This window comes from Nicotiana tabacum, chromosome 5 (genome assembly GCF_000715075.1).
Source record: "Nicotiana tabacum cultivar K326 chromosome 5, ASM71507v2, whole genome shotgun sequence".
NCBI lineage: Eukaryota > Viridiplantae > Streptophyta > Magnoliopsida > Solanales > Solanaceae > Nicotiana > Nicotiana tabacum.
The window spans coordinates 43936012-44080190 of record NC_134084.1 but is presented as its reverse complement, the minus strand read 5'-3'; the positions used below and the strand labels follow the sequence as shown (position 1 = coordinate 44080190).

At 39.7% G+C, this 144179-nt stretch overlaps 1 protein-coding gene and 1 non-coding gene across 3 annotated transcripts; one reads left to right on the top strand and one right to left on the bottom strand.

Moving 5' to 3' along the window:
* Window positions 1-64416: 64416 nt before the first annotated feature.
* LOC107806354 (NAD-dependent malic enzyme, mitochondrial) lies at window positions 64417-102555 on the bottom strand. Of its 2 annotated transcripts, XM_075253505.1 has the most exons (19): window positions 102123-102555; window positions 99296-99392; window positions 98673-98791; window positions 94316-94483; window positions 93303-93431; window positions 92684-92744; window positions 91274-91377; window positions 91106-91189; window positions 83209-83315; window positions 81560-81671; window positions 75286-75399; window positions 74475-74540; window positions 72384-72456; window positions 72224-72310; window positions 67140-67194; window positions 66962-67033; window positions 66797-66859; window positions 66185-66299; window positions 64417-64828 (listed from the first exon to the last, which is right to left on the bottom strand). In XM_075253505.1, exons 1-19 carry the CDS (start codon window positions 102297-102299, stop codon window positions 64754-64756), a joined length of 1878 nt encoding a protein of 625 aa, XP_075109606.1. In that variant the 5' UTR covers window positions 102300-102555; the 3' UTR covers window positions 64417-64753. The 2 variants fall into 2 exon arrangements, 1 of the variants encoding a protein (XP_075109606.1); XR_012709484.1 differs by lacking the exon at window positions 66797-66859 and having other exon boundaries at window positions 66185-66345; window positions 66938-67033.
* On the top strand, window positions 77218-77300 carry TRNAY-GUA (transfer RNA tyrosine (anticodon GUA)). The gene has a single exon. It is a non-coding gene; the product is annotated as a tRNA-Tyr (tRNA).
* Window positions 102556-144179: the final 41624 nt, after the last annotated feature.

The following is a 144179-nucleotide window of genomic DNA, read 5'->3' as shown; positions in this document are numbered from 1 at the left end:
CAGTCCGAGCTACTCTATCACTCTCGACCCGATAATTTTGGTCGAGTCACCAGAATTCATGAGCACATGTTTTATTTGGAATGAATCAAATGAGGAAGAAGGTTACTAGTGCGTTGTTACGAGGTTGGGCGAGGTTTTAGAGCCTTCCTCGCCGAATGCGAGGGTATCTTTGGATACATATCCCTGGGTCCGTTTTCCTCTGGTGACAGACATTTTTATCCTCCTCTTTACAAGTTCCTAGAAAGTGTCGACGTTCCTCCATCATCATGGTAATATGTCGCGGCCCATTTGCTTCATTCTTCTTGGCTGCCTTTCTTATTCGGAACTGAACTCGAGCCTGATCGCTCAAAAGTCCTCGGCGGTGATTTTTATTGAGTAGCTTGGCTATTTTCTTTCGGAGCTAATGGCAATCTTTGGTCCTATGGCCGTGCGTATTATGTAGTTCACATACCAAGTTGTGATTCCTCTTGGAAGGATCCGACTGAATAGGCCTGGGACATTTGGTGTTCCTGGTTTTGCTGATGGTGAACACAATGTCCGATACAACAACATTGAAGTTGTATTCTGATAGACGAAGCCCCCCCCACTAGCCTCATGCCTCCATCGAATCTAGCTCTATTGGCGATTCCTTGAGGATATTGTCCTCTATCCCTTCTCCGACAATCGCGAGGTAGGTTGCGCCTCGGGGCATTCCTCTTATCTTCGGCGTACGGTCGGTATCTTTCTTTGTTTGGTTTCGGTTCCTTTGCCAGGAGCCTTCTTGGGTCTACTGAGCCCGAGGGGGCTCCCGGCTGGTCATCCTCAACCTTGATTTACGACTAGTACCAGTTGTGGGCGTCCGACCATGTCTTAGCTGGATACTTGATCAACATCTGTTTCAACTATCCTAAAGCCATCGAGATTCATTCATTCAGGCCTTGAGTGAAGGCCTGCAGCACCCGGTCATCAAAGACCGGGGGTAGTTCCATTCGTTCCGTCTGGAAACCAGATACAAATCCTTGCAGCATTTCATTATCCCTTTGCTTAGTCTCGGATGCATCGGACTTTCCTGTTGCTACTTTGATGGCACCGGTGTGTGCCTTTACGAAGGAATCTACCAGTATGGTAAGTGAGTCTGCGGGGTTGGGAAATAGGTTATGATTCCACCTCATGGCCCCCTTCAAGAGCGTTTCCCCGAACTTCTTCAGCAATACGGACTCGATCTCGTCATTCTTTATACTGTTGCATTTTACCACACAGGTGTAAGCAGTAACGTGTTCATTAGGGTATGTGGTCCCGTTGTACTCTGGGAGTTCTGGCATTCTGAACTTCCTTGGAATGGGTTTCGGATCCGCTTCCTCTAGGAACGGCTGTTGTACGAACTTCTTCGAATCTACACCCTTCAGGGCTAGGGGTGAGCCCGAGATTTGGTCGACTCTGAAGTTATAGGTTTCGACCTTCTTATCGTTGGATGTTATCATTTTCTCTCCTGACTCGACCCTTCTGGTGAGGTCCTCGAGCAATTTTACGATGACAGGGTCGGTTACCGATCCGTTATTGCTTGATCTCTGAGGTACCTGCTCAGTTGCGGGGGCTATCCCCGGTGCTACCTTATTGGGATTCTTCAGGTGGCTTAGTAGCTGGGCAATAGCCAATTGTTGTTCCTACAACATTTCAAAAATAACATGAAGACTAACTTCTTATTCTTCCCGATCTAGGGTTTCTTGGGCTTCCTGTTGGGTGCCTTGTCGTATGTTCCTATCGGTGTATGAGGTTTCATCAACCTGTCGCGCTCTTGTGAATTCGCGTCCACTGGAATCAGTCCAGGTGCGTTATCGAAGTTCTGCGATGTTGTGCCAACAACTGGAACAGACACACTATTTTCTCCGTAGTTTTCAAGGTTGTTGTTCTCAACTCTGTTTACCGAGCTAGACATTTTGACCTGAAATCGAAGATCTTGGACAAGAAAAAGTGTGAAAGATAACTTGCGTTGTGGAGGAAACAAGTAAGAAAATAATCACTATTATTTCTAGCCTCACGGTAGGCGCCAAACTGTTTACCATGAAAATGGTAATAACAATTAAATTTGTTGATGGGACTCTAAAAATACGTGATCTATTTTTATGCTACTTGCTTAGAACAATTGATGCTAGGTGTACATAGATAATAGATGAAATGCGAGCTAAAGTAGAGCTATGATCGAACCGAGAGGTCAGTTATTCTGGCCTCAAACTGGTCAGTAGGAGGCCTCGAGATCAATGCCTGGGTTTGAGGTTGATGATGGGGGTAACCGGGAAAGGAATAACAGTTAGAATATAATTAAAGGAGGCTCTTTATGTCCAATATCAAGCAATAAATGAGGAACAAGCATGAAAGCAATAAATGAAAGAGGCAGCCTCGAGCGAGCAAGTTAGAGAAAGGAGAAAGAGAGTTGTTAATGATCTTATGTAGAATGGTTAGAGCAACAGCAACTGCTTACAAAGTGATGAGGATCCAGTTTATATAGAAGGGGAATCTCGTTATAGTACCATGTACATTAATTGAAAAAGCATGGAGATGGGACGGCCGGACGAAACGTCTTATTACAGGCTCTGGGTAGGCCGGCTTTGTCAGATTTAGTCGTGTGCCTTGAGAATCCCCCATTTCGCTCTAGCCTCGATCTACATCCTATTTAAGTTGGGCCTCGACGAGCTTCGACGGAAGGAACTCGATTGCAGCTTTGCATCCTCGGGGTCTCGAGGTGTTCTTCTGAAGTTACTTGATAGCAAGAAATTAGAACCTCTGATTTTGCCGCATACAACAATAGATTGAGCCAGACCTTATTGAACCCCAATCTTCTAAGCATATGACATAGGGAAGTCCAAGAGACTCTATCATATGCTTTAGATATGTCAAGCTTTAAGATCATATTCTTCTCATTTAATCTCTAGTCATATTATAGGAAATTTCTTAGGTGAGCATGACGTTTTCTATTATAGCTCTTCCTTTAGTGATACACAAATATAGTTTTTCAAAAATCTGTTATAGTTAGTTCATAAGAATGCCATGTTAGCAGAGCAGTTAAATGTTTGTCGGAGTTAGTTACTACAGTTAGTCAATTTGTTAAATGAAGAGATGAGGGAATCGAGACTGAATTTTGTGTACTTGTATTCTCTATAAATCAATGTCTTTTACATATTACAATCATCAATAAACAGATATTACAATTTCTCTCTCAATCCTCTCATTTTTCTCAAATTCATCTTCTTCTTCCATCGCCATTGCTGATCCTCTCGAGCTTCTTAGTAAAGCTCCTGATTCAACTGCTTAGTCCTCGAATTCTCCATTGAATTTCTACAATTAAGCTAACATTGGTATCAGAGCCATACGTCTTCGACAATCAAGGCAGAAGGCACTCAATCAATTGAAAACTCGACTGAAGAACCAGGAGATCTTCGTGAATTGATGCAAAAATTAATTGCAGATGTTGGAGCTCTATCAGGAGAAGTCTCAAATCTGAATTGCTTAGATCAAATTGTACTTGAACTAAAGGAACGATTGGATAACTCTGGTGAAAATCGAAGGGACAAAAATCCAATGTTGAATGTAGGTGAACCATCTGATGAAAGGTCACTAAGGAAAAGAAATCCTGCTAGCTATAATCATCCCAATTCTAATTTTTCAAGGTGGTCAAGGATAGAATTTTTGAGGTTCAATGGAGAAGACCTAAAATCTTGGTTGTTCAAAATTGAGAAATTCTACTCTATGGAGAAGGTTCATGCTGCATAAAAGATAGAAGTAGCTGCGATGTAGTTGGATGGGGAGGCTATCCAGTAGCATTTGTCATTTATAAGATATAGGCAGTATTTGCAACCAGCTACATGGACTGGATATGTGATATCAATGGTTGAAAGATTTGGATTGGACTTTGTTTATCCGATGGAGGAGATCAAAAAGATCAAACAAACAAGTAGGGTAAGGGAATACCAAGTTGTGTTTGAGAGAAACCTTACCAGGGTTAATTTGTCATAAGAGAGCAATTAGTTGTTTTCTTGATGGCTTGAAACATGAACTGAATATTGCAGTGAAGTTGACAAATCCCACCTCTTTGTCTCAGGTCTATAGAATTGCTAGAATGCAAGAAGCCTACTTAGCTGCTATCAGGCTGCCTACACCATCAGGTAGTACCCAAACAAGTATGGCAAGAAGATTTATAGACCAAAAGAGTAATAGCAGACCATTGTTACTAACTCCCAATCTAGTAATGTTGTGGCTTCCAAGGGATTCAATAGAAGGACCTTAAGTTTGGATGAGATGAATGAGAAGAGATCTAAAGGGTTATGCTACTTTTGCAATGAGAAGTATGTAGCAGGTCACAAGTATAAGAATATGAAGCAACTATATTTTCTTGAATTAAACAGGATGAAAAGCAGTACCATGAAGAAAAGATACATGATGATATGGATCGGCAAGGATTGGAGTTAACTCAACCTTTGGAACAAATTGAAATCTCCATTCATGCCTTGAATGGATCATTGGGTTACAGAACATTAAGAGTAACTGGCTACCATTCAAAAAAAATCGCTGCATATCTTGGTAGACATTGGGAGTTATCACAACTTTATTGATCCAGAGTTGGTGGAGAAGCTATAATGTCTTATCATGTCGACTACCCCTCAGTTGGTGGTTGCGGCTAATGGGAACATGATGAAAGTTGACAAGGTGTGTAGAATTTCTTGGTTGCTACAAGGAGTTGTATTTTCTGTTGTTACATTTGGGGTCTTGTGGAGTAGTATTGGGATTCCAGTGGTTGCTAACTTTGGGTGACATCAAGATGAATTTCAGAACCTTGACAATGGAGTTCTATTATCAGGGGAGAAAGCATGTCCTCAGAGAATGTGGAAGGAAAATATTATCTTCTAGTGCTGGGAAGTTAGCTAGAATTTTAGGTAAATAGTCTCAACTATAATGATTCAAGTAGTGCCTACCATGTGTAATGAGTTGCAATGGTATTCATAAAGGAAAACTTAATCAAGATATTAGACTCCTAGACTTATTGAATGAGTTTAAGGAATTATTTGCTGAACCTACATAACTACCACTCTCTAGAGGGTTATTTGATCATAGAATAGTACTGCATAATGGAACTGAACCAATAAACAAGAGGCCGTATAGATATCCTTCAGTAAAAAAGGATGTGATAGAGTCTTTGGTCAAACAAATGTTAGATCAGGGTATAATACAACCAAGTTGTAGCCCTTTTGCTACCCCTATGGTTTTAGTTGGAAAGAAGGATGGCACATGGAAGTTATGTGTAGATTACAGATACTTAAACAAAAACACTGTGAAGAACAAATTTCCCATACCAGTGGTAGAAGATTTGTTTGATGAATTGGGAGGATCTAAAAGTTTTCTCAGAGATAGACTTAAGATCTGGTTATCACCAACTAAGAATGGAAATAAAAGATGTACCAAAAACTGCTTTTAGGACTCACTCATGTCACTATGAATACCTAGTGATGCTCTTTGGGTTGTCAAATGCCCCAGCTACTTTCCAAGGCTTGATGAACTCAGTTTTTCATACCTTCCTTAGGAAATATGTATTGGTATTCTTTGATGATATTCTAATCTATAACAAAAGCATGGAAGATCATTTGTATCACCTCATATCAGTGTTCCTTAAAAAGGAAGAGCACCAGTTCTTTGTTAAGAAGAGCAAATGTTTCTTTGGAGTACAAAGAATAGAGTATTTCGGCCATTTTATTACTGAGGAAGGAGTATCAACTGATCCTCAAAAGGTGGAAGCTGAAAGGAACTAGCCTACTCCTACTACTATTAAGCAATAAAGGGGATTCCTTAGTCTAGCTAGTTATAATAGGAGATTCATACAAGGATTTGGAATCATATGCAAGCCGTTAATAGACCTTCTGAAGAAAGATGGATTCAAGTGGTCACCTACAGCCTCTGTTGCTTTTGATCAACTAAAGGAAGCTTTAACCAAAGCTCATGTACTAGCCTTGCTAGATATCAACAAAATATTCATTATGGAGGTAGATGCTAGTAGATATAGGATAGGGGTTGTTCTTATGTAACAAGGACATCCCATAGCTTTCATCAGTAAAGTACTCTCACCTAGGCATGAATCTCTCTTAGTATATGACAGGGAGTTATTGGCCATAGTTCATTTAGTAACCAAATGATCATAGTACCTGCTTGGTCAGAAATTTGTCATCAGAAATGTTTACCTAGAAAATGGTAATAATAATAAGATTTGATTTTGTGGTTCTAAAAATATGTGATTTATTTTTATGCTAGTTTTTAGGTAGTAGATGTTAAGTGTGAGACTAGAAAATAAGATAAGATCTTTAAAATAGAATGTTATGCAAACCGAGTAGTCTAGGGTCGGGGCCTCGAGCTGGCCTATACTGGGCCTCGATGTTAAGCTAATGAGCTCGACTGGAGATTGTTGATGAAGGACTAACAGTTCTAAGAGCTTTTATGAGGGCTATCTATGATCAATGATAAGTAATAAATGAAGAACAATCAATGAAACATAATAAATGTAAGCAATAAATCAAAGGAAAGGCAATGGAAAATGTTTTAAGTTAGAGAATAGAGAATGTTCTTGTTCTTGTATTGAATATCATCCCCTTTTACAAAATGACAAGGTTACCCTTTATATAGGAGGAGAAATCCCAAAATAGTACATATGCATTTATTACAAAGGTATGTGGCTGGTACAGCAATTTAATGCTATGATACGGGCTTGTGCTAGCCCAATAGACTTGGTCAGCTTTAATCACATGTCTTAGGAATCTCCCACTCATTCATCATAGCCGAAGATTTGCTCTACCCCGAGATCGAGCATAGGGAAACCTCGAAGTCGAGCCTCGAACTGGGCCTCAGGCCTTCTGAATATGGGCTATAGGATGTAAGAATGATCATAAAATCAGGCTCTCCGATTTTAGCCATATACAGATAGTCCCCGCATTTCTTAGAGTAAAATGATAAGAAATAGTCTTGAATTCTTGCTTCTTCGATACTCCCATTATAATGTCAGTTCATCAGAGCATTAAATGCCATGACCCAAAGGTTGTGCAGAGGTTGCAATCAACACGATTATCAAGAAGCCCACAAACCGTCATTGGTTCGACATTTCCGCTCCTCAAACATCGCCCAAATGGCTTCTATAAATACTTCAATTTGTTTTGCCATTCACACTTTTACAACATCAATTTTTTAGGGCTAAGATCACAGCTTCCTGCATCCATCTTCTTCATGCGCTTACTTCTTCATCCTCTTCCTTAGAAACCTTTTTTACAATTATGGATAGAACCTCTAGAACGGTACCTGAGAAAGAGGGTGTCGCTTCCTCATCACGCCCATCCAAGGTCAAACCAAAAATACCTCGACCGTTGAGCAATGTACCCCCGACCACTTCGATACAGTTTCTGACTTTGCCATCAAAAATACCCCTTCTACCCCGGGCCGATGCAAGCCCGTGTCTCGGTACATCAACGTGGTGACCGATACCTAGAGAGTAAAGAAAGACTATCGATGGGGGAGGCAGTGCAAGTAGAGATCCCCAAACTTGAGGAAAGCATAGTAGACCACAAAGCTGGCTTTCTCAGCGTATATACATATCCATTCACTCTAGGTCCTGTAGATCCTTCTTCCCCGAAGATAGATCCGGTGATTCTTGATTTTTGCCGTAAGTACCAAGTGACACTCGGTAAAATCTATCCTTCTTTTGGAGGATCGTTTACATGCTCCAATATTTCTCCAATTAGGTCGACAGAAAGACCTTCACCCTCGATCACTTGGTCAGGTTGTACAGCCCTCGTCTCTACCGAGGTTTGACCAAGCTTCATCATCGATCTACGAAGACGTTCTTTTTGAGTATCGATGAGGACAAAGATCGGGGGTGGATGAGCCAGTTTGTTAGAGTGAGGACATCAAACATTATCCCAACTAATAGGATGCCATTCCTAGAGGAATGGAATATGCAGCGTAAGTGTCCTTACTTCGAGTTCATTTTATTGCCCTTTCTTTCCCCTTCTGAAATGATATTCTTTTGACTATGCAGCCACCGTTTGGTACCCCGCCGCGGTTTAGAACCTTTCGGGGTGGATCAGATAGCTAGACTATGCCTTTCTTTATAGTGGGCGTGCTTGGCGTGATTTGTCCAAGATGCGGTGGCAGGATAAGAACCATGGTAAGCACTTCTTACTATCGTTGCCAAATTTCTTATGAGTATTCTTTGTGGCGGTGAGTTTGATAGGGCATGCTTGTGTAGGCCTCTTGGAAGGTGTGTCGATGAGGCTGGATCCTCCTAGTGAAGAAGGGACCTCGAAATCCGGCAAGGGTAAGAAAAGGAAGAAGGAGGCGCCGGCCGAGTCTTCTAAACCAGAAGAACCCAAAGCTCGCAGACCACGAACTGACGCCACATTATCGACTTCGGCTGTTGTGGCAAGTCGTCATTTTGAAGATGAAGGTGATGATAATGATGATTGCCTTTTGGTATAAAGGGTAAGATGCAGTGTTGATGCTCCACAAGTTGTTGAGCGCAAGGCCACCAGCCGGGGATGGTCGATGTGGACCTAACCCGTGCTGAGGAGACCCTCAAGGAGGGTTCAGATGCAATCCCCAAGCATCAAGTTGGACATGGCATAGTCCATATTGATGAAACCTTGTCTAGCAATTCTGGATGGCCTGAACCTGAAGTTTCTCGGGGTCGAGAAGATATCCTTACAGAAATTGATGCCTCGGTGGCTTTAAATTGGGCCCTTCATTTTCACCGGGGGAAATTAGGGACGCCCAGGATACGGGTACCGCAGGCATGGGGGCCTCTCATGGAGAGGAAGATATGCTCGAGGACTACTTCGTCGGCATCGACGTGGACGCAGACCTTGATTCCCCTCTCACTCTTGAGGAGGCTGAGAATCTTCAACAGCAGGTAATATTCTTGACATGCCATTTGCGCGTCAAATCTTTCCCTTGTCTTCTCAACTTTTCTGCCTTTGTTGTAGGTCAAGAAATTGTATGACCATGACTTCTCTAAGCTCCAAGACGAGCTCTCATGCCGTGAGAAGGAACTCGAGAAGCTCACCTCGAAGCTAAATAAGTCAGAGGCTTCCTCCGCCCGACAAGAAGAGGAGTTGGATGAGCTTCGGGCAAGCCTGGAAGGGGTGCACAAAGAAAGGACCAGCTTTGCCGAGTAGGTAACACGACATTCACGTGCTCATCCTCTTATTCTTATCACTTTATGCTTATGATATTGTTTTGCCTTTGCAGATTGGAAAAAGGATGCCCTAGTGGGGTAATTTCGAGAAGAGGTTGCGGCCAAGGATGCGGAGATCCTCGAGCTGAAGAGGCAGAATGGGGTCATGACCTCGGAAAAGGACCTTTTGCGGGGAGAGTTGGCCTCGACCCAGGAACTTCTTCGAAATGCTCAGAAGGAGGTTATTGCACTATCTGTAGCCAAGGCTGAGGCTGTTGAAGATGCATCCTCATACAAGAAGGATGTCGCTACTGCAAATGCTCGAGCTAGGGAGATATCTGAAAAGGCCGAGCAGAAGTTGGCTCGGGACATTGCTTATGCTCGTCTGCAAGCTCGGAGGTAGGCCCTCGAGGAAGCAAACGCCGAAGGTGCCTATCTCTCTGTTGAGATTGAGAAAGCCAGAATCTTGGAGGAGATATCAACGCCTTCAACTACTTCAGATGAGGACTCTGTAAGTGATTCAAAAGGTAGTGAAGGTGAGGAATAGTCTCACACCGTACTTTATGCTTCTTCTTTTCTTCCTTTTGTGTAGGGGCTCCTGGGGGAGTTTTGTAAAGACATATTCTGTAAATGAATTTTTGAGAATGCAAAGAGATCCTTTTATTCTATGTCTTCAAATTTATTTTTCAGTACTTAAGTAAAGCTAGTCTGTTGAATCTTGATGTCGGCTCTTTTAGAACCCATACTCTGAATAATTGAGATCCCCGTGATTAGGCGCCATCTTGAGGCTAGACCGTTAGCTCTTCCGGGGACTATCTTGTAGTGGCAGAGATCCTCGAGATCAGGCACCATCTCGAGGCTAGAATGATATCGATAGCCTCTTAGAGCTTATTTTCATTTTGATAGAGTTCCTCGAGATCGGGCACCATCTCGAGGCTTAGATTGATATTAATGGCTCCTTAGAGCCTATAGTTATAACGATAAAGATCCTCGAGATCGGGCACCATCTCGAGGATGGATTGATACGGGAATCTTGACCCCTCGAACGTCGTATGACAGTGTCATTTGTACGGAATGATTGCGAAGTGACCGGGGTGGTCCCACTGGTACACTTCCCCAAAAGTGGCACTGACATGGTCAGGATTAATTGGCCTTCAGAATAGGCGAACAGTCATCGCTTGCTCTATATATGTATTTGTTTTCTTCTTATCTGAGGATTCTACTACCTTTAAGTAACTATCCCTTTTATAGAGCCCTTCTTCCTTGCGCCAATTCTTTTACAATTTCAGCTCAAAGCTTTTGCCCAAGTCTTTATCTTTCTTTTCTTATTTTACCATAGCCATGGCTACTATATCCAAATTTGTTCACCAAGGAGAGGAGAGTTCCGCCTCTACTTCGCACTCGATCGATGGTACACCGCCGATATTTGGTGAGCGAACTTCACGGTGCTTTGTCTCGAGGAGGGATTTTATATTAGAGAGATCTCCCAACGTTCAGGCCCATTGGGAGCATGCATCGAGGTTTGTCTCATCAATATGGGAGGAACACCACGAGGCAGTTAGGAAAGACTGCGGATGGGGAGAAAAGGTGGCACTGCAGGTGCCTTCCCCAGAGTTAGACATATTGACCTGAAATCAAAGATTCTTGGCAAGAAAAAGTGTGAAAGTTAACTTGCGTTATGTAGTAAACCAGCAAGAAAACAATCACTATTATTTTTAGCCCCACGGTGGGCGCCAAAATGTTTACCTCGAAAATGGTAATAACAATTAGATTTGATTTTGTAGTTCTAAAAATATGTGATTTATTTTTATGCTAGTTGTTAGGCAGTAGATAGAAGTGTGAGACTAGAAAATAAGATAAGAGCTTTAAAATAGAACGCTATGCAAACCGAGTAGTCGAGATCGGGGCCTCGAGCTAGCCTATACTAGGCCTCGGGGTTAAGCTAATGAGCTCAACTGGAGATGGCCGATGAAGGACTAACAATTCTAAGAGCTTTAATGAGGAATCTTTATGATCAATGATGAGTAATAAATGAAGAACAATCAATGAAACACAATAAATGTAAGCAATAAATCAAAGGAAAGGCAATGGAGAATGTTTTAAGTTAGAGAGCAGAGAATGTTCTTGTTCTTGTATTGAATGTCATCCCCCTTTACAAAATGACAAGGGTCCCCTTTATATAGGAGGGGGAATCCCAACATAGTACATATGCATTTATTACAAAGGTATGCGACTGGTACAGCCATTTTATGCCACGGTACAGGCTTGTGCTAGCCCAATAGACTTGGTCAGCTTTAATCACGTGTCTTAGAAATCTCCCACTCGTTGATCATAGCTACCGATTAGCTCTGCCCCGAGATCGAGCATAGGGAACCCTCGGGGTCGATCCCCGAACTGGGCCTCGGGCCTTCTAAAGACGGGCTATGGGATGTAACAATGATCATAAAATCGGGCTCTCCGATTTTATCTGTATAAAAGAATGACCAAAAAGCTTTAAATTTCTTGATGGAACAGAAACTTCACAAAACTCTCAACTAATGTGGCCGACAAAGTTGAAGCCATTTGATTATGTCATAGAATACAAGAAGGGGAGTACTAACAAGGTAGTAGATGCTCTTTCCAGAGTATCTGGGGCTGAGCTATTTGCTCTGGTGCTTTCTACGACAAGCTCAGACTTGATGCAAGCTATAACTCACAGTTGGGATGTTGATCCTAACCTGAAGACCATCATTGAACAGTTACAGGCCAATCCTACAACTCATCCTCACTACACTTGCTATAACCAGCTGAGAGGGAAGGGAAAGTTAGTAGTAGGTAAATATCAACAAGTGAGGAAGGATATAATTACTCTGTGGCATTCGACACCACAAGGAGGTATTCTGGAATTGAAACAACATTTAAAAGGGTAAAGACATTATTCAATTGGAACTAAATAAGGAGTGATGTGAAAACCTTTGTGCAATGTGATGCTTGCCAAAGAAGTAATGCTGACTTAGCATCTTATCATGGTCTCTTACAACCATTTCCAATCCCTGGTGTGGTTTGGTCTCAAATTAGGATGAACTTCATTGATGGGCTTCCAAAATCTCATGTCTATAAAGTAATATTGATGATAGTGAACATACAAAGCAAATATGGCCACTTTATTCCTTTAAAACATCCTTATACAACTCAATCTTTAGCTAAGGTGTTCATGGATGATGTGTGGCTATAATTCATGGTTTAGCACATTATTTACCTTGCATTTTTATACACTTTCATGATAAAGTACACCTTATTCGCATGTAATAGCATCCATTTTATGTGTAGGTGAATTGGAGATGAAAGTAGAAGAAAAAGGAGACCTACAAGTCGAAAGTGTGTGCGAGAGTAGTGAATGAGAAACCCTGGTGATGCCAGGTTTGAAGTTGGCGTTAGGCTAGTGATGAAAGGAAAAGGCCAGGCTTGTAGCTGGCGTTAGGCTGGAGATGAAAGGTAGAGGCCAAGACGAACCAGGCATTAGACCTGGCGACACCAGGCCTAGGGCCAGGTCCACCAGGCATTAGGCTGGTGACGCCAGGCTTGGGGCGAGATCCAGTCCGAGTTTTGAAGACTTAGTTCGTTTCCTGGCTTGACTAGGATTTGACCTACACATTTAGGTCTTGTTCTAAACATACAAATAGACCTAAAAATGCCACTTTGAAGGACTTTTGCAATCGGAGGCAGGGATAGCTCGTGGAACACCTGTTGGGAGTTAGAATCATCGATTTCTACATCCCTTTATCCTTACTTTGTAATTTAACTATGTAAATTACTTTGGATATTGTTACTATGAGTATGAGTAACTAAATTCCTAATTTAGGGTTTTGATGGTACTTGTTGGAGGATGATTTTCTTGTTACGTTAATATAGATTTGCCATAGTATTCTCTCTATTTGTTTAACTATATGCTTATTGTTGTTGATTGAAGGGCCTTCAATTAACTGTTCCTATTTAGTATGTATTACTCGGGAGAGAGTGAATATTTAGGTAGTTATTGAACAACATCACTCCTATCATATATGAGGGATCAATACGAAGGGTTTAAAAGTGGGATTAGGGATAACGAAATCTTGGTGCGATCTGAGTGAGCTGTACTTAAGGCCAACTAGTGTAATTTGGAAGAATATGTCTAGTATATTGTGGTAATTACTTGGGAAAGAGTTACAACAGTCAGAATGCTCATGATCGATAGAGAAGACTTAGGAAAATTAATAGAAAACGTAGCAAAAAGGATTTCGACAATAGGGGAAATCAGAACCTTAGGTCATTCCAATTCTTGTCTACAACTCGTTCGTAGTTAGTTATTATTTATTGCATTTTTAGTACGTAATAGTTAGTTAGTAAACATCCAACTTGTTACTCAAATATTTCTAAAGATTGATTGCGTGAAATTGTGCAAGTCTAATAGTTGTGCTTAATAGGTTAATTCTTTATGGGATTCGACTCCGGACTTATTAACCGAAATATATTTGCAACGACCACTAAGTCTTTTTTATAAGGCATAGTTGGGCGTGATCAATCGATACTATATTCACACTACATGGTATTCTAGAATCAATTGTCAGTGATAGAGGTGCAGTTTTTCTGAATTCTTTCTGGCAAGAACTCTTTTCCATAAAGGGTGTACAGCTGCATACTTCTTCAGATTACCACCCTCAATCTGATGGTCAAACTGAGGTCCTGAATAGGTGTTTATAAACCTATTTGATATACTTTCGCAATGAGGAAACTACTGCCTAGTTTTCCTATCTAGCTGTGGCAGGATATTGGTACAATACATCTTATCATTCTGCTATTAAAACTACTCCATATGAGGCACTCTATGGAAGGCCCCCTTCTCTACATTTTCCTTACTTACTAGGTGAATCTGCATCAGTTGATGTTGATCACACATTGTGGAACAGAGAATTCAAATTGCAGCTACTGAAACATCACCTAACGAGAGCCCAGCTTAGAATGAAGCAGCAAGCTGACTCTCATAGGAGTGACAGTACAAACAGTTAACCCTATCAACTCAACCATTTCACAAACTAATTGATAAGTATTATGGCCTTTTTCATATCATAAGAAAGGTGGGATCAGTGGCCTACACCCTTTTTTTTCCTTTTTCAGTAAAGATGCATCCTACTGTACATGTGTCCCTATTGAAGAAGTGCTATGAGGTGCCTGCTCAGATTTCATACCCTCTTGTCACTGATATTGCTAGCCCCCATTGCCCCAACCCTGAATCGATTCTACAAAAAGGATGTGAAGAAGGGTAATAAAGCAGCCGCACATGTTCTAGTCAAATGGTCAAGCCTATCAGTAGATCATGCTACTTGGGAATACTTTGCTGTACTCAAGACTAGATTTCCATCCTTTGATCCTTGTGGTCAAGGATCTTCTACAGGGAGGAGTATTGATACACAAATCTAGTCTTTCAAAATTCAGTTATAGTTAGTTCATAAGAATGCCATGTCAGCAGAGTTAGTTAAATGTTAGTTGGAGTTGGTTACAACAGTTAGTCAATTTGTTAGTTGAAGAGAGTAGGGCATCAAGACTGAATTATGTGAATTGTATTCTCTATAAATCAATGTATTTTACATATTATAATCATCAAGATACATATATTACAATTTCTCCCTCAATCCTCTCATTTATCTCAAATTCATCTTTTTCTTCCATCACCATTGTTGATCCTCTCGAGGTTCTTAGTAAAGCTCCTAATTCAGCTGCATAGTCCTCGAATTCTCTATTAAATTCCTGCAATTAAGCTAACATTTAGTAAAACTAGATTGATTAGGAGATATGGCTTTCGGAAGAAGTTTGGCAAGTCTATGTTCATGAGTTTGGAAATAATTTTAGAAGTAACATTAGCTAGACCGATTGGCCTCAAATACTAAGGTTGGTCTACTTTAGGGATAAGAATTAGGCAAGTATGGATGATATATTTTGGAAGAGCATGTCCTGCAAAAAAAATAACCCACAAGGTTAGTTAAATCTATAGCGATAGTGTCATAAGCCTCTTGAAATAGGCTGCTGAAAATCCATCCGGTCTTGGGGCTAAATCAGATTTTCAAAATGGAAATGTCTTTTATCTCTTTCTCTTTAGGCATCTCATTCAGTTGTTTATTATCATGGTCAGTGATCATATTGCTGATGCAATCTAAGCTGCTCATGTCTGTGTATTATTGAGGTTAGGTGAAAAGATGTTTGAAGTAATTGATTGCTTCATTAGCTATGTGGTCGTCATCCTCTATCCAGCAATCATCATAAACATTTTCCTCTAAATATTTAGCTTCCATCTGCATGGAAGAAGCTAGTGTTAAGATCTCCTTCCTTGGCCCATTGAAGATTTTTCGTTTGCTTCTAATAAGCACCATGTACTTTGTAGTGCCTTGTTGTCTCTACCTTCTTTTTATTTCATATATGTTTACCCTGAAAATGGTAATAACAATTAAATTTGATTATGGGATTCTAAAAATACGTGATCTATTTTTATTCTAGTTTGTTAAGCGGCTGATGCTATGTGTGAGGTTTAGAAACGAGATAAGAGTAAGGATTAAGGTGATATTCAAACTGATAGGTTAACAATGGGGGCCTCGAGCTTGTCGATTCAGAGGCTTCGAGGTCGATTCTGGGGCTCGGCTGTAGGCTATCGAAGGTGATCGAAGTGTGGCAAACAGTTATAATAAAATCAATGAAGGCTCTTTATAGCCAATGATAAGCAATAAATGATGAACAATAATGAATATAATAAATAGAAGCAATAATATCAAGAGAATGTGTTAGAGAGGAAAGCAAATGTTCTTGTATATTTCGTGTGGAGCAACTGAAGCAACAGGAGTTTACAAAATGACAAGGATCCCCTTTATATAGGAGGAAAATCCCAACATAGTACAAAATGCATTAAAGACAAAGATAGGGGGATGGGACAGCTAGATGACACCCTAATTTGGGTTTGGAGCAATCCACTAGGCTCTCTCAGTCCTAGTCGTGTGCCTTGGGAACTCCCCATCTCTACCATTACCGTGATCTTTACAGCCCCCAGGTCGAGTGTCGATGACCCTCGAATGAGGATACTCGGCCGTAAACTAGGGCCTTCGAGGTGATCTTCTGAAGTGCCTTAATGGCAAGAAATTGGACCCTCCGATTTCACCGTATACAGATAGTCCTCGCATTTCTTAGAGAGGAGCAATAAGAAACGATTTTGACATCCGACTCTTCGGACTTCCCGCGATGATGTCATACCGATGATGTAAGCATGCGCGATAACCGAAACATCCCGTTGTTTCACTTCTCTAGGATTATTCAAAGCATTACGATTTTTCATTCTTCAGAGCTATAATGTTGCTGCTGGTTTAGCCCCCAAGGACGCATTAAATGTGCCTGTTGTTACGTCTTACAAGGGAAATAATGGCACCGTCGGTTATGCTGCCTCCCTTTCTATAAATGGGAGCCTCCTGGGATCAACCTTTCACCCAAGTGTCTTCCTATAACTATCCATCCTTCTCTTCTCGCCGTCCTTACCCATTGTCGTTCACTATGTTTAAGGCCCATAGATTCAAGATCATACGGCGGCATTTCTATCAGCTATGCCACGGCCTGTCTCCTGGACTTTCTTTTGTCGAACGAGACTATACCATTTTGTTATTGTTGTTGTTATTGTCATTGTTGGCTTGGGAAGACAAAGCAGGGGGCCAATTTCTCTTGACTCAGGAGAATATTTGGACTCTACACCGCTACTCACGAGGGAGCTCAGACTATACACCGCTACTCACCATCCCCGATTACCCAGTGTGGCTCCTCAATTCCTTTGCTTTCCGTGGAGTGAGGTGGTACTATCTACTAACAGTTGCATCCCGCACCGGGGCAACATCTCAAGAAGTGGCTTTACAATAGTAGCACTGGCAAAATCCATACTAGCCAGATTTTTCACCCAGCCACTTCTTCGTTTCTTTCTGCCTCTTCTGCGTCACTTTTCTCTTCTCCATCGCTTTCATCTTCTTCATCTTCCCTTTTGAAAATGCCATTCTGGAGAATCGGGATAAGGCTCCCAAGGAGGTGGTGTTTGAAGACGTTGTTGACAAGGATGAACCTTTGAGAATAGATTAGGCTCTTGACTTTTGCTACATGTATACTTTTTCTCTTCTTTGTTTCTGCGTAAGGACCCCTTGTGGGCTTTTGTAATCATATGTAAGGACCCCTCATGGGCTTTTGTAATCGAATTTTTATGAATGTGAAGATATTCCCTCAATTTTGTTTTTGATGTTTGCCACATTTCCCCTCGTTGGCACTTGTAGAGACTCTGAATGCATGACTCTATTAGCTACTGCCAATATCGAACCCAGATGCGAGTGTTTTTTTGACCTTTGATTGACTAATACGACCTCTCGTGGAACCCTCCGCCATTCCTTGGATCGAACCTGGATTGATCCGATAAACTTAGGTCGTTTGGACCCTTACTTCAGGTTGAATGAAAGTAACACTCCGACCCTTGATACCGTAATTTATCACCTAAGCCCCGCGGTAGTCCTTGAGGGGAAATTTGCTCGAAGGCTAGAGGATGGGGACTGCCTTTGAGCTTTTGAGAACAGACCCCGAGTGGAGGTTTGTTCAAACTCGGGCCACTTCGAAACTTGCTTTGAACTTAGCGTAGATAGCTTGAAGGCGCTGTAGGTAGATCCCGGCAGAGGGTCTGCCGAACTCTGACGGTACCCCGGGGCCAAGCCCATACGGGTGGAGTTTAAGTGCTTATTTCCTTCTTGAGTTTTGCCATGATGCCAATAGCTTCTTGGAGCTTGACCCTTCTTTGGTAGAGGCCCTCGAGGTCGGGTACCACCTCAGGACTTGCAACAATGATGTTGTCTTTTTAGAGCCTAAATTTTCTTTGATGGAGACCCTCAAGGCCAGGTACCACCTCGGGACTAGAGATGACGTCGTTGGACTCTTAGAGCCTAACTTCTTCTTTTTTATGGAGGTCCTCGAGGTTGGGTACCACCTCGGGACTGGCGATGACATTGTTGGCCTCTTAGAGCCTAACTTATTTTTTGATGGAGGTCCTCGAGGTCGAGTACAACCTCAGAACTAGTGATGACGTTGTTGGCCTCTTAGAGCCTAACTTCTTTTTTGATGGAGGTCCTCGAGGTCGGGTACAACCTCAGGACTGGCGATGACATTGTTGGCCTATTAGAGCCTAACTTTTTATTTATGGAGGTCCTCGAGGTCGGGTACCACCTCGGGACTGTCGATGATGTCGTTGGATCCTTAGAGCCTAACTTTTCTTTTTTGATGGAGGTCCTCGAGGTTGGGTACCACCTCGGGACTAGCGATAATGTTGTTGGCCTCTTAGAGCCTAACTTCTTTTTGATGGAGATCCTCGAGGTCGGGTACCACCTCGGTATTGGTGATGATGTCGTTGGCTCCTTAGAGCCTAACTTTTCTTTGATAGAGGTCCTCGAGGTCAGGTACCACCTCGGGATTGGCGATGATGCCGTTGACCTTTTAGGCAGGCAGCCCATTGCCGCTTTTTCCATATATAAGGTCATTTCTGCTCCTTTGGAGATCCCACAATTTTAGGTAGTTACCCTTCTATTTTTGCGTTAAGTCTTTCATTACTTCAGTACTAATGTACTTGCACAGATTCCTACTTTAGTTCTCTAATTTTTTCCATTGCCATGACTACTACGTCAAGGTCTGTCCGGTAGAGAGGGGAGAGTTCCACCTCCGGCATTCAGGACCAACGAGAGTATACCTTGAAGATCACTTCTTTGATAGGAGAAGAGCACCTTGAGTAAGTGAGAAAATACTTCGGATGGGGGAGAAAGTAGTGTTACAGACATTTTCCCCAGATGAGGGCATCACGGATCGCGCCGATGGATTTTTGAATGTGTACACGTATCCTTTCACACTGGGCCCCATGGATAGGGTTATGCTCGACTTCTATTTAAAGTATCGGGTTACCTTGGCGCAGATCCACCTGTCATTTTGGCGAAAAATGTTGATGATGAGATTTTTCGCGGAGAAGGTGGGGCTTGAACTTTCGCCCAGTCATCTTATTAGGATGTACCGGCCCTTTCACCATTAAGGTTTGTTGACCTTGCGATGCCGATTGACCACGCCCTTCATTGTTGATGATGAGGAGGATAGTGACTGAGAGTGGGTGAATCTCTTCGTCTAAGTTTTGACCGTTGACATTATCCCTGTGAAGCTTATGCCATTCCCTCAGGAATGGAACTATACACTAAGTGGTGCACACCATGCCTTCTCAATTCTGTCTATGGCGAAAGCTAGTTTCATAATTGTGCCTTCTTTTCTTTTTCTGTAACGGTTTCATGGGTGTCGGGTGATGTTCCTTGATATGCCGAATTGGGTTCGGAAGTTGTGATCCACTCGACCCGTAATAAGAGTAAGTGGCGAGCTTTGTCCTGGGGCAGATGGGAAGCAAAACATCATGGTGCGTGTTGTGCTATTTTTTCCTTTCCCTTCCTTCATTTGGAGAGGCATTTTCTCTATATACGTATTAATCTTGCTGTTGTAGGTATCGGAGATCCTTCCGAGGCGAGATCGCGCTCCTCTAGAGAGAGGGAAGGGTTTCCAACTTTCGGGCTAAAGAATGACAACAATAAGTGAGATATGCTTTTACAGGATGACGGCGCTCAAAGTAAGACAAAACGGTACCGGGGCTGGAGTAGAAGCATCATCCGAGCCTACCGCGTCTGCGGTTCCTGGTTCTGGAAAGATGGTTTCCCCGTTGATGTCGTCTTCTTTTTCCGTTGACATTACTTTGAGGGATACTAGAAACCCGGGGTCGCATACACTGAGAGACCGGGCCTCAACCGGAGTCGACCCTTGTCGCGTCTCTCAAGCGAAATCGGGTTCATGACATTTGGGAGAACAACTCATTCCCTTTTGAGAATTGGGTTTGAATTTGAAGAGTCGCCACCTAATGATTATGGTGCATTAGGACACCAAGAGGGTTTGATTTGAGTAACCAGAGATAGAGTAAGGGCTTGAAATTATCCCAAGGGGAAGGTGTTAGGCACCCCTCAGGATCCACTAGTGTGGTTCCCGGCCAGACTATTGTTATGAACTTAGGTGCAAATAACACGTAAATAAATAAAGCTTCAAATAAGAGGGAATTTTCACATAAGGGTTTATAAACAAATAAAGGTGGAAAGAACTAAAAGAAAGTTGATTTTTCTATTAAAAAAGAGAGTTTGAAATCTTTAGAAGAAACAAAGAAACAAAGGGAAATGGGAGTCCTAGGTTTATTAATAATATGGATCATCCCACACAACATCCGATAATCACTCCTCAGTGATGGGCTACACGTGATGTCTCGCGTGGTCATCATATCCATATCTACCCTTTCCTACCTCATTAAGGTATTAAAGTGCGGAATGGTCTCGTTTACTTATTGCATGCTATTACCCATCCCAATCCTATCAGTCCCAGAGGTATTTAAGACTACTAATCCTAAAAGGGAGGGATATTAGGCTTATTTGTAGTTTCAAAGGCAAAATTCTAAGGCGACATACAAAAACATGTCTAGCAAGTTGGGGAGGAGCACATAACAAGTAAAAAGGCTCAGAATACCTCCTTCAATCAAAGAAGCAAGTAGTTAGCATGACTTACACATACTGTTTAGGGTCTGATTAAGAACTTAAAAGCTGAGGCAGACTAATTTATTACATAATTCAGATAAGAAACCCGAATCAGGCCTGCCTACTGGTTGTAATTAATAAAAACAGATTCTATTTTATAATTTTCACCCTAAAGCTTGCCTAAGTGTTGGACAAGGATCCTATATACATGGTGTCTAATGAATTCAGAAAGCATTGAAATAAACTAAATGCATACTGGTTAAGAAAGGTTGCCAGAATATTAAAGAAAGGCAAGTTTTTAGCAAAAATGTTATAAGTTCTGCAGATGATGACACGTCGTTATTACTTGTTTTAGCCTTATAAGTGAATGAAGCGATTCAGATTCGATTAATAATTCCTATAGACATGCTTTCTATGCATTCTCGATTTTAAAACCTTTTATAGAAATGGTAAAGAATACAGAAGTCTTATAGACATGATATCTAGATTCTGAATTTTGTTTAAGACCTATGAACATGATTGCTAGATGAAGAACGGATATAAGGGATTTAGAAGGACCTATAGGCATATTTCTCTATATGCATATGCAGAATTCAGATTTCCAGGTACTTATGGGCATGATTTCTATATGAGAGCATGCAAAATTCAGAAATACTTATAGACATGGCATCTATGTGAGAAAATCAGAATACCTATAGGCAGGAGATCTATGTGAGAATGCAGAATTTCAGAAATACCTATAAGCAGGATATCTATGTGAGAATGCAGAATTTCAGAAATACCTATAGGCGGGATATCTACCCTTTGCATATGTAGTTACCCCTCCCTTTTTCACTATCTATCCCCAAGAATTTATTACAAATTATTACAGCCAAGAAAAAAAGTAAAAGAATGCATCAGAAATTGAAAAGTAGAACCAAGGATAGCCTGATTCAGGCTTTATTTCTGAAATATGAGGTAAACTAACTCCAAGAGATCATGATCCAAAGCCTTTCTCTCATTTGGATGTGTCAAAGTTTCCTAAGAGCCTCAAAGGAGACTTCGGGCAATGCTCACATCCAAATACATTATCAGATTAAGACAAGTGTAGTGAGGAAGGGCCAGCCCTCAAGTGTCCAAGTTCAGAGGGAGCTCAAGGTCCCAAGGCAAGGCTCACAAGAGGGGGCAGAACTTAAGGACTAAGAGAGTGTGCAAGTGCAGAAACAGAATTCTGAAAGGGAGAAAGGGAAAGGGAAACAGCTACAAATAAGTGCACATAGGGGTACAGGGAGAATAGGGAAGTTCATGGACAATAATTTGAATATTGCCATGCCTTAAACCATAGCTCAAACGCATAGGGGGCAGGGGTTTTGGGATTCATAATAGGAGCAGGTGGAAAGAAATCAGCATGCTAATTCAAGTACAGAAACAGTAAGTAGACATGGATACAAAAGCAGTAAATAAACACATTGTTGTGGTGCTAAAGCTTAAATCAGGACATACCAGTTTCGAAGAAACAAATAGAGAAAAGCAGTAGGCCTTGTAAATAGGCCACAGTGCAGACAAGAGAGAATACTATTGTGTATGAATGTGAGTTCAGAAAGATTGTGAATGCCCCGAGTTTGTGAAAGAGGCGTGCCTTTATAGTGTGAAAATCATGCGGAATAAGGTAAAAACAGTTAAGGAACTGATTATCAATTAAGAATCAATCATATGAGACTTCCTTTAATTAAGTAATTCAGAATCAAATGGGAAAACTACTTAAGGGAAGAAGTCCAATAAACCTTTTGTGCAAAGCATGCAATTAGGGGCAAATACATAAAAGTTATTTAAGGGACAGAATTTTGAAATACACGGTTCTACAAATAAGGTAAGAAAATCAATTATTAGCTAGTAAATCAAAAGTCAGAGATTTTGTTATTATTGGTTTATGAATGAACCAAGTCAGAAAAGCTGAGAAAGGTTTTAACTTAAGTCGAATCACAGGGAAATCAGCAAACAATGGAAAGAAATCAATCAGACCTACTAAGAAGGAAGTCTGAAACTAATCAAGATTTGAAAGTCATTTTAGATTGAAGTTCATCACATATAAAGAGCATACAGACATGTTAAGCTGAAAAAAGATGTCGCATCATTGCAAAATCAGTAGATAATAGGTTATAGGAGCATGGTTGTCACATAGGTTAGCAATGTAGAAGAGAAGTAGCAAAAAGATCCAGTGTAAAGCAAAAGTCAGAATCATATGAAAAACAAGGATTTCAAAACTCAGTTCAGAGACTTGAAACTGGTCTGAAAGAGTTTAGCGTTTTTGAAATAAAACTAGTTCAGGCAAATCACATAGCCAATGGTTTCCAAACTAGAACGAACCCCCAAATTCTAGGGTTTCCACCATCAATCGAGTGCAGAGATGAGAGGACAAGTAATTGAGTCGAAACAGGTTCAGAGGTCTCAGAAAAGAACTGAAACCTTTGACATCTTACTCTCAGCAACAATACTCATGAGAAACATGATAGAAGAGTAGCATACGAAACATAGCAGAAGAGTTCAAAGAAAACATGGTAGAAGAACTAATACGAAACATACTGGAGAAACTGATAAGAACAGTAGGAGAAACATATTAAGACATATTAGAAGAAACATAACTAGAACATAGTGTAGGAAACTTAATAAGACACACTCAAGAATACAGTAGGAGAAAACACAGTAGAAGAAACACACAAGAATCACAGTAGAGGAAAATACAGCAGGAGAAACACGCGAGAACACAGTAGAGGAAAATATTGTAGAAGAAACACACAAAAGAAAGAGAAAATTAGAGAAACATCTAAATATTTCAGAAAAACCCTAGATCGAAAAAAGAGATGGTTTCGAAAGTATAGTTTATTTTTGAAAGAAAATTGTTTAAAAACTTAGGGAAAGCATAGGTCTGGAACAGATCTAAAGAGATCAGAAAAACCTCAAAGCTAGGGTTTTTAGAGGAACCCAAACGGTGAGAAAGGTTTGGATCTAAATAGAAGGAGTCATAGCCAGGCTCGAAACAGACATAGCTTGCTGTCACGCCCCCTTTTTCTAAGGAGAAATCGGGTTCATGACATTTGGGAGGACAACCCGTTCCCTCTTGGGAATTGAGTATTTCGGGTTGAAGAGTCTCCACCTAATGATTAAAGTGCATTAGGACACTAAAGAAGAGTTCAAGTTGGAAATCCAGAGTTCGGGTAAGGGCTAGAAATTATCTCGAGAGGAAGGGGTTAGGCACCCCCCAAGATCCACTAGTGTGGTTCCCGGTCATGTTACAATTGTGACTTTGAATAACAAGTAAGCAAATAGAAGTCTCAAGTAGAGGGGGGTTATCACGTAATATTGCAAGCAAGTTGAGAGTTTGACGAAATTAAAGAAACAGAAATTTTAAAGAAATAGTTTGAGAATAAAATAAACAAATAAAGGAAAAAGGATCCTAGGTTTACAAATAATATGGATCACATCAATGCAATACCCGGTAATCACTCCTCAAAAGAGGGCTACACGTGGTATTAGCGCACCGGTCATCATATCCATATCTACCCTTCCCACCCCGTTAAGGTATTAAAGCACGGAATAGTATCGTATCTTATTGCATGCTATTACTCATCCCAATCCTATCAGTCCCGAAGGCATTTGAAACTACTAATCCTAACGGGGAGGGAGTTGGGGCTTTTCAGAGTTTTAAAAGGATAAAAAGTCTAGGCGACAAACAAAACACATAAGCAATTAGGGGAAAAAACAAATAGCAGTTAAGGCTCAAACAAGCCTCCCCACTCAGAGGAGTAATTATATAGCATAACTTCAAATACTGGTTATTGTCTGAATTAAAGCGTTAGGACAGGCTGATTTATCACATATTTCTCAGATGGGGAGTCCGAATTAGCATTGTCTGATTGTAGTTTATCAAAACTGACACAGTTAATTAATCACCTAATGGTTTGCCTAGGTGAGACATATAGGCATGACATCTAACAATACTGATTTTAAAGAAAGGATTATTGGTTTTATAAACAAGAGTTCTGCAGATTGTAAACGATATTACTACTGATTTTAAACTCAGAGATGGAATAGCGAAACTGATTCAATTGTTTACTCCTATAGGCATGATTTCTAAGCGTTATTGGTTTTTAAACGATTGCAAAAATACAAGAGTCCTATAGGCATGATATCTAGAATGAAGTTGATTATTATTAAACCTATGATTGTTTGCCTAATGACATGTATATGTAGAAGTGCAAAAAACCTATGATCATGATTTCTATATGCAGAAATGCAGAAACTTAGAGACAAGATTTCTATATGCAGAAATGCAGAAACCTAGATACAGGATTTCTATATGCAGAAATGCAGAAACCTAGATACAGGATTTCTATATGCAGAAATGCAGAACTTATAAGCATAATTTCTAAGATGCAGAATATATAAGTAACCTATAGGCATGTTGTTTATGTGAATGCAGGAATTAGAAAATCCTATAGGCAAGTTATCTACCCCTTTGCATACATTCATCCCATCCCTTTCCACTAACCATCCCCAATAGTTATTACAAATTATTACAGACCCAAATGACTCAGAAAAAAAAAAGATAAAAAATTACATCAGAAGTTCCAGCTACAACCAAAGAGCCTAATTCAGACTCAAAGTCCAAAAATATGAGATAAAACAACTTCCAGGATCGGATTTCCAAAAGCCTTTCTCATACTTGGGATGTGTCAAAGTTTCCTCAAAGGGGCTCCGGGCAGTGCTTACACCCCAAACATATTTCAGAATTAAGATCATTGTGCAGTATGGAAGGGCCAGCCCTTAGACGTCCAAGTTTAGAGGGAACTCAAGGTCCCAAAGCAAGGCTCATAAGAGGGGGGCAGAACTTAAGAGCCTAAGAGTAAGTGTAAGTACATGGGGGGGTCAGGGAAAGCCATGGTAGGCTGGCGGTCATGCCCTGCAATTGGGAGTGCTAGCACACCCCTGACCAGCTTGTCAGCCAAAATTGGGAGTTAGGATCCATTGAGGATCAGGTTTGGACCTGGGCAGTAATTTGGATACTGCCAGGCCATGAACCTTAACTCAAACACATAGAAGGGAATAGGGGTAGGGATTCATAACAGAAAACAGATGCAAGGAAAGAACACACATAGTTAACATTAATCATGAACAACAAAGTAAACAGGATTGCAGAAAACTATAAATAAACACATAGGGGTGAGGCAGGAAAGCGAAATTAGAACATACCAGTTTCAGGGAAAACAAACAAGTAAAAGTAGTCATGAAAAGGCCAAGTTGCAAGCAAAAGTTCCAAAAGATCCCAGAAAAGAGCAGAATGTTGCAAGAATATTGAACTCAAAGCAATAAAGTGGTAAGTAAGTTGAAAGTATTGATCTAAAAGTTCGAGGTATTGAACTCGAAGTGGTGTCAAAAGTACAGAAGAGTAGTCCCTTTTATAGTGCAGAAAACGAGTAAGAAATGGTAAGGAAATAACTTTGAAATCAATCTCATATGATCTCCCTTCAGTTAAGGGATTTGATTTCAAACGGGTAGAATACAACTAAGGAAAGAAATTTGATTAAAATCTTTTCACAGTAGCATAAAAAGGGTAAATACATAGAGTTTATTTAAGGCAAAAGTCCATTGGTACTTGGTTTGTAAAGAAAAAGGAAATGGAATCAATCAGACAGCCAGTAAAATCAACATTACAGGCTTAGTTCAAATAAACCAAGTCATGAATAGGTAAAGACGGTTCAGTCGAAGAAAAATCAGTGACAATTCGTCAGCCTTATTAAAAGGATTTCTGAATCAATCAATCAGTTGGTAAAAACCTTTTGAAAGAGAAATTTCACATATATAAAGCATACCAATCAAACGAAAGGAATCGTCAGGTTACTCAGAAAAAAAGTCTAACATTGAAAGCCTTAGAGCCACAAACAAAAGGGAATCGAGTTCAGTTACAGAATCATAGTGAGTTTGAAAGCCTAGGGTCCCAAAGTGGAACCCTAATATCACTTGCCAAAGAAACCCCCAAATCCTAGGGTTTTGAATTGAGTCAGACATAGAGGTAAGAGAGCAGTTCATTGAAATAGGCTCAGAAGTCTCTTCCAAAGACTTTATGAGAAAGAAAACATACATGATAGAAAGAACTGATTCAAGGTCATGAGAACATGTTTGAGAAAACTCGGAGTTTAAACAAGTTCAGAAGAAAGAGATGATACGAGCTTAAACAAAAGCAGGTGAAATATGCTTAGCAAGAACACAAACAGAGCTAAATAAAGTGAACAAAATCAAAGAACTCAACCATAAACACGTATAGCAAAGAATAAGGATTAACAACACGAATTAACATGTGAGTACAGGAATAACAACAAAAGTAGAAGAATCTTGCATAATAGAAAGGAAACAAGAGAGCAAACTCAAGCATAGTAGAAAAGAAAGCATACGAGTATAACATAGGTAAACACACATGAAGAAAAAACAGAAAGAATCGGAAAGTTATTTGAAGAAAATTTTGCAGAAACCTTAAAATTGAAATTGAGCGATTTTGAAAAATAAATTTGGGGAAAACCTTTTAAAATGTCAAGTAAAGCCTAGACATATCATAGATCTAAGAAAAGTAGGCGAGTACAGAACCTCAGACGGCTTAGAGTTGCAGAGAAAACCCTAGAAATGAGGAAAGTCAGATCCTGAGTTGAAAAGACTCATATTGCTTGAACATGCCAGGGTAATGGCCGGAGAAGCCATAGATCTACAGATCTGAGAAGGATCTAAAGAGAGCCATTGAAGTCGGGTTTCAAAACCTTGAATAGTTTAGGTTTGATGGTGAGAAAGGATGAGTACAGACCATCCATAGCCGGAGACGCCATGGATTCCGGTGGAAACATGGTGAGATAAGGTGGGAGACGATTAGGGTTTCGGAGAGGCTCGAGAGGATTTGAGAGACGAAGGGGTTCAAAGGCGGCATCTCAGGTGAAATGAATTAGGTCAAAGGGGGTTTGAAATAGAAATGGGCTAAGTGTTAAATAGCCTATTTTCCCTTTTTATTTTATAAAAATAGTAATAATAATTTTAAAAGTAAATTAAAAACACTAAGCCAAAAAATACTATATAAATATTAATTTAAAAATACTGAAAATAATTTTATAATTATAAAATGCTACTAAACATGAAATAGGCTATAATTGCAATTACATGCAATTTAGCTTAAAAATACCAAATAGATTTGTAAAAAATATACAAAAATCACCTTAATTATATTTTGGTGTAAATATGAGAATAAAATAAGTTATTCAACAAAATGATAATCTTGGGAATAATTATTGGATTTTGTACTGCTAAAAATAGACAATAAATTGATTTTAAAATCTTAAAAATTAGGAAAAAATACCAAAACTCTTGGGCATGCTTATATATGTATGTACATTCTATTTAAAAGTATTTTGTATATAAAAATACATAGGGAGAAATTGGATATCAACAGTTGCCCCTCTTTACCCGGGAAGGATGAAAGAGTTGTCGGGTAAAGGTATGATGGCCAATTTTGACGGAATGAAATGATTTTGAAGAGTTTTGACCAAGATCTGGTTTCTAAGCTACCATCATATCCCTGCTATTACAGGAATCAGGTCATATGTAGTTCGGGATCCATCGGTGGAGTATGCCGATGGAGATTTTCGAAAAGCGGACGCGATGTTCAGGTTGAGAAAGAATGGTCAGAGTTTGATAGGCTGCGGGAACTGGAGAGGGATAGCTCTTGCTAAGACGGATGTTGCTAGCCGGTGTACCTGCGAATGAACAATACCAGCATATATATATATTGTGCATAAATTTAAACGTGATGCAAGTTCCCGTTGGACCGTGAATGTTGTCTTTGGACGGTTAGGATGACATCCTCAGACCATGATGTCCTGGGCCATGAAGCGTATGATAAAGAATTTGCAAGCTATGAAATGATGTTCTCGGGTTATGAAGATGATGCCTCCGAACCATGATGTCTTTGAATAATGATATGCAAAAGATAAAATGGGGTCCTCAGGCCATGGCATGGCGTTCTCGGGATATGAAAATGGTGCCTCCGAACAATGACACCTTTGGACAATATGGCGATCTTTCAGCCCATGAAAATGCAGAAGGTGGCGATCTTTCAGCCGATGCAAGATGTAAATAAAGAGTGGCGATATGTCAGCCATGCAAGAGAAATAAGGTGGCAGTATTTCAGCCATGCAGATGGAGGTAGAGCTTAACCTTGGAAGGCAGAAAGGTAGCCTTATGCAATGCAGGAGATGCAGATGGAGGTAGAGCTTAACCTCGAAAGGCATAAAGGTAGCCTTATGCAATGCAGAAAATGTAGATGGAGACAGAGCTTAGTCTCGGAAGGCAGAAAGGTAGCCTTATGCAATACAGAAGATGCAGATGGAGGTAGAGCTTAACCTCGGAAGGCAAAAAGGTAGCCTTATGCAATGCAGAAAATGCAGATGGAGACAGAGCTTAGTCTCGGAAGGCAGAAAGGTAGCCTTATGCAATGCAGAAAATGCAGATGGAGACAGAGCTTAGTCTCGGAAGGCAGAAAGGTAGCCTTATGCAATGTAGAGAAATGCAGATGGAGGCAGAGTTTAACCTCGGAAGGCAGAAAGGTAGCCTTATGCAATGCAGAAAATAAAAGACAAATAGTAATGAAATTTCTTAGCTGATAGATGATAGCTGATAGCTGATTGCTATATTGTGGCTGCTGTGGATGTCGTGTACGGATAGCAACTGTAAATAGGTGACTATTCCGAGAGTTGTATTCCCAGGAAGTATGAGTGTATAGATATATCTGATGATTTTATGACTTGAGTGCCTGCATCCAAAGAAAAATCGTGAGTTTTGTAAAGGGGGGAAGGTTAGTTCGTTTCCCCATGAGCTTCGCTTGTCCTGCTTGGCGTTGTGTATCATTGGGGTAGCGTTTCTAAACAAAGCAATTTTGATACCAGACATGCATGATTTAGAAAAAATGTAACATAAATACATAATTTAAAATAGTTTTCTTTAGATGAACTGACGAATGCGACGCGGTTCAAGACATTGCAACCTCTCTCGCTCCGGAATTTTGAGGGTCCTCCTTAAAATTCTGCCCCAGTTTACTAGGCTGGTGCTTCTGATGGCTGCATGCGATAAATGGCTGAAATCAACTTCGGAATTTTGAGGGTCTTCCTCAAAATTCTGCCCTAGTTTCCAATAGCGAGGGGGAATGAAAATTTTATTGAATTGTGACCAAACCCATAGGGCTGCCTACGTATCCCCTCTTAAACGGGAATCAGGTGAGGCGTAGTTCAAATTACATCATACAGGAAATCATAAGAGTTACACATAGTATCGCTTCACTGCATCTGAATTGATCGGCTTCAGCCAAACTTCACCGTCCATTTCTGCAAGTATGAGGGCTCCTCCGGTTAGAACCCGATGAACCATGTATGGACCTTGCCAGTCGAGAGAGAACTTCCCTTTGGCTTCATCTTGATGCAGGAAAATCTTCTTTAACACCAGCTGCCCCAGTGTAAACTATCTCGGCTTGACTCTTTTGTTGAAGGCTCTAGACATTATGTCCTGATAAAGTTGACCATGGAAAACTGAATTCATTCTTTTCCCATATATAAGAGCTAACTGCTCGTAGCGACTCCTTACCCATTCTGCATCGTCGAGTTCTGTTTCATGTATGATTCTCAAGGAGGGAATTTCTACCTCGACGAGAATGACTGCTTCTGTACCATAAACCAACATATAGGGAGTTGCCCCGATTGATGTGTAAACTGTGGTGCGGTATCCCAATAAAGCAAATGATAACTTCTCATGCCACTGCTTATGCTTCTCTATCATCTTCCTTAGTATCTTCTTGATATTCTTATTGGCAGCTTCTACAGCTCCGTTCATCTGAGGTCTGTAAGCTATAAAATTCTTGTGTTTGATATTGAAGGTTTCACACATGGCTTTCATCAGGTCGCTGTTAAGATTGGAACCATTATCAGTGATGATTGACTCCGGAATTTCGAACTGACAAACAATACGGTCGTTGACAAAATCTGCTACCACTTTCTTAGTCACTGCTTTGTACGATGCTGCTTCAACCCATTTGGTGAAATAATCAATTGCCACTAGAATGAACCAGTGCCTGTTTGATGCGGAAGACTCGATAGGTCCAATAACATCCATTCCCCAAGCGACGAACGGCCATGGCGAGCTTGTTGCAGTAAGCTCGTTTGGAGGCACCTTTATCATGTCTGCATGTATCTGACAGCGATGGCATTTTCAGACATACTAGGTGTAGTCCGTTTCCATAGTCATCCAAAAATAACCAGCTCGGAGTATTTTCTTGGCTAAGACAAAGCCGTTCATACGTGGACCGCAGGTCCCTGCATGAATTTCCTCCAATAGTATGGATACTTCCTTTGCGTTGACACACCTTAGTAATCCCAAATCAGGAGTCCTCCTATACAGTATTCCTTCGCTATGAAAGAAGTTGTTAGATAATCTCCGAAGTGTGCGCTTCTGAGTAGGATTTGCAAGTTTTGGATATTCTCCCTTCATCAAATATTCCTTGATATCATGAAACTAAGGTTTTTCGTCTGCTTCTTCTTCTACATGAGCACAGTAAGATGGCTGATCATAGATCTTTACCAGAATAGAATCAATGAAGTTCTTGTCTGGGTGTTGTATCATGGACGATAGGGTAGCCAATGTATCGGCAAACTCATTTTGAACTCTGGGAACATGTTGGAACTCTGTCTTTGTGAACCGCTTCATTAACTCCTGTACATGATGCAGATAAGGGAGTATCTTGGAGTTCTTGGTTGCTAATTCTTCTTGGACCTGGTGTATAAGCAGGCTTGAATCTCCGATCTCTAGCAATTCCTGAATGTTCATGTCAATGGCTAGCTTGAGCCTTAAGATGCAGGCTTCGTACTCGGCCATATTGCTGGTGCACGGGAACCTGAGCTTGGAAGACATCGGATAATGGTGGCCGGTTTCTAATACTAGGAGTGCTACTATGCCAACTCCTTTGAAGTTTGTTGCTCCGTCGAAAAATATTCTCCAACCATCATAGGATTCTGCCATATCTTCCCCTATGAAAGATACCTCTTCATCCGGAAAATACGTCTTTAGAGGCTCGTATTCTCCATCCACGGGATTTTCAGCAAGATGATCTGCCAGTGCTTGTCCTTTGATTGCCTTCTGAGTCACATAAACAATGTCAAATTCACTCAGCAGGATTTGTCACTTGGCTATCTTGCCAGTGGGCATGGGCTTCTGAAAGATGTACTTCAAAGGATCCATTCTTGATATGAGATAAGTAGTATAGGCACAGAAATAGTGCCTCAACTTCTGAGCTACCCAAGTCAAAGCACAACAGGTGTGTTCCAATAGATAATACCGAGCCTCGTACAGGGTGAACTTCTTGCTGAGATAATAGATGGCCTACTCCTTCTTCCCGTTTCATCATGCTGCCCTAGAACACAACCAAACGCTCCATCCAATACTGCAAGGTAGAGTAATAGAGGTCTACCCGGCTCGGGCGGGATCAAAATTGGCGGCATTGACAGGTATTTCTTGATTCTGCCAAAGGATTTCTGACAATCATCAGTCCATTTGGTAGAGGCGTCCTTTTTTAACATCTTAAAGATTGGCTCACAAATGATAGTGGATTGAGCTATGAACCGCCTGATGTAGTTAAGTCTTCCCAAAAAACTCATAACCTCCTTCTTGTTCTTCAGTGGTGGCAATTCTTGGATGGCTTTGACCTTTGACGGATCCAGTTCTATTCCTCGGCGACTCATAATGAACCCAAGTAGTTTTCTAGAAGGAACCCCAAATGCACACTTGGTGGGATTCAGCTTCAAGTTGTACCTTCTTAGTTTGTTGAAGAACTTCCTCAGATCTTCCATGTGTTTAGTGGCTCTCTTGTATTTGATGATGACTTCGTCTACATACACCTCGATCTCATTGTGTATCATGTCATGGAAAATTGTAGTCATGGCCCTCATGTAGGTGGCCCCAGCATTCTTTAACCCAAACGGCATTATCTTGTAACAATACATCCCCCATGGTGTAATGAAAGCCATTTTCTCCACGTCTTCCTCATCCATCCATATCTGATGATACCTAGCAAAACAATCAACGAACGACTGCAGTTCATGCTTGGCGCAGTTGTCAATTAGAATGTGTATGTTCGGCAAGGGGAAGTCGTCTTTCTGACTGGCCTGGTTGAGATTCGATAGTCGGCATAGACTCTAACCTTCCCGTCCTTCTTCGGCACTGGCACAATATTGGCTAACCATGTTGGATACTCTACTACCCTGAGAACCTTGGCTTTGACTTGCTTGGTGACTTCTTCCATGATTTTCAAACTCATATCAGGTTTGAACTTCCTGAGCTTCTGTGTTACTGGTGGACATGTCGGATCGGTTGGCATTTTGTGAGCTACAATAGATGTACTGAGACCATTTATGTCATCATAAGACCAGGCGAATATGTCCTCATATTCCCTTAGAAATTCCGTGTACTCTTTCTTTTCTGATGGTGACAGATGAACACTGATGCGTGTTTCTTTGACATTTTCTGCATCTCCCAGGTTGACAATCTCAGTTTCGTCCAGGTTAGACTTAGATATGTTCTTAAAATCCTCAACCTCTTTAACAACCTCTTCCGGTATATCATCTTCTTCTGAGTCTATATTTGTTTGTTGCGTTGTCTCGTTGTATGTCAAAATCATCGGTTCATCAAGATAAGTAATAGTAATTATGTGTAAATAAAGTAAACGATAAAAAGTAATAAGAGCAAGATTTATAAGAAACTGAAATGCTTTGATAAATTTCATAATTATTTTGAACATTGGAGCTCTTATTTCAATATTAAAAATGTGAAAAGAAAGTCAACTAGCGAAAAATAAAGATAATGCATGGTGCTTTGTTCAGCCTTGCTACCCCGAAGCTTTCCGGGCCCTGGTGGTTCTGATGGACCAATTGTTGAGGCATGCTCCTCGGCTCACAGCTTGTATAGAAAGGCCTTTCTCCCCCTCCTCCTCGAAAATGACACAACAGTCCATATTATCATCTTCCAAAAACCAATTCCTCATCACCGCCAGTGCTTCCTCTTCTTCCGACCCATATATGACATCGGATGGCTGGAAGGTCTGCTCTAAGCGAGGTATCGGATGCTCCAGCAGGTAGTAGGGACTGCGCCATGGTGGCGACCAGTGGTTGAACTCCTCCCAAGTGTATTCATACCCCAAACCGAAAGTGGTACCGTGTTTCTTTAACTTGATAGGCTTAGCGATTCCTTGGAGATTCTTGCCAAGTCCCTTGCCAGGTTCGTATCCACACCAATTCAGTATACTTTCAATTTTGTTATCCCACCATTTATCCTTGTCCATGGCGTTGACTCGCTCAATGAGATGGTAGGTTTCTCTGCCTATCTTCCTTCTTCCTCCGATTATTGGGATGGTCTGGCGAATGTATATGGGATTGTTGCCGTCGCCGTGAATAATTACCTCTTGGTGATTCCACTCGAATTTCACTACTTGATGTAGGGTTGATGCTACAGCCCTAGCAGCATGGATCCAGGGCTGTCCCAATAGCAAGTTGTAAGATGCTAGGACGTCTATCACTTGAAAATCAACGTCGAACCAAGTCGGTCCCATTTGCAAACACAAACTGATTTCCCCAATAGTGGACCTTTGGGATCCATCGAAAGCTTTGACATTGATGGCTCCATCCTTGATCTCATGCAGGCTCTTTCCCAATGTTCTGAGAGTCACCAATGGACAAATATTGAGGCTGGACCCTCCGTCAATCAGGATTCTGGTGATGAAATAATCTTCGCACTGCACAGTGATGTGCAATGCCTTGTTGTGGCTTAGCCCTTCAGGTGGCAGCTCATCTTCGTGGAAAGTGATTTTCTGACTCTCCAATACTTTCCCTACTATGTTTGCCATTTCTCCTCCAGTTATGTTGTTGGGCACATATGCCTCGCTCAGCACCTTCAATAAGGCATTCTTATGTGTGTCAGAGCTTTGTAGCAGAGCCAAGATAGAGATTTGGGCTGGTGTTTTGTTCAACTGATCAATGACCGACTACTCTTTGTCTTGTATCTTCCTCTAGAGATCATCAGGCCCAGTTTCAGTGATGGTTGGTCATCTAGAGGCCTGCTTACTGGACACAGCTAGATGTTTTAAAGTATAAACGTTGCCGGTTCTTGTCATACCCTGTGCTGCAATTGCTTCTCCAGATTTGGTTTTCCCTTTCCTTCTCACCTCGGTGGTGTAATCCCACGGTATGGCCTTTGGGTGGAATGGTGTTACGGCTGTCATGGCTACCGGAATGGGCACCCTTGCTTTGGAAGGTAATACAGCAACCTCAAATGGTACCGGTGCCTTTGGGGACCCAAACTCGACCTTAATAGGCCCTGGCGTCTTTTCAGAAGAAGGTGCTTCGAACTCAAGTGGTATGGACATATTCACTTCAGCGTCTCCAGAAGGTTGCATCTGGACCACAATCGGGTTAAGGGTGACTGTTGGTTTCTTTGGCTCGTCACCTTCAGCGATCAATACAATCGACCCTTTGGGGTCTCAATCGTCTTCTATCTCAATCATGTGAACACGTCTACCCTTGTGGTCGGGTAAGGGTTGTTATGGACATTCGGAGTAGGCTCCTTTGCCACAATGATCTTGTTGTCAATTAAAACTTGCATCTTATCCTTCAGAGAGAGACACTCATCAATGGTATGCCCATTCATGCCGGAATGGTATGCACAGGTTTTGTTTGGGTTGACCCATTGGGAGGGGTTTTCGAGGTTTATGGCAGGGATAGGGGTGACGTAACCAGCAGCTTTGAGCCTTTCATACAGCTGGTCGATAGGTTCGGCAATGGTGGTATACTGTTTGGGGGGTCTGCGGTCGAAGTTTGGTCGGGGTCTAGGGAAATTTTGGCGAGGGGGAGGTGATCAATAGTGGGCTTGTTGGGTGTTGTAGGCTTGGTAGACAGGTGCGGGTTGAGAGTATCTGGGCAAAGTGGGCTGATATATGGGAGGTGGAGATGATTGTTAAGTAGGCGATGGAGCTTGGGAAGAGGGCAAGGGTGCTTGGTAATTTGGGGTAGGATGATATGTGAGTGGAGGTAATGGGTAGGTTTGGTATTTGATTGGGGACTTTGTTCTCTGTGAAACCATCATGGCACTCAACATCCCTTTTCTTGGACGTACCACCAGACTGTAGAGCCTTGTTGGTGGCCTGTAATGCTTCAAAGTTTGTGACCATACCACTTTTAATACCTTCCTCGATCCTTTCCCCTAGCTTAATGATGTCGGAAAATTTCTGGCCTTCAATCAACATCAACCTCTCATAATATTGTGGGTCTTGAGCCCGGACGAAAAACCTATTCATTTGTTCTTCTTCTAAAGCCGGCCTGACCTTAGCAGCTTCTGATCTCCAACGAGTAGCATACTCACAGAATGACTCCGTAGGTTTCTTCTTTATGTTCTGGATGTAGAATACATCTGGTGCGTTCTCCGTGTTGAATCTGAATCTGTCCATTAAATCGAACGCCATACCCACCCAATTCGACCACTTCTTCGGGTCTTGGCTAATGTACCAAGATAAAGCAACCCCTTTCAGACTTCTCATAAAGAGCTTCATGCGAATCTTTTCATTCTTTCCTACTCCGACCAGCTTGTTGCAGTATGTCCTCAAGTGAACTCTGAGATCCTCTATGCCATCAAACATCTCGAACTTGGGAGGTTTGTACCCCTCGGGTAGTTCGATATCTGGCTGAATGCAAAGGTCTTCGTAATTCAATCCCTCGATCCCCTTGCTTCCTTCAACACCCTGAACTCGGCTAGTCAGCTTCTTAAGTTCTGCAGCCAGATTCCTGATAAGAGAGTCTTTGTCATCAGACTCAGGTGTGCTTGAAATAGGTTGAGTATAGGTTTCCACCTAGATGGGGTGTTGTGGATATGATCATTTGTGGAGTTTAGTGGTTCAGGGATGAGCAGTGGGGTGTTGTTTGAAGTGTGGCATGTGTTGCAGTGGTGATGGGTAGCAGGTTGGTTTTGTGGTTTCGGGATGTTTTGTGGAGGTGTGGGGTTTTGAGTGTTGGGAAAGTTGACATCTGGGATGGTGAGGGAAAATGACAAGCTTGCTAAGTTCCGAACTTGGTTCAGTTCTTCCTGAAATTTCAACAACTTTTGCTCGAGCTGGGAGGCACTTTCCTTGGAAACCTGAATACCCTGAGGAACCTCTACCCTTTCAACTGAGTTCTCCTTTCTGATGTTGCTCAAATCTTCCATTTTTCCCTTGTTCTTGTTTCTGATAGGAGGAGGAGGAGGAGGAGGCAGAGGGCCATTAGATCTTGTGGAGTATGATGACGATGCCAGAGTGCACGAACTAACCTTTGGGGAGGGGAATAAAACAAAAAAAAACAAAGGTAGCAAGTTAGTGCGGGTTGTAAGAAAAAGAAGTTGCGATATTTAAACACATAGTGCGAGAATATAATTCGTGTCCTAATTTGGGAGCCTCGTTGTGCCCGAGGTAGGCCTAGCGACAAGTTGATTTGGAGAACTTATAATGCTAAATGCCTCATTTTATTGATAAAAATAAGACGAATCCCAAAACGACACTAAAAATAGCAGAAAATAAAATATCATTAATGGTCATTGGCCTTATTACATTCTTAAAGCAAAAGAAAAGACTCCTAGCTACTTGGTCCCAGAAGGACCTTCTTCAGGTTGAATGTTTTCGTTAATCAAATCCTCCAGCTTGCATAAAGTTTCTAGTAAAAATGCCTTCGCCAGGCGTTCTCCTTTGCCTTCCTCAACATTTTGACAGTCGGTGACTCTTTTCCTCACTTTCCCTTCCAACTCCAGCAGACTGTATTCCAGATATTCCAGCTTCTCACTAGCCCTAGTGACTCTCTCTTTCCATTCATTGATTTGGTTACTTGATGGGAGGTTCCTCCACCAGGTCAGCAAAAGTGAGGGTATGTTGACCATACCAAAGTCGGGAACTTTGTCATTCATTTCTGCAAAACAAAAGGGTGAGGCCATACTTCTGACAGATTCGGCTATTAAATATCAACAATTAGCATGAGCAGCATTTAGTTCTCCAAATAAATGCACAGACATGGTAGCGTCCGTTTGGGTTTCAAGGAAACCCTATAGACTTTGGACAAGGCTATCTTAAAGAGCCATTATGCGGACAGCATAACTGACTCAACTAGGTTTGATAGTGATGCATTCACAATTGAACAGAGTAAGGTTTCTATGGGGAATTAGACACGTACCATTGAGCGGACAACTCAAGAGGGAAAGGCACAGAACCATCGACTGCATCGTTGATCGACTGGTTTTACCGCAAATACGCCTTTACCAAATTTAGGGGGTGATAATATTGGAAGGGCGCAACCACTCATTATAAGCGTTGCTATGGTATTTTGTTTGGCACGAGTGGAATATGATGTTGAATATGCAATTACAAGAATGAAACAAGTTGTCATGTTTTGCACGTTCATAAAGTAATGATTACAATAATTGCTCATAATTACAACGGCATTGAAGGAAAGCGGTAAAAGAAAGCATTAAAGAAAAGAAACAAAGATCCAAGTCAGTTTCATAGCAGAAAAGAGGTAAAGACATTAAATAAAGGTAATAAAAAAGCAGTGAAGTCACAAGTAACATGAGATGGTAAAAGCCTAAAGAAGTCCCCAGCAAAGTCGCCATGATGTCGCGCCCCCTTTTTCTAAGGCGAAATCGGGTTCATGACATTTGGGAGGACAACTCGTTCCCTCTTGGGAATTGGGTTTTTTGGGTTGAAGAGTCTCCACCTAATGATTAAAGTGCATTAGGACACTAAAGAAGAGTTCGAGTTGGAAAAACAGAGTTTGGGTAAGGGCTAGAAATTATCTCGAGGGGAAGGTGTTAGGCACCCCCCAAGATCCACTAGTGTGGTTCCCGACCATGTTACAATTATGACTTTGAATAACAAGTAAGCAAATAGAAGTCTCACGTAGAGGGGGGTTTTCACATAATATTGCAAGCAAGTTCAGAGTTTGACGAAGGTAAAGAAAGCAGAAATTTTAAAGAAATAGTTTGAGAATAAAATAAACAAATAAAGGAAAGGGGGTCCTAGGTTTACAAATAATATGGATCATATCAATGCAATACCCGGTAATCACTCCTCAAAAGAGGGGCTACACGTGGTATTAGCGCACCGGTCATCATATCCATATCTACCTTTCCCACCCCGTTAAAGTATTAAAGCGCGAAATAGTATCATTTCTTATTGCATGCTATTACCCGTCCCAATCCTATCAGTTCCAGAAGCATCTGAGACTACTAATCCTAAAGGGGAGGAAGTTGAGGATTTTCAGAGTTTTAAAAGGAAAAAAAGTATAGGCGACAAACAAAACACATAAGCAATTAGGGGAAAAACAAATAGCAGTTAAGGCTCAAACAAGCCTCCTCACTCAGAGGAGCAAATATATAGCATGACTTCAAATACTGGTTATGGTCTGAATTAAAGCCTTAGGACAGGCTGAGTTATCACATATTTCTCAAATGAGGAGTCCGAATTAGCCTTGTCTGATTGTAGTTTATCAAAACTGACACAGTTAATCAATCACCTAATGATTTGCCTAGGTGAAACCTATAGGCATGACATCTAACAATATTGATTTTAAAGAAAGGATTATTGGTTTTATAAACAAAAGTTCTGCATATTGTAAACGATATTACTACTGATTTTAAACTCAAAGATGGAATAGCGAAACTGATTCAATTGTTTACTCATATAGGCATGATTTCTAAGCGTTATTGGTTTTTAAACGATTGCAAAAATACAAGAGTCCTATAGGCATGAAATCTAGAATGAAGTTGATTATTATTAAACCTATAATTGTTTGCCTAATGACATGTATATGCAGAAGTGCAAAAAACCTATGATCATGATTTCTATATGCAGAAATGCAGAAACTTAGAGACAAGATTTCTATATGCAGAAATGCAGAAACCTAGATACAGGATTTCTATATGCAGAAATGCAGAAACCTAGATACAGGATTTCTATATGCAGAAATGCAGAACTTATAGGCATAATTTCTAAGATGCAGAAATTTATAAATAACTTATAGACATGTTGTTATGTGAATGCAGGAATCAGAAAATCCTATAGGCAAGTTATCTACCCCTTTGCATACATTCATCCCATCCCTTTCCACTAACCATCCCCAATAGTTATTACAAATTATTACATACCCGAATGACAAAAAAAAAAGGTAAAAAATTACATCAGAAGTTCCACCTACAACCAAACAGTCTAATTCAGACTCAAAGTCCAACAATATGAGATAAACCAACTTCCAAGATTGGATTTCCAAAAGCCTTTCTCATACTTGGGATGTGTCAAAGTTCCTAAGAGTCTCAAATGGGGTCCGGGCAGTGCTTACACCCAAACACATTGTAGAATTAAGATCATAGTGCAGTGTGGAAGGGCCAGCCCTCAGACGTCCAAGTTCAGAGGGATCTCAAGGTCCCAAAGCAAGGATCATAAGAGGAGGGCAGAACTTAAGAGTCTAAGAGTAAGTGTAAGTGCATGGGGGTCAGGGAAAGCCATGGCAGGCTGGCGGTCATGCCCTGCAATTGGGAGTGCTGGCACACCCCTCACCAGCTTGTCAGCCAAAATTGGGAGTTAGGATCCATTAAGGATCAGGTTTGGACCTGGGCAGTAATTTAGATATTTCCAGGCCATGAACCTTAACTCAAACACATAGAAAGGAATAGGGGTAGGGATTCATAACAGAAAACAGATGCAAGGAAAGAACACACATAGTTAATATTAATCATGAACAACAAAGTAAACAGGATTGTAGAAAACTGTAAATAAACACATAGGGGTGAGGCAGGAAAGCTAAATTAGAACATACCAGTTTCAGGGAAAACAAACAGGTAAAAGTAGTCTTGAAAAGATCAAGTTTCAAGCAAAAGTTCCAAAAGATCCCAGAAAAGAGCAGAATGTTGTAAGAGTATTGAACTCAAAGCAATAAAGTGTGTAAGTAAGTTGAAAGTATTGATCTAAAAGTTCGAGGTATTGAACTCGAAGTGGTGTCAAAAGTGCAGAAGGGTAGTCCCTTTTATAGTGCAAAAAATGAGTAAGAAAAGGTAAGGAAATAACTTTGAAATCAGTCTCATATGATCTCCCTTCAGTTATGGGATTTGATTTCAAACGGGTAGAATACAATTGAGGAAAGAAATTTGATTAAAATCTTTTCATAGTAGCATAAAAATGGTAAATACATAGAGTTTATTTAAGGCAAAAGTCCATTGGTACTTGGTTTGTAAAGAAAAAGGAAAGGGAATCAATCAGACAACGAGAAAAATCAACATTATAGGCTTGGTTCGAATGAACCAAGTCAGGAATAGGTAAAGAGGGTTCAGTCGAAAAAAAATTAGTGACAATTCATCAGCCTTATTAAAAGGATTTCAGAATAAATCAATCAGTTGGTAAAAACCTTTTGACAGAGAAATTTCACATACATAAAGCATACCAATCAAACAAAAGGAATCGTCAGGTTACTCAAAAAAAGAGTCTAACATTAAAAGCCTTAGAGTCACAAACACAAGGGAATCGAGTTCAGTTACAGACTCATAGTGAGTCTGAAAGCCTAGGGTCCCAAAGTGGAACCCTAATATCACTTGCCAAAGAAACCCCCAAATCCTAGGGTTTCGAATTGAGTCAGACATAGAGGTGAGAGAGCAGGTCATTGAAAGAGGTTCAGAAGTCTCTTCCAAAGACTTTATGAGAAACAAACATACATGATAGAAAGAACTAATTCAAGGTCATGAGAACATGTTTGAGAAAACTCGGAGTTTAAACAAGTTCAGAAGAAAGAGATGATATGAGCTTAAAGAAAAGCAGGTGAAATATGCTTAGCAAGAACACAAACAGAGCTAAATAAAGTGAACAAAATCAAAGAACTCAACCATAAACATGTATAGCAAAGAATAAGGATTAACAACACGGATTAACATGTGAGTACAGGAATAACAACAAAAGTAGAAGAATCTTGCATAATAGAAAGGAAACAAGAGAGCAAACTCAAGCATAGTAGAAAAGAAAGCATACGAGTATAACATAGGTAAACACACATGAAGAAAGAACAGAAAGAATCGGAAAGATATTTGAAGAAACTTTTTCAGAAACCCTAAAATTGAAATTGAGCAATTTTGAAAAAGAAATTTGGGGGAAAACCTTTTAAAATGTCAAGTAAAGCCCAGATCTATCACAGATCTAAGAAAACTAGGCGAGTACAGAACCTCATAAGGCTTAGAGTTGCAAAGAAAACCCTAGAAATGAGAAAGGTCTTGAGGAAAGTCAGATCCTAAGTCGAAAAGACTCATATTGCTTGAACATGCCGGGGTAATGGCCGGAGAAGCCATAGATCTACAGATCTGAGAAGGATCTGAAGAGAGCCATTGAAGTCGAGCTTCAAAACCTTGAATAGTTTAGGTCTGATGGTGAGAAAGGATGAGTACAGACCATCCATAGCCGGAGACACCATGGATTCCGGTGGAAACATGGTGAGATAAGGTGGGAGACGATTAGGGTTTTGGAGAGGCTCGAGAGGATTTGAGAGACGAAGGGGTTCAAAGGCGGCGTCTCAGGTGAAATGAATTAGGTCAAGGGGGTTTGGGAATTAATAAAGGAAAGGGTGAATTACGGTCGTTGAATCAAAATGATCAACGGCTTGGATCAAAGGGGAGCCAGGTGGGTTTTTTTTAATCGGGTTAGGGGTCGGGTAATTTGGGGATTGGGCTGGTTTAATTTGGGGGTGGAATTGGGTCAAATTGAGGGCCAAAATTGAAAGGTAAAAGGGCTGTAATTGAAATAGAAATGGGCTAAGTGTTAAATAGCCTATTTTCCCTTTTTATTTTATAAAAATAGTAATAATAATTTCAAAAGTAAATTAAAAACACTAAGCCAACAAATACTATATAAATATTAATTTGAAAATACTGGAAATAATTTTATAATTATAAAATGCTACTAATCGTGAAATAGGCTATAATTGCAATTACATGCAATTTAGCTTAAAAATACCAAATAGATTTGTAAAAAATATACACAAATCACCTTAATTATATTTTGGTATAAATATGAGAATAAAATAAGTTATTCAACAAAATGATAATCTTGGTAATAATTATTGGATTTTGTACTGCTAAAAAATAGACAATAAATTGATTTTAAAATCTTAAAAAATAGGAAAAAATACCAAAACTCTTGGGCATGCTTATATATGCATGTACATGCTATTTTAAAAGTATTTTGTATATAAAATACATAAGAAAAAATTGGGTATCAACACTTGCCGGAGTAGGGCCGGAGATGGTCGTAAAGCTTGAATCAACAGAGGTCTGGACCCAAATCTTCGTGGTCAAGTCATGAAGTTTCAGTTAACCAAACTTGAGGAGCCATAGGTGGTTTGGTGGGTGGTGAGACCACCATAGATTTAGGTTAGAAGGTGGCCGGAGAAGATGAACAGAACTCATCGGAGAGGAGAGGAGAGGGAAGGTTCTAGAGAGAACCAGAAGTAGAGAGATAGAGATGAGTGAGGAATGAGAGGGGCATTGGGGAGGTTGTTTGGTTAAAAAAGGTAAGGACGGATGAGGGTCGTTGATCTTTTTGATCAACGGCCGGGATTTAATAGGGTTTTGGGTTGGGTAGGGGTAATTGGGGCCTGGGTCGGGTTTTAATTGAAATTGGGCTGAAATTGGGGTCCAATTAGGGATCAAATTTTAGGCTAAAATTGAAACGAATTGGGCTATTATTTAAATAGCCAGTTATTTCCTTTAAAATTATAAAAAATAGTAAATTAATTTTTGAAAATAAATTGAAATCATCAAAATGATTTATAACACATGATTATCGTTTAAAAATATAAAATCTCATTTTATGAATATGAGACGAATTTAAACCTAGAATGGCTAATATTGCAATTATGCAATTCTATCCTTAAATAATACCCAATAAATTTGTAAAAAAAGTGTAAAAAATACCTTAGCTATATTTTAATATAAACATGAGACTCCAATAAATGAATCACCAAAATAATAACTTTGGGGATAATTATTGGGTTTTCTTGATAAAATAGGGCAATAAATTGATTTAAAAATCTTTGCAAATTTAAGAAAAACAATGCAACAACAACAACAACAACAACAACCCAGTATAATCCCACAAGTGGGGTTTGGGGAGGGTAATATGTACGCAGACCTTACCCCTACCCCGAAGGGTAGAGAGGCTGTTTCCAGGAGACCCTCGGCTCAAAAAAGCAACAGGAGCCGATATATTAGTACCATAAAAATGCATAATAAAATAACAGCAATATAAGAGATATGAAATACAGAATACAAAATACGAAATAGATGGCTGGTATAGTAAAACTAGCAGGTAAAGCCCTGCATCAATAGATATTGCTGCATCATTAAGAAAAACAATGCAGCCATGGAAAATACTCATATATGCTTATACATGCTATTTTGAAAGGTATTTTACATAAAAAAAATATAGGGGGAAAAATTGGGTATTAACAGCTGCCCCTCTTTACCCGGGAAGGATGAAAGAGTTGTCGGGTAAAGATACGATGGCCAATTTTGACCGAACGAAGGGGTTTGAAAAGGTTTGGCCACGCCCTGGCTTCTGAGCTACCTAGATATCCCTGGTCTTACCGGAATCAGGCCATATGTATTTCAGGATCCATCGGCGGAGTATGCTGATGGAGATTTTTCAAGAACGGACACAATATTCAGGTTGGAATGAATGGTTAAGGTCTAGTATGGGTGCGGGAACTGGAGCGAGATTGCTCTTGCTGAGATAGTCGTTGCTTGCCAGTTTACCTGCAAATAAGCAATACAAGCATATATTGTGCGTAAATTTAAACATGATGCAAGTTCCCGTCGGACCATGAATGTCGTCTTTGGACGGTTAGGATGGCGTCCTCAGACCATGATGTCCTGGGCCATGAAGCGTATAATAAAGGATTCGCAGGCCATGAAATGATGCTATTGGGCTATGAGAATAATGCCTCCGAACCATGATGCCTTTGAATAATGATATGCAAAAGATTAAAAAAGGGTCCTCAGGCCATGATATGGTGTTCTCGGGCTATGAAAATGGTGTCTACGAACAATGACGCCTTCGGATAATTTGGAGATCTTTCAGCCCATGAGATGCAGTAGGTGGCAATCTTTCAGCCATGCAAATGCAAGTAAGGTGGCGATCTTTCAGCAAATGCAAATGTAGAGGTGGCGATCTTTCAGCCATGCAAATGTTGAGGTGGCGATCTTTCAGCCATGCAGATGGAGGTAGAGCTTAACCTCGGAAGGCAGAATGGTAGCCTTATGCAATGCAAGAAAATGGAGATGGAGGTAGAGTTTAACCTCGGCAATGCAAGAAAATGCAGATGGAGGTAGAGCTTAACCTCGGAAGGCAGAATGGTAGCCTTATGCAATGCAAGAAAATGCAGATGGAGGTAGAGCTTAACCTCGGAAGGCAGAATGGTAGCCTTATGCAATTCAAGAAAATGCAGATGGAGGTAGAGTTTAACCTCGGAAGGCAGAATAGTAACCTTATGCAATGCAAGAAAATGTAGATGGAGGTTGAGCTTAACCTCGGAAGACAGAGTGGTAGCCTTATGCAATGCAAGAAAATGCAGATGTAGGTAGAGCTTAACCTCGGAAGGAAGAATGGTAGCCATATGCAGGAAGTAAAAAGGGCAAATGGCAATAGAGTTTTCTTAGCTAATAGCGGATTGCGGTATCATGATTGCTGGGGATATTGTGCCTACTGGGGACACTATTGTGTGTGGATAACAATTGCAAGCAAGTGAAACGGTTCGGAGACTTTTATTCCTGAATTTTATGAGTGAGCATATAGTATATTTGATGATTTTGCAACTCAAGTGCCTGCATCCAAAGAAAAATCATGAGTTTTGTAAAGGGGGAGGTTAGTTCGTATCCCCGCTGGCTCTGGTAGACCTGCTTGGCTTGGATCAGGTGATATTGTACGTATCATTGGGGTAGCGTTGCTAAAAAAAGCGATCTCCAAAATAAACACGCATGATTTTGTAAAAAAACGTAGGTGTATAATCAAGAACAACTTTTAGATGAACCCGCAACTGTGGCGTGGTTCAAGACATTGCAGCCTCTCTTGTTACGTAATTTTGAAAGTCCTCCTCAAAATTCTGCCCATGCTTCTGACTGCTGCTAGCGATGATTGGCTGAAATTAACTTCGGAATTTTGAAGGTCCTCCTCAAAATTCTGCCCCAGTTTCCAATTGCGGGGGGAAATGGAAGATCTGTTGAATTGTGACCGAAACCATAGGGCTGCCTACGTATCCCCTCTTAAATGGGAATCAGGTCAGGCGTGGTTCAAATTACATCATACACGAAAGCATAAAGATTACACATAGTAGCGCTTGACTACATCTGAATTGATTGGCTTTGGCCAGACTTTCCCGTCCATTTCCGCAAGTATGAGGGCTCCTCCTGTTAGAACCCGATGAACCATATACGGACCTTGCCAATTGGGAGAGAATTTCCCTTTGGCTTCATCTTGATGCGGGAAAATTTTTTTTAACACCAGCTACCCCGGTGTGAACTGTCTTGGCTTGACTCTTTTATTGAAGGCTCTGGACATCCTATTCTAATAAAGCTGACCGTGGCAAACTACATTCATTCTCTTTCCATCTATAAGAGCTAGCTGCTCGTAACGATTCTTTACCCAGTCTGCATCATCTAGCTTTGCTTCCTGTATGATTTTTAATGAGGGAATTTCCACCTCGGCGGGAATGACAGCTTCTGTACCATAAACCAACATATAGGGGGTTGCCCCGGTTGATGTGCGGACTGTGGTGCGGTAACCCAATAAAGCAAATTATAGCTTCTTGTGCCACTGCTTATGCTTCTCTATCATTTTCCTTAGTATCTTCTTGATATTCTTATTGGCGGCTTCTACTGCTCCATTCATCTGAGGTCTGTAGGCTGTAGAATTCTTATGTTTGATCTTGAAGGTTTCACACATGGATTTCATTAGGTCACTATTGAGATTGAAACCATTATCAGTGATGATTGATTCTGGAATCCCGAATCGACAAATGATACGGTCGTGGACGAAGTTTGCCACGACTTTCTTAGTCATTGCTCTATAAGATACTTCTTCGACCCATTTGCTGAAATAGTCGATTGCTACTAGGATAAACATGTGCCCGTTGGAGTCGGCAGGCTCGATTGGTCCAATTACATCCATTCCCCAGGCAGCGAATGGCCACGGTGAGCTTGTTGCATTAAGCTCGTTTGGAGGCACCTTTATCATATCTGCATATATATGACAGCGGTGTCACTTTCGGACATATTGGATGCAATTCGTTTCCATAGTCATCCAAAAATAACCCGTCCGGAGTATCTTCTTGGCTAAGACAAAATCGTTCATATGTGGACCGTAGGTCCCAGCATGGATTTCTTCTAGCAGTTTGGATGCTTCCTTTACGTTGACACACCTTAGTAATCCCAAGTCTGGAGTCCTCCTATACAGGATTCCTCCACTGTGAAAGAAATTGTTAGACAACCTTCGGAGTGTGTGCTTCTGAGTAGTGTTTGCAAGTTCCGAGTATTCTCCTTTTGCCAAATATTCCTTGATATCATGAAACCAAGGCTTTCCATCTGCTTCTTCTTCGACATGAGCACAGTAAGTTGGCTGATCATAGATCTTTACCGGAATGGGATCGATGAAGTTCTTGTCTGGATGTTGTATCATGTATGATAGGGTGGCCTCTGCATCGACGAACTCATTCTGGATTCTAGGAACATGTTGGAATTCCATCTTTGCGAACCTTATTCTCAATTCCTGTACATGATGTAGATAAGGGAGTATTTTGGAGTTCTTGGTCGCCCATTCTTCTCGGACCTGATGTATAAGCAAGTCTGAATCTCCGATCACTAGCAACTCTTGAATGTTAATGTCGATGGCCATTTTGAGACCTAAGATGCAGGCTTCATACTCAGCTATATTGTTGGTGTATGGGAATCTAAGTTTGGCGGACATCGGATAATGCTGACCAGTTTTCGATACGAGGATTGTCCTATGCCAACTCCCTTGAAGTTTGCTGCTCCGTCGAAAAACATTCTCCAACCGACAGAGGATTCTGAAATATCTTCTCCTATGAATGATACCTCTTCGTTAGGAAAATACATCTTCAGGGGTTCATATTCTCCATCCACGGGATTTTCAGCAAGGTGATCTACTAATGCATGTCCCTTGATTGCCTTCTGAGTTACATAGACAATGTAAAATTCACTCAACGAGATTTACCACTTGGCTAGCTTTCCAGTGGGCATGGGATTCTGGAAGATGTACTTTAAAGGATCCATCCTTCATATGAGATATGTAGTATAGGCACAGAAGTAGTGCCTCAGCTTCTGAGCTACCCAAGTTAAAGCACAACAGGTACGCTCTAACAGAGAATATCGGGCCTCGTACAGGGTGAACTTCTTACTGAGGTAATAGATGGCTTGTTCCTTCCTTCTTGTTTCATCATGTTGCCCCAGAACACAACCGAACGCTCCATCCAATATTGTGAGGTAGAGTAATAGAGGTCTACCTGGCTCGGGCGGGACCAAGACTGGTGGTGTTGACAAGTACTCCTTGATTCTTTCGAAGGCCTTTTGGTAGTCATCAGTCCATTTGGTAGTGGCCTCTTTCTTCAACATCTTAAAGATTGGCTCACAGATAACTGTATATTGTGCTATAAACCGACTGATATATTTAAGTCTCCCTAAGAAACTCATCACGTCCTTCTTGTTCTTTGGCAGTGGCAACTCTTGAATAGCTTTGACCTTTGATGGATCTAGTTCTATTCCTCGACGACTTACAATGAATCCAAGTAGTTTTCCGGTGGGAACCCCAAATGCACATTTTGCGGGATTCAGTTTTAGGTTGTATTTTCTCAGTCTATTGAAGAACTTCCTCAAATCTTCCATGTGATCAGTGGCTTTTTTGAACTTGATGATAACATCATCTACATATACTTCGATCTCCTTGTGTATCATATCATGGAAAATGGTGGTCATGGCCCTCATGTAGGTGGCCTCAGCATTTTTTAATCCAAACGGCATCATCTTATAATAGTACATCCCCCATGGCGTAATGAAAGCCGTTTTATTAGAATCTTCTTCATCCATCCAGATCTAATGATACCCCACAAAACAATCTACAAATGACTGCAACTCATGCCTAGCGCAATTGTCGATCAGGATGTGTATGTTCGGTAAAGGGAAGTTGTCTTTCAGACTAGCCTAGTTGAGATCCCAGTAGTCGACACAGACTTTGACCTTCCCGTCCTTCTTTGGCACCGGCACGATGTTGGCTAACCACGTCGGATATTCTACTACCCCAAGAACCTTGGCTTTGACCTGCTTAGTGACTTCTTCTTTGATTTTCAAACTCATATCAGGATTAAACTTTTTGAGTTTTTGCTTTACCGGCAGACATGTCGGATCAGTTGGCAGTTTATGTGCTACAATAGATGTACTCAGACCAGTCATGTCATCATACGACCAAGCGAATATGTCTTCATATTCCCTTAGAAATTCTGTGTATTCCTTCTTTTCTGATGGCGATAAGTGGACACTGATTCTCGTTTCTTTGACGTTCTCTGCATCTCCCAGGTTAACAATCTCGGTCTTGTCCAGGTTGGACTTAGGTCTGTTCTCAAAATTCTCAACTTCCTTAACAATCTCTTCCGGTATTTCATCTTCCTCCGAATCTGTGTCCGTTTGTTGTGTTGTCTCGTTGCATGTCACAGTCATTGGTTCATCAAGATAAGTAATAGTAATGCCCGAGGCATTCCGAGCTCTAGTGGTTTTGATGGTCCAGCTATTGAGGCATGCTCCTCTTCTCACTGCTTGTATGGAAGGGCCTTCCTCCCCCTCCTCCTCGAAAACAACACAACAATCCATATCATTGTCTTCCAGGAACAAATTCCTTACTGCTGCCAGTGCTTCCTCTTCTTCCGACCCATAGATAACATTGGCCGGTTGGAAAGTCTGCTTCAAATGTGGTATTGGCTGCTCCAGCGGATAGTGAAGGTCGCGCCATGGTGGTGACCAGTTGTTGAATTCCTCCCAAGGGTACTCATATCCTAGAACGAAGGTGGTGCCATGTTTCTTTAGTTTGATAGGCTTAGCAACTCCTTGGAGGTTCTTTCCAAGTCCCTTACCAAGTTCGTATCCGCTCCAGTTCAATATGCTTTCAATTTTATTGTCCCACCATTTATCCTTGTCGACGGCGTTGACTCTCTCGATGTGGTGATAGATCTCCCCGCCTATATTTCTTCTGCCTCCGATTGCTGGGACGGTCTAGAGACTGTATATGGGATTGCTATCGTCGTCGTGAATGATCACCTCTTGGTGGTTCCACTCAAATTTCACCACCTGATGTAGTGTTGACGCTACAGCCCCAGCGGCATGAATCCACGGTCGTCCCAATAGCAAATTGTAAGATGCTGGTACGTCTATTACTTGAAAATCAACATTGAACCAAGTAGGCCCCATTTGCAAACACAGGCTGATTTCACCAATGGTGGACCTTTGGGAACCGTCAAAAGCTTTGACGTTGATGGCCCCGTCCTTGATCTCATGCATCCCCTTTCCCAATGTCCTGAGAGTTACCAATGGACCAATGTTAAGGCTGGACCCTCCATCAATCAGTACTCTGGTGATAAAATAATCTTCGCATTGCACGGTGATGTGTAACGCCTTGTTATGACTCAACCCTTCTAGTGGCAGCTCATCCTCATGAAAATTGATCTTGTGACTTTCCAATACCTGCCCTACCATATTTGACATCTCTCCTTCGGTGATGTCGCTTGGTACATGTACCTCACTTAGTACCTTTAACAGAGCATTCTTGTGTGCCTCAAAATTTTGTAGCAAAGCAAGTATGGAGATCTGTGTCGGTGTTTTGTTCAGCTGGTCAATGACCGAGTATCCCTTGGCTTGTATCTTTCTTCAAAGATCATCTGAACCCGTCTCAATGATGGGCGACCGATTGGAGGCCTGCTTGCTTGACTCAGCTAGGTGTTCCGGGGTATAGACCCTACCAGTTCTTGTCATACCCTGTGCGGCAACAGTTTCCTTGAACCTAACCTTGCCTTTTCTCCTTGCCTCAACTGTATAGTCCCATGGTATAGCCTTTGTGTGGAATGGCGTCATGGCTGACATTGCTACAGGGATCGGCATGGCTATCCTCACCCTGAACGGAGCATGTTCCTTGGGTGGTAAAATTGCAACTTCGAATGGTGTAGGTGCATTTGTTGGTGCCATAAATTCGACCTCAATCGTCGTTGGCATCTTTGCAGAGGATGGAACTTCAAACTCAAGTGGTATGGACATATTTACCTCAGTGCCCTCGAAAGGATGAATCTTTTCTACAATCGGATTAAGGGTGACTATTGGCTCCTTTGGATCGTCGCCTTCTGTGACCAAACCGATCGATCCCTTGGGGTCCCAATCATCCTCTATTTCAATCATGTGAATGTCTCCACTCTTATAGTCTATTAGAGGGTTATTGCGTACATTTGGAGCAGGTTCCTTTGCCACAATAATTTTGTTGTCAATTAGAGCCTGGATCTTGTCTTTCAGGGAGCGACATTCGTCGATGGTGTGTCCTTTCATGCCGGAATGGTATGCACAGGATTTGTTTGGATTAACCCACTTAGAAGGGTTCTCGGGGGTTATAGCAGGGATAGGGGTGACATTACCAACAGCTTTGAGCCTCTCATACAACTGGTCAATGGGTTTGGCAATGGCTGTATACTATTTAGGAGGTCTGGGGTCAAAATTTGGTCGAGATCTAGAGAAGTTTTGGCATGTAGGAGGTGATTGATGGTGGGATGGTTGAGCATTGTAGGCTTGGTAAACATGTGCGGGTTGGAAATATCTTGGTAAAGTAGGCTGATATATGGGTGGTGGAGATGATTGATAAGTGGGTGGTGGAGTTTAGTAAGAGGGTGAAGGTGCTTGGTAGTTTGGAGTAGGCTGATATGTGAGTAGAGGCATTGGATAGGTTTGGTATTTGATGGGAGATTTGGTTCTCTGTGCCACCATTACGGCTCCTACGTCCCTTTTCTTGGATGTACCACCAGACTGTAAAGCCTTATTGGTAGCTTGCAAGGCTTCAAAGTTTGTAACCATACCACTTTTGATGCCTTCTTCGATCCTTTCTCCTAGCTTGATAATGTCGGAAAATTTATGGCTCTCAATCATCATTAGCCTTTCATAATATTGCGGGTCTTGAGCTCGGATGAGAAACATGTTCATTTGTTCCTCCTCTAAAGCAGGCCTAACCTTAGTAGCTTCTGATCTCCAGCGAGTGGCATACTCGCGGAATGTTTTCGTGGGCTTCTTCTTTAGGTTCTGGATGTAGAACACATCTGGTGCATTTTCTGTGTTGAACCTAAATCTGTCCATAAAGTCGGACGCCATGCTTACCCAGTTTGACCATTTCTTTGGATCCTGGCCAATGTACCAAGACAAAGCATCTCCTTTCAAGCTTCTCATGAAAAGCTTCATGCGGATTCTCTCGTCTTTCCCTACTCCAACCAGCTTGTCACAGTATGTTCTCACATGGACCTTTGGATCTCCTGTACCATCAAACATGTTGAACTTCGGAGGTCTGTACCCCTCGGGCAGTTCAACATCGGGTTGTATGCAGAGATCTTCATAGTTCAACCCTTCAATCCCCTTACTTCCTTCGACGCCCTAGATCCTGCTGGTCAATTTCTTAAGTTTTTCAGCCAGATTCCTGATGAGCAAGTTTTTATCATCAGACTCGGGTGCGCTTGAGATAGGTTGAGTGGAGTGTGGCACAGTCTCCACGTAGATGAGGGTGTTATGATGGGTGTGAAAGGGGTCATTTGTGGAGTTCAAAGGTTCTGGGATGAGCAGTGAAGTATTGTTGGAGGTGTGGCAAGTGTTGTAGTGGTGGTGAGGAGCGGGATGGTTTCATGACTTTGGGATATTTTGTGGAGGTGTGGGGTTCTTAGCATTCGGGAAATTAATGTCGGGAGTGGTGAAGGAAAATGACAGATTCGCCAGATTCCGAACCTGATCAAGTTCTTCTTGAAATTTCAGTAGCTTTTGTTCAAGCTGGGATGCACCTTCTTTGGAAACCTGAGTACTATGAGTGACCTCTACCCGTTCAGTTGAGTTTTCCTTTTTGTTCGAATCTTCCATCTTCCCTTTGTAAGGTTTCGGATAGGACTAAGAGGAGGAGTGGGTGGAGGGCCCCTGGATCTCGTTGAATAAGATGATGTTGCCAGAGTGCACGAACTAACCTTTGGGAGGGGAATAAATAAACAAAAAGTAAAAACAAAAAGGTAACAAGTCAGTGAGGATTATAAGAAAATGTTGTGATATTTAAACACATATTGCAAGAATGTAAATCGTGTCCTATTTGGGAACCTCTTTGTGCCCGATATAGGCCTAGCGACAAGTTGATTTGGAGAACTTAGAATGCTAAATGCCTCATTTTATTGATAAAAAGTAGACGAATACCAAATCGACCTTAAATAGTAGGAAATAAAAATATCACTAGTAGTTGTTGGCCTTATTACATTTCTTAAAGCAAAAGAAAAACTCCTATCTATTTGGTCCCGGAAGGACCTTCCCCAGACTCGGCATTTTTGGCTCCGTCGAACAGCTTTCCCAGCTCGCGATGTCCAAGCAATAGGTAGGCTCTGGCTAGATGTCCGCCCTCATTTCCCTCAGCATTTTGGCAATCTTTGATCCTTTCGAGGAACTTCCTTTCTAGCTCCACTATGCCTCGCTCCAAGTGTCCCAGTCGCTTGTTGGCACTGACAGCCATGTCTTTCCACTCCTTGATCAGCTTTTGGTTGGCTTCTTGTATCTCACGGTGCTCGCTTTCACTTTCTAGGATCCTCTTGCACAGTTGATTGTATTTGACCTATGCCTTGGCCATCTAATATATGATCTTGTGGCCTCTAGCAAGTCCTGGCTGACCCAGAACATCGTGATTAGATTCCAACCAGCCTGAATATTATGGAGTACAACCAGCATGGTATCTGTCTGGTTCGATAGTGTCTCTTCCCATGATGATCTTGCAATGCCACATATGCTGAGCTTGGCACTTGTAAGGACTCTCATCAGCTTGGAAGTCAGCCCAGAAGTGACTCATCTTGTCTACCCTTGGTATAACCTGCTTCCTACCATCCTATCTCCTAACTCGGAGAGGGACATAAGGGTAGGTTCCTCTCAGACCGATTAGTATCAGAAATGGCGCATCCCTGGATCGAACGATGAACTCCTCAGTAGGGAACCACTCGAGCATCCATTGTACTTGATCCTCAATTAGATTTTCAAACAGCTCTAACCATCCCTTGGCGTCTTCTGGCTGGGCGAACATGCTGGGCATGTAGTTCATTCGTTTCGAATGATAGAAGGTGATATGATCGTCCCAGTCTCTTCGTTGAATTTCCTGTCGGTATTCACCCCTTTGGAGATGCTCCATGAGCCAAAGCTGAAGTAGCAAATTGCAGCCCTCGAAGCGTTCGGCTCCTCGTTGACACTTCTCCAAGGCTCGGTATATCTCCGCAATAATCATGGGCACAATGTTGAATGTTTGCCTACCAATTCCCTCCATTAGAGTTTTGGTTACCATAGCTAGCCTGGTGTGGATCCTGGCTTTTTTCATTGGAAACACTATCATCTCTAGGAAGCAAAACATGAAGACAAAGACCATTCAGTGAATATGCCCCAATGATGTGAGGGCGCACTCATCAGGATAGGTACTTATTAAGACACACTCAAGAACACAGTAGGGGAAAATACAGTAGAAGAAACACACAAGAATCACAGTAGAGGAGAGAAGAATCTAAATATTTCAGAAAAACCCTAGATCGGAAAAGAGATGGTTTCGAAAGTATAGTTTTTTTTTTTGAAAGAAAATCTAGAAAATCGTTTAAAACTTAGGGAAAGCATAGATCTGGAACAAATCTAAAGAGATCAGAAAAACCTCAAAGCTAGGGTTTTTAGAGGAACCCAAACGGTGAGAAAGGCTTGGATCTAAATAGAAGGAGTCGTAGCCAGGCTTGAAACAGACATAGCTTGCCGGAGTAGGGCCGGAGATGGCCGTAAATCTTGAATCAATAGAGGTCTGGACCCAAATCTTCGTGGTCGGGTCATGAAGCTTCAATTAACCAAAGTTGAAGAGCCATAGGTGGCTTGGTGGGTGGTGAGACCACCATAGATTTAGGTTAGAAGGTGGCCGGAGAAGATGAACAGAATTCATCGGAGAGGAGATGAGAGGGAAGGTTCTAGAGAGAACCAGAAGTAGAGAGATAGAGGTGAGTGAGGAATAAGAGGGGCATTGGGGGGTCGTTTGGTTAATAAAGGTAAGGACAGATGAGGGCCGTTGATCTTTTTGATCAATGGCTAGGATTTAATAAGGTTTTGGGTTGGGTAGGGGTAATTGGGGCCTAGATTAGGTTTTAATTGAAATTGGGCTGAAATTGGGGTCCAATTAGGGGTCAGATGTTAGGCTAAAATTGAAACGGATTGGGGTATTATTTAAATAGCCGGTTTTTTCCTTTAAAATTATAAGAAATAGTAAATTAATTTCCAAAAATAAATTGAAAGCATCAAAATGATTTTTAACACAAGATTATTGATTTAAAAATATAAAATCTCATTTTATGAATATGAGACGAATTTAAACCTAAAATGGCTAATATTGCAATTATGCAATTTTATCCTTAAAAAAAATACCCAATAAATTTGTAAAATAAGTGTAAAAAAATACCTTAGCTATATTAAACATGAGACTCCAATAAATGAATCACCAAAATAATAACTTTGGGGATAATTATTGGGTTTTCTTAATAAAATAGGGCAGTAAATTGATTTAAAAATCTTTGAAAATTTAAGAAAAACAATGCAGCCTTGGAAAATACTCATATATGCTTATACATGCTATTTTGAAAGGTATTTTACATAAAAAAAATATAGGAAAAAATTGGGTATCAACACCTGGACAGAGCTGAGGGAACTAGGTTGGCAGATGTGCGCTCAACCTTCGAGGAAGCCCAGCGGCTTCACTTCGTGGAGAGCACGGGCCTTTCGAGCTTCGCATTTTCCCTTCCTTATTGGGTTTTCTTTTGCAGGCCTTCGATTAGCTTAAGTCTGGGCTGCTTTATCGTGAAGTCAGGCTGCGAAAAGCTCTAGATGAGGAGAGATCCCTTAGGCTCCTTTGCGATGAAAAGGAAGTCGAGCTGGTCCAGTTGCGGTATGAGGTGAGCCGGAGCTTGAATTATGAGAACTACTTGGAGGAGCAGGTAACGTTCTCTCCCGTGTGAGCGTATATTCCGCCTTCTAGCTTCTGAGGCTAACGCTTCATTTATTTCAGTTGTAGAAAAGGACGGAGGCCCTGGAGCGCCTTCGGGATGAAGTTGACCGAGCCAGGCATGAGCATGATGAGCTAAACGATCGGGCGGAGGCTCAAGCTTTAGAGGGGAAGGGTGCTCTGGCTAAAGTTCCAACTTTTGATGCTCAACTTTGCTTAGCTCGCGATGACACTTCGGTTCAAATAGATATTATTATGAAGCTCGAGTCCGAGCTTTTAAAGGTTAGGGCTGAGATCGTTGACGCCCGAGCTGAAGCCGCAATAAGCCGAGATAAGGCTAACCAGGAGATGACGATCTATTTAAAGGACGCTACTGATGCTCAAGCTGAGCTGAGAAAGGTCCTCGACTGCAAATAGAGGATTGAAGAATATGCTCATTGCAAGTCTTGGAGAAAGACCTTCGAGGAGATCCGTGCTAGAGGTTTCGTCCTCTCGGAAGAATTGGCGCGAGCGAGGGCGGGCGAGCGTGATGCTTAGTTACTTCTGTCCTACACCGAATAAAGCAAAGATGAGGTCGGCAGGCCGTAGCTCCCAGGGGGCGTAGATTTTGCCATTTGTATATATCATTTTCAAAGCATGTTTGTAGATGGAGATTGTGTTTTTTCGTATATGTGTATAAAGGAAAACCTTCCGACTTTGTTTCTTCTGTATCTCTTTCTGTCTCAAATTTGGCCAGGCGAACTGGTCTTTGAGTTGGTAGGAATCCTTAGATTTGTGATATGGCCCTGGGGCTCATTAGCCTGGCCCGTGGGCTCTTACGCACTTTTGCTCTTAGGCATATTTAGGCTAACTTTTTTGGGCTCAGTCCCCGAGTTGGGCATCGACTCGAGCTTGTTTGATCTTCAAGTTGTCGAGTCTTAGGCTGGCGACAGTGGCTCTTACGCTTTTGGTCGATGCGACCTTTTAGTATGTGTGGGCTGGCGACAATGGATCTTACGCTTTTGGTTGATGTGACCTTTTTAGTTAACTATTTTGGGTTCAGTCTCCGAATCGAGTTATGACTCGATTTCATTTGATCCTCAAGTTTTCGGATTGTGTGCGCTGGCGACAATGGCTCTTACGCCTTGGGCCGATGCGACCTTTTAGTGTGGGCTGGCGACAATGGCTCTTATGCTTTGGGTCGAAGCGACCTATTATAGGCTTTGGTTTTCCCTCGTTAAGGACTTTTTGAAATAATTTTTGCCTGACTCTTCGACGGTTCAAGAAGAACCTCGATTACGAGTCATTATATAGCGATGATCGAGCACCGCATGAGGTTTGGCTCGGAGTCTAAGTATCTCAAAGCCTGTGATTTGGACCTGACATGGTCGAAGCTCTTTTGCCTATATCAAGGGTAGCATGTTTAACTAGTTCTTTACGAAGTAGATTCGAAGTAATTGAAGACCTGTGATTTTGTAGCGACGGTCGGGAGTCCCCGAGTTGCGTTAGTTTGGCTGGTACAGCCTGGTGACCGGAGTCATTTGTGTTCGGCCGAAGCCTTTAAGTCCCGAGTGAAGTAGTTTCGGCATCTATATCGAGGGTATGCCTTTTTAGGGGTCTTACAAGTTCAATATATAGCCGAAACTTTGAGATTGGGTTTATGCCTTTAGTAAGGTCTTACAAGTTTTACATGCCTTTGAGGTCTTATAGTTTTACATGCCTTTGAGGTCTTACAGTTTTGGATACTTGGTACAAGTATTGTTCATGCCTTGCTTGAGGTCTTACAGATATTGTTGTTGCCTTATGTAGGTCTTACAAGACCGAGGCAGCCCGCATGTTGCCTTACAAACTTGGGTTTTGATAAGTCGATAGAGATGGCGCTTGACGGCAGTCCCCGAGTCATCGAGGGTTTCTTGACTCGGGAGCCATTACTTGTAAACTTGGTATTGCCTTATTGAGGGCTTACAATTTTTGGAATTTCCGACCCAGAGGTCATTTGAGTTTTTGACGCCAGTCCCCCAGTGTTCGGGTCATATTTTGGCTTTGAAGTCGTTTCGTGATCTTGTTGTTGTTGCCTCATTAAGGGCTTACACGCTCGAAGCTCCGACCCGAAGGTCGCGTTGTTGTGGGTTATCGACGCCAGTCCGCCAGTGTTCGGGACACTTTCGGCCTTGGAGACGCTACACGATTTTCGTGTTGCCTTGCTGAGGGCTTATGAGTTTGGAGTCCCGACCCAGAGGTCGTTCAGGTGTTGAATCATTGACGCCAGTCCCTGAGTGTTCGAGACATTTTCGGTGAAGGAGTCATTTTTGCGAAGGTGTCGAGCTTCCTTTGGAGTGTGAGATGCTTTAATAAAAGATATTATTCGATTACTTGGTACAAGTGTACATGTTTTTGCCATCGGGGGCCCGTCTATACGGACACGGTTCATTCGACCGTTTGGCTCGGTACATCACTTTCCTATTGGGGCTATATTTGGCGTTTCTTGGCTTTTCCGAGTGGATGGCCTTCTGGGGGGATGCCCCCCAGTATTCGAGGTTGATCACAAAGAAAGCCTTGGATACTTGTTGAGTCTTTCTTAGGTAGCATATGGATGTTGCCTCGTTAAAAACCTTGCCGATAAAACCCTTTTCGGGATAAAAACCTGGTCGAAGGAAAAGAGTGCAATGCATGCTTTTGAAACCTAAGGCCTTCGAGCTGGGTTAGCGCTTTGACTCTTCGGTCAGACGCCTGCATAAGGGTTAGTGTGAAATATAAAATGAAAAGGGAGATGGTTATACCTTAGTGTGGGATATGTCGACGATGTTTCGAGGTCCGATGTGTTCTACTATCTAGTGATGAAATGCAGTACGGTCCTTTGCTCTGTTTAATCAGGCTTAACCGAAGATGTAGTTTGGTTACCCTTTGGGCCCTTTGCGCGTGGAGGTATTGGTGTCGGTGCCACATCGTGCACCGTAAACATTTCTCTTGCCGCATGATATTCCCTGTAGATGGTTTTGATCCCATCCTTTGTCGGGAATTTCATCATTTGATGGAGTGTGGATGGTACTGCTCTCATGCAGTGTATCCATGGACTTCCGAGCAAGGCGTTGTACCTCATGTCTCCCTCGATGACATGGAATTTGGCATTTTGGATTGTGCCGGCCACATTGATGGGTAGGATGATTTCCCTTTTTGTTGTTTCACTTGCCATGTTGAATCCATTGAGGACTCGAGTGGCGGGCACGATTTGGTTAAGCAGTCCGAGTTGCTCTATTACTCTTGACCTGATAATGTTGGCTGAGCTACCTAGATCCATAAGTACATGCTTTATTTGAAATGTATTTACACGGAAAGAGATTACCAGGGTGTCATTGTGGGGTTGAGACAAGGTCTAAGTGTCCTCTTCGCTGAATGTGAAGGCATCCTCGGGTATATACCCCCGGGTTCGCTTTTCTCTGGTGATGGATATTTTTGTCCTTCTCATCACGGGTTCCTATGGGGAATCGATGCCTCCCAAGATCATGTGGATGACATGTTGTGGCTCATTTGTTTCGTTCTTCTTGGCCGTCTCTCTTTCTCGGAACTAATTTTTGGCTCGGTCACTAAGGAATTCCCGGAGGTGACCTTTGTTAAGTAGTTGGGCTACCTCTTCTCGGAGTTGGTGTCAATCCTCGGTCATGTGGCCGTGCGTGTTGTGAAATTCACACACTAAGTTATGATTCATTTGCGAAGGATCTGATTGTACAGGCCTGGGCCATCTCGAATCTCTAATTTTATCGATGGTGAACACGATGTCAGATACATCGACGTTGAAGTTGTATTCTAATAAGTGAGATGCCTCCATTGGCCCTGCATTCCTATTGAATTCGGCCTTGTTGATGAGTCCCCGAGGATTCTGTCCTCGGTCTATCCTTCGATCGTTGCGAGGTGGGCTTCGCCCAGGGGCGTTCCTTCTGTCTTCGGCGTATGGATGATATCTTTCTTTGTTAGGTTTTGGCTCCTTCGCCAGAATCCTACTTGGGTACACTAAGCCCGAGGGGGCTCCTAGCTGGTCGTCTTCGACCCTGATCTTCGACTGGTATCGGTTGTGGACGTCCGACTAAGTCACAGCGGGATACTCGACCAAATTTTGTTTCAACTGCTTTGAAGCCACCGAGCTTCGTTCATTCAGACCTTGAGTGAAGGCCTGCACTGTCTAGTCGTCGGAGACTGGCGGTAGTTCCATCTGTTCCATTTGAAAACGAGATACGAACTCTCGCAGAATTTCGTTCTCCCTCTGCTTGATCTTGAACATGTCAAATCTCCTTGTTGCCACTTTGATGGCACCGGCATGTGCCTTTATGAAGGAGTCTGCCAACATGGCGAATGAGTCTATGGAGTTAGGGGCTAGGTTGTGATACCACATCATGGCCCCCTTCGAGAGTGTCTCCCCGAACTTCTTTAGTAATACGGACTCTATATTGTTGTCCTTTATGTCGTTGCCCTTCACTGCGCAAGTGTAAGCAATAACATGCTCATTGGGGTTTGAGGTCCCGTTGTATTTTGGGAGGTCTGGCATTCTGAACTTCTTTGAAATGGGTTTCGGATCCGCTTCCTCTGGGAATGGCCTTTGTACAAACTTCTTCGAATCCACACATTTCAGGATTGGGGGTGCGCCAGAAATTTGGTCGACCCTATAGTTGTAGGTCTCGACCTTCTTGTTGTTGGCTTCTATCATTTTCTCACCCCGATTCGATCCTTCTGGTGAGGTCCTCAAGCATTTTTATGATGACGGGATCGGTCATCGACCCGTTATTGCTCGATCTTTTCGGTACCTGTTCGGCTGGGGGAGCTGTCCCCGGTGCTACCGTGCTAGGATTTTTCTGGTGACTTTGCAGCTAAGCAATAGTTAGTTATTGTGCTTGCAACATTTCAAAAATAACATGAAGGATAACCTCCCGTTCTTCCTTGGTTGGGGTTTTCCGAGCCTTTTATTGATCCCCTTGGTGCACGCTCCTGTCAGTGTGGGAGCTTATGTCAATGTGTTGGGCGTCGCATGAGACCGCGTCCACGGGGATTGGTTCTGGTGCATTCCCAGGGTTTCGTGGTGGCACACCAACACCTGAAACAGCCACACCGTTTTTTCCGTGGTCCTCAAGATTGTCGTTTTCACCTTCATTCACTGAATTAGACATTTCGACCTGAAATCGAAGATCTTGGACAAGAGAAAGCGTGAAAGATAACTTGTGTTATGTAGTAAAACCATCAAACAAATAATCACTATTATTTTTATCCCCACAGTGGGCGCCAAACTGTTTACCATAAAAATGGTAATAACAATTAAATTTGATTATAGGATTCTAAAAATATGTGATCTATTTTTATGCTAGTTTGTTAAGCAGTTGATGCTATGTGTGAGGTTTAAAAACGAGATAAGAGTAAGGAGTAAGGTGATATTCAAACCGATAGGTTAACAATCGGGGCCTCGAGGTCGATTCCGGGGCTCGGCTATGGGCTATCGAAGGTGATTAAAGTGTGGCGAACAGTTATAATAAAATCAATGAAGGCTCTTTATAGCCAATGATAATCAATAAATGATGAACAATAATGAAGATAATAAATTGAAGCAATAATATCAAGAGAATGTGTTAGAGAGCAAAGCAAATGTTCTTGTATATTTCGTGTGGAGCAACTGAAGCAACAAGAGTTTACAAAATGACAAGGATCCCCTTTATATAGGAGGGAAATCCCAACATAGTAAAAATGCATTAATGACAAAGATAGGGGGATGGGGTAGCTAAATGACGTCCTGATTCGGGTTTGGAGCAATCTACTAGGCTCTGTCAGTCCTAGCCGTGTGCCTTGGGAACTCCCTATCTCTACCATTACCGTGATTTTTACTGCCCCGAGGTCGAGTGTCGACAACCCTCGAGAGAGGATACTCGGTCATAGCCTCGAGCCTTCGAGGTGATCTTCTGAAATGCCTTAATGGCGAGAAATTGGACCCTCCGATTTCACCGTATACAACATAATTATTTTGCAGGTATAATTCTTCTAGATGTTCCATTTCCTTCTCCCGTTCCTTAGTATCTGCAACAAAATGTTTACTAACACCTCTCTGGACCACTTAGAAAGTCTATTACTTGTTCTTTAATTTTTGATGAAATCTCCAGATAGGGTTGCCCTCAACTTCTATGGTCCAACCATCTCTAATTACATCCTTAAAGCCTTCTCGATCAGTCCATAAGTTAAGAAATCTAAAATATCTCATTGTAGGTATACTACCAGAGGTTACTTTCATCCATAGAGAGGCATGGTCAGAGTTTACTCTAGGTAGATGAATTACTAAGGAGTTGGAGTATTTGGTATCCCACTGGTGATTGAGCAGAACAAAGCATTCTTTTGTATTTCTGAATCTTATCTTTGTCCACAAAGAGTTCTAGTATAGCAATAAAGGTGAGATTGTTATTGGTTTTGAGGTATTTTAGTCTATCAAAGGTATTTTTAATGCCTCTATTGTTCCAAAAAAGGGTGTTAATCATTGGAGGGATTGGGCGTAGTTGTGAGCTTAGCTCTAGATCTTGTCAGAGAGATACACGAAGAAATAATAGTATCATTTTTACTACGGAAAAGGGCTAAATATACCCCTCTACTTTCAAATATTGTTTATCTGTACCCCTCGTTATACTATTGGACTATCTATACCCCTACCGTCATACTATTGGGTTATTTATACCCCTACTATCATACTTTGAAACAAAAATACCCCTATTTTAAATAGAGTGTCACGTGGCAACACCAGATTAAAACGACTCATTTCCTTTTTTTACCCAACCCGTTTTAAAAAAAAAACACGACCCCTATTTTCATTTTTACCAGTTTTTTTTTAAAATTTTAATTTTTAAAAAACGAAAATATTTTGTTAAAAACAAAAAATATTTTTTTTCTATTTTTACAAATTTGTTTTTCCAGTTTTTACAAAACAAAATTCTTTTAAAAAACTGAAAAAATGAAAAAAAATATTTTTCAAAAACGAAAAAATTTTGTTGAAAATATTTTTTTTTCTATTTTTACAAAAAAGAATTCAGTTTATACAAATTTGTTTTTTCAGTTTTTACAAAAAGAAAATCTTTAAAAAAAATGAAAAAACGAAAAAAAAAACATTTTTCAAAAACGAAAATATTTTGTTGGAAATATTTTTTTCAGTTTTTAAAAACGAAAATATTTTGTTAAAAACTGAATTTTTTTTTCTTTCAGTTTATACAATTTTTTTCAGTTTTTACAGTTTTTACAAAAAACAATATTTTGTTAAAAAAACGATTTTTTCAGTTTTTATAATATGTTTTGCAAAATCTTTTCAGTATCTACTCAGTTCAAAAAAACGAAAATATTTTGCAATTTTTTTTTAAGTTTTGCAAAAAGAAAATTCTTTAAAAAAACTGAAAAATGAAAATATGGTTCGGGTTGTGGGTTTTTTGTAAAACGGGTTGGGTAAAAAAAATGGGTCATTTTAATCTGGTGCTGCCACGTGGCACTCCATCCAAAATAGGGGTATTTTTGTTCCAAAGTATGACGGTAGGGGTATGAATAGCCCAATAGTATAACGAAGGGTACAGATAAACAATATTTGAAAGTAGAGGGGTATATTTGGTCCTTTGCCGTTTTTACTATTGTTTGCATGTATGTTTTGGTTAGTGTTGGATTGTGTACTCCAAAAATAGCACAATTTAGCAGCAAGAATATCAGTTTTTTGATAGCTTAACCACCTTTTAGACTGAAAAGAGACCACACTTCTTGCAGTAAAACTTTCAAATCATTTTTAAGCTTCCAGAAATATCAAAATTTCAACATAATTTCCACTAGAAAGTTGAAGGGGGTTACTTTGTAGCAATAGTTAAATTATCTCCGTCTAACCTATATGTTATGAATTGAAGCCATGAAATCAACCATTAATGTTTGTGCCAGGATAGGCTATCAACATTACACTCTTGGGGTGCAAATCTTCCCTAGACACTACGTGAACGTGAGATGCTTCATGGCCGTATTTTCTATTCCGTTGGAAAGTTCATTCCAGAATTTGGATAGGCTGAAAGATTTACATTAACCATAATAAGTATTTTTCACCACCACCGTCGATAAATTAAATATTTTCACCGACCTAAGTTTCAGAGTTATGAATCTCAGAAAATAAACAAATAAGTGCTATACTCAATAAATTTCAGCATGAAGAGTCGCAAAGTGGAGTAATTCATTAACCTGCTGAGAGTCAAAAATAAACACTTTAAACTCTGAATTATCCTTTATTATACAAGCCAGAAAGAGTATACAGAACTTCAACCACTTGTACACACCACCTACATAAGAGGGCTAATTATAGTACATTTGTACAACAAGATGCTCAAAATCATGCAAGGAAGAGAAGGGCATTGATTCACTTTTACAGAACCAACGTATGGACTACCCAATAAAAGCTATAATATTCAAGAAGTCCTCAGCCTGTCAAATGTTGAAGAGCCATCGTGTGCAAAAATGTCCATGATTGTGTCGGATCCATCGCACCCGTGCTTATATGCTGCGAGAGACATGAAAAGGTGCTAGCAACGAGGATGATCAATCTTTCTTGTAAACCAATGTTGGATAATCCGGTCTCCACATATTGTTCTCCACGAACTCAGATATTTGTGCCTGCAATAGTTCCACCAATTAAAGAATTCAAGTTTTTAAATTATATTAACGTAAGCAATTATCACAGCCAACTGAACAAGTTTCTCGAACAATCAAAAAAGGTTTAGGTTCTTATTAGTTGCAGTTCAATAATGTTCTGAATTTCCACCAATTACAAAACCCTTGTTTTAAAAATATATTACTGTAGGCAATTATCACACAACTACACAAATTTCTCAGACGGTCAAAAAAGTTTTAGGTTCTCCTTAGTTTTTTTTTTTTTTTTTTAAACCATTTGGTATCCAAAAACCACTATCCCAAGTTCCCAACTAATTCAAATTTGTGTCGTATAGGACCTATTCAAGGGGGAAGCATTCTCTACCAGGAATTTTTTCATTCCCATAGCTCGAAACCGAGACCTTTTCGTTAAAGGTGAAGGGATCTCATCCATCCCACCACATACATTGGTGGTAGATTCTCCTTAGTTGTAATTCAATAACATGTTGAATAGAAGCTACCACCAACTAAAGAATCCAAGTTTCAAAATATACTACTGCATGCAACAATCACATACAACTCAGGGTGGACACAGGTACATGAATCTCTTCCTTTCTGTTGTTGCCAGCGCTTTCCAGGACCAAGCTGGTATTTGTTATTACAAAGGGCAGGCAAAGCCTGAAGGCACTATCCCAAGAGAAAAGGGGGAACAAGGAGAGGGCCTAGAAGTTATCGTAATCTTGTCCAATATTGTGTAACCCTACATCCATCTTATATCCGAAATTTTACGAAATTTATCTTGCAGGTGCATCGGATCTTAGAGACCCAAGAATGCCTCACATTTAACTTTGTTAGACTCATAATCATGCTATAGAACTTGCCTTTCACCATGTTAGGTATTTTTCATCACATAGAAACCTCGTAGCATTCCTCCATTTCGTGTATCAATCTATTATGCGTGTTAAATCTTCAGCTATCATTTCCAATCTACCACGAGAATGAGCTGAGATATCTAAATTATGTGCATTTATGCACCATAGTATCGTCTAAATCTCATTTTCATTCATTCTTCTTATGCCTTCATTCTCATCAGAGCTAAATTTGCAATTCATATACTGTCTTAATTCCATCTTATTATGAAACCCTTGCAATTTAACATGCTTCCAGTGGTTCATAATTTTGGTTGATGACTCCCTTGCTAATTGCATCAATAATACAATAACTTGCGTAAATAGCATGTACTTCATACAATATATTATTGGTTAGCTCATTCATAACTGGGGTAATTATACATAATTAAAACAAGTCCCAGGTGCAAACACACGGTTTGGGAAGCTCCTATATATCTCCAAAGATAACTGGTTCATAAAGTAAAAATACCTCATCAAGTTTCCGTAACTCTCGACTGTCCATTTCACGGTATCCTTCTGCTAGATCCTCTTCTATAGCTTCCTTTACCACAGCTGCAGCTACCTCCTTTGTTATATCGCGTATCCTGTGATGAAAATAGTTCATTCACTAAGTTTACCAACAATGTAAATCTGATGCATAGAGAGCAATGACATCGTAGTGATGCATTTCAAAATGTAAAATGATTCTCAAGAGATGGAGAACTAGATCTAGAAGATTGAGGAAGTCTAGAGTTTTGTAAGACCGTCTTTACTTGACATCCAAGAGGGTTTTACTGGGAATTTAGCAGATCTTGAGAACTGGTGCCAACTTGAGACAAGTTTCTTATCAGTCTCCAACTAAAGAAATTCATAAGCATTTTTCTGAAATAAAAATTTCGTTTCTCATGTATGGAAGGCAGCTCCTGAGCAAACTGAGAAGATTAACATTCCTTATCTATTTTTAGGTGGCAGCAAAATAGAAAAAACTTCTTTACTAGTCTCATAATGTTGCTTTGTGTTCCTAAAGTTGCCTCCTAGTAGTTTTTCCCGGTAAGTTGTCCCCCCTGTAAATGAAGCTCCCAAATACTTCTAAAGAATATACCTGGATATCGAAGGGTATATAACCCCCTTGAGGATGTCCTCCTCTGTCATATACGCAGCCAAGCTGCAATATCCACGTCTTAGTTAGAAACTAGAAGTATATACTCATGTGCTAATAGATCGGTAGACTCGGAAACTTTACTAAAGCATCGAAAGAGTTAAGTACCACTCAGCTGCAGCCTGCAACATGCCATCTGAAACAATTCTAGATCCCGACAGGAGAGTACCAAGTCCTATTCTGAAGCATGTACGAAAAACATTGTTAGGAGGAAAAGAAAAACAACAGAAAAGAGAATATGGAAAAGCTTAAACTAGCTAGCTTCATCTTTGGACATTTGTCTAACCCAGGAAAAAGGAACATGTTGTTTGCTTGGTTGCAGTGTCCAACATGACCATTTCCTGCAAAATTCCCATGCAGATAAAAATTGTTACTCCAAGGACAAGAACTGTACATCTGATATCAATTTATCTTGTATGGCTTTACCTATACCGAAATTAATAAAAAATAATAATTTTTCCAAACTTTTCTGTACGATATATTTTTCCCCCAAGTATTTTTGCTAAACATGCATGATGAATATCCTATTAGCATTTTTCTATTGTCAAAAGCAAGAAGAAATGCTATAAATGTTACACAAAGATGTAATTCTTTTTCTGAAGTACAGCAGAAAAATAAATATCAGAAAGTCGGACTGTAACATTTACCTTATCCTAAAAGCTTCTCTTTTTAAGTATTTAATTAGGTACAGAGAAGGACGAAACAAAGACACACACACACAGAGAGAGAGACAAGGACCACAGAGAAATTCTAAAATAGAACAACAACAATATACCCAGTATAATCCCACATAGTGGGGTCTGGAGAGGGTAGTGTGTACGCAGACCTTACCCCTACCTTTGTGGAGGTAGAGAGGTTGTTTCCAATAGACACTCGGCTCAGGAAAGCATAGGTACCCACAATAATAATAAGAAACAAGACGGGACAATACCGAAAAACCATGTAAAAGCAGCATACACAACAAGATAGTAAGATGATCGAAATGTTAAAAAAACGAAAGGTATTCAAATAAGCCTACTACCAACCAAATGCGAGAGTACGTACTAACACTACCGGCATGAATAATCTAGACTACCTAACCTACTATCCTAATCTTCGACCTCCACACCTTCCTATCACGGGTCATGTCCTCGGTTAGCTGTAGTTGCGCCATGTCATGCCTAATCACCTCCCCAACTCTTCTTCGGCCTACCTCTACCTCTCCTAAGGCCATCCAATGTCAACCTCTCACACCTCCTTACCGGAGCGTATGTGCTTCTCCTCCTCACATGACCAAACCATCTAAGCCGTGCTTCCCACATCTTATCCTCAATAGGGGTCACACCCACCTTGTCCCGAATAACTTCATTCCGAATCTTATCTAATCTGGTATGCCCGCACATCCATCTCAACATCCTCATCTCTGATACTTTCATCTTCTGGACGTGAGAGCTCTTGACTGGCCAACACTCAGCCCCATAAAACATAGTCAGTCTGACCACCGCTCTACAAAACATACCTTTAAGTTTTGGTAGTACCTTCTTGTCACACAAAAAACCAGAAGCAAGTCACCATTTCATCCATCCCACCCCAATACGATGTGTGACATCTTAATCAATCTCCTCATCCTTCTGTATAATATACCCAAGATACTTGAAACTCTCTCTCCTAGGGATGACTTGTGAATCCAGCTTCACCTCCCCTTCCACTCCTTGAGTAGCACCACTAAATTTACACTCCAAGTATTCTGTCTTGGTTCTGCCCAGCTTGAAACCTTTAGACTCCAGAGTCTGTCTTCACACCTCTAACCTCGCGTTAACACCGTTTCGCGTCTCGTCAATCAAAACAATATCGTTTGCGAATAACATGCACTACGGCACCTCCCCTTGGATGTGGCGAGTCAGTACGTCCATCGCCAGGGCAAACAAGAAAGGGCTGAGTACTGACTCCTGATGCAACCCCATCATGACAAAAAAAATTGTCCGAGACCCCTCCCACTGTCCTCACACAGGTCTTCGCTCCCTCATACATGTCTTTAATCGCCCTAACGTAGGCCACAGGTACCCCTCTAGCCTCCAAACAACTCCACATAACCTCCTTCGGGACTTTATCGTAAGTCTTTCTAAATCGATGAACACCATATGCAAGTCCTTCTTCCTCTCCCTATATTGTTCCATCAATCTCCTAACAAGTAACAAGGTGAATGGCTTCCGTAGTCGAGCGCCCCGGCATAAACCCAAATTCTAAAATAGAGATCAAGTTAAATCACAGAGGTGTATCTCTCAACCCAAAAGAAATTTAGGATAGTATCTGTCTTAAGATGTTCAACAATAATGTTCGACAATGTGTATAAACAAAACTTGGTTATGTTCCAATTTAGTCTTGCATAAAAGCATGCTTAGACTTCAAACAACCCTATATACATTAAGATCGTATGCACTTAAAAGTACTTTAAAATGTTGGTTTTCTTAATTAGTGAATGATATATCGAATCAAATTTGAAATATCTCACACAAATAAATAGAAGTTGTCATGTAATTATATGACTGAAGAATAAAAGAGTAGCATGACCAACAACGATTGTGATGGAGTGGTAAGTACTCCTTCATCCTTAACCAGAGGCCTCGTGTTCGAGCCCTGGGTATGGAGTAGCCTTTGTTAGGGAACGTTTTACCTCTCAATATGGGACTTCCCAGGTACGAATCGAGATTTAGCCATGCCCCAATGCCGGTACCGGAGACCGGGCGAAAAAACAAAAATTAAAAAAAATAAAAAAAAGATTAGCATGAATTTTCTCTTATACCTCAAAACTGCTACTGCTATCCCATTTTATCTGATTCTGGTTCCTTATTAGCAGTGTTGTGAAAAGCACTCGCTTTAGCGCTTTAAGCGTGAAGCGAAGCGAAGCGAGGCAGCCAGTAGGGTGAAGCGTAACAGATAGGTTGAAGTGTCCGCTTTTGCCAAAAGAGCGAGAAGCGCTAGCGAAGCGAGAAGCGACGGAAGCGCTCGCTTTTATCTTTTAAGTCACTTAAAAATAAAAAAGCTCAGTCTTTTTTTTACAAAATCAGCGAGCAGTAGAGCAAGCAGCGACTAGGGTTTCAATTTTCAAGCCCAGGTATTTTTTTTTCCTCCTCCTCCACCACCTTCTTCTTCTTTTCATTTCAGTGCTATTTATGCTGCCAAATTTTTTTTCCCCTTCAGTTCTTTTTCTCATTCTCCTCTTCTTCTTCTTATTTTCGTTTCAGTCCTTAAAATTGCAGCGAAATGATGTCAAATTTTTTTTCTTCAGTTCTTCATAGTTTTTGTCCTTAGTCTCACTGCCAATTTTTTAGTACTGGAAGTTACATGTGTTGTATGTAGTTACATGTGTAACATGTGTTGTCTATGCAGTATTTATTTTAGTATTATTTTTTTAATTCCACTTCATTCCAAAAAAGCAAGCGCTTCGCTTCTTGTTTCACGCTTTAAGTGAAAAGGGGCTTGTCGCTTTTCCTCGCTTCTCGCTCTTCACAACGCTGCTTATTAGTGTGTTTCCCCAAAAGATTGACACATTTCTATACTTGAAAACTATTTTAAGTTAACACCAAGTTTTTATCCTCAGTGATATGACTTGTTGGAAACCCACTTGATAAAAAAACGGACTTTTTTATTAGGAGAGAGAAAGAAGGGTTATGCGAAACTCTTACCACATCTCATTTAATTGTTGGTAGTATGTGCAATTTTTGTATTCTGCGTATATTTAACTTGTACATCAAAAGTCTTTGTTTTTTAAACTACCTGCCCAGTCAAAACCAGTCACATCAAATGCGACAAAAGAAGTAATTTTTATCAAGAATATTGGGATGAATGGAGCATTACAGATTACATAAATTTACTACTTTTTATTGGGATAATACATAATTACCCCCTGGGGTTGAACAACTTTTTCATATGCACCCTTTATCTTTGCGGGGCTCCTATGACCCCCCTGGACGATTTCGAAATGGAATTATTATACCCTTAATTAGCCAAAACCACGTATGTGTTGACAGGTGAAGCACGCGCGCCTGACACGTGTACATTTAATAAAAATATTTTTTTTTTTATTCTTTTGGCTTTATTTTGTTTTAATATTTTTTCTTTTTCTTTCCTTAATCTTCCTCCTCTGTCCTTCCCAGAAAGTGACTATCACTTCACAAAATTCTTTCCAAACTTTCTTTTTTCTTTCTTTTTTCTTTCCTTTTCCTTTTTATTTACCAGTTCTTAAATTGTCACATGGTTTATGGTTAAGAAGAATATGTGTGGATAACTGGTGGATTTGTGTCTTAGGTCACCGGTTCAAGCCCCCACACCATGCAAGGTAAAGCCTGGTATTTAAGTGGAGAAGGGTAGAGGGGCGGGCCCATTATCCACCGAATTTCGAAGGTTGCGGTTGGTCCAAAGGATCGGGCCCCAGATGGATTTCTCGGTCATCAAAAAAAATATGGTAGATCCGTCGAAAAGGATCGGCAAAAGTTGACTTGGAAAAAAAAAAGATTTGCCCGCTCTCTCAAATCTCAACTATTTTTTGCTGCTACATTCAAACAATTTTGGTTACTTCTAATAAGATTCAAGATGTGAGGGGTATAAAAAGATCGTACTTTTCAGTTATTTTCATGCAATTAAATTTGTTAATTATTTACAAATTAATCTGCAAATAACAGTGGGTGATAAATGAATTTTTAGATGAAGAATGAAGAAATGGGATGGCTTGTGATAGTAGAACAACGTTTCGAAGGTTCTTTTATTACAAATTTACAGATTAACAGCTTTTTTTTATAAAAATATTGGTGGGTTTAATTGTGGAAATTCGAAAGTGCTTTTTGGTGTTTCCTTGTGGCTCCAAAAATGGTGGAAGGTGATATTAGAGATGGAACATAGATGTGATATGAAGAGGAAAGTTTAATAAAATCGGAACAAGAAAGCTTGATTTTCGCCTTCAATGGCTATTAGTAGGGAGGGAGGAGAAAATGAAGAAGATGAGTGGATATGGAGTCAAATGAAGATGGTGGGTCCCACCAGAACTTTTTTGTCTTGTTTTTATTGTTCCTCACGTGTGTTGGGTTGGGAAAATGCGCTCTCGGTGCCACATCAGCACTGAAGGTGGTATTTATTTCGCTTCAAAAATAGCCAGGGGGTCATAGAATTCCCGCAAAGATAAATGGTGCATCTGGAAAAGTGGTTCAACCCCAGAGGGGTTATTATGTATCATCCCTTTTTTATTGCTATCTATGTATAAAAATCTTACATACATGTAAACCAGTATTCCAAATGTTAAAAAACCAAAAGGAGAAATGTATGAAAACTCTATCAAGATGGAGAAATCCAAAAGAATGATAGCAGGTGTTGGAATACATAAGTTACTAGACATACCAAGATCCACATCCTTGAATGGGCTTCCACTTGCAAAAATAATGTTGTCACCAACAATAGAAAATGCTTCCTCAGGGGTGCATTCAGCTATTAAAGAAGAAAGTTGTGAATGAGAATGCCATCAACCTCAAAATCTTTTAAGTTTTCAATTAGTATATACCATTTCTTGTTGGGTTTGACATTGGAAAAATTGCAGGCCGAGTTGAAGTTGAATGTCTAAGGGCTTCCAATACCTGAAATTTCCAAAATTTCAAACACAAATCTTCCAGCAGTGCCAAAATAGAAATTAAAGCCTACAAAGACAGCCAATAAATCTGTCATGCCAAATCATCATTATAACCACACACACAAAAAAAAAAAAAAAAAAAAAAAAAAAACAGGTAAGGAAGAGGGACATGGAATGAAACCAAATAATAGCCCGGGCTGCTCCCTCCCTTCCTCTTAAAAGCATCCCATTCACACAGTTTAGCTCAGTCACCCACATAATTGATCATAGGGAATAACTTTACTTTACCCACATAAAGTAATGCACCAAAGCACTTCACTTTGTGATAAGTACACATGCTTTCTTTAAATCTTAAGCGAAGGTATAATTAAAACCCGAAACCTGGGCAAGAGAAAGTAAAGGACAAACAAAACCGGTATAGAGTCGTCATACAGAAATCAAAAGTAAACCAGAAAAAAAAGAAAGATAAACAGAACACCTTAAAGAACCTGCACACGGTATTGTTACGTGGTTGTCTCAGAAAAACCACCATTCAAAGTTAAAGGGCTCTCATATTCTCTTTTCCGCTTTCTCCTTTACAAGTCACATTTAAAGCAGCTCTCCATTCTCCGGCGCACAAATGCCAATCCAAAAAAGCCAACTTTAATGCTCACAAAAGGAGGGGGAAGGATGTGTTTCCAGTTCTCACACCTTTAAGAGGCCATAATGCTAAGAAAGATTTGGGAGGAAAACATGTGCTCCAACTAAAGCAAAAACATTTCCATGTTCAATTTTTAAATCAGCTAACATTAAGTTATTATTCTGAAATGGAAAATGAGAATCCTTAAACCCAGTCTTGGCCCGTTCTTTATATGTCAGCATGCAGACACAAGTCTGCTACAATGAACTTAACAGAAGCAGACAAGAAAATCCAATCACCATGCCTCAATGTTGATAGACAATTACACAATTGACATATTTCTTAGTGGGAAATAGCATTGTGGTTTCACATTTTATGACAATACAAGAAAGTTTCTCTTTTTCGAGTTTCGAAAGGTCATCCACGAAACAGAGAGCCTCTCGTCTTTACTAAAACACTATCTCCAATGGATAGGGAATGGCGTCACTCTGATTTGCAGAATAAGAATTAGGAGCTCTCCCTTATATGGCAGAGATATTTTCATACCAAGAAAATGAATAAAAATGGATCAAACCCCTCCATTTCCTTCCGATTGGTGAGAATCTCTCTTTCTTGGGAAATTATGGTCAAGCCATCCCCCCTTTATTCCTCAGAATCACAGGGAGTGTTTTCACAATAAACACTTTAAAACAATGAACTAAGAGGTTAGACATCAAATTTATTAAATTAATAGAAACCCACTCAATATGTTAATTTTTCACATAAATTGCTGAGATCTGGAATCCAGCAAATTTGCCTGACCAAGTTAAACCAAAAACTAGATCTATTTTGGAATCTGGAGATGCAATTTAAAGTATATTTAAAAGCAAACTTTCTCATGTAAAAAGTGTATAATTAAAAACAAAATCAACATATTTATTTAGCATGACTTTATCTTGTTGTCTTTTGAATGATTTTTCCATAATTATTGGACGTTAGAATAAAAATTAAGCATTCAACTTAAGATTGTCAAATTTAAATTTCGACTAGTAAAACCCATCCTACAAGCTAGAAAATTTGCAATTTCTAAATTCGAATTTCATATGAAAGAAGCGGACACCTCAATTCATTTGCAATGAGTTGTAGCCAGTAGTTTTTACTTAAAAACTCGTTATTCAAAGAAATCTGTGTGATTTCCCCCTAAATTTCAGAACTATATCTTCAAAGAACATTGTGCGAACCATCTTTCATTCTAGCATCAAGTGCTACAAGAAATTATCATGTATAAGCGAGATAACAGCAAAGCAAATCTCCATGAAAATATATAAATTAAGTTCTTCTCGTTGCGGCAACAAAATAAAAAGGAACAAGTGCATATATTTATGTAGCTAAAATAAATGCCAAATTATCGATTCTTCATTTTATACCTCTTTTGAAAACAAGCCTCCAACAGCAGACAAACCAAGAAGTACATCCGGCTTCACTTGGTGTACCTGAACCAATACATAGTAAGATTGGAGTCATACTAATAGTACACAGCGATAAACATAAGAGATGTTTCACTCATGAATTAATGCATTTCTTGGTATATAAGCTTCTATCTCTACTCCCTCCATCGGCTACCTAACTTTTTCACTCTTCAACTCCGTCATGTATGCTCACGACTAAAAAGACAAGCTATACGAGTTCACAAATCAGCTGATGGGTAATAGCTATTCAAAGTCAAAGCCTCATGAGTACCTACGCTTCATGATTACCTACAGTTACTGTAATAGAAGGACTTTACACTTTTAGCTTATGAAAGATCTTAATCTTATATTCTTGTTGCATTGAAATCCATGTTCTCAGCACCATCGTTCAAGTAAATTGTAAATTTAAAGTTCTAGTTTATCTCGACTTAGGTCTTGTCAGAGTTTAGCCATCATCATATTATTTCACTCATCTGTCCAATTAGCTTCTATCCTTCAACCAACATAATTAGTTGAATTTGAACACAACTGTGATATCTTGTTTTGCCTCGGTCTACATTTCCTTGAGATGTCAAATGTTTATCTGATAAATGAAACAGTCATCATGTAAATTTTCCTTTTTATGTATACTTAACTATACTCAAAGTAAACAGTTGAAAAATAAGAAAATTCCAAGTTGGTATTAAGACAAGACGGTCCATAAAAAACCCTGAGTCTTAAAAAAATGAGAAAGTCAGTTTTTGCTCATTAAAGGATAAAGGCTAATTACCACTTCCGCAAGAGTTGCACCTTCTCTTAGTCGTTGGCGTTCAGTCTCTTTGATCTTTCTGGCAAATGGGCGAGCATCAGGATCAATATTTTCACGTGCCTCAGTAATTAATCCCTAAATACATTGTTAAACACCTTTCAATAATAACGTCATAGTTACACCCACCTAAAACATTTCATATCCACAAAGAAGATATTTATAGAAATGCAAAAAGAAGTCCAAACTAACATTCACCATAGATCGACGTACTGTAGGCATTCGATCAGACTACTTTTGAATATCTAAGCACGGAAACTTAAAGAGCCGCATCAAAAGCATTAAAGGAACAACAGAAGTCTGAATCATGAACTGCTCACAGGCAAGAAGCACCTCAGCACTTTTCACGACCTTGCTTGTTGCTTTGCCCCATATAATTATTGCCAAAAGAGACTGGTACTTAATATGTGGTATACCCTATAATTACTCACTATGTGTCAAATTTCTGCCTGATATTCCACTTCTTTTGCTATATCTGTACTCTCTTTCCCATCTTTCTATGCAATAAACTCAAACCACCACTGGATTTTTACTTGTACATAGGGCTTGTGCTCTCACTGTATATCTGTGTGTTTTGAGCCAGGATCGGCATTGTCAAACGTGAGCATAGAAAAGCCCAAAAGTGGAAATTATATACACAATGCAAGAAAAAACAGTAAATACAAGCAACAATTCTATGGATCTTTGAATTGAAAATATATGAAGTAAAAATGATGTAATCTAGTTAAAAATAGTATATTACATGAAATATATTAAGTAAAACTATGATGTAATCTAGTCCAAACCATTTTGACTTCTGATTCAGACAAAAAGATGGAATCTTAAGTTAATAATGTAGGTCATGTAGTCAGTTTGCTTATTGTAGATTTATAATTTCTATTTCTAATCAGTAAAAATTCATTCATTCATTAACATAATATATCACTTTGTCGATTATATTTATCGTTTAATAAATTCCTTTTCAAGGGTGATAAGGTCCCAGACCCCACATGCTGGGATCAAACTGGGTTTGTTGTTGTTGTTGTTGTCGTCAAGGGTGATAAGGTGCATCTTAGTAGCCTGACGTTTTGATGCCTGGACTGAAGCGCTGCCTGACTTACGCAAAGTGCCGAACCTATGTCCCACCTGCCTTCAAGACTTGAGCACGAACCTTTTAGCAAAACCACTATGGACGAGACTATTATATCAAAATATTAAGCAACAGTGAATTGAGAACATATAATACTAGAGTTTCACACAAACATGTGCATGACAATGCTGTCAAAAGCAAAAGACGCACTGAAGTACCAAAGTATGTTAGGGTAAAAGCATAGTGTAATTAAAACGCATGATTTAGTAAAGAATGGTGTATAATGAAGAAAAAAAATGTATACACTATATATATATATAGTGTATACATAATGCACGGAAAAGTAATTATGACCAAATAAGCAAAATTATATTAGTGTTATTGAAATAAACATAATTAAACGTATAAGCAGAATATATAGCTTCTGGTGAAGCTGCTAAAGAAGTTGTATGGATGAAAAAATTCTTAACTGAACTTGCTGTGGTTCCTTCAACAAACGGTGCAACTCCATTGTTGTGTGACAATTCTTGTAACGACCTGACCGGTCGTTTTGAGCTTTATCGTTTTCGTTCGGCGGTTTGAGTGGTTTGAGGCTTTGAGTAGCTTCATATGGTGCATTATGACTTGCGGTTATAGTTCATTTCGATGTTCGAGTTTTCGGGATCGTTTTGGAAGAATGATTCTCAATTGGGAAGCTTTAAGTTGGAAGGGTTGACCAAGGTTTGACATAACAACTTCAATTAAATCAATAAGCTTTTTGATTGATTCAGGGCGCCGCCCCCCTTCTTAGAATTAGAACCCATTGAGGGGGGCCTCGGCCCGGGAAGGGGAGAGTGGCCGAGTGGTCAAAAGCGGCAGACTGTAAATCTGTTGAAGTTTTTCTACGTAGGTTCGAATCCTGCCTCTCCCACTTGTTTGTTGTAGACTTCAGAGAAGAGAAAAGAGGCATTCGTCAGCGTAGGAAGCCTCAAACGTGGCACTTTTGCGTCATACGACTCCGTCCCGGAAGCAGGACCTTCCCTTTCCTTTGACCAACGGGTCCTCAAACCTTTATGATTTCGTGCCAAACCTGGTCTCCATCTTCAAACTTCTCGTTCGATGAGACCCCAGGTCTCGATGTTTCCGTTTTCTAGGTCACGCCTTAACCTTGTTAGAAAGCGAAGTTCGATTACCCTGGAATTTGGTGGGACACTAGGAAACGGCCTAACGACCAATGCTCATCCTTTTTCCATGACTTTCAGGTTCATTATCAATCACAATAAGAACCATCTTAAATTTCGGGTCAAATGGCAAGATACATTTTAAGTTTCTACTTCGGGTTATTGGGACTTTAAGGCATAAATGGTAGATCTGAGACAAAACACATATACTTCAAAAACATAAAATTTTAGTTATTAATAATGTTATTTTAGTTTTATTTTGAAACTCCAGTACTATTGTTGCTTGTATAATTGACCTTTCCTGATTGATTCTGAAGTAACTCATTTGTTACTGTTGTTTCAAAATGTATTTTCATTTTTCCTCTGGAAGCACATAAAAAGGTTTGGAGAAGCTCGGCTATGCATCATGATGGAGGTCGACACCAAAAATAGCGCTCGTAGCCCACGCTTCTCAGCTTGTTTGATGTTCCATACATGAATTTTTTCACTTCTACTTATGTTCGGGGACGTGGAGTATGAAGAATAAACAAGGTCTTAAAAAGTTGTCCCTGCTCAGCCTTTTGAACCATCTATTTCATTTTCATGATATTTGCGACAACTTAAGAGTTTCCATGATCAACTATTCTGTTTTTTCCTTCTATTCCCTACACTATCTCTAAACAGGTAGTAAAATATAGACATTTCAACAACAACAAAAAACCCAGTGTAATCCTACAAGTAGGGTCTGGGAAGGGTAGTGTGTACGCAGACCTTACTCCCACCTTGTGCAGATAGAAAAGTTGTTTCCGATAGACCGTCGGCTCAACCCAGCATACTCGCGATATTTAAGCAAAAGAAATATAGTAACGAAAAAGTCATGAAAAAAGCAATAACAGCAGTGAGATAGTAACAAAACCGAAGCAGAAGTAACAACAGATAGTGATAGACATCCAAGAATAGGATAAAAATAAGAGTAATGCTAAAACCACCGGTAAGGACCGGAAATAAGCTATGCTATCTACTAACCTTCTACCCTAATTCTCGACCTCCACAACTTCGTAGCAATGGTTATGTCCTCAGTAAGCTGAAGATGTGTCATGTTCTGCCTAATCACCTCTTCCTAATACTTCTTCGGCCTTTCTCTACCTCTCCGTAGACCCATTATATTCAACATCTCACACCTCTTCACTGCGTGTCAGTGCATTTCCTCTTCACATGTTTGAATCATCTCAGCCTCATTTCCAGTATCTTATCCTCCACGGGGGCTACCCCTACCTTTTCCTGAATATCTTTGTTCCTTGCCCTATTCCTCCTAGTATGTCACACATCCATCTCAACATCTTCATTTCTGCTACTTTTATTTTCCGGACATTAGAGTTCTTGACTGACCATACTCCATCCCATACAATATAATCAGTCTAACCCCCACTCTGTAGAACTTACCTTTAAATCTTGGCAGCACACTCTTATCACACAAGACACCGGATGCAAGCCTCCATTTCATGTACCCCGCTTCAATACGGTGTATGACATCATCATTAATCTCCTCGTTATCTTGGATTACTGACCCCAATTACTTGAAACTTCCTCTCTTGGGATGACTTGTCATCAAGCCTCACTTCCACTTCAGCTTCCTGAGTTAAGTCACTGAACTTGCACTCAATGTATTCGGTTTTGGTCCTGCTCAACTTGAAACCTTTGGACTCCAGGTCTGTCTTTAGACCTCCAGCCTAGCATTAACTCCGCGTCGCATCTTGTCAATCAGCACTATGTCATCTGCAAATAATGCACCAAGGCACCTTTCCTGAATGTGTCGCGTCAATACATCTATCGCCAAAGCGAATAAGAATGGGCTAAGAGTTGATCCTGGTGCAACCCCATCACGACTGGGAAGTGTCCCAAGTCTCCTCCCACTGTCCTTACCGGGTCTTTGCTCCATCATACATGTCCTTAATCGCCCTAGTGTACGCTACAGGAACACCTCTAGCCTCCAAGCACCTCCGTAGGACTTTCCTTGGGACTTTGTCGAATGCTTTCTCAAGATCAATGAACATCATATGAAAGTCTCACTTCCTCACAGTATACTGCTCCACCAATCTCCTTATAAGATGAATGGCTACAGTAGTCGATCGCCCCGGCATAAGGCCGAACTGGTTCTCGAAAATAGGCACTATCCTCCTTACCCTCATCTCCACCACCCTCTCCCAAATTTTCACAGTGGGGCTTAACAGCTTGATACCCCTATAGTTGTTGCAATTTTGGATATCACCCTTGTTCTTGTACGACTAGGAAATCTCCCGAGTCTCCTTCCATTGTCCTTAGTCGGGTCTTAGCACCATAACACATGTCCTTAATCGCGCTAGTGTATGCTACAGGAGCACCTCTAGCCTCCAAACACCTCCATATGACTTTCCTTGGAGACTTTGTCGTATGCTTTCTCCATATCAATGAACACTATATGCAAGTCCATCTTCCTCACCCTATACTACACCACCAATCTCCTTATAAGATAAATGGCTTCGATAGTCGATCGCCCCGACATAAAGCCGAACTAGTTCTCGAAAATAGACACTTTTCTCCTCATTCTCATCTCAACACCCTCTCCCAAATTTTTATAGTGTGTTGTTGCAATTTTGGATATCACCCTTATTTTTGTACAACGGAATTATCGTACTCGACCTCCGTTCCTCGGGCATTTTAGATGTCCTAAAAATGACATTAAACAGCTCAGTGAGCCACTCTAAGCCAGCGCTGCTCGAGCTATTCCAAAAATCCATCAAGATCTCGTCTGGCCCGGTTGCTCTTCCCTTGTTCATCTTACGCATAGCCCCCTTAACCTCTTCAACCTTTATACGCCTACAACACCCGAAATCTCGCGACTCTCAGAGTGCTCCAAATTCGTTCAAGAGTTTATGGAAGTATGTCTACCATCTTCGTCTAATATGTGCCTCTTCACCAATACTTTGCCCTCCTCGTCTTTGATGCACTTCACTTGGTCCAGGTCGCAGGCTTTCCTCTCTCTCGCCTTGGCTAACCTTTACAACTTCTTCTCCCACCATTGTCCCCAAGTTCTTGTCTTCGCAACCGTAACCGCTAACTTCGCCTCCTTCTTGGCGGCCTTATACCACTCCTTATTCGTTCTCTTCTCTTCCTCGTCTTTGCTTTCCACCGTACATATTAAAACATAAACACTTCAAATAGATCCAATACACATTAAAATCTAGAGCAACTCACTGATGACTTCTAAGGTGTACTTCAGATCGGGCTTACCCCACAACGTGAAGAACCTTATTTACTCTCTCTAATTTTTCTATAACCCAAGAAATACAAGAACGAAAATTGATGGCTTTTCATTCTAAACCTTGATGTTTGACTTGCTTTTGAGATTAAATAAGTATGGCAGGTGGAAGAACATATTTGGTCTTGAGCTAGCAAATCTTTTTTAAAAAAATAAATTCTATTGATGGGTTTCAAATAGTTCTAATTAATTGTATGTTAACTTTGTATCCATTTCAATGGTTAGACATCTTTCAAAAGTTCAATGTGCTTTTTTATATGAAAAAAAAAACTTAAATGCACCTTACTAAGAACAACGAAGATATTATGAACGCTACCATGTCTACTATTGAAGGGAAACTTTGGCGCAACGGATAAAGGTGGTTCCAAGTGACCAAGAGGTTACGCGTTCAAACTGCGAAATACCTCTTGCAGAAATGGTACAGCTAAAGGTACATAAGACCCAATGTGGTCCGACCCTTCCTCGGACACCGCGAATAGCGGGAGCTTAGTGCGCTTGGCTACCCTTTTTTATTGTTTCTACTATTACTCAAAAAAAAATGAAAGCAGGAAAATAATTAAAAAAAGTAAAGATTCTTCAAGATAATTATGAATGGGACATGGCTAACATTCAATAACAAAAAGACAAGAACACCATATAATTAAGGAATATAACAACAAAAATGCTATATTCCTTGACCAAAGCTTAAAAGGAAATTTTGAGCCAGAAAGAAACATCTGAGGAGAAGCTCACCTTGGCATCTACCACCCAGAACTGGCTCCTTGCACTTTCAAAAGCAATTTCAGTATTCCCTAACATTCTCGCCATTGTCTTCCTAGCAGCATTAAGAACCCCTATTCCTGCACTGCACCACGAAAAGATTTTAAAAAGAGAAACCTTAAAAGCTTTAGCAAAATGCACAGGCTCCTATGCCTACTAAATATAAACACAATACATTGACCTGTAAGTTGAGCTACACAGAAGTTTTTATAGCGGAAAAGTCTCTGATGCAGATAGATGGAAATTTAACATTTAAAATAAGGAAAACAAGCCAATCAAGCCTCATGTTTCCATTTCACTCTGCAAGATAAAAATTATGTCCCAAGCAAATGGTATTCTGCAGACTACTACAACTTAGTATTGTTTAAGGGTAAGTACAGATGGACATCCTCAAGACAAACAAGCCACATAAGAAGATAGCTCTCCCAACCTTCTCGAAGTTGTGCAAAGATAGATCTTGGAGGGCAAAATCATGAAAAAGGTTAGTGAAGATGGGCCAGTATAATATTATATGATTAGTTACTTCTATTTTTCATTGATTTGATATACCAAGTTCTTTAAGTTATAGTTTGTAAAATCTCAGAAGTTACTAACTTATAGATGTCAAATCAGTCATATACAGTAACTACACCTCAATATTCAAGCAAGTTGGGGTCGACTAAACAAATCATCACTGACCTTTGCCACCCGTTTAAGATCATCTTAGACCCATATTACACAACATCATCATCATCAACAACAACAACAACAATAGCAATATATCAAATCAGTTACCAGAATATTTTTCATTCAATAAGAGCTATATTAGGTGAGGATATAGTCCATAATAATATGTCAAAAAGGCAGGCCATGAAGCTCCCCAAAACCTAAATGCAATTTCAAAATGGAAAAAGGGAAGACAAGTACTTTTGCGTGTTCGGTTTACTGCATGCCATAGAGCAACTGCACGCACAACATGAGCTGGCTATTCGGATTGAGTTAGGCCCAATATCTATTTTCTTTAATGTGGTATTAGACCTAGACTCATCCTTGTTCTTGGTTTACGCAATGTTGGGGCCCCCCATGTTATGTTATCTACACTCTAGATGTCCAGCCTTAGGTGTGCTGAGGGGTGTTAGCATCCCATATTGGTAAAGGAAAAAAAGTAATTGTCTCCTTTTATGTCATGAACAATCCTCACTTCATGAGCTAGCTCTTGGAGTTGAGTTAGGTTCATGGCCCATTTTCTTTAACATCGTCAACTGTCTCTCCCCCGTTCTCAGTCCACAAGTAACTCGTGCAAAATGAAAGGCTACAGTAATTCAACTCAACATGAGACCTTATTCCTTCTATGTATCACCCTGAACATCTTCTACCATCACTAACCATTCAACAAACAATGCAAAAGCTGAATAACCAAATTTACTATATTGAATCAAATACTATTTCTATGATGCAAGGTAATTATATATGAACAAAAGGATAGGATTGAGTTGGAACATAGAAAGAGCTGTGCATTCGTGCAATCTAGAAAGAATGAAGCACATGAACCATGAAACAGTTCCTGCACAATGGCATGCTAATGACTCGAGTAAGAAATTACATGGGTGTAATTAGCGGAAAGAACAGTTTACTACTCTAACCTTCCAGCACCTGCCACCACAATCTTCATCTTTGGGAAATCAATCATTGGCCTTCCCTGTGCTCTTACAGCTCCCAAAAGGCCAGCGAGGGCAACTCCTGCAGTTCCCTGAATTGAAAACAAAATGGCACCATGTTTGTCATACAAAACTTGGTTAAACGATGAGGAGTGCAGTGAATTTAAGGAACTCCAGTTAGGAATGTATTGATGTGAAGTTAAGAGCAGACACATACAAGAATGATGCATTACGGCTCTATATTTTAAGAGGAAAGAAGAAAAAATGATTTGAGCAAATCAGTTGACTGGAAGCAAAATGTCTCATTGGGAGTAAGAAACACCCATCACAAACCAGAAAAACAAATAATGCAACAATATGTAAGAAAATGATCAACACCAGTTGTTATCTAAGTCCCAGACTAAGGTTATCAGCATAGGAAGCAAAATAAAAAATAGTTCTTCGTATGCTCGCTTTGCCAATAATTGAATTCTCTCAGTTACACAGCCATAGTTTGAGTGTTTTCTCACATTCAAACACAACTCTCACCATTTTGAATTTGACATGTTAATGGATGAACATCATACACCGACTATGAGACAGTCAAAAGTTACAAGCTATAAGCATTGAAAAATTTATGTACCAATATTGGAAGACACATCAGCATATGGTTAATTTAGTTAGATTACCTTTTTCCATGATTACAGGAACCACACTTCCTGTTTCTCCGACAATGTACACCTCCTTCAGTGGTCACATTAATAATTAATCCAAAAAGACATGATTTTTGTGATATCAAGAAAAACCCTTAGTGCTCTCCACTAATAACATACCTTGTTATTAACTTACATTACATGTGACTCAAATAGGTCATGCCTAATTCCAAAAGAGAACCTCTCAGTTGTTGGTACAGAAAGCACCGGAAAAAAGAAGGGAAAATACATGAGTTACCCCTTAAACTTGTTCAAAAAAGTCATTTACACACCTTAATTTTACAGCAACCTATCATCCCCTATTCTTGTCTGAAGTGGAATTATTACCACCCTGAAATGCCAAAACCAAGAATAGGGGGTGATAAGTCGCCCCTAAAGTTAAGGCATGTAAATGAATTTTCCGGACAATTTAGAGGGCAACTTTTGTATTTTACCAAAAAGAAAAGAACCTGGAATGCCATTAAACCATATCCGCCTGTAAGTGGCGGACATTATGGAGATTGGAGAGAAAGAAACCGGTGGTGTTCTGAAGGAAAAGATGAATCTATTTGAAAGAATTACAAGAAAATACACATGACTTCACACCATAACAAAAAATGACCCATATTTTTAAGTTTTACCCAACCTAGCCCATATTGTACATATTTTGAAAGCACTAGCAAATTCAAAACTTTGTGTTCTTACAACCATTGCTTCTAAACGCCATGGAGTTAAATATGTGTTCTCACAACCATTGCTTTCACACTCTCTCTTCTTCTCACATCTTCTACATATGCTTCAAAGGGTCGTCCGCCATTGCTGCTTCTTACCCTGTGTCACCTGGTTGCAATGTAAGAAAATTGAAGAGTAGAAGTCCATCATTGAAGGCCATTGAAAGCTTTGCTTTCGAAAATAGGATTTTTTGAGTTTGTTAGTTGTTTGGATTGGGTGTTGTTCCAATTGATTGAAAATATCAAAAGGAGTCCAAAATTTAAATTTGAAGTGATTTGGAGTATATTTGAACAAGATTTGAGTTAAATTTTAGAAAAGACGCAAGGAAGAAGACGAAGTCAGTTTTATGTATAATCTTGTATAATAGTGTATATAAGAGTATAAACACATCTTATACACTATTATACACTTTTATACACCTTTATACAAGCGTCTGTAGACAAACTTCTTCCACGATTTTCAGTTACAATTCTTGTTTAAAACCAGTCCAAATCTTCATTAAATGACTTCAAATTTTATATACAACCTCCTTATACTATTTCTAACAAGTCTAAATAACACCCACTCCAAATTTCTCACAAAATCAAATTCGAAATTTAAACCCACATGTTTAAGCTTGTTAAAAATTTAATTTTCACCATCCAAATGGATTTGGTTTGTTGAACTAATATTTGAGTCACAGTTACTGATTCGAAAATTAACTTAAAAGCTTGAGCAATCTTTTTTAAAAATTAAATAGTAATTTCTAGAACCTATTGGAGTTGGATGTTGAATCTTAGCCTATTATTTTTGGGCTAGTTGGTTGTAAATTGAAATATGAGCTATAAAATTGAAAAGCAGGGAGCTCAGTTGTTCTTATGTGAAATTTTCCCAATCTATTTTGAAGATCAAACTCAGTTGTATACTTTTGCTTTCTTTTTGGCAAAAAGAGGAATATATGTATCCGTGTTAGATTCATTAATTGCCTACAGTACTAAAAGGAACTATACTTTTGGGTCAGTTCACAGTTGTACAAATTACAGCACCATCTTAGTGTTGTCTTTTGTGAATAAAATCCTCATTTTACTGATAAAAAAATAACATACATGTGATGACATGCACTAAGGTTATGTAGTCATTCGAAGGAAAAGCTTAAGAATGCCTGTAATGTCATCCATATAAATTTAGTACATATGTTTTCTCAACAATATTGATTGACTCATAAAGCAAAATAGAAGTGCTAGATTTTATGAGATCTCTGTTACATGTAACGTCACCAAAAGTTGGAAGTATGGAGAAATACTCTAGAGAATAAGCATCTTCGTAAAAGTAGAAGCAAAATAAAACATATGTACAGTCAAATAAGCACCCAAAAGAAGGATTAACACTAAGGGTGTGTTTGGTACGAAGGAAACCATTTTTTCGGAAAATGTTTTCTAATTTTCCCATGTTTGGTTGGCTTAAATGTTTTGGAAAATATTTCCCTCATCAACTCATTTTCCTCCAACTGGAGAAAAATGTTTTCCCTACCAAGAGAAGGAAAAACATTTTCCAACTCTTTTTCAACCTTCCCCACTCTATTCCCCATCCCCGCCAACCCCCACCCCCACCTAACCCACCACCCCTACCCTACCCCCCCCAACCCTCGTTCCCCACCCCAGCCTTAATAAAAATGTTATTAATAGTACTTTCTTTTCATGTTATAGATATATTTTTTTTCATTGGAACAAATAAGTATTTTCTTTTCATGATATAAAAAAGTATTTTTTTTATTTCAACAAAATGAGTATTTTCTTTTCATGAGGTAGAAAAGGTATTTTCTTTTATTTCAATACAATGATTACTTTATTTTCGTGTTGTAGAAAGAGTACTTTCTTTTTCAACCAAAAAAGAGTATTTTCTTTATAGTTATGGAGTATTTGTGTGAATTTTTAGAAGAATAATTAAATTACTGAAGAAAATAGAGTCCTGAAAACGTTGGGTATTTGGGGACGGGGATGGGGGCAAGGAAACATGGAGACTTGGGGAAAGGGGGTGAGGAGAGTAGCATAAAAAAATATTTTCTACTCTCTAACCAAATACTAGAAAATATTTTCCGGAAAAAGTTTTTCACTCACCAATCAAACAAGGGAAAATAAGTGATAAAACCACTCATTTTCCACGAAAACATTTTCTAGGAAAATATTTTCCTTCCTACCAAACACACCCTAAGTGAAGTAAACTTTATTTGTGTAAATGCAAAAAAATCCAATATCCAAACTCAGTAAAATAGAATTAAACAGGATGGCTGAAATAGAGGAGAGATATCAGAGTATGATGCAATAGAAAGATCCTTAACAAAGTAAAATGGAAGTTCTAAAACATGAAGGTGAGACCGGCCATGTTTTATGAGAGTGAACGTGGATCTCTACCATAAGATGATTATCCCAGAGATGCCAGCATTAATATGGATGTACAGCTACAGAACAATTGGACAAGTCTAAGGATTGATCACACCATGCAAGTAGCATAAAGGAAAATGAAAAAAAGGGAGCCTAAGATGATTTGACCATATGCTACAAAGATCTCCAAGGAACCACAGTAGTGCGACATTTGATGATTGAAGGTGCCAAACGGAAATGATGTAGACCTAGAATAGCCATATCTAGGTTGCATATTAATTGGAGCAAGAGTCGTCTATATCCGGTCAATGAGGTCCCTAATATCCAATACCTAGCTAACATTCTGGGAGGGAGAATTGGAGAACTTCCTTCAGTGTATCTTGGAATGCCTTTGGAAGCAAAGAGCAAGTCAAAAGAAATTTGGAATGGTGTACTAGAGAAGTGTGAAAAGAAACTAGTTAACTGGAAAAGCCAATATCTTTCCCTAGGGGGCAGACTAGTTCTAATCAATAGTGTACTGGATGCCTTGCCCACTCACATGATGTCTCTATTTCCTATCCCGGCAAATGTAGTCAAAAGAATAGATGCATTGAGAAGGAACTTTCTTTGGCAAGGCAACAGTGACAGGCAAAATTCACCTGGTCAATTGGGACTCACTTGTAACCAGCAAAAAGAAAGGAAGGGTGGGCATTAGGAACCTAAGAATTCAGAACCACAGCCTAATGATGAAATGGCTCTGGAGATTTGCTTCAAGTGAACACTCACTATGGAAAGATGTCATTAGAATGAAGTATGGAATGGAAATTAATTGGATTACCAACTCTACAACCAGTCCTTATGATGTCAGTCTATGGAGATCAATCAGGAACTTGTGGCCAAAGTTCAGAAACAAATCCAGATTCAAGGTGGCAAATGGAATGAAAACTTCTCTCTGGGATGACACCTGGCTAGGCCAATGTCCTTTGAAACAGACTTTCCCAAACATTTATAGCCCGAACCAGCAGCAAGGAGCAAATGTGGGAGATGTATGGTCAAACCAATGATGGAACCTTAGCTATAGAAGATTATTCAGTGACTGGGAGATCGTCAGGCTAACAGAATTCTACAACACCTTGGATCAATTCAAATGGACATCCACTCCTGAAGATTGTATGTTCTGGCAAAGGTATAAGCAAAGTAAATTCTCAGTCAAGTCTGCCTACAAGGAATACAACACCTCTAATAATCAGATTGGACGTTGGCCTTGGAAACTAATTTGGAAAGTCAAAATTCCATACAAACTTGCTTGATTCACGTAGCTGCTAGCCAGAAAAGCAGTCTTAACTGAGAGTAATCTTATAAGAAGGGCTTCCACCTATGCTCTAGATGCTACTTATGTGGAGAAGAGGCAGAGACAATCAACGATCTTTTTTTGCACCACAGGATAACACAACAAATTTGGAGGATTTTCATTAACTTGAAAGGAAACATGTGGGTAATGCCAAGGAGTACTATTGAACTTCTAGAATGCTGGAACACACTCAATAGCTCCCCTAATCAGAAAGAGAGATAGAAGATTGTCCCAACTTACATTTGGTGGACTGTTTGGAAAGAGAAAAACCAAAGATGTTTTGAAGATAGACATAGTTCTATCCAGAGAATGAAAATGCATTGTTTAGCTCTTTTTTATTTTTGGTGTAAGCAAGAGTACATGGAAGATCCAGAATCGTTTGTTGATGTTTTAGGATCCTTGTAAGGACTTGAAAATCTTCCTGTACCACCCTTTGTAATTATGGATAGTTATTCTTGTTTTGATACAGTTAATATATATGCAACAAATATTACCTTCTAAAAAAAAGAATCATCTAAGTGGAATTTTCCTCGAAGAACCTACAATCTCTCGAAATCAATATAGACTTGGCCAAGAACAAAAAACAGTGAGGTAAAGAATCCATATAGGTGATACAACTAGCTAAGATGAAGGTTTAATTTTAATTGTTACTGTGAGAATGCATGGAGAAAAATCTATTATTGATATTTCGTTTAATTATAATACAATGAGCCATATTTATACAATACATATCATACTCCTATTCTATGCGGGACTAGGACTAATTCATATTATGTACATAACCATCTTACACTCCCCTCAACGGTGCATACAAATCATATGTACCGAGCTTGTTACATATGTAAGCAATACGAGGACTAGTAAGGGACTTGGTGAAAATATATGCAAGCTGATCATTCGACTTCACAAACTTTGTAACAATATCTCCTAAGAGTATCTTTTCTCTGACGAAGTGACAGTCAATCTCAATGTGTTTGGTTCTCTCATGGAACACCGGATTTGCAATATGAAGGGCAGCTTGGTTATCACACACAAGTTTCATCTTGCTGACCTCACCAAATTTCAACTCATTAAGCAAATGTTTGATCCAAACTAGCTCACATGTTGCCACAGCCATTGCTCGATATTGATTGAGGATGGTGGTGGTGGATGGTGATAGTTAATAATGGCAGGTGATGCTTGTAGTTGTGATTGAGAAAGGTGGTGGTGGGTGGTGGTAGTTTATAATGATGGGCAGTGCCGAATATGGTTATTGATGGTGATGGGTGGTTAGTTGTGGTTTGAGGCGGACGAGTGTTGGTTGTGGTTGAGAATGATGGTGGTGGGAGTTGTGGGGGTGGTGGATGGCGGTAGTCGATAACGGTGGCGACTATGATTGAGGATGGTGGTGGTGGTATGGTGGTAGTTGATAATGGTAGGCGGTGGCGGCAATTAATAATGAATATGAATGATAACATCTTAATGAAATTAAGTCTCTGTTATAGATTTTAATCATACAGGCCTATTCAGACCCATTAAGTGGTTATGGAGTAAAAAACATACACACTTAATGATTAAAATCTGAATAAGTAAGATTTCGACTTTAAAAACAAACGCACTTAATGTCTGAAATTTGAATGATTAACATTCAGACCTCCATTAAGTGCAAACAAATGAGGCATTAGTGTAGGCACCAAGGTTCTAGGTCATGCTCATCTACTGAGCTCCCAAAAACAGCTTAGTTTAGTAGCTTAACTCTTTTTTATTGGCATGGGCGAGGCCTGGTGTTGCTGGATGCTTCTGATTAATAGAACACAGGGAGGAGGAAAAAAGAAAGGCTTATGATGAACATCTATGTGAGTCGATCATTTCCAAGATCCAATTCCACTTTTTTCTTATGTAGAGAAAACGCCTTACGGTCTGAAGTTTTATGCTTAAGGAAGAAATGCTCTTGGCGAATGCAGGACTTGGCAACCAGCAGTGGACAATAAATATAGTTTAGGATGTGATTCATTAGTTGCTAAGAAAAAGTCATGATTAAAGTTTTATTGATTAAGAACAAGAAATTAGAGATTTAGTATAAGAAAACTAGCAAACAAAGACCTACAAATTTAAAATTGAACTTGGTCTTGATTGGCATGATTTTAACCGCATATTTGTAGCTTAATTATAGTGGTTTAATTCTTTTGTCCAATTAAATGTTCTTTGTGTATATAGTCACCTTTTCTTGCATTACATTTCTATTATTTTTCCTTGACGCTTCTTTGCTAAAACCCACGCTTTAATTGCGCTGTAAACTTAGAGCTCCCAAAAATATGGGTGCTTTTTCACTGTTCACTGTTCACTGCTCTGGAAAGGTGCAACAACACAAGGGATCAGTCAAGTATTATGCTTTTCCATTTCAACAAACAAGGAGGGTATGAGTAAGGGGTGCAACAACAATAGGGACTTGACCACTGAAGTTTCACCTCAGTCTAGCACCCAAGCACAAGAAAAGGTTGGGGAAGTAATGCCATGTAAAGCAATATCACAATTCTTGAGTAGCCTTTGTGCACTCTCAAATAACATGAGACACCATGGCGAATCCACATACTTTTTTTTCCTCCCGTTAATGTTTGCAGACACATAAGTAGAAGCCTTGAAAGTCTTACTGATGTTTTTACCAGTTTATACTTTTGCTACATTCAATAGAATACCCTAATCCTAAGAATGTCAATCAATGAGGTAAGAGCTTTTAATTAGTCACTCATTTACAACTATAATCTTATTTTACTAAAATACTTCTACAATGACTGACAAAAGTTATTTACCTGGACATCATCATTAAACATTCTATAGTTGTTTCTATAACGCTGCAACAGCTTGAAGGCCCACTTGCTTTGAAAATCTTCAAACTGTGAATTAAAAGGACATTACATACATAACATGAAATTTGTGACGAGAATGAAGACAAGAGCTCAAATGACCAAGGAATGTACCTGCACAATCACATGGGGCCAACGAGTATAAACAGCCTCCATAAATTCATCAATTACTTCAAGATACTCCTCTCCATCAAGTCGATGCTCTTGCAATCCCAAATCTTTGGGCATGAAAAAGAATATCCTCAACTTCAGTGAAAATGAAAGAGATATATCCTGAATTTATGGGCATTACTGGTAACAAGCTAAAGTATGACTGAGTAACAGTATATCAAAAATGTTCCTAACAAACTCAAGATGCTGAGAGGAAGTAATCAATCATAGCATGATGGCAATCATCAATATCAAGGAAAATAATAGTCGCAATAAGAAATTTCAACTATCTACAGTATCATATAGATAAACTTAAAAGAGTATGGAAACAGAGGAAGTTGTAATAAGTACTAAATCATACATGTATACATGGACTTACGAGAACGTATCAAGGAGCAAGTGCACTTATCAAGCAATTACCAAAATTTTTAGCTGGGGTAGATATGGATCAAGTGCTAAGCATCTTCTGGCCGAAGTTCATATGCACCTGTATTTTTATAAGTTTTTCTAAAATACATTGAAATACTGGAGCTCCGCTAAATGTACTTATATTATATTATTCAGCTTTATAGCCAGTAATTGTATGTCTGCATGATCTCAAATATGTTTTAGCATCAGGTCAAACACTCATCTGACAATTATCAGTAATCTTGTTAAGACAGGTGAGTCGGAAGCGACAAGTGCAATTTATATTTATCAGTGCTACACCCCTTGGAAGTAGCCATGCGCATAAGCAGAAAAGTAAAAGTACGAGCCAATGGGCGAAAAACGAACCATACAGTCCTTTGTTCATCTCCTAGACCAACCCATATGAAACCTAGAGTTCGTCTGCTCCTCAAAAACCAGGATCCTCCTCTATTTTTTTTTCCAATGGAGCACAAACAACATCAAGCTAGGAGAGAGGGTCAATATTGCATGGATTAGGCAAATATTAAGTTGAAAAGCTTACTCCAGCAATTTGTCAAATTAGAGATCCTTTTTTACCCATCCGCTTATTCATTTGTAATGATCAGCAATCAATGGTTTGGAAACCTCTTGCCAAGTCAAGAGTACCTCTTATCAGATTCCGAATGGATCATGTACCACCACATATATCACATGGACTGTACCCCAAAATGCCAGGTATATGCAACATAAAACTCCATTTAACCACACATTTCCATGAGCAGTATCATCATGCCTTCACTTAAGATATCAAAGAACAACTGACTACGTTGATATACATCAATCCATTCGGGTAAACATAAGACACATATGCAGGACACTTTCCAAAAACTAAAGAAAATATAGAGTAGCAATTGGTTTGTAGTGATTTGATCTTTGATGAATGATGTAGCGCATGATAATCAACCATGATGAAGAATAAGTACTCACATAACGGGTCTTTCAAAAGTTTCTCATTGTCAGTTCCAACATCTATCATTACAGGCAATACCTATTGGAAGCAGAAGAAGATGGAATCAGTATATTTAAAAAGAATGTTAAAGACAAGAGTCTAATATAAAAACTTGTCAGAAAGAGAATTAAGAGAATAAAATCATAAAGAATTACAGACATCTGATGACACATACCCTGATATCAGCAATAACAAAAGATAAGTTGATCAATTAAAAAGTAGTTTCTACCATAAGAAACCCAACAAGACTACAACTATTCACTAGAACTAGAGAAAACTCTAATACAAGACCTTAATTTAAAAGAATAAAAGAACAACAACAGAAAATTTACAGAGTGCTTGACATCTCAGTCATTTTTTAAAGCAATCGCTAGAAGTACTTGCAAATCACTAACAATTACATCAATTCTTTGTTAAAATCAAACTTCTCAAAAAGTAAAAATCTTTGAGATACTAGATAATTTATCTGTTTCCTCTTTCCATCTCTTCATTTAAATTTACTTTTCTTTTTGGTGTCTTATAATTTTTGTGCTTACTTCATGGAAACCATCTGATTCATCATGCAATATAAAATAGCAACATAGAGCAAGAATATACTCTTTGAGGGTTGATTCCAGCAGCAGCCACATACAGATCCAGCTTCCCAATTGCAATACCAATACCCTGAACTCCAAGATCTCCAAGACCCAATATTCTACTTCCATCAGTTACAACAATCATGTCAACCTACATTGAAACTCCAGCTATGAAAAACACTTTAATTGTTGAATGTTGATATATAGAATAAGTGAATAACTGCCATCAGAAGAAACAAAATGAAAAACATTTATTCTAGTGAAAAAGATCAAAGTCAAAAAAAAGAGTTATCCATCTCACAAGACCAATTATCACTCTAGTGAATTTATCTCTCCCCTTTATTTCTTCTTTTTTCTTTTTTGAGGGGTGGTGGGGGGTTTAAAGGATCAGTCCATTGATAATTTGATATTATTGCAGTGAGACTGTACATATGTTCATTTTTCTTGCAAGGTACCACAAGATCATTTTTCTCCATTTGTGCTGGATGTTTAGACGAAAAAATATCTATTTGACATAAAATGTTTACCTGATATAATGCAAAAGCAAATTAAGGTGCTGCACAGCTTTGTTGATCTAATCAATTCGACATAATCTTCTATCTAAGAATCTATTGAACTGCTGACTAATTGCAGACTACTGGCACAATTACTCTACAGTTACCTACTTTTTTGGATAAGGAATTACTCTACAGTTTCTTATTCAGCCCTTTTTAGTCAACAGTTCAAAACAGTAAGAATTTTTGTGTATCAAAGGAAGATATTGAAGTACAAATAATTTGTAAAAGGAGGTAACTAATCAGTGACGCATTAATTCAGTAGGAAAGACAACAATATGCAAATGTTTCCCTAACAAAGAAAGCTTGTCGTAGAATGAGCGAGTTCACATATATACAAACCTGATCAGCTGGCCAGTTGTAAACCATACACAAAACTTATCAGTGACACATTAATTCAGTAGGAAAGACAACAATATGCAAATGTCTCCCTAACAAAGAAAGCTAGTAGTAGAATGAGCGAGTTTACATATACACAAACCTGATCAGCTGGCCAGTTGTAAACCATCGACATCATCTCCCCACGATCTGCAGCACTGAAGTACATGCCCCTCGGACGTCTGAACAATCCACTGTACTTTTGGCAAACAAGACCCACCGTAGGAGTATAAACTATGGGTGCATATTCCTCAATATTCTCAATTAAAACCTGCCACAGTCAGGAAAAACTCTCACTGATAGTTCCTCACATGCAACTATTTGATAACGAAACAATACAAATTAACTAAATGTTGCTCTTGTTTAGCGTCGAACTCAAGACCTCCCCCTTACAAATAGTTGTACGTGATGTCCAAAGAATAATAATATTAACATGATAATAAATTACTCAAAACATCTAATAAATGCAACTTTGTCCTGATTTATTTATTTCAAGTAATTTCTTCCTATTTGGCAGGACATATCATTGCTTCAACTTACCGAAGACATGATCCTCGATAGGAAGGTGTGCAGGTCGAGAATTAAGGTTGAAGGTGTGCAGGTCGAGAATTAAGGTTGAAGATTATCAGGTGATGGTAGGCTAGGAACCCGTATTTTAGCACTCTAATCACTGCACTTTACTTGTGTTTGAGCTTAAATGATAGTGATTTGCACTTATTACGTGTTTTATGTCTTGAAGGAAATGATTCCGAGTTAAAAAAGATAATTTGGAGCGAAATCGAACAATGTGGAGCTTTGAAATCTGAGTAAAAGCCCAAGGAATTGAACCGGGATCGTATTCGGGGGTTGAGAACCAAGTCTGGATACCCAAAAAGTGAAAGAAGAATTTTTTCTAAGAAAATTGCACTACCGCGCCGCATGGGGCGCCACGAGGCGCGGCAGTGCAATTGAAGTTGGTCTGCCAGAAACAAGCCTCTGAATATCTCCACTGGCGACGGTGCATGAGGGGCCGCGCCCTGCGTCGTTCATGTGTAATTTTGTCAGAGTGTTTTCCTACTTCGGCTTGGAACGGGTAGTTCCATTCGAACCCGCTTCTACATGGTATAAATATATCAAAAACACGTTTTTAAGGGACTTTTGACTTACGGAAGATTGGGAGAGCATTGGAGACTCTAAAGGACAAGGATTCATCATTCTTTCCTCAAGTCAACCACGAGTATGGATTGAATTCATGTTTTCTTATTCTTTAACTCTATTTGTGATGACTTTCTCCATGATTATGGAGTAGTTTACTTTAGGGATTGACGGATATGATGTTTTGATTGATATTTGTGGATTTTAACTCTAGTTATTTTGCATGAATTTGTTTATGGAGCTTTGAAGAGATTGCAATTTTGTTGACCAAATTATTTTAATAGAAAGAGGAATATTTTGGGTGATTATCTTTGCATATTTCGTTTTGGTTTAATTCAATGATTTTTTTAAATAATCGAAATGAATTGTTAATTAAATCAAGTTAGGAGAATATTCGAGAGATGTTTTCTTAAAGACTAGTCCATTAACGTATTCTAGCATACCTTTACAGTGCTTTATATTAGTTCACCTCGTAGAGTACAGATTTAATCGAGAGAGGAATCTTGGCTATATGATTGAACTAATCATCGAGTGAATTCGTGAGAATCATTAAAACATTAGAGCAGGGTCGTTTCTATGTTGTGAAGCTTCACACTCTTCACAACACTGCATTAGAGTGAATCGAACTATAGTTAGATCCCGAATAGCTATCTTGCACCTATCCTGTCACGTCCCTTATTTCTTCCATTGATTATTTCTCCGTTGCTCTACTCTTGTCTCTCCGTAGTCACTTGTTAATTGCTTTAGTTTTAATAGTTAATTTTAGTTTATAATCATTCCAATCAAAGTGTTAATCATCCTGAATAGTAATTAACTAGAGATTATTCTAACATTGTTGAAATCCAATCCATGTGGAGACGATAATTAAACTATACTATCTTTAGTAGCAAGCATCAAGTCATCAACTTCGTGTTGTGTTTTGCGCTCGTCATCAGGTAGTCGTGAGTTTCTCCTAGTCTTACCAGTAGTGCTAGTATTATTCTTGTATTTTCTTATTCCTGATTTTTTAATTATTACATGTTATGTCATTCGCTTTTGTTACCCTATTACCTAGTAGTTGGTATTGTTTGTTGCTTTATTTTTACCGTTTCTTGAGCCGAGGATCTATCGAAAACAACCTCTCTACTTTCACAAGGCAAGGGTAAGGTTTGCGTACACATTACCCTCCCCAGATCCCACTTGTGGGATTACACAGGGTTTGTTGTTGTTGTAATTTCTTCCTATTTGACATCTTTCAAGACTTCAGAGATTAAAGTATGCAATACGAGATCCAAAAGAAAAATGAATATGACAAACCAAAAAAAATTAAAGCTCTAAAGAACCACATCTTTGTATTTATTGATTATTCCTTTGTGTACGCACGACAATGTTGTCAAAGGCTCGCTTGAAAAGCGCTTAAGCCCTAAAGCTACGTGTACCAAGCTGAGCACTTTGTCTCATTTAGGCAACGCTTTGCTTCATCCACTATGGCAATAAGGTGTGCCTCTCATTATACATGGGCTTCATCTTCAAGAACGGAGCAAAAGAATAATTGTTTACTCAGTTATGCTTTTTCCAATTTCTTTGTGCATATAATTACTGGTTGTTTATATAGTTAATATTCTTGAATCACATATAGTTAATACCCTGGGTTGCTCTAATGGTAAGCACCCTCAATTTCCAACCAAGAGGTTGCGAGTTCGAGTTGTCCCAAGAGCAAAGGTGGGGAGTTCTTGAAGGGAAGGATGCCGGGGGTCTATTGGAAACAGCCTCTCTACCTCAGGGTAGGGGTAAGGTCTGCGTACACAGTTGTTGTTGTTGTTGTCTTTCTTCACGGATCTGCACTTCGCGCTTAAAACCCAAACATACCACCAGGGCATTTTATTATTTTATTTTATTTTGCTTTTCACCTTTGATAAGGCTAGAGCGTCGTCTGTGTGTGCATGCGCATTTTCATGGTTATCTTTCCAAGACTTGGCTCATATTTTAGACTATTCACCACAAGAAAAATGTTGAAAATGCTTAAAATCAAAAAGGCATAACTTGCTAATCTATTTCAGAAGTTCGGAGTTGCACGGTATTTTGTCTGTTCCATGTAATAAAATGACTAAAGATTGTGAGTTTAACGTATGTTAATAGTATCCCATATAATATATATATATATAGCAGACAAAATTTCCCTGCCATACTCAGCCTACCTATTCAAGAGAACAAAGCCTAGCTACAATAGTATTTATTCTCCTTTCAAGGGAGATATATTTGTATTATACACACAGACACACAAACAGAAAAGAAAGGCTTTTATTAATAGATATATCCTATATAACCCTATTAGAGGTCACAACTGAACAAAATCAAAGATCTCTCATGCTTATATCACGGGAATGACCCTGCTTGGTAGCAGGAGCTTAGGGGTTTTAAAGCATCAGGATGAAAAGAAGAAAAAGATCTTCAGGATGACAGTTCTTAAAAGGGGCACATGGGAGTTGCAATACAAGAATTCCCGAGGTAAGCGCAAGGATGTCACTAATAACTTGTAGCTTGCTTCTTCTTTTTTTTCCCTTTAGGCGGTAAGTTTTGCAATGGTAGTTACTGAAAAGTAAGGTGCACATTGTCACAATGTATGAGACATGTAATGCCCAAATGTGCAAACCTAAGAACAATAAGGTTCATTCGATTCACATTCTAGTTCTGCAGGGATTGTTCATGCAAGAAAGAAAGAAGAAACTTTTATGTTGTGATAAATAATACATGAAATGTGTTTTTATTATGACCAAAATAATACATGAAATTTTATGTAGAGAAAACTTATTGTAAGGGTATCTTTGTCTTTAAATACATTTATTTCTGCATTGCTAATACATATTCTCTTCTTCCATATTTTATCTCACATAAAATAATACATAGACTCCCATATAATGAACAGTTACCACCAAAGATAGCAGTGGGATGGATAAGATCCCTCCAACTTTAACCAGAGGTCGTGGGTTCGAGCCCTGGGAATGAAAAAAATCCTAGTAAAAAACGCTTACCCTTTTAATGAGGCATTATGCGGCAGCGTGTATCTGAATTAGTGGGAGTCCCAATGTGGGTACCGGACACCGTGTGAAATCCTAAAAATATGTGGGTATTGTCTAATATTGCATTAGTTATGCAAGAATTATTTTTTATATGATCAACCAAAGGCCGCATTAATTATGTGCGGTTATTTTCAGCAATTCCTCCAACCAAACATTATATTATGCAGGATTTTATGTCAGGATCACTTATCCTAATCCCTCCAACTAGAATCCATAGAGCAATACAAGACAATGCAATGTTATAAAAGGATAAGTTCAGCCACTCGCCTTGTAGTACAAAGTCTCATTTCTATCATGCAAGCGATTAAGTATCCGCCACTTGGCCAAAACATACGGGTCAGATGGGCCATCTCTAGCTTGCACTTCAAGCCTCTTCAAGTCGGCCACTGTTAAATGCAGAAAAGGGTTCAAAGTTGACAAAGTAAATAATTAAACTCAAAGAACACCAACATACCTCTTGGGGGGGGGGGGGGAATTCCTACATAACTAAAACTCTGAATCTGTTGCTTTAATGATTCAAGTTTTGTGAATGGATAGGAAGATTTAATGATTCGAATTTTAACAAAGCTCTTTTAATGGATCCATTACCTAGAATCGAGAAGAGGAGAAAGTATATGCCACTAATAAAAGTGAGAAACTGAACTATTAAGCATATTAACCAAAAATAAAATGGAAAAATCCACTGTTATAATCCATATGATCCTGAAAATCTCCAATTTGCAAAAAACACTGCAGATTTTTTCTCAAACTCAAAAAAAAAGGGAGGGGGGAGGGGGGACTCAGAGGCTGCAGGAGTTATCCATAGTAACACTCAAATGCTAAAGTTTCATAGATTTTGACTTTGAAGAAGCCCAAATATGATTGCATTTAAATTGTGGATAGAGACTTACTGAACCGTGCAGTTTGTTGTTCAAAAGACATCACGTTTGGAGGCAGGAGGCCACGAATGTGAAGACGATCACGTTCTGTAAATGAGAATGCTGTTCCCTAAAATTCATACATATTATTGTAAATATTGACTTCAGTCTTTCCAATGTTCACATGAATTAACAATATGAAACAGTCTAATGCAAGAAAATACTTGTCAGTATAATTTTTTGAAATGGACTTATCACACTATACTTGTCGGCATGATTGATGAAGATGGACTGCGTAATCAAAATTTCTACACACAATTTTTCCAGTTAATTTCTCCAATTCAAGCACTTAAAACCAGAAGATGAATTGTTTAAAACGAAATAAGATGATGAACGGCCTAACACCATCCACTAGAAAGAAAAGATGAGTTAAATCTTTTCTTCAGAGATATACTTTTGTCTATATGTGGTCAAGTTAAACAGTGTTTCCCTATTATCTCTTTTCTTTCTTCTTGCTTTTTCCTTCCCAGAAGTAATGTAATTATATTAGGAAAAAAAGAGTGCAACTACTTTATAAAGCACAAGAGGCTTGCAAAAACCTGTAGCCTACTCCATTCTTTGGTAAGCCGGTCGAAAATCAGCCAAATCAGACAAGCTTTCTAGGTAACTCCAGTTTATCTATTTTTCTATTATAAAATCCACCGTATTCTTTTTTCGAGAAAGTAAACTCCACCATATTCTTAATAAGCCTTTTACTATAAGCCCGGAATTTTTATCTATATATAACAGCTACTACAAACAGGGGCAGGTGACCAAGACAAGGTTGGGAGATCATGTTGAATGTTATACCCATACACAACGTAATAATCATTACGGAACCTCTAAATCACTTTCCAATGAATTACATTTTTATAATCTTCCAAGGGACCCGAACAAAGCTCCAGGCAGCTTTACTAAGGTTTCTTTAAGATGTACTAGCCTGCCATCAAGGGGTATCTAATGAATGCTTCAAACCACTTCCACAATGCTGAAATTTTTTAGAGGAGCCTTTGCTCCTCTTATATTGCTCTCATTCCGGAGGAATGGTGCTAAAGTACTAAAATCCTTTAGACCCAGTAGCTTGATTGGTTGTTTCTGTAAGATTTTATCAAAAGTACTTGTGGAAAGGCTCAAAAGGATGATCTCTAATTTAGTCAATACTTCTCCAATGGCTTTTATTAGTGATATTAGAAAAGAAATATCATGGATGCTTCTTTGCTAGCCCACTAGTATTTGCAAATCGGATATCGAGAAAGCTTTCAATCATGTAAACTAGAACTTCTTGTTGAATCTTCTGAATCTTTTGGGACATACGGGCTTTAGTCTCAAAAGGATCAATTGTATCAGGTTCTGCATCTCCTCTCTAAGGTTCTGTGCTCTTATCAATGGTACATGTTCACAGTTTCGTCCCTTAACAACGAGGACTAAAACAAGGAGGCCCTCTCTCTCTTTTTTTCTTTAAAGGAAGAAACTAGCAAGATGCTTTATAAGTTTGTTCAAGCAAATTGGATCTCTGGCTTTCCAGATGATGCTCTGGCCTTTAAAGGCGAATATGTCGTATTTTCTATGCAAACGATACCTTCATTTTTTGCAACACTGAGGAACATCATATTTATGTTATTAAGGATAATTCTTACTGTCTTCGAGGTTGCTTTGGACTACACATCAATTTTTCAAAAAGTTCTCTGTTTTTGTCAGTTAGGTTGTAAATATTCATCAACTTCATAGCATCTTAAAATGCAACATTGGTTCTACTCCTAAGACATATCTGGGACTACTATTGAGTGAAAAGCATAAATAAGTCACTATTTGGAATGAGGATCTTGAGAAGATGGAGAAAAAAATTGGCAAACTGGAACAGAGAATATTTATCGTTGGGGAAGAGTCACAGTGTTGTTGATGCTCTTCCCACTTACACCACATCCCCCTTTACTGCTCTTACTTCAATCTCAAAGCGTATGAACAAGTTGAGAAGAGTTTCTTTGAAATGGAAACAAATAGAGCAACTCTTTCTATCTATCTTATTAGATGGATCAGTCTTACAAAAAAAAAAGGGGGGGGGGGGAATGTGGGTATTGGGATCAAGAATTTGAAGTGCCAAAATGGAAGTTTACAATTGAAATGGCATTGCAGATTGGAAGGAGGATAATGCAAGCACCAAGGGTGTGGCCTAGTGGTCAATAAAGTGGTGGAGAACCATGAGGTTTCAGGGAGGCAGAGGCATAAAACACTAAGTGATTTATAACCATCTGCCTAAGCATTGGTGCGCAAAGTTATACCGAACCTTGAGAAGATAATTCAACGATTTTTTCCTTTCATCAACATAAGAAGCACCCATAACCAAGAGTCATGCCTAAACATCAACAAATTTGAGTTGGTTTTTTTTAAGGAGGTAAAAAAATATTTCTACAAATAAAACAGAACTAAGAGTGTATTGCTAAAACGGTACAGGTGCAACAAAAGAGTACATTTTTAGCAAAAGTATGCCCCTTCTAATCCTCTTAACATCTCTAGAATTGAAATTTGAGTCAATGTTTGGGCATAGTATTAACTGATCAGTTGTTTCTAATAAAAAATGAATAATAACAATTTACAGATCATGAGATTTCAATAACAAATAAATCAACTAACCCACTAAAAGAATTCAGTAAGACAAGAACTCATTTTACAAACCAAATAATCAGAATATGCATGCAAATTGTTGAACCACTGATTTTAAACAAAGAAAAAACACTTGAAAAGAAATGATGGATCTGGTAAATTCAGATTCAATAAATTTCATGAAACATAATAGGGAATAATTTACTGTTTGCTTTAGTACCTTGTTAAACCATGGATCGTGAAGAATGTCATGACTACGTTTGTGAACAATGGTGGGACGGTGACCTTCCGTCGTGGTAAATTTCCTCGAAGAAGTTGAATTCACTGCTGTTACTCTTTGCTGTAAAAGCCTCAGTAGAGTAGAGGAGAGTCGCATTTGACGAGAAAAATTCGCCATTTTTCGGATCGAAGAGAGAACACAAAGGGGAAAGTGAAGTTCTTATTAATAAACCCTATAAATAATCACACACATATTCGATTCGATGTAGTGAAAAAAGAAAGAAGCAAAAAAGTACAGTGGCCGGAAAAAGGTTAAACTGAAGGTAATTGAATAATGATTGTTCCTTTCCTTAATGGGAGCAATTTTCATAGCCAGTCAAAGCCTGTTCGACCCGGCTCATTTATGATGAGAATAAGATGTCTCACTTTTCCACGTTTATCTTTGTCCTTTGCTTATTTAAAAGGCAAAATAAATAGTTTACTATCTTGTCCCCAAATTCCACTTACATACTTGTTAAAGACGGAAATCATATTACATATCAAACTTTTAAAGGTGTGTCAATTATACATCACTTCGGCATTTGACCACATCTACTTAAAAAATTGTTATTACATGCGTCAATCAGCATATGACACGTGTCATAAATCGGAAAAAAAAAAAGAATTGAAAAAAAAACCTCTGCCCCCTCCTTATCTTCCCAAAGAAAAAACCCCACCCCCTCCTCATCTCCCCAACCCCAACATCTTCTCCGCCATCACCATAGTACCACCAACATTTCCACTACAATTACCTTCTTCCCTAACTATAGATTCAACTCTTTGCCCGGTTTTTAACAAGTTTTAACAACATCCATCACAAATCCTTATACAAATTTCAAATTCAAGCTCAAACCCAAAGCTTCAAACTTGTTAATGGAGTTTGAATTTTATCAAAATTAATCACCTAAGTAAATTTTTATTCAACAATAATTACGAATTCAAACTAATTTTCTAGGTCATGGAACACCAAAATCAACAAGACCCTATTAAATTTTCAAGCTTTTTCAAAAGGTCAATAATGGTAATTTTTACTAGACCCAATAGCTCCTCTTTTCTTCTTCTTTTTCTTTTTCTTCTTATTCATGGGGGTTGGTTAGAAAGACGAAACATGAGGGGAGTATACTAAACTATGATGGAGGTTGGGGAAGAAGACGAGGGGGGAACTCTGGGGTGTGGGTTAGGGAAGAAGACATGAGTTATTTTTTTCTTTAATTTGGGAAGAAAATAGTTAAAAGGGGAAAAGCAAAAAAAAAATTAGATGAATTTTGTAGTTTTTACGTGCCTCTTTTATGTGTAATACACGCGTGTGACACATGGCAAAAGTGGTGTGTAATCGACACACTTTTAAAAAAATTGGTGTGTAATACCATTCTTGTGTTTAACATGTGTGTAAGAGGGATTTGAGTACAAGGTCGATGGATAAACTATGTATTTTGCCTATTTAAAACTTGGACAATCCAATGGACAAGAATAAAATTTGTATGCAGAATAAAATTATAATCTTTGAATAACTCATTTTCATTTATTCCTTATTTTCTTCAACATAGTCAATCTTTAAATCGGGTACAATTTAATATAATTAAAATTTCATAAAACAATAAATAATAATCGTTCAGTTGTCTTTTTTATTGAACTTTTAATTAATTTATGCAATGTCATTGTAAATGAGATAAATAACTATTCTCAACAACACATTAGGTCAAAAGACTGATTACTTAACTAGGCCACTTAAAAAGAAAAAAAAAAGATCGAGGCTCCAGTAATTTAGGAAGTTAATGATCAAGGATAATCATCCACCTATAAAAACTTTTAGAATTGAGAACTAAAAGTTCAAACATAACGCAAGGCATGGTATTGACTATCCTCTTTGAATGATGGTAATAAGCATGTCATGCCATCCTTGCAAATACATGATGTTTTTCATTGTCTTTAAGTAATTTTTGACATTTTTTCTTAAACTAATATACTATTTTCCTATACTAAAATTTTTATAAAATATGGCATGTTCTCTTTTTTCACTGTTGAATAATATAGGAATAATTGGAGGATAAAAATTAGAGTTTGTAGGATATGAGTCTACTAATCTCAAGAGACATAAATAGTTGATTTGTTAAGACATAATCTTTGTAGATAAAGAGGTAATGCATATTTCTTATTCATTTTATATGCATTTTGTAGTTTTAATTTTGAAAACACCTACTGTTTTTTTTCTACCAATAAAATTGGGTGCATGTTATGATCAGAATAAACCAAGTAAACAATACAAGCATATGTTGTGCAAAGGCTCAGCATATGTTATTAAGAACTTCAAAATTACTTAGGGTGTTGGGGTAGCTACCAGATCGATCATTTTGAGCTCTGGCATTTTGTTCGTGGGTTTGAGGCCTTAAGTAGCTTCATTGATGCTTTATGACTCGCGTATATGGTTGGTTTTGACTTTTCAGAAGTTCGGCATTGATTTAAAAAAGTGATTCTAAATTTGGAAGCTTTAAATTGGAAGAGTTGATCATGATTTGACTTTTGAGTAAACGATCTCGAAATCAAAAAATTTATAGTTGCATTTGGTTTGTCTGGTGGTTTTGGACTTGGGCGTATGTTCGAATTTGGAGGTTACTAGAAGGTTTTAACTATATTTGCCGAAAGTTGGCAATTTGAAGAATTAGAAAGTTTATAAGTTTGATCGAAAGTTGACTTTGATGTTATCGGATCCTGATTCGTGTTTTGGGATTTTGTATAGGTTCTTTGGTATATTGGAACTTGTGTAAAGTTTGGTTGTGATCCGCAATGTCTAAGTGTTATTCGAATGCATTTGGCGAAGTTAGAGTGTTTGAAAGTTTAGATAAGGATTTTGATATTCGATTCTTGGTTTTGTCGTTGTTTTTTGTGGTTGGAGCCTTGGAATAAGTTTGAGTAAGGTATTTGGACTTGTTGGTTTGATTGGATGGGGGCTCATGAGTATTTCAGATTGATTCCAGACCATTTACGCAGGTGCGAGGTTGCATAAGCGACTCCTGTAGCGCATCTGCGCAGGCACAGAAGCAGAGTTGAGGTGCAGAATCAGAGTTTCGCCTGGCCTTGGTAGTCCGCATGTGCAGACAAAGTTGCGCAAAAGCGTGTTCGCTCCTGTGAGCATTTGGGTGCATCAATGGCGCCGCAGAAGTGGACTGTTCATCGCAAAAGCGAAGGTCAGCGAGTGAAGTGAAGTTTGCAAATGCGAGTATGGGCTTGTAGAAGAGGTATTGCGGACGCGATGGTTTTGGGTGCAGATGTGAAGTTACTGGCAACATTATTATACTTGAGGGTTAAGCTCATTTTCCACTATTTTGTGTTTTGGAGCTCGAGAAGAGGCAATTTTTAGAGAAATTTTTATCGCTAATTTGAGGACAAGTGATTTCTACTTGATATGATTATATATCTTGTTTTCCCATGGATTATATTATTTAGATCATGAAATTTTAAAGATAAAATTGGGGCTTTTGTCTATAATTTTATAGAGTACCAATTGAGAATTTGGGAGTCCATTTGGACTTGATTTTAGAATCTAATCATATATTTGGAATTGCGGGGTTGTGGATGAACTATATCTATGATCAACTTTATATTCGGACCCGAGGTTGATTTTTTATTGACTTTTTTATTTGGGTTAAAGATCGAACCCTTTTGATATTGAATCAATTCCCTAAAGTTTGTATTGACTAATTTGAGTAATGTTTAATTAGATTTGAGTTGTTTGGTGTTGGATTTGATCGAAAAGGCGATTGTTGATTGATTTAAGCCTGTTGGGTGGAGGTAAGTCTCTTGTCTATCCTTGTAAGAGGAAAGTTTCCCCATAGACGGTCTATTTGCTACTTGTTGCTCGATTCAGGAGCCACATATATGTGAGATAAAGAGTGTATATGCATATCTTGGTTATGACTGTATCTAGTAAATATTTGGCTTATGATTATGTCTTGTTTGGACTATGTGAGCTCATTATTCACGTTTTATTGATTTTATGATTGTGTGATGACTCGTATTTGTGGTTTAGAAGTATGTTTAGAGTTATGACTTGTTGAATTAGGCATACCTAATTATTTTGCCATTTTGAGCTTCTTTGTCGAGCCGTACTGATGTACTTGTCTTATTGATGCATGATTTAGTGGTTAAATAACTTATTTCATTCATATTATGATAAGACTTTTGAATGATGAAATTGCTTACTAAATTATTGAGATGAATTGAATTACATGACTAGTCATAGCCATCTTTTAGCCAAATGTACTTTTATCCGTATTTCTATTATTATGATCCAATGACTTTACTTATATTCTACTGTTTTTTCAAAACTCAGTTATGTTTACTCTGCTTTAACACTTGAAATGATATTTTAAATACTATTTTGGGCTGAGTATCATGTTTTACTATTGCCTGAGTGGCTTATGTGATTTTGACTGAGTAAGGCCGAGGGCATGTATTGTGAGGATACTTTTGGGTCGGGCTGCACGCCGCAACGGTAATACACTGATTATGATTATGAGTATGAGGTGGCTTGTTGATATGAGGCCGAGAGTCTAGTGATAATGCCACGAGATGGCTTGATATTGCGTTTGGGTCGTAAGGGGCCCCTCCAAGAGTCTGCACACCTCTAGTGAGTGCGGGTACCCATTGTGATGTGAGATATAGCCCGAGGCGTTGGTATTGTTCTGCGATATTGCCCGAGGGGCGGATTTGTTGACATTGTGCCTGAGGGGCGAACCTTTATGTATTTATCTTTCATATTTTCTTGTCATCTACCGGTTTAATTGTGTAGTTGTGCCCGAGGGGCGGACTTTCTGTGCTTATTTGTTCTAATTGCTTTGCATTCAATTGCTTAACTGTTAAAAAATCATTATTAAAGAATTTTAAACTGAGCTAAGGTGCTTTAAAAGATTTCACAGTTTCATTGCTTTTTTACTTGTTGTGTACTACTCTATACAGCATGTTGATGTACTTTTCGTGATTTCCTATCACTCAGTCTTTAGTTATGATTATTACTCACTGAGTTGGAGTACTCACTTTACTCCCTGCACTCCGTGTGCAAATTCAAGTGTTGCTGATCCTGCCAGTGTGAGTTGAGAGCTCCCGACAGACTTTGGAGTCACAAGGTAGCTGCTTGGCGTCCGCAGTCCCGTATTTATCCCCCTTTATCACTTCTATCTCTTTATCAGACCTTTTGTAATAGCTTATAGACTTTTTCGACTTGTATTAGGATTGATAGATGCTCATGACTAGTAACACCCTAGTATCGGGCTGTGTTGGGTTGTATTCCGCAAATTATGTTATTATCTGCTACTTTGAGGTTCTATTTATTATGCTTAGACTTATTCCTTATGGTTTAACTGTTAAAAATTGAAATGGGAAGTGTCGGCTAGCCTTGTCTTCACGATAGGCGCTATCACGACCAGGTCCGGGTTTAGGGTCGTGACAAGTTGGTATCAGAGCCTAGGTTACATAGGTCTCACGAGTCATGAGCAGGTTTAGTAGAGTCTCGCGAATCGGTACGGAGATGTATGTATTTATCCTCGAGATGCTGCAGAACCTTTAGGAAAAAAAATTCACATTCTTGAATTCTTATAGTGCGTCATTGATTCAGCTTGAAAAGTAACTCTTTGAATTTTTTCCACGCGTTCGTATGCGCGCATGAGCGCTCGGTATCGGATATGCATCGATGGCTTGTTATTCCCTGATCGAGGGGCGAGATATGATCTATGTGCGTTGATGTTGGGCCAGTTTGGAGGACTCGAGGCCGAATTTTGCCTATAGCTTGAGCCCTAAGCTGTTGATTACGTGAGTGCGTGCTTTTGGATCTATATGTGATGTTGTGTCCCTATTAAGGGAAGTAATGACTGGATAGCTATATGATGAGGGTGATGTGACTGCGAGATGTATTCATATGATTTGGAAGCGATGGGAAGGGTATAAAGAAATGCTAGTTTGAGGCAAAGCAGGTGGGTTATCTTCTATGTAGTGTTCTGAGGTTGTGTGATCCTTATGTTGTTCGTTAGAAGTTCTTATTTACAAGTGAAATATATGTGTTGCAATTTAAATTTGGGTCGCTTAAGAGAGCGGGTTTAACTATTACGAGAGTGAATGCGAGATTTGCATAAGAGTTAAAGTAACAAATGGTTTGTGTTTCACAAACTTATGAAGGATCGAGTTTTATTTCACTATGGTACTATAACAACAATAGAGTATATGTGTTATGAGTTATTGAGTGTGTTTTGATCTATGGCTTTGAGACAAGTGGGAGAGTCTGCTATTGATTAGTTGATTGCACGGTTATGTGGTATGTTGGTTCTATTTTGAGGCGTACGGGAGAATCAGTTATGGACTATAGATATTGAGACCGAATATGGCTGGAGTAAAGGAAAATTCTTGACAAAGGTTATAGTATGATTCATAGGTGTGTGAGAATCACGAAATGTCGTGAGTTGTTGTTGGTAAAGGATGCTCGGTGCATAGAGCAGGAAGTTGCTCGGTTGTTTTAAGATGAGGTTACACTCTGCGGTGTCGGAGTGCTAATGAGGCACAGGTTGTTCGGTTCGTTTGGTCAGGCTAATTGCAGTTTGAGTAGAGTGAATGACTCTCGGGAATGGTTCTAAGGGGTTCAAGGTTTTACATGTAATAATTGGAGATTTCAAGTGTATAATTTGGCTAGAAACTGAGGTTTGCATTGGAGGGTGCTGAGACTTGTGTCATATCTATATCAATTATGGGATTCTATATATCAGTATTAGAAAGGTAATGGTTCCAGATTCACAGGAAGTCTCTTCGGGGTAGGTAACATGGTGCTTTTGGAACATTTAAGAGAGTACTCAGCGGTTTATGAGCCTTAGACGGTGTGGTTTTATGCTTGGGTCTCGTGTGGTGAGTCTGGGTTGAGGAATTGTGGTGTTATAGCAAGAAGTAGTATCAAGATGAAGGTAAATCATAAGGAAACCTGGATAGATGGGATAGCTTGGTAGTAGACCGGATTGGTATGGTAAGGATATGATTAGTTCCTCGGGTGTGAACAGAGTAATGAGTTTCTGCATGTGTTTCGCAGTAATTCTCTTGGGTTTTTTGTGGTCTGCGTAGCTTGGTTGAGTTAGAAGGATTCAGTCCTGATGGTTTAGTTTTGTGCGAATGAAATTTGGAAAGTTCTTGATGATTTCTATCACGGTTAGAGGTGTATATTTTCCACGGGCATGAGGAGCATGGGATGTATAGTGATTTTCTCCCAGATGGGGTCCAATGGAAAAGTTCTTGGCTAGTTGAGTACGTAGTTGCGTGTGGCTCGGAATGGATATGAAGTTCTCATGTTTACCTTAGGACGGTATGGTATATGTGGTATGTTGTGCATGACTTAGATTTGCATGCGTAAGGTCACAGATTAGTTCTGAAAGGAAGGTCATAAATTCTTAGGCAGCACGGGCAGCTTCAGATAATTAGAGAAATGAGCTCCAGATAATTAGGGAAATGAGCTTCAGATGATTAGGGAAATGATCTTCAGATGATTAAGGAAAACGGTATTGCTAACTGGGGTGATTTGACGAGGGTATATGTTTCAGAAAAAGGCAATGTGATTAAGTTGATGGTACTTCGGTAGTATTGCAACACTCTCTTGTTAGATCGACTGCTGATATTCGAGTTTGCTTGGTGGCACAGAAGAATTTTAGAGTATCTCTCGTGGAATGATTGGGTATTAGAGGTGTGGTATGTATTCGGACGGCGGAACTGGGATCAGGTATGGTGATTCGTGTGCTATAGGGAGTTGGAGACTAGGAGTTCTCATATTCAGGTTATGTTGTGGTTGTAGGTCATGTGTATCATCACTGTTTAGTGACTATCGGGGTTTGGAAACTCGAGTGGATCTTATGCTGCTTGGTATGTTAGATTCTGATGTAATATTGGGTATAAACTGGTTGTCTTCGTGTCATATTATTCTGGACTATTGCACTAAGGCAGCAATGTTGGCTATGCCGGGAATGCCACAGATTGAGTGGCGAGGTTCGACGGATTTCATGTCCTAGTAGGGTGGTTTTATATTCTAAGACCCAACGGATGGCTAGGAAGGATTGTCTTTCTTATTTGGGCTTTCGTGAAGAGCCTACCATTGATTCAGTTATGGTGGTAAGGGACTTTTCGGATGTGTTTCTTGTGGCCGGGCATGTCAACGAGCGGGGTTGTTGATTTCGGTATTGATGTGATGTCGGGCACCGTATCGCATGGCGCCGATAGAGTTAAAGGAGTTGAAGGAGGAACTATAGGGTTTCCTTGATAAGGGGTTCGTTGACAGGCCAATGTGGATGTGTGTTCTAACTTGAGTCGGCTTGGTTGGCTCCAAGTTGTATTGTTGAAGGATGTGGTGAGTCGGTTGTTATTGAGCAATTAGTGTTCTAAGGTGATATATGAGTTATTTTTTTGCGTTGCGAGGGGTTATAATTTGTTGGTTATAGGCACATATGGTGCGGTTCCATTGGGGTTTCATAGTGAAAGTCGAGCGGGAAGAGTACTGGGTATTGCTCGGTGAATGGCGTATCAGTTATGTTCCTTCGTGTTTGTGTGGTGTTATGTATTTGCTTCACCATGGGTATGATGATTTGCTTTGGTTCTAGGCATCATTGTGCGTGGTCATCAATTTCGAGCAGAGTGACTTGAGGTGTTTCATGTGGACCAGTATCTGGATAGGGTCGCGCATTGTAGCAAAGTTATGTGGAGGTATGACCTTGCGGGTTAGATTCGTGTGTTCTATTTCTATGATGTGAGACGGGTTCTCAGCCTTGTGTTATGGTGGTACAGGTGAGCTTGCAATACAACTCTTTCATTTGAGTCATTTTCATGATTTGAGTATGTTCGGATTGTTGCTTATTGGTGCGCGGATTTCACAAGTTGAGGTTTTAGCCTGTATTGATGTGTCATGTCACCAGAGTAGTGTGTTGGATTAGATAAGATCATTAGGATCATTAATGAATATGAACAGATTCGATTTCAGCATGTTGGAAGGATAATATCGAGGTTCGGCTCAGAAATTTGCTATGGTCTTTGCCAGAGGAGAAGTGGCTTCATGAATGGTTGATCTGAGAGAAGGTTATGGTTTACTGCGTATTTCATTTATCATTGGCAGTATATGGAAGTGTGGGAATGAGACTTTAGTTGATAAGAGTTTTTCTATCGGTATTCGGGTGTTGTGTGCAGCTGCCGTGATTAGAAGTTATCACTACAAGTGTTTGAGTTATGTGGTATATCATGTGATTTTACCTGAGGTTGCAGGTATGGGTTATTACCTCTTGTTCAGGCTTATTCGGAGTATAGATGTGAGATTCTGATATGGTGGATGATTTCGAAAGTGGAAATGTGGTTATAAGGTTTATGGGCTAGGTTGGATTGTGAAATTTCAGTTACATTGTGTTATCGAACCTATATGAGATAGGGTGACATGGGATCACCCCCGGGTATGTGCATGGTAGGTTATTTCAGCGATTGGTTGGCTTTTAGAACAACTCTGTGCACGTTCAAGGACGAACGCATGTTTAAGTGGGGGAGGATGTAACGAGCCGACCGGTCGTTTTGAGCTTTTGCACTTTGCTCGCCAGTTCTCGGGCATGACTTAACCCGTGTGATGTATTATGACTTATATAAACCGTTGGTTTTGGTTTTTAGGGTAACTAGAATGAATTTGGAAGAACAATTCTCAGGTTGAAGCTTGAAATATGAAAAATTTGACCAAGATTTGACTTGTCGGTATATGATCTCGGATTAGAATTTTTATAATTTGGTTAGCTTCGTTAGGTGATTTGGGACTTAAGAGCATGATCAGAATGCATTTTGGAAGTCCGTGAAAGGTTTAGGCTTGAATTGGCAAAAATAAGATTTTGGCGTTTTTCGGTTGATAGGTGAGATTTTGATATAGGAGTCAAGTGGAATTCCGAGGGTTGCAGTAGTTCCGTTGTGTCATTTGTGACATATGTGCAAAATTTCAGGTCATTCGGACGAGGTTTGATAGACTTTTTGATAGAAAGCGGAATTTGGAAGTTCATGAAGCTCTTAGGCTTGAATCCGATGTGATTTTGGTGTTTTGATGTTGTTTTTAGCGTTCCGAAGGTTGGAACAAGTTTGAATGAGGTTATGGGATATGTTGTCATGTTTGGTTGAGGTCCCAAGGGCCTCGGGTAAGTTTCGGGTGGTTAAACGGATCAATTTTGGACTTTGGACTTGGCAGTTTTTGCTGGTTTTTGTTGCAAACGAATTGTTCTTCGCGTTCGCGGTCAGGGACTTGCATTCGTGAAGGGTGTTTTGTGTGATGATATTTTTGTTCTATGCATTTGCGAGGATGAGAACGCAAACGCAAAGGTGGAGGATTCATGTGCATCGCGGACGCGAGACTAGGGTCGCGTTCGCGTAAAAGAGTAAGGTCGTTGGGCACCCCAGGCCCATGTGCTATGTGTTCGCGAGAGTTGCATCGCGTTCGCGAAAGCCTGGTATAGCGAAGCATCACATTCGCATGGAATTGTCCGCGTTTGCAAAGGGAAAAGTGGAGAGGCAGTGAATTTGGTGTACGCGAACGCGAGAGGCCGGTCGCGTTCGCGAAGAAGGTAGTTTTACCTAGGGGCAGAATGTTTAAAAGTGAGTTTCATGATTGTTGGTCTATTTTCTCCATGGTTGAGCGATTTTTGGAGCTTTTGAGAAGGATTGAAGAGGGAATCGAAGGGGAACACTTGGAGGTAAGATTTTTGAACTCTATACTCGATCCTATGTTGATTTTTACTTGTTTAATCATGAAATATGTGGAAATTAAAGCCTAAAATTGGGGAATTAGAGCTTGAACTTGGAGAGTGTAAATTGGGAATTGAGGGGGCAATTGAGGTCCGAATTTGATGTTCTTTGTATGTATAGACTCGTGAGAGGATGAGGATTCTATTGATGTTAATTTTGTCGGATTCCGAGGTGTGGGCCCAGGGGCCGAGTTTGCGCAATTTAGGGATTTTTGATGTAAATTGAATATTTTCGAGTGGGCTTTGTTCTCTTAGCATATTTTAATAGTTATGTACTGATTGTGGCTAGATTTGGAGCATCCGGAGGTCGATTCATGAGGTCAAAGGCATCACGGGTTACAGTTTGGACCGGATCGAGGTGAGTAATGATTATAAATGATGTTCTAAGGGTATGAAACCCCGGATTGCACATCGTTCTATATTGAGGTGACGCACACGTTAGATGACGAGCGTGGGGTCGTGGACTGTTGGGGATTGTAATGTAGTCCATCCCGAATGACTATTTTACTGCGTATTTGATTGAAAACTATTTGCTATCATCATGTTTTGGGCTGAATATCATATTTGGGCCTCGTGCCAACTATGTGAACGCTTCGGAAATTTTTATTGATATTTCCTCACTGTTTTGACTTTAAACTTGTACTCAGTCATGCTATATTCTACTGTTTTTTCAAAACTCAGCCATGTTTACTCTACTTTAACACTTGAAATGATATTTTAAATACTATTTTGGGCTGAGCATCATGTTTTACTGTTGCCCAAGTGGCTAATGTGATTTTGACTGAGTAAGGCCGAGGGCATGTGCTGTGAGGATACTTTTTGGTCGGGCTGCACGCTGTAGTGGTGATACACTGATTATGATTATGAAGCCGAGGGCCTGAGTTTTGTATGCCACGAGGTGTCTTGTTGATATAAGGCCGAGAACCTAGTTATGATGCCACGAGATGGCTTGATATTGTGCTTGGGCCGTAAGAGGCCCATCTAGGAGTCTACACACCCCCAGTGAGCGCAGGTACCCATTGTGATGTGAGATATAGCTAGAGGGGCTGGTATTGTTCTGAGATATTGCCCGATGGGCGGATTTGTTGAAACCTTTATGTGTTTATCTTTCTTATTTGCATGTCATCTACCGATTTAATTGTGTAGTTGTGCCCGAGGGGCGGATTTTCTATGCTTATCTGTTCTAATTGCTTTGCATTCAATTGCTTAACTGTTAAAAAGTCATTATTAAAGAAGTTTAAATTGAGCTAAGGTGCTTTAAGAGATTTCATAGCTTTATTGTTTTCTTACTGGTTTTGTACTACTCTATACAACATGTTGATGTACTTTTCGTGATTTCCTACCACTCAGTCTTTAGTTATGATTATTACTCACTGAGTTAGAGTACTCACTTTATTCCCTGCACCCTGTGTGCAAATTCAAGCGTTGCTGATCTTGCCAGTGCGAGTTGAGAGCTCCCGGTAGACTTTGGAGTCCACGAGGTAGCTGCTTGGCGTCCGCAGTCCCGTGTTTATCCCCCTTTATCACTTCTATCTCTTTATCAGACCTTTTGTAATAGCTTATAGACTTTTTCGACTTGTATTAGGATTGATAGATGCTCATGACTAGTGACACCCCGGTATCAGGTTGTGTTAGGTTGTATTCCGCAAATTATGCTATTATCTGCTACTTTGAGGTTCTATTAATTATGCTTAGACTTATTCCTTATGGTTTAACTGTTAAAAATTGAAATGGGAAGTGTTAGCTGGCCTTGTCTTCACGAGAGGCGCCGTCACGATCGGGTCCAGGTTTAGGGTCTTGACACGGTCTGTGTTAGTTTTATGGGATTGTGCGATGAGAATTGGAATTGGATTGTGAACATACATTGGTAGCTCGGACTTATGAGGTGGATCTAACATTTAAATGACCGTCGATTGACTCATATCATAATTATGAAAGATTTAAGATATCTAATATTATGTGATATCTTTTGTTTGAAAAGCTAGTTACATTTTATTGTGTTTTTATCGGTGGGCTTGATTGATAATATGATGCTTTATTCTAAATGTTGTTTATGCCACTTATGATTATTAAGTTTTTAGTAGGTCAAGCTATTGACCTCTCGCCACTACTTCTTCAGGGCTAGACTTTATACTTATTGAGTACCGTATTTTGTACTCATACTACACTTTTACATATTTTGTGCAGGTTCTGAGATGGGTTTGACAGGTACTTACCCAATAAAGTAGGAGTGCTTTTAGGAGACTTCGTGGTGAACTATTTACTTGATCCAATCCACAACACATAGAGTCCTTCTTCCCTACTCTTTATGTATGTCTTTGTATCTTTGTCATTTTCGGATAGACCATGTATTTAGTTGAGATCTTGTACCCTTATTAGATGCTTGTGACTAGCTGTGAGACCTGGATTTTGGGAGAGTTTATGAGACAGTTGTGGTCATGTGTGGAAGTTGTTTGAGATTTATGCACATTTGATATTTGATTTATGACTTATTCCTCTTTGATTTTATATCATGAATAGTTAATGGCTTAATAATTGGATTTTATTATTGACGTGAGTACTGGTTTGCCTAGAAAGCAGGTTAGGTACCATCTTGGCCTTTGGTGGAATTTCGGATCGTGATATGTTGGTATCATAGCTCTAGGTTCTAAGGGTTTCATTAATCACAAGCATGCCTAATAAAGTTTGTGGATCAATACAGAGATGTCAATATCAATCTGCAGGAGGCTATAGGGCTTTAAGAACTTTTTTTCCTTGATTCCTCATCGTGTGACTTTATTTCGACTTGAAACTTATATCTTCAGTTTATTCCTATTTATTCATATGTGATGTTGAGTACTAGATATCAGTTGGCACCGACGAGTTGTGATGATGATATTATAGATGTGATTCGGGATAATTTTCCCATGTGTTACGAGGGCATACTATTATTGTCACCTTGTGGAGGAGTTTCCACCTATGAGTGATGTTGGTGTAGAATGATAGGGTGATTGCTTATGTGTCGTGGCAGTTGAAGCTCCCTAAGAATAATTGTCCAGTTTGTGAATTAGAGTTGGCAATTATCATGCATGTACTTAAGACTTGGAGGAATTACTAATATGGTGTATCACGAGAGGCTTATACTGATTGTTGAAGTCTTCAACATTTCTATTTGTATTTGAGGCATCAGAGAACATGGGTGGTTCGATATTTATTCCAGCGGAGGAAAGGCCTTTGGCTGTTGTCATGACTTGGATTCCTAACCTCGGGGTCGTGATGGAATCTAACATATACGTGCTAGGCAAGCCAACATTAGATAACCAATTAACCATTTGAGCAATTTAAAACAGAGTAATAACTATTAATAAAAGCTGATATATAAGATAAACCCATAATATAACATGCTATAGTCTAATCCCATAAAATTTGAAGTCACCAGTACATGAGCAACTAGAATACTACAAGTATGGCTTGAACGAAATACAACTGTTTGAAATTAAATAAACATTAAAGACAGAAATAGAAGGGGACTTCAGGGACTACGGATGCCAACAACTCTACCTCATGTCTCCATTGTAGATATGATCCAAGTAGAAGCACCACTAGACACCGCTGGGACCAATACCAGTATCTACACAAGAAGTGCAGAAGTGTAGTATGATTGCAACTGGCCCAATGTACTCCGCAAGTGTCGAGCCTAACCTCGACAAGGTAGCGACGATGCTATGACAATACACCTACTAAGATCTTGTGCAAATATATACATAATGCAAAGAATAACAAATAGGGCATTTAACATAATAATGGGGAGGAAACATGTAGAAAGGAAAGTACAATAAGAATGGCAAGTACAAAATCACCAAGTAGTCATTTCCACGAAATAACCAACAATACAGTGGTCTTTTATTGATACAAATAGTACACATGGCAGGCTAAGGAAATACTACGTGGCGAAGTTAAAGTCTAAAAATTGACCATGCCAGGTGTGTTTGACATATGGGTAATTTTAGCCCAAAGAAAACGTTAAGGATATTTATAGCCTAAAAGGTTAACAAAGAATATTTTGAGCCATTTCAATATATTAAGGTAATTTTAGCCCTTTTTATTTTTTATTTGGGTTTTGATTCTTCAACGTATATATGGATGGATTAATCCCACTTTCTTGTCCAACTTTAGATGTGATTACTTTAGTTGCATCACATCTGACCACTGATGACTTTACTATAATGAATATTCTTGGTGTTCTATTGATGATTTAAAAATCAATTACTCCCCCCATTTTAATTCATGTGTCTTAGTTTGACTAAATAGTGGTTAAGAAAAGTATGAAGACTTTTAAATCTTGTAGTCTTAAACTAAAATGTATGTAATGTACCAAAATATTCTTGAATCTTGTGATCTTAAATATGTCACGAGATTTGTTGGAATTAAGGAGCTACTTAAATAAAAAGAGGTGTGCTTTTTAAACTAGACTAAAAAGGAAAATAAGATACATAAATCAAAATGGAGAAAGTGAAAGAGTAAAATTAAATTAAATTGATCTTAAATAGAGTAATATGAATAGTAAGGATCTACATATATAGTTATAGTCCAACTTGTAGCGCCAATCGAGCCTAACTGAGTTTAGCTAAGTTCAACTGAACATGTTCTGAGCCAGAGACCTTGCCGAGCCTAGACGAGTTGAGCCGAGTCCAACAAACGTTTGCTTCAATTTATCTTAGCTTGAGTTGTAACAAACAAATAATCAGAGTAACATAATTTAAACCCAAATAAGCGATAGATGTATTTCAATAACTTTCAAACTAAAATTACAAAGGATATTAAGAACTAAAATGAAGATTACTAAGAATGAACGTAAAAGGGACACAATAAGTATAATAGGGATGAGATGACACAAATTCAAAAATATGGGGAGAGACCAGAAGAAGAAAGGCGAGAAAATATAAGAACATTCAGAGTACTCAAGCCTAACTCCAAAATGCAATGAATAAATTATGTATCTCCTTATTCTCTTGGTTCCCTGCATGCACTGTGCACCTACTCCATTTTCAGCCTCGATCCCATACGTAATTTGCTAAAATTTCAAACATGTTCTCTTGGCTATTTTGGTTCATACCAATATCCGCAGCCTCAATAATTATCTATGTCCTCAAGGTTTAAGTTGATAAAGACTGAGTCTATCGCAATAAACCTAGTGTCTAATCTCTTTCCTTGGACGCGAATTAAAAATTCTAATCCCCACCTGGGTCGAAAGGAAACTAAGACAAATCAAGAATAATTCGTAAGATATTATTGTCTTCATAGTCTAGTTCTTAGGTATGTCCTTCAAAAGCCACATGTTCCAACAAAGTGCCAAGCTTGATGGTATTCCAACTAACATGTTTCTTCTCTACTGGCGAGTTAATCCACTTAGCAGAATAACCACCCAAAATATTTGAAACAACATGCTTACTCTAACAGTGTTCATCTATAATCACTTGGTCGGTCATTTTGAGTATTTTAGCCCAGTTTTTCCTATTTTATGTTTTATATATGTGTAATTATAGTTGTGTGTCTTGCAGGGATGGTTGGTGTCACGACCCAAGTTCTCCCTCCGTGAACTGTTGTGACGGCACCTAGTCTCTACGACTAGGTAAGCCTAACAATTTGCGAAAAAAGGAAATAAAGATATAAAACTAGAAATTTACGGGAGATATAATAAAGAAAGTTTAATATCTATTGTATTATGTATTTCATATCTATTGTATTGCTATTATTGTATTGCTGTTATTTTATTATGCATTTTTATGGTACTAATATATCGGCTTCTGTTGCTTTATGAGTCGAGGGTCTCCTGGAAACAGCCTCCCTACCCTTCGGGGTAGGGGTAAGGTCTGCGTACATATTACCCTCCCCAGACCCCACGTGTGGGATTATACTGGGTTGTTGTTGTTGTTGTTGTTGTTGTTGTATGTTTGCACAGTATGAAGTTGAGACTACCATCTCGGCATATACCATAATAACACTCTCGACCAAAAACCATACTCCCAAAACCTGGAATCTCATGAAATCATAAGATGTTGAATAACTACAAAGTGTTCTAACTCCAGAATATCTAAACAAAAGTAAATATAGGAGAGCTAAAGCTAGAGGGGAGAATAGAGAGGGACTCCTCGGTTTACGGATGCGACAGATAATTTGGGACTTGCACACAAAATTTGAGATCATTCCAAGTTGATTTGATATGGTTCGACACGAGAATTGAAAGTTCATTAGTTCCTTCGGCTTGGATTGAGGTGAGATTCGTGGTTTTGATGTTGGGTTGTGTTATTTGAGGCCTTGAGTTAGTCCGGGTTATGTTTCAATATTGGTTGGTATATTTGGACGGGGGTCCCGAGGGGCTAGGATATATTTTGAATTGGTTTCAGATCAGTTTGGACTATGTTAGCTTTGCTGAATAATTGCTAAATTATGCTATTTTCGCACATGCGATGGGTCTGGCCGCAGGTGCGAGACTGCAGAAGCGGTCAGGGTGGTCACAGATGCGGTGCTTTGCTAGAAGGTCTAGGTCTACAGGTGCAGACTGTAGAGCGCAAGTGCGCAGGAGCTGCCGCAGAAGTGGAGTCGCAAATGCGGCTTGGTGTCCGCAAAAGCGGCTGGTCAAGAGGTTAAGTGGCTTCCACATATGTGATGGATTTTCCACAGATGTGACACTATGGACCACAAACGCATTTTAGGTGGGCAGACTTTATAATTCGAAGGGTTTGGCCATTTTCTCATTTTTTTGGAGTTGTGGATCTCGGCTAAGAGCGATTGTTGGAGGGATTTTCATCACAATTGAAGGGTTAAGTAATCCTTACTTGATTTTGGTGTTAGATATTGATTACCCATATATTATTATACCTAATTTGTATGAATCAAAGGTGAGATTTGGGGGGTTTTGGACTATAATTTTGGAGAGTGAGATTTGATGATGTGAGGGTCGATTTGAGGTTGGAATTGAATAAAATACATATATTTGGACTCGTATCAGAATGAATGTTCGCAATTGGTGTGTTTGTTGGGTTCTGCCGAGTGAGCTCGGGTTTGACCTTTTGGGTTGACATTGATTGATTCAAGATCTTAGCTTTATCATTTGAAATTATTTCATATGGCTTTTATTGATGATATTAAGTTATTTTGGCTAGATTCGAGTCGCCCGAAGGTTGATTCACCCGGGAAGGGATTCTTAAAGTACTGATTTAGCTTGATTGAGGTAAGCATCTTGCATAAACTTGATTGAGGCACTAGTTTCCGGAGTTATTTATGATAGCTAGGTGCTATGGGTGGTGCACATCGTCACATGTGTGGGGTTGAGCCCATGTGCATGCACCAGGGTAATTTTCATCCTCGAGGTAGTGTTTAGGCTATGATATGCTTTGTATTGATTGTTAAGTTTCATGTTGTGATGGTTCTTATATTGTACCCATGTTGTTAGCTATTTGAGCCATGTTTGAGGTTACAAAGAGGTTAATCTCCTGACTGAATTTGATAATTGCTACTTTTGTGATATATTTGATCGATTAGAGCTATGATAGCACATTTTGCACTTGAATACACCTTAACATGTCATTTATACTAGTCTAGGGGTATGAATTTTAATATTCATTAATTATATACATGTATTCTTGTATATTTGCTTTCTGTGTGATATGGATTGAACTGATAGCATGTGATCATGCCGTGCGGATTGTGATATTGAGCCTATGGCTACACCGAGTAGATTGTGATATTGAGTTTATGACCACGCCGGGCAGATTTTGATATTGAGCCTGTAACCACACCGGGAATATTGGGATATTGAGCCTGTGAACACACCGGACGGATTGGGTATTGAGAACGTGATTTGTTCGTACAACATGTGAGTTATTCATATGGATCCAAGATATTGTTGGTATTGGAACGTGAATTGTCCATGCGATTGATATTATTGACACATGAGTTATCCGTGCAACATATAAGTTATCTGTGAGCGTGTGGATATGGATCCACCCCCTAGGGTCATCCTTTAATATTCCTTCTTGATAGTGTACATGCGATTTGAGGAAAGCTAATCAGTGGTTTAGTTCAACTGTTGAGATTTTAAGGAAAAGCTGGCCAGTGTTTGATTTGGTTATTGCATTTCATCTTTTCTTGCAATTTCCTTGGTTGTTTACTTGATTTGTTTACATATCTTCTTTATATGCGGGATTGTTGACTGAGCAAAGTATGTTAAGTTATTGTGTATACCAAGGTGGTTTCTATCTGTGATTCATGACTTGATCATATTATTGTTTTGTACTTGTTAGAAATATGAATTGTACATGTGATTAGCGAGTAGCATTTATAATTTTTGCTTCTATTAACTCGCCGAGGATAGTTATCATACTTGCTGAGTACATGGGGCCGGTCGTACTCATACTACACCTCTGTACTTAATTGTGCAGATCCAAGTGTTGGACCGAGCCACCAGTAGTTGAGGCTTGTTGGTAAGTATTCTTCGGAGAGACGAGGTAGAGTTGCATCTCGATCGCAATCTTGGCATCTCTATTTATTTTGTATTGTTGTCTTTCATTCAGGCAGTATTATTATTTGGCATTTCAGACTTGCACTTCCATTTTAGAGCTCATGACATTTATTATGTATTGACGCTATTATGCTATGTTGATGATGTGAGCACGTGATTTTTGCTTCACAGAAACTACTCCAAAAGAAATCAAAAAATAAAACAAATGTCCTTTAGGTACAATTTTAAGAATTTGCGTGGCATCTTTGGATAATTGTTTGTATTTTTGTCTGTGAATGTTTATCTTGTTTTAATTAATTAAAAAATATAAAAATATATGTTGCATGCACATTTGGGATTTAATTGGGCACTTAGGAATTAACTGAACCATGTTTTGTTTCTAAAAGAAAGAAAATTACAAAATATGTATTTGTTGCATTTTTGTCGTTTTATTGTCCAATTGTGTGATTTTATTTTTTAATTAATATTTAATCTTGTGTGTCAATTATTATTTAGGTTTAATTAATAATTTAATTTTGGTTTTACAACTTATTTTAGAATTTTTGGTAATTAGGAATTAAAAAGGAAAATAATAGAAAAGAAAAACAAGTGCAATAAGAAACACATTCGGAACTGGGCTATTTTTTTGGACCCAAAATCAGGCCCAAAACATCCCATTTACCTGGTCCAATATGCCTGATCTCTCAGATGACTCAAACGACGCCGTTTAGGCGTCTCAAGTCTGAACCGTTGATCAAACAGATCAAACGGTCCAGTTCAGCCCCAACATTGGTTCAAACGACACCGTTTCAGGTGATTAAATCTGAACCATCCGTTCCTTTTGATCTAACGGTCCCAGGCTTCCCCCATAACCCAGTCCATTTCACCCCGGGTCGACCCAGTCTCGTAGCATGGCCAAACGATGTCGTTTCCTATTAGTAAAATGATCCAGGCCGTTGATCGTGATTGATCCAATGGCCAAGATCAAATGCCCCCTCCCGTATATAACTCTAATCCCTTACCCCACGCCCCCAAACCAAACCCCCCCTCACCCCATCGTCTCTCTCTCAAGCTCAGAGATGAACCAGACCAAACCCTAGCTGTCATTGTTACACCTTCGCCTGAAACCCGACGGCAACAATGCCACCGGTCACCAAATTAACACTCATAAGCCATCTAACCACCCTCGTTACGAATCCGTTAACCGTTGGCCTCAAATCAACCTCTAGCTTCTCGAATCTTCAACCGAAGATTCGAGCAAAACCTAAACCTACCCCAACCAGTCCCAAACTCACACCACGACACCCCTGACCTCCCTCGTGCCCAAAATACCTTTGGCCTGGTTCGAATCTTGCTAGAACCATTCGAACCCCAAATGGAACCAAGACCCCTATAAAGACCAAACCTAGGTTTTGTCCGAAATTAAAGGAATTTGGGCGTCTAATCGACCTTAGTCGAAGTGTTCTCCGTTGAGAACACTCGATTAAGGTCCATTCGACCTCAAAAAGTTTGAGTCAAGAGTTCGACCTGGGTTCGTCTAGTTTCTGTTTTGTTAAGGTATTTTTTTCTCCTTTCTTTCTTGTTCTATTTTTGTTACGGTTAATTGTGTTTAGTTTAGTTATAATCTAGTTTTTGTTCATTGCTTCTTCTTCTTCTCCAATCAGACCTTTTTATTTGGTCGAGTCTGCTTCTGTTCATGGTCGAATATATGTTATCAGCCATGTAATTTGTTAGTTTATAAGTTCCCTGTTTTTGCCAATACCACTCGAATCACTTGTTAGTCTGTTTATTCTGATTGTTTGTTGTTAACTGCTAAATGTTATAGCCTGTGTAATCAATTGAATAAGCGTCGTCGATTAGTCTTTTAGGCTTGAATGTTATGTTAACATGATAATAGTTCAACCTTTGGTTCATACCAGTATGTTTACCATCCTGCATCTTGTATATACTTGAATTAGAGTTGTGTTTGCTCGTTCCCTGTATTTGGTTTGACCTCCTGTTCTTTATAGTTGTTCGCATAAACCTCCTTCCTTGATTCATACTGCTTCAATTTTGGCTTGTATTATTGAATCCCTGCTCAATCACTGGGTCTGAGTTGATCAGGATTGGTTCCCAATATGATCAACTCATTCCCTTTGATTGATGCCATGTTTGAAATGATCTGGTCTTCTACTTTGAATCACTGTGTGAATTTGATAGTGGGAATTGGTTTATAGCTGTAGTAATTTAGTGATCAATTAGAAATTAGTTGTTAGGGTTACAACTTATAGAGTTTTAATAACAGATCAATGAAGCTTAGGGCAGGGCAGTAATACATAGGGGTTTCAGGGGTAGTTTTGGGATTTAAAAGTTGGCAAAATGGTCTTGCTAAGTGGGCTGTCAGTAAAGAACTTAATTAACATTAAACTAATGCATTTGTTTAGTGCTAATGAGGAACAAAACATAATGGTAGGGGAAGACTTAAAAGGGATTGATTAAAATATGTGGCCCATGCCTGTTTGAACATTAAATAAGGAAAAGACATACTAGTGGAATTAAAAGAAGATCATGGGCAGAATTAGTGGGAGGATTCTGTCTGAGTGCTTTTGAGAGGGGGGCAAGGTCAGTATAAAATAGGGGTCTAGATAGAGTTAAGGGGGGATTTCTTTTTTGGTCTGGTCTTGGTTTTCTTTAGGGTCTGTGTTAGAGAAATTGAGAGAGTTCTTGGGAGTTTCACCAGTCCTGAAGAAATCAGCTGGTGAAAAAACATTTTAAGCCAGTTCTTCTTTAAGCAATCTGAGAGTTTGAAAACACTTAAAATACTGGAGAGATTGAAATTCTTTCCTGCTTCCGTGATTTCATTTTCCTAATTCAAATACCCTAGACTGACCTTGAGTGACTTTGAGTCCAGCTGAAGTGGTTTCTGATTGAACTTTAGCCTATTGAAAGTTTCAAGTGGTTTTGGTCGTCTCTTTGAGTTCATTTGGTTTGTTTAGGTACTGCTGTGGGTCAATCTTTTTGTTTCTGTTTGGTTTTTGGGTCATTGAATCATTCCTGGGTTGAAGAATAGCTGTGTTATGGCTGTGTGAAATTCCTAATAGCTGTTGACTTCCCTGCTGAGCTAACTGCTTCTACTTCCTGTTGATTTCTGATTTCCAGGTACACAATTTGAACTCACATTGATGTAACTGCAGATTTGAATGAAATGAAACCATATTTCCAGAGCCATGTTCGTTTGGAATGCATATGGCTGTATTTGATCATCTGTTGAGTAGTATACATATTTAGTTCATCTAATTTGTATTGTATTAAGGTTAACCCCAGTGGTCATTTCAGGTTGCTTCATGAAGTCATTCTAGTAAGTAATATAGTTGCAATAAAGTCATTTTAAGAAGCTATTTCAGTAGTAGTTAAGTTTGATTGAAATACTAGCTGAGTGTGCTAGGGAACATAAAGGATATAAATAGCCAAACTATGTAATCAAGGTGGTAGTTCATATACTTGAGGTTACCTCATGAGCATTTTACTCAATCCAGTCTTTGCGTTTAATCTTGTCTGGGTACGAATTATTAAAAGTGGAAACTAAAATTCCAGCAAGTGTTTAGTCTTGTTTAAATTGGAGTTGTGGTTCATTTTGTCGAAAAGGGGCTGAGAGCCTATATTTAGGCGGTTTGGGCTTCAACGTGGGAACAAGGTGGCCCAGGTCCCGTTTCACATTAAATTCATTTGGACCTGGGCCCAGGCCTGTGAATGGCCTGCCCTTGTGCTTATTTGGGTCTTAATTTTTAAAACGGGTCGCTTAAGTCGTGTTAACTAATTAGGGACTTTTCTTTATTTTTTAGAGACAAAATAAAAATAGCAAATCATAGTCGCTTTTAGGTTTTCCCTTTTAAATAATAAATGAGACGAGCCTCACCAAACAAAAATACATAAATTGCGGGGCCCTTGATAAATGGTTAAAAATGAAACATTTAGAATTCAGGATGGGCCGCTTAGTGAATTTCATGGCCCTCCCCAAAGATAACAACGCGCTAGTCATTTTAGACGCGCTTTTAATAATTTACTTTCTTAAACTCGGGTGCACATTTATGTGACCCAAATCCAAATCTCAACGGAGTCGAAATGTGTCAATAACCACGGGTGCATTGATGTGACGTGGTTCGAGATGTGTTTTCACGACGTTGCAATTCTCGTTAAAAATAATAATAATAAAAGCGGTAAAAAGTTAAAATTTGCACATAGGTTCAACATGTATTAAAATCAGATAAATAAGCCGAATATGACATTTGAGCGACTGTGCTAGAACCACGGAACTCGGGAATGCCTAACACCTTCTACAGGGTTAACAGAATTCCTTATCCGGATTTCTGGTTCGCGGACTGTAATACAGAGTCAATCTTTTCCTCGATTCGGGATTCAACCGGTGACTTGGTACACCATAAATATCCCAAGTGGCGACTCTGAATTAAATAATAAATCCCGTTTCAATTGTCCTTTAATTTGAAAAACTCCCCTACGCCCCTGCGGGCGCAGGTGAAAAAGGAGGTGTGACAGCTCTGGCGACTCTGCTGGGGATTGGACGAACCCAGAACTTCTGGTTCAGGGTTCGAGAATTCTAGCTTGGAATAATTGTTATAATTGGCTTTGTCTATTATCTGATTTTACATGTTTGGGCCTAATGTGCTAAATGCTGCTTTTACCGCTTTGATATTATCTGAACTGTATATAAACTGTTACGAAACCTTTCTCTTCTCACCTTCGGGGATGTGCTCGCTGGTCGAGACTCCCTATTCTGTTAGTGTCATACCTTGAAATAAGAAAGAGGCTTAGACAAGTTACTAAGCTTGATGGCCTTTTGGTTCCCAGTACGTAGCCCCCTCCTCGACTCGAGTTGTCCGCTCGGGTACACAGTCTAGAACAAATACCCAGGTTATAAACCTAGAATAACTCAGCTTCATGCCAGATCCCTAGTAGGAACGTTTGTTTGCATCACGTGCATTTGACTTTAGAGGCTCAACACAGGGGTTGGGTCTGTCTAGGACAAGTGTACCGAAAATGGCAAAAGACCATCCTGATGCATCTTACTTGCTACTTGTGCATTTGTTTGCTTCGGACTTGCATGCTGACCGGTTTTTGAATATTTTGAGGAAAGAGAGATAGAGGTACGAGGGTTAAAGAGAGTTAATCGCCTGTTTTGAAAAAAAAAAACCAATGTCCAAATAGTGTCGAAACTCTGCCGAATTTTTTAGAAAATGAAAAAAAAGAAAAGAAAAAAAAAAGAGAAAAAAAATAGTTTTATATGCCAATGAAAAGAGTCTTGTTTTCAAAAGAAGTTTGTTTTATCGGCCCGAACTACGCCAGTTTGATTCTCACAGGGTGTGAGATACGTAGGCAACCCCCATCGGGTCCAACTTCACTTTTGCGAAATTAGCCAAGAGAACAAAATTTTATTTGAAAATAATTAGGGTGATGTCATTCTTGCTAGAAGTAGCCGAATGTCCCTAAAAGGGCGCCAGAAGGCTATTTTTGCAAGACAGCCGCTTGTGGTAATTTTTTTAGGCTTTCACCGGCTAGCCGACACAGCCTTAAAATCTTCGACCCCGAGGTGCTGAAAGGCCGTATTGGCAAAACCGGGTTTTATTTTAAATGAAAAAAAAAAGAAAAAAAGAGAAAAGTGTCCATGTTATCTTTGAGTTAATTGAATCATGATTTTTGCTTAACCACCCTAATAAATGTGCAGAATGAGCACAAGTCAGAATTTACACGTAACAATTGTGAACAAGATCCCTTTGGAGTTGCACATGTGGTGGGATGACTTCGGTGAATCAGGGCGCGACACAGTCAATCTATACCTGGGAGGCCTCACTGGGTTGCTGAAGATCAATCCTAGGGGGGATGTCATAAAGGCCTTGGTCGCATTATGGGACCCGGCTCACAACATATTTCACTTCTCGGATTTTGAACTTACCCCAATAATGGAAGAAATAGCCGGATACATCGGGAGTCCCAAAGTTCCTCTGAGACACCAGTACCTGATTGCTCCGAGGGACGTAGCCGTACACAGGTTCCTAGACTCTTTGAAAATAAGCAGAGGGGTCCACAATCCAGACTTGGCAGCTGGTTTTTGTACTTTGCGGTTTATATACAACAGATATGGCCACATAGGGGGTTCAACAAACCGGAAAACAAAATCTGTAGCAAGGGAAACCGCCTTAAGTGTGAAGAACATAGGTGTTTTGCATTTATGGTAGTCTTTTTGGGACTCCTGGTGTTTCCTAGAAAAGACAGGAACGTTGACATACGAGTATCTGGGGTTGTCAGCACTTTACTTACTCAGGCCAACAGCACCCTCGCACCCATGATAGTAGCTAATCTTCCGCGCTCTCACAACCTGTAAAGCCGGGGGAAACTTTTTTGAGGGGTGCAATGCGTTGCTGCAGATGTGGATGATCGAGCACCTATGTCGTCGTCCTCAATTTATGAGTTATGGGTCGACGAAGAAAACGTGCATAGAAGAATTTCCTATGAGGGTCGACAGAATCAGCTTACCAGAAGGGGTCACAGAGTGGACAACACGCTTCCGTTCTGTCACTGCAAGCCAAATAGAATGGACATTTGGATGGTTGCCTGTGGATGAAATCATATATATGCCAGCCACTTGACCCCAGTTCCTTTTGATGGGACTCAGGAGTATTCAGCCCTATGCCCCGTATCGAGTATTGAGACAGTTGGGGAGATGCCAAATAGTTCCGAAAGATGAATATCTTAGTGGCCAAGTAGTCGAGATCGGGCCCAACAGATAGTTTCCTAAAGCAGCAGTCCGACAAATTTGGAGCGAGTGTCAATACTTAACAGCAAATACATGTGTGCGTGATCGGTCCAAGGGTGAAGTTTTGCCGGGATACCTTGCTTGGTTTAGGAAAGAAATCGAGTTTGGGAGACCGGCCAAAAGACCCCATCTCCAGGAGTTCGTCAAGGCGTCGCAAGAACAGTGGGATTGGTTGGCTAAAGAAGAGAGTTACAGGGCAGAAATAGGCAAGCTGAAGCAACAGATTAAAAACCTGGTATTTGAAAATAGTCTGCAAGTTGACGCCGATCAAGGAGAAAAGAACAAATTGGCCCAAGAAAATGAGGCACTGAAAGCCCAAATCCGACAAATGAGGATAGATGCTGACAACCAACAAAGGAGTCGATCGGATGATCAGTTAATAAAAGGGTTGAAAAAAGAAATCAGTGAGTGCCGGAATGATTTGAAGCAATTTGAGGGTACCATAGCATCACTCCAAGCACAATGGGCAAAAAGAACAAAAGAGCGCACACAGTACTTACAGCAGGCAAGGAAAGATTATGAAAAAAATATTGTCAGTCTAAAAAGGAAGGTAACCACCCTAGAGAGCAAGGCGGCTAAACAAGTGAAGGCTTTTGAAACCGAAAGTAAACACTGCTATAATCTAATGGCCTCGATGGAAGATGAAATACAGCAGTTACGGAAACAACATCTGCATGATTCTCGGGTTTTGAAGGCTAGATGGGATCAGATAGAACGCCTACTCCTAGAGAAAGACCGAACCAGGAACAAGATTCTGACTATTGCTCATACTATTACCGGGAAATGCCGGGTGTGTGAAAACATGACCCGCACTACTTTATTCTCAGCGGTGATGATATTTGTGAAGCAAATCATGTATGAATTGGAACAGCTGGAAAAGTACCTTACCCCTAAACCCACGGCGAGGCCGAATGACGCCCCGCGAGCACCCAAATTTAAAACTTTAATGTGTTCGTAGTTCGAATTTGCATTTTCTTTTTCTTAGAGTCTATTGTCTGTTAGAGTCTGTCTTTCTTTCGCATCAGAGTCTGTCAGTAGTTATTGGGTTCGTACTTGGTTTGGTTTCGAGTCTGTTATTTTCCTTTTCAAAAACGTCTGGTTTGTAATAGAATGTTTATTAATGAAAAATCGAAAATTTCCAAAAATTATCTCTTTGCTTTTCGATCTATGTGACTCGGACTGCGATGAAAGCCCAAGCATTGGCCGACCATTTGGCCGAGAACTCGGTCGATGAAGAGTATGAGCCACTGAGGACTTATTTTCCTGACGAAGAGGTGGTGCATATTGATGAACTAGAACAGGCCGAAAAACCAAACTGGAAACTTTTCTTTGATGGGGCTGCTAACATGAAAGGAGTCGGAATAGGAGCTGTGCTTATTTCTGAAACAGGGCATCACTATCTTGTTATGGCTCAGCTTCGTTTTTATTGTACCAACAATATGGCTGAGTACGAAGCATGCATTTTGGGTTTAAGGTTAGCTGCAGACATGGATGTCCAGGAAGTCTTGGTCTTGGGAGACTCGGACCTTCTAGTACATCAAATTCAAGGAGAATGGGAAACGCGAGATCTGAAGCTCATACCATACCGACAATGCTTGCATGATCTTTGTCAACGGTTTAGATCAGTGGAGTTCAGGCATATTCCAAGGGTCCATAATGAGGTCGCCGATGCTTTGGCTACCCTAGCATCAATGTTGCACCATCCGGACAAAGCTTATGTCGATCCTTTGCATATTCAAGTCCGAGATCAGCATGCTTATTGTAACATGATTGAAGAAGAACTGGATGGCGAACCATGGTTCCACGATATCAAGGAATACATCAGAATGGGGATATACCCAGTGCAAGCCACGGGGGATCAAAAAAGAACAATTCGACGGATGGCAAGTGGATTTTTCTTGAGTAGAGGAGTTCTGTATAAAAGAACACCAGACCTGGGATTGTTAAGATGCATAGATGCTAGATAGGTAATGGCTGTCATGTCCAAAGTACATTTAGGAGTCTGCGGACAACATATGAGCGGATATGTGCTGGTGAAGAAAATTCTCCGAGAAGGTTATTATTGGCTCACCATGGAGCGAGATTGTATTAGTTTTGTGCGCAAACGTCGTCAGTGCCAGATACACGGAGATTTGATTCATTATCCGCCATCGGAATTGCACATGATGTCAGCACCATGGCCTTTCGTCGCTTGGGGCATAAATATCATTGGACCAATTGAACCAGCAACATCCAACGGGCATAGGTTCATTCTGGTAGCCATTGATTATTTCACCAAATGGGTTGAGGACAAAACTTTCAAATCTGTGACCAAGAAAGTAGTGGTCGATTTTGTTCACTCAAATGTCATCTGTCGATTTGAAATCCCAAAGGTGATTATCACGGATAATGGTGCTAATCTTAATAGCAATTTGATGAAAGAGGTATGTCAACAGTTTAAGATTACACACCGCAATTCCACCCCATATCGTCCCAAGGCGAATGAAGCAGTTAAGGCAGCCAATAAAAACATAAAGAAGATACTTCATGAAATGGTAGAAGATTCGAGGCAATGGCACGAAAAATTACCATTTGCATTGCTGGGTTATCGCACTACTGTCCGTACTTCAGTAGGGGCAACTCCTTATTTTTGGTATATGGAACTAAAGCCGTAATACCTGCAGAAGTTGAAATCCCGTCCCTTCGGATTGTCGCTGAAGCTGAGATTGATGAAGATGAGTGGGTCAGAACTCGTTTGGAGCAGTTGAACTTGATTGATGAAAAACGATTGGCAGCTGTGTGTCATGTCCAGTTATATCAAAAGAGAATGGCAAGAGCATACAACAGAAAGGTGCATCCCCAGAGGTTTGAAGTGGGCCAGCAAGTGCTGAAACGCATCCTTCCACATCCGGTTGAGGCAAAAGGCAAGTTCGCCCCGAATTGGCAAGGGCCATTCATTGTGACCAGAGTGTTATCCAATGGTGCTTTATGTTTAACAGATATCGAAGGAAAATGCATCGACGTGGCTATCAATTCTGACGCAGTTAAGAGATATTATGTATGATTTCTTTTAATTGCAATTGTTGTTTGTTTGCATTTGGCATGACACCGGAGAATGAAATGACGGAGGCAATTTGTTCTTTCATCCAAACACTTCAACCTTTGCTTCCCCTTTTGAGCCTTATTTATTCTTTCATACCCCTCTTTTGGAATTAGTAATGAAAATGAAAAAAGGGAGAAAAACAATAATGATAATAAAGACAAAAGAAAAGTCACAAGAAAAACAAAGAAATTGGGAACTACGTTTGACCTGATTCCTCAAAAAGGATATGTAGGCGGGTCATGGCTCGGTCATAGTGTAATAAGAATAAAAAATCCCCAAGCAAAAAAAACTGGGGCAGAAGTTATGTTTATAATTTTGGGGAAAGAAAGTTGATTCCAAGAGTTGTAATGTTTTACCCATCAAAATTATTTAAAATTTTTCTTTAGCCATACACCAGAAACCCATATTGATGTCCAAAAGACCTCTCGATCAGTATCCGAGAAGTGCCAAGTTGGGCAAATGGAAGTCTAGAGTAACACTCTGGCCCCCAGTAGAAAAAAAATGAAATGAGAGAATCCCCAGCAGAAAGGAAATGAAATTAGAGAATCTTATCAGTAACACCTCAATCCCCAGCTGAAAAGAAATAAAATGAGAGAATCTTATTAGTGAAAACCTTCACGGGCACCATAAGGCGACGGAAGTTGAGAGAAATAAAATGAGAGAGTCTTATCGGTGAAAACCTTCACAGGCACCGTAAGGCGACGAGAGTTGAGAGAAACGAGAGAGTCTTATTAGTGAAAACCCCTCGAAGTCACTATAAGGCGACAAGGAATTGAAAGTGGGCAAACGAGGTAAGGTTGACAGAAATGATCCATCGAGGCATCAAGCAGAACAAAGATGTTGATTCGGCAAAAGAGTTGGGTGGCGGGACCTTTTGAAATGCAAAGTAAGGTTATCAGAAAGATTGATGGATGTAAACAGATTGGGTTGATTAAGCCGAAATGCACGACATGATCATTGAGATCAATTATACCATTCAGATAAGTCCTTTTCCTTTTTCTCTTCAAATAATTGTTCAGAATGAATTTTCTTTTCATCTTTGGAAGTCATCATCTTTCATTTCTTTTGGTTAAAGATTTTTTTATATAGTAGTTTGTCTTTAAGAAGGATTTTCAAAGCCAACTACTAGTCTCCAACATGAGGCAAGGTAAATGGGGATAAGACAGGCTGAAGATAATGTGACGGGACAAGAAAGACGTCATTATAAGACCAAATGATGGATTGCTCTAAGATGTCGAGGAAAGTATGGAGTAAAAGTGGAAAACAACGGTTGAGAAGTTGGCAATCAAGAAGGTCGAAAGTTATCGGCCAAGTTTCAAGATGGTCGAACAACGCAGAGCGTGGAAAAAAGAAAAAGGGAAAACCATCCCCAGCAGGAACGTCCCCCACGTTTTAAACTAACAAATTTTCTTTGATTTGAAACAGGGACAGGAAATGCTATTGATGATGGAAAGACATGCCACAAGAAAGATTGTCAAACTGGGGCAGAAAATTATCTGGAAGTCTAACACAAGTTTGTTGAAAAGCGGTATCCCCATCAGTTTTCGGGAGAAGGCAAAACAAGTTTTAAAGAAAGCAATGTCAGGGGGGAAGATAACACAAGTCTTAAGGGAAGTATTTCATAGGAAGGAAAACACCAGCTTTAAGGGAAGTAGTCTTTGAAGGAGGAGAATAACATATTTTTGAATGAAACACCGGAGTTATCCCCAGTAGTTTTCAGAGGAATGAAACACCAATTTTGAGGGAAGCAGCTCTAAAAGAAGATTATTCAAGTTAGAAGGAAAATGGTTCAGGAGGCAGGAAGGAACAACGACAATAGAACGTATTTTTAAGTAGTAGTTGAAGTCAGGAGCCCGCCTGGAGAATGGAAGTATTATATGTTAAGTCATAATAGAAGTCAGGAGCCCGCCTGGAGAATGGAGGTGTTATATTTTTAGAAAGTTGTAGTTGAAGTCAGGAGCCCGCCTGGAGAATGGAGGTATTATATCTTTAAGTTGTAGTTGAAGTCAGGAGTCCGCCTGGAGAATGGAGGTATTATATGTTAAGTCACAATAGAAGTCAGGAGACCGCCTAGATAATGGAGGTGTTGTATTTTTAGGAAGTTGTAGTTGAAGTCAGGAGCCCGCCTGGAGAACGGAGGTATTATATCTTTAAGTTGTAGTTGAAGTCAGGAGCCCGCCTGGAGAATGGAGGTATTATATGTTAAGTCATAATAGAAGTCAGGAGCCCGCCTGGAGAATGGAGGTGTTATATTTTTAGGAAGTTGTAGTTGAAGTCAGGAGCCCGCCTGGAGAATGGAGGTGTTATATCTTTAAGTTGTAGTTGAAGTCAGGAGCCCGCCTAGAGAATGGAGGTGTTATATCTTTAAGTTGTAGTTGAAGTCAGGAGCCCGCCTGGAGAATGGAGGTGTTATATCTTTAAGTCATAATTGAAGTCAGGAGCCCGCCTGGAGAATGGAGGTATTATCTTTTAAGAAGTTGTTGAAGTCAGGAGCCCGCCTGGAGAATGGAGGTGTTATATTTTATCGAAGTCAGGAGTCCGCCTGGAGAATGGAGGTATTATCTTGTTAAGTCATAGCAGAAGTCAGGAGCCCGCCCGAAGAGCGGAGGGTTGCAACAAAGATCCCCAGCATAAATTAAAGTTCAGAAGTCGGAAGGAAGGCAACACTAGTCAGAAGAAGGCAGTTCAAGTTTCGAAAGAAAAATAATGCGAAGCTCACAAAAAGGAAATAAGCAGTTCAAGTTCGGCAATCAAGAGAGAATACAAGTCAAGTCAGAAGTAAAGAAACATCGGAGGAAACACAAGGCAACAAGATAGTGAGGCAACAAGGCAACAACAGTCACATGACCAAGTTTGAGAATAAATCTTTGTAATTCATAGACTATAGTTTAGTTTAACTTCTTGTTCTCTTTTAGCATGGTGTAATAAGGAAGTCAGTAAGTAGCGGCAGCAGCAGCAACAGCAGTACCGGTAAACCCATAGCTCTGTGGTAGTCCCAGCTACCAAAACTTCCCGAACTACATTAACCTGATTCCCTTTTAGCCAGGGATATGTAGGAAACCTTCGAAGCAAAGGTTCGGTTAAATCTTTCAAAAAATGCTTCACACGGAGTAGTCCAACGGACACAAATTGCTCGTATCCGCTCACTTTATCTTTGCACGAAAACCCTTCGTGTTTTCGGACAAAGAGGGGCAGCTGTGAGCACGTGATTTTTGCTTCACGGAAACTACTCCAAAAGAAATCAAAAAATAAAACAAATGTCCTTTAGGTACAATTTTAAGAATTTGCGTGGCATCTTTGGATAATTGTTTGTATTTTTGTCTGTGAATGTTTATCTTGTTTTAATTAATTAAAAATACAAAAATATATGTTGCATGCACATTTGGGATTTAATTAGGCACTTAGGAATTAATTGAATCATGTTTTGTTTCTAAAAGAAAGAAAATCACAAAATATGTATTTGTTGCATTTTTGTCGTTTTATTGTCCAATTGTGTGATTTTGTTTTTTTAATTAATATTTAATCTTGCGTGTCAATTATTATTTAGGTTTAATTAATATTTTTAATTTAATTTTGATTTTACAACTTATTTTAGAATTTTTGGTAATTAGGAATTAAAAAGGAAAATAATAGAAAAGAAAAACAAGTGCAATAAGAAACACATTCGGAACTGGGCCATTTTTTTTGGGACCCAAAATCAGGCCCAAAACACCCCATTTACCCGGTTCAATATGCCTGATCTCTCAGATGACTCAAACGACGTCGTTTAGGCGTCTCAAGTCTGAACCGTTGATCAAACAAAACAAACGGTCCAGTTCAGTCCCAGCATTGGTTTAAACGACACTGTTTCAGGTGATTAAATCTGAACCATCCGTTCCTTTTGATCTAACGGTCCCAGGCTTCCCCCATAACCCGGTCTATTTCACCCCGGGTCGACCCAGTCTCGTAGCATGGCCAAACGATGTCGTTTCCTATTAGTAAAATGATCCAGGCCATTGATCGTGATTGATCCAACGGCCAAGATAAAACGCCCCTCCCGTATATAACCCTAATCCCTTACCCCACGCCCCCAAACCAAACCTCCCTCACCCCATCGTTTCTCTCTCAAGCTCAGAGACGAACCAGACCAAACCCTAGCCACCATTGTTACACCTTCGCCTAAAACCCGGCGGCAACAACGCCTCCGGTCACCAAATTAACACCCCTAAGCCATCTGACCACCCTCGTTACGAATCCGTTAACCGTTGGACTCGAATCAACCTCTAGCTTCTCGAATCTTCAATCGAAGATTCGAGCAAAACCTAAACCTACCCCAACCAGTCCCAAACTCACACCACGACACCCCTGACCTCCCTCGTGCCCAAAATACCTTTGGCCTGGTTCGAATCTTGCTAGAACCATTCGAACCCCAAATGGAACCAAGACCCCTATAAAGACCAAACCTGGGTTTTGTACGAAATTAAAGGAATTTGGGAGTCTAATCAACCTTAGTCGAAGGTCCGTTAGACCTCAAAAGTTCGAGTCAAGAGTTCGACCTGGGTTCGTCTAGTTTCTGTTTTGTTAAGGTATTTTTTTCTCCTTTCTTTCTTGTTCTATTTTTGTTATGGTTAATTGTGTTTAGTTTAGTTATAATCCAGTTTTTTTTCATTGCTTCTTCTTCTTCTCCAATCAGACCTTTTTATTTGGTCGAGTCTGCTTTTGTTCATGGTCGAATATATGTTATCAGCCATGTAATTTGTTTGTTTATAAGTTCCCTGTTTTTGTCAATACCACTCGAATCACTTGTTGGTCTGTTTATTCTGATTGTTTGTTGTTAACTGCTAAATGTTATAGCCTGTGTAATCAATTGAATAAGCGTCGTCGATTAGTCTTTTAGGCTTGAATGTTATGTTAACATGATAGTGGGAATTGGTTTATAGCTGTAGTAATTTAGTGATCAATTAGAAATTAGTTGTTAGGGTTACAACTTATAGAGTTTTAATAATAGATCAATGAAGCTTAGGGCAGGGCAGTAATACACAAGGGTTTCAGGGGTAGTTTTGGGATTTAAAAGTTGGCAAAATGGTCTTTCTAAGTGGGCTGTCAGTAAAGCACTTAATTAACATTAAACTAATGCATTTGTTTAGTGCTAATGGGGAACAAAACATAATGGTAGGGGAAGGCTTAAAAGGGATTGATTAAAATATGTGGCACATGCCTGTTTGAACATTAAATAAGGAAAAGACATACTCTAGTGGAATTAAAAGAAGATCACGGGCAGAATTAGTGGGAGGATTCTGCCTGAGTGCTTTTGAGAGGGGGGCAATGTCAGTATAAAATATGGGTCTGGACAGAGTTAAGGGGGTATTTCTTTTTTGGTCTGGTCTTGGTTTTCTTTAGGGTCAGTGTTAGAGAAATTGAGAGAGTTCTTGGGAGTTTCACCAGTCCTGAAGAAATCAGCTGGTGAGAAAACATTTTAAGCGAGTTCTTCTTTAAGCAATCTGAGAGTTTGAAAACACTTAAAATACTGGAGAGTCAGTCAGTCTCCTAGGGATCAGTTTGGAGAGTTTTAAGCTTGAAAAGAACAGAGAGAAATACTGAGAAGTCTCACTGTGTCATTGAAATTCTTTTCCTGCTTCAGTGATTTCATTTTCCTAATTCAAATACCCTAGACTGACCTTGAGTGACTTTGAGTCCACCTGAAGTGGTTTCTGATTGAACTTTAGCCTATTGAAAGTTTCAAGTGGTTCTGGTCGTCTCTTTGAGTTCATTTGGTTTGTTTGGGTACTGTTGTGGGTCAATCTTTTGGTTTCTGTTTGGTTTTTGGGTCATTGAATCATTCCTGGGTTGAAGAATAACTGTGTTGTGGCTGTGTGAAATTCCTAATAGCTGTTGACTGCCCTGCTGAGCTAACTGCTTCTACTTCCTGTTGATTTCTGATTTCCAGGTACACAATTTGAACTCACCTTGATGTAACTGCAGATTTGAATGAAATGAAACCATATTTCCAGAGCCATGTTCGTTTGGAATGCATATGGCTGTATTTGATCATCTGTTGAGTAGTATACATATTTAGTTCATCTAATTTGTATTGTATTAAGGACTGTATGATTAGAACCTCATGAGCATTTTACTCAATCCAGCCTTTGATGGCTTCCAAAAATTCTCTAACTCTTTAGGAGTGGTTCAGAGGCACAATTTGTGCATGAATAAAGAGTGATAGACTCGAACATTTCAATTTTACAACCATTGATAGATCTGTAAAATGGCTTCCAAATGCATCTACGATATTATTTAACACAAACTTCACTAATGTATACATCTCCAGTCTTTCACCTTATTTTCAACAGATAATGCTAATAGCAGAGTAAGAGATTTTTGTGATGACCCGACCAGTCGTCTCATGAGTTACCGCTCCATTTTCCCTATTTCTACTTCTTATTGCTTTGTTTATCAGTTTTATGTGCAATCGGGTTCAGAAAGGTTTTGGTAAGGTTTGAGGCACTTAGTCTCTTTTGAGGAAGCTTAAGTTGAAAAAGTCAACCGGATGTTGACTTATGTGTTAGTGGGATCAGATGTGAATTCTGATGGTTCGGATAGCTTCGGAAGATGATTTGGGATTAGGAGCGTGATCAGAATGTGTTTTGGAGGTCCGAAATAGATTTAGGCTTGAATTGGCGAAATTAGAATTTGGCGTTTTCTGGTTGATAGGTGAGATTTTGATATAGGGGTCGAAATGGAATTTCGGGAGTTGTAGTAGTTCCGTTGGGTCATTTGGGATGTGTGTGCAGAATTTCAGGTCATTCGGACGTGGTTTGGTATACTTTTTGATCAAAAGCATAATTCGGAAGATTTTGGAAACTTAGGCTTGAATCAGATGTGTTTTGGTTGATTCGATGTAGTTTGAGGTGTTTTGAAAATTGGTATAAGTTTTAGTAGTGGTATATGATGTGTTTGTGCTTTTGGTTGAGATTCCGGGGGCCTCGGGGTGAATTCGGATGGTTAGCGGAAAGTTTGAAAATTTGGTTTGGCAGCTGAAGAGTTGGAATTGTTGTCATAACCTCACCTGCGGCTAGGGGACCGCAGGTGCGGTCCCGCAGAAGCGAAAAGGGAGCCATAGATGCGGTCGAGTTGAAGGCTAGCTGAAATGTAGAAGCGGTCGAGGAGGCGCACCTGCGATGGCGCAGGTGCGATATTTTATCCGCAGATGCGAAAATTGGTCGATTAAGTGGAAACCGCAGATGCGACGCTTGGTACTGCAGAAGCGGTTGCACAAGTGCGAGATCTGGACCGCAGGTGCAAAAAACTTGGGCCAGAAGGTATAAATTATTTCCTTTATGATTTTTAATCTATTCCACCATTTCTAAGTCGGTATTTGGAGCTTTTTGGGCGATTTGAAGGAGGATTTCAAGGGGGTTTCATTGAGGTAAGGATTTTGGACCTAAAACTCGTTTCTATGGTATTATTTCACGGATTAGAGCTGTAATTAATGGAATTACGGGGTCATTTGGACTCCAATTTCAGTGTTCTTGATATGTATGAACTCGTGGGAGGATAAGGATTTCGTTGATGTGAATTGTATTGAATTTCGAGACGAGGGCCCGGGGGTCGGGTTGGACCAATTTCGGGATTTTTGGTATAATTTGATTAATTTCGCATGGGTTTCGTCCCTTTAGCCTATTCTAATGTTATGATTCTAATTTTGGGTAGATTCCGCGTGAGTTGAGGCCGAGGTGAGAAGCAAAGGCATCGCAGAGTAGTAATTTACCCGGTTTAAGGTAAGTAACCATTGTAAATCTGAATCTGAGGGTACAAAACCTTGGTATTTCGAATTGTTTTGACAAATGTGGTGACGCACATGCTAAGTGACGAGCGTGTGGGTGTGCACCGGTAGGGATTGTGACTTGGTTCGTCCCGTAGCGACTATTAAGCCGCGTACTTGATTTGAAATCTTATGATATCTCATGTTTTAGACATTTATACTGTATTATGGGTTGTATGCCATGTTTGGGGCCTTGTGCCGACCTGTTGAGACCCTTAGGGGCATTTTTACTGTTCTTCCTCACTCTATTTGTGTCACGACCCCAAACCGAACCTGGTCGTGATGGAGCCTCTCGTGAAGACAAGGCGAGCCGACACAATTCCCAAATTCAGTTTTAATAGTTTAGTAAGTCAATTTAAGTCATTTATAAGTATAAATCCCAACAAGTATAGATTTAGCGAAATAAACAAGTGCGGAAATAAATACAGCCCGACATCGGGGTGTCACAAGTCATGAGCATCTACTAGGGTCTAAATACAACGGAAAAGTCTGAAATATACTAAATACAGTCTAATGAAATCAAGAGGGAGAAAAGCAGTGCTACGAACGCCGACAGCTACCTTGCTAAACTCCGATGACTCTGCCTCCGATCAACTAATACCCGCTACCGGGTTCAGAAATACCTGAATTTACACACAAGATGTAGGGAGTAAAGTGAGTACTCCGACTCAGTGAGTAATAATCATAACTAAATACTGAGTGATAGGAAATCACGAAAAATACATCAACATGTTGTATAGAGTAGTACAAAACCAGTAAGAAAGCAATGAAGTTGTGAAATCTATTAATGCACCTTAGCTCAGTTTAAACTTCTTTAAAAAATGACTTTTTAACAGTTAAGCAATTGAATGCAAAGAAATTAGAACAGATAAGCACAGTAAATCAGCCCCTCGGGCACAACTACACAATTAAACATGTAGACGACAGGCAAATAAGAAAGATAAACACATAAAGGTTCGCCCCTCGGGCACAATGTCAACAAATCCGCCCCTCGGGCAATATCTCAGAACAATACCAGCCCTTCGGGCTATATCTCACATCACAATGGGTATCCGCACTCACTGGGGATGTGCAGACTCCTGGAGGGGCCCCTTACAGCCCAAGCGCAATATCAAGCCATCTAGTGGCATCATCACTAGGCTCTCGGCCTCATATCAACAAGCCACCTCGTGGCGTACAAAACTTAGGCCCTCAGCCTGATAATCATAATCAGTGTATCACCGCTGCGACGTGCAGCCCAACCCAAAAGTATCCTCACAGCACAGACCCTCGGCCTTTCTCAGTCAAAATCATATAAGCCATTCGGGCAATAGTAAAACATGATGCTCAGCCCAAAATACTATTTAAAATATCATTTCAAGTGTTAAAGCAGAGTAAACATGGCTGAGTTTTGAAAAAAATAGTAGAATATAGCATGATTGAGTACAAGTTTAAAGTCAAAACAGTGAGAAAATATCAATAAAAATCCCCGAAGGGTTCACATAGTTGGCACGGGTCCCAAATATGGCATTCAGCCCAAAACATGATGATAGCAAATAGTTTTCAATCAAATGCACAGTAAAACAATCATTCGGGATGGACTACGTCGCAATCCCAATAGTGCACGACCCCACGCTCGTCATCTAGCGTGTGCGTCACCTCAATATAGCACAACGATGTGCAATCCGGGGTTTCATACCCTCAGAACATCATTTACAATTATTACTTACCTCGATCTGGTCCAAACTCTAGCCTGCGATGCCTTTGCCCTCACGAATCGACCTCCGAATGCTCCAAATTTAGCCACAATCAGTACGTAATCATTAAAATATGCTAAGGGAACAAAGCCCACTCGAAAATATCCAATTTACACCAAAAAATTCGAAATTGCTCATACCCGACCCCCCGGTCCACGTGTCAGAATCCGACAAAAATCACATCAAGATAATCCTCATCCTCCCACGAGTCTATACTTATCAAGAACATCAAAATCGGACCTCAAATGACCCCTCAAATCCCCTATCTAACTTTCCAATTTCAAGCCCTAATTTTCCCAACTATTTCTCTAATTTTTTCCACAAATTTCATGATTAAACAATGAAATAATCACCATAAACACAAGATACAAAGCCCAAGTAGCTTACCTCTCTATCAACACTCGATTCCCTCTTGAAATCACAACTTGTAATTCCAAAATCGCACAAAAATGATGAACAAATGACTGAAAATCGTGAAAGGGGCCTTTTTATACATTCTGCCCAGCACTTTCGCACCTGCGATCCCATAAGCGCATCTGCGCTTCTGCTTCTGCGGAAAAACATCCGCTTCTATGGATTTCACTTACGTCACCAGGCCTCGCATCTACGGTCGCCTCACTGTTCCTACAGTATTGCAGATGCGGTTATCAAGCCGCACCTGCGGTTCTTCTCGCACCTGCATTTTTCTTTCGCTCCTGCAGAGCTCGCACCTGCGGAGCTCGCACCTGCGGTCCCCAATCCGCAGGTGCGGATATGACAGAAGCAGCAAAATCAGCTGCATTTTCTCAAGTTCAACCTTCCCGAAAACTATCCGAAATCATTCCGAGGCCCCCAGGACCTCAACCAAAAATACAAACACGTCACATAACCTTATTCAAACTCGTCCCAACCTTCGGAACGCTCAAAACAACATTAAAACACCAAAATCTCATCAAATTCAAGCCTAGGATTCCAAAAACTTCTGAATTCCGCTTTTAATCAAAAACCCAACCAAACCACATCCGAATGACCTGAAATTTTGGACACACATCCCAAATGTCACAATGGAACTACTGCAACTTCCAAAATTCCATTTCGACCTCTATATCAAAATCTCGTCTATCAACCGAAAAACGCTGAAATCTCAATTTCGCCAACTCAGGCCTAAACCTTCCACGGACTTTCAAAATGCATTATGATCACCCTCCTAAGTCCCAAAACACCTAACGGAGCTAACCAAATCATAAAAATTCCGATCCGAGATTATATACCAATAAGTCAAATCTTGGTGAAACTTTTCAAATTTCAAGCTTCAAACTGAGAACTATTCTTCCAAATTCACTTCGATTACCCTGAAAACCAAAACCAACGATTTACATAAGTCATAATCCATCACACGAGGCAAGTCATGCCCGAGAACTGGCGAGCAAAGTGCAAAAGCTCAAAATGACCAGTCGGGTCATTACATCCTCCCCCATTTAAACATGCGTTCGACCGCGAACGTGACCAGAGTTGTTCTGAAACCCATCAAATCGCTGTGTAACCTTACCATGCACATACCCGGGGGTGATCCCACGTCACCCTATCTCATATAGGTCCGATAACACAATGTAACTGAAATTTCACAATCCAACCTAGCTCGTAAACCTTAGAACCACATTTCCACTCCCGAAATCATCCACCAGATTAGAATCTCACATCTAAACTCTGAATGAGCCCGATCAAGCTGTAATAACCCATACCTGCAACCTCAGGTGCAATTGCATGATATACCACATAACTCAAACGCTTGTAGCGATAACTTCTAATCACAACAGCTGCACACAACAATCGAATACCGATAGAAAACCTCTTATCAACTAAAGTCTCATCCCAATACTTTCATATACTGCCAATGATAAATGAAACACGCAATAAACTGTAACCATTTCTCACATCAACCATTTATGAAGCCACTTCTCCTTTGGCAAGGACCATAGCAAATTTCTGAGTCGAACCTCGATGTTATCCTTCCCACACGCTGAAACCGAATCCGTTTGTATTCATTCTAGATCCCAACGATCATATCTAATCCAACACAACTACTCTAGTGACATGACATATCAATACAGGCTAAAGCCATAACTTGTGCAATCCGCACACCGATAAGCAACAATTAGAACATACCTACATCATGAAACTGACTCAATGAAAGAGATGTACCGTAAGCTCACCAGTACCACCACAACACAAGGTTGTGAACTCATCTCACATCATAGAAACAGAACATACAAATCTAACCCGAAGGGTCATACCTCCACATAACTTCACTACAATGCGTGACCCTATCCAAACACTGGTCCACATGAAACACCTCAAGTCACTATGATCAAAATCGACAACCACGCGCAATTTGATTTTTCTAGAACCAAAACAGATCATCATAACCATAGCGAAGCAATAGACATAACATTACACAAACCTAAAAGGACACAACCAATACACTATCCGCCGAGCAATACTCAATACGCTTCTCGCTCAAACTCCAATGAGAGACCCCAATAACACCACACCACATGTGCCTAGACCCAACAAATTCCAATGCCTCGCAATACGTAAGGTAACTCATAGATCTCCCCAGATTACTAATAAGCTCCATAACAATCGAATCAACACATCACTCAATAATATAACTCAGAGTAAACAAAGTCGTCTCAATGCAAAACACACATCCATAAAGGTCTACTAATGAACCTCTTATCAAGGAGTTCCGGAAGCTACTCTTTCAACTCCTCTCACTCTGCCGGTGCCATATGATACGGTGCCCAGCACCAAATCAATACCGAAATCAACAACCCTGTTCGGTGACATGCCCGGCAGTAGAAACACATCCGGAAAAGTCCCCCATTTCTAGAACTAAATCAATGGTAGGAGTCTCTACACTAACATCCATCACGAAGGCCAAATAAGAAAGACAACCCTTTCCGGCCATCCTCTGGGTCTTCAAAAATGACACCACCCTATTGGGAACATAATTCGTCAAACCTCGCCACTCCATCTATGGCATTCCAGGTATAGCCAACATCGCTGCCTTAGCCCAATAGTCCAGAATAACACGATACGAAGACAACCAGTCTGTACACAATATTACATAAAAATCTAACATACTAAGCAGCAAAAGATCCACTCGGGTCTCCAAACCCCGATAGTTCCTAAACAGTGCCGATACACGCGACCCACAGCCACATCATAACCTGTATATGAGAACTTCCACTCTCCAACTCAATATAGCACACGAATCACCATACCTGATCCCAATTCCGTCGTCCGAATATACAATGCACCTCTAATACCCAATCATTCCATGAGAGGTACTCCTA

Coding starts and splice junctions, on each gene's coding strand:
- LOC107806354 (XM_075253505.1), bottom strand. CDS start 102,299: ATGGCGAATTTTTCTCGTCAAATGCGACTCTCCTCTACTCTACTGAGG. Junction 74,541..75,285: donor GTGCAACTCTTGCGGAAGTG/GTAATTAGCCTT, acceptor GTATTGGTTCAG/GTACACCAAGTGAAGCCGGA. Junction 66,860..66,961: donor TTGCAGGCTGCAGCTGAGTG/GTACTTAACTCT, acceptor TGGATATTGCAG/CTTGGCTGCGTATATGACAG.